Source organism: Ahaetulla prasina, chromosome 2 (assembly GCF_028640845.1).
Source record: "Ahaetulla prasina isolate Xishuangbanna chromosome 2, ASM2864084v1, whole genome shotgun sequence".
Classification (NCBI taxonomy): Eukaryota; Metazoa; Chordata; class Lepidosauria; order Squamata; family Colubridae; genus Ahaetulla; species Ahaetulla prasina.
This window is the reverse complement of record NC_080540.1, coordinates 56,422,957-56,567,135: the sequence shown is the minus strand read 5'-3', so window position 1 is coordinate 56,567,135 and position 144,179 is coordinate 56,422,957. Positions and strand designations below refer to the sequence as shown.

General features: G+C 38.1%; 1 protein-coding gene and 1 long non-coding RNA gene across 12 annotated transcripts; one reads left to right on the top strand and one right to left on the bottom strand.

The window, feature by feature from the left end:
• Positions 1-71,864: 71,864 nt before the first annotated feature.
• Positions 71,865-90,792, bottom strand: LOC131189951 (uncharacterized). Of its 6 annotated transcripts, none has more exons than XR_009153175.1 (7): positions 90,660-90,792; positions 84,829-86,956; positions 83,719-84,258; positions 77,791-78,701; positions 76,946-77,080; positions 72,710-72,823; positions 71,865-72,274 (listed from the first exon to the last, which is right to left on the bottom strand). It is a non-coding gene; the product is annotated as an uncharacterized LOC131189951 (long non-coding RNA). The 6 variants fall into 6 exon arrangements; XR_009153174.1 differs by having other exon boundaries at positions 84,829-87,005; positions 90,660-90,784; XR_009153170.1 differs by lacking the exon at positions 90,660-90,792 and adding an exon at positions 90,438-90,528 and having other exon boundaries at positions 84,829-87,005.
• SLC6A6 (solute carrier family 6 member 6) lies at positions 90,686-143,770 on the top strand. 6 transcript variants are annotated; one of them, XM_058166630.1, is made up of 16 exons: positions 90,700-90,857; positions 100,043-100,078; positions 105,074-105,139; positions 116,897-117,136; positions 117,244-117,378; positions 118,866-119,100; positions 122,510-122,642; positions 124,671-124,805; positions 126,128-126,231; positions 126,341-126,465; positions 130,328-130,440; positions 133,985-134,122; positions 135,082-135,184; positions 135,890-135,990; positions 137,556-137,726; positions 139,817-143,770. In XM_058166630.1, exons 3-16 carry the CDS (start codon positions 105,085-105,087, stop codon positions 139,955-139,957), a joined length of 1,929 nt encoding a protein of 642 aa, XP_058022613.1. In that variant the 5' UTR covers positions 90,700-90,857; positions 100,043-100,078; positions 105,074-105,084; the 3' UTR covers positions 139,958-143,770. The 6 variants fall into 6 exon arrangements, with proteins under 6 accessions (XP_058022617.1, XP_058022613.1, XP_058022614.1 ...); XM_058166631.1 differs by lacking the exon at positions 105,074-105,139 and having other exon boundaries at positions 90,701-90,857; XM_058166632.1 differs by lacking the exons at positions 100,043-100,078; positions 105,074-105,139 and having other exon boundaries at positions 90,701-90,857.
• The last annotated feature ends 409 nt before the right edge of the window (positions 143,771-144,179 follow it).

The following is a 144,179-nucleotide window of genomic DNA, read 5'->3' as shown; positions in this document are numbered from 1 at the left end:
TCTGTTTGGGGCTTTTTTTTCTGAAGCTCCGTTTGGGGCTTTTTTTCTAAACTCCATTTGCGGCTTTTTTTCTGAAGCTCCGTTTCTGATGCTTTTTTCAGCCTCTGAAACCTCCATTTGAGAAGCTGGGCGGGGCTGCATTCGCAGTATAAGACGCACCCACATTTTCACCCTCTTTTTTGGGGGGAAAAGGTGCGTCTTATACTCTGAAAAATACGGTATTCATCTGTTTTATCATGCATGTTAAGCACATTAACAAGATAAGGGATCTAACTTTTACATTGTATGGACAATCTTTTTTCTGTACCGAATTTCATTTCCTCAAGGTAATCAGTGGCATGACTAGAGGGAAATATATATATATGGACACTCATTCTCTGTGTGATACTGCCTTGAGGCAGTATCCCCATTTTTACAAATTTTTCTGATCAATGAGCTAGATTACAGAGAGCAAAATCTTTCTACTATGGAACCAGCCTTTACTGATCTCTGGATTATACATTGCCTTCAATCTAGGACTTCTTTCAAGATCCAGCAAGGAAGCTGAATTGGTACTTTCACAGAGTAGGGTTTTTTTGCTTTTCAAAGACTGCAATATACACGCTGAAGCTCTAGGCTCCATTGAAATAACCAATCTGCAATCAATTTCGCTAATTGAGATTACTGAACTCACTGAGAACTCTTTGCGATTGTTACCATATTTTTATTCTTACCCAATCACTCAGTAGACACTTTTCCTCAAATTCCTGGACAGTTGGCACCACTGTGTTTAAGGGAGAATTTCTCATTAAAAATGTCCTGTATATAAATTACATTGTTGCCGAATTAACTTTTGCATGCTTGATTAAAAAGCAATTTATATTTAGTATGAAGGTAATGAATGGAAAATGTATGTAATAAAAAAGCAACAAAATTAAGAAAGACATCATGTTTTTAAACCTAGTTTAATTTTTCTGCTTCATTATTTTCTCCCCTGAATTTCTTGCACAATAACAATAATTTTGTTTGGCAAAGTCCATTATTACTACCAGTATTTGTTATTATTATAGCCAGTTTGAGAGTGTGGTGCTATGGCTGCAATACCGGACAAATTACAAAAGCAATCTGAAAGACTGACTTTTAAAATACACAGATATAGATGTTGCCTTCTCTTGTGTTTTTGGAAGCTATTTCTTCTTGCATATGACTGTTTGCTGTATTACTTATTTGTTTGTTTGTTTGTTTGTTTATCTTTATATGCTGCCCATTTCACCAGCCAAAGTGGGTGGCTTACAATGCTGTGAACATATAAAATATAAAAACATTAATATTAAGAACAATCAAATAAAGGCTAAAAACCGAGAGGACAAAATGGTGTGGGGTGAGCTTTTATCTTTCATTCCACCAACAACCTTTAGCATGGCATGTCTCTTTCAGGGCACTAGGGCCAACCAGCAGAGCCAGGTTTCAAGACGGGCAGAAGGGCAGGAGAATGGAGATTGATCTCGCCTCCAGTGCCAAGATGTTCCAGAGGGTGGAGGAACAGAAGGCTCTTTTCCTAGACCTCAAACTGAAATTCCTTGGCTGAAGAGTTCGCAGCAGCCTTTCCTGCCAGAGCAAGTGGGATGGGTCAATCCCATTGGGAGGAGACAGTTCCTCGGCCAGTGTGGTCCCATGCCACGAAGAACCTTAAAAGTGGTGATCAGCACCTTATCACATCATATTATCATATCCCAATAAACTTTAGTTAACTAATTAAGATGTTTGGCTCTTGTCACTGTAGAAAGTTAGCACCCACCCCTCTCCTAGAAGAATGAAATATTCTAGGAAATATTAAAAAGGCAGATATTATATATCCCTGGATGAAAAAAGGGGAAATGTTTTTAAAGACAAAGAGCAGCTCCCTGCCCCCAGCAGATATTTGGTGCACATTAAGACTGGGCCAGTTATCTACAAGACAATTAGAACTTCAGCTCCAGGGTGATGGGATTAAGACATGACCCTCAGGACATAATAGGATTAGCCCTCTAGCCATCTAGCAGTAGGGCTCACTGCATTGCAAAATCACCTGGGGACATTATATCACCCAGCAAGGTTCAACCAACCTTAATTCAGACAACCTCAGCTGTGACTCCTGCATATCACAGCCAATAGAATACATAACCTTGCCACAGGAACAGGAAGCTCAAGTTCCAAACCCAAGATAGGGTATAAATAACACTCTCTCTCCACTCCATGTGGTCAGCTACCCAGAATCACACATGCTTGGTGGTTCTGCTTCACCATTAAACCATCCTTCCAAGCAGCGTCCATAGTTTCCAGTGTCTTTCTCCCCACTTGTAACTCAACCCAGATGGAAATTTCTTCCAACATCACCATGATGATGATGATGATGATGATTCAGAAAGAAACAGAGCAGAATGTAGAGTAGTATTCTAAAATGAAATTAGTCTAAGAATGACTTTTCTAAATCAAAATAAAATGAATTTGCCAGTCACAGGACGATAAATCCACAGCAAAAAGTTCCCAGCAGGTCTCAGACTAATTTGGAAACCTCTCTGCTCAGTCAGTTCCAACATCTATAAGAATGACATTCCCTCCCTCATAGCTCACTGGACAGAGAAGAAGCGTCAGCGAAAGAGAGAGAAGGGAATGATTGACTATAAGCTCACAATCTGTTGATCACTGGCTTTGGTTCTGCTCATCAATAGCAAGTAGGTCTCAACATGTCACTTGCAAGGAAATGCTAACCCCAGCAGGAAAAAGGTTCCCCACTCCTGTTGTTGTTTCTTTATGAAGAAATGCTTTTTCTTCATATTCTTGCCCAAGGTTTGCACAACTTTTCAGGATGCACATTAGCAAGAAAATTGGCACAATGCCCAACATCTCAAGAAGCTTGCTAGTATAGGCCCTCTTTTGTATGCAAAGAGAACTGAAATCAATGCCATACTTTGGTTTATTCAAACTGTCTCCCCATGTTTTGCACAGTATTTCAGAAAGCACATTAGTACACTTGTACAATTGCTGGGGCAACATCTTGGTGTATAGCTGCATGGATTATTACTAACCCTTGCAAAATATTCTATAAAACATCACCAATGCATTATGTTCTTCTGTTAAATCCATCTTTTTCTTTGTATGAACTATCAGATACTTCTGCATCTGGGATGGTTAATTTTTTAATCCTCCCTCCCTCCCTCCTTCCTTCCCTCCCTTCCTTTCTTTCTTTTTCTTTTTCTTCCTTCCTTTCTCTCTCTCTCTCCCTCCTCCTCCTCTTCTTCCTCCTCCTCCCCACAGATGCAGGAGCTCACTTTTCAGATCAATGAATCCCATCTTGCACGATCAAATGCAGCATTCAAGTCATCCCTACATTTTGATGGATATGGGTGTAGATTCATTTGCTGCAGCAACAACAACAACAAGCTGATCAACCTGCTTGGTGCCTGGGCCTGAGACAAGATATGAATGGGCAAAAGTATGTCGAGGTAGCATAAAATGAATTCACAAATCGCCACAGCTTCTTTCATGGTGGAATACAAAAGACTTTATTGGTCTTTGACCTGCTGACTTTTGTAATCTGAAAGATACTATTTCTCACATTTGTAGTCAAGTATTTCAGCACCATGGGGGGGGGCAGGGCAGTGTTTCTATCATGTGTTTAATTTTTTCCATATTGACTTAATTTTTTTGCTTTCGGAGCTGGGGTTAAAGACTGAAACCATCATGGTGATTCAGATTCAGAAAATAAAATCACTGACAGTAAAATACAGAATCGTGTCTTCTGGTTGAAAGCCATGGTGAGTTAGATGTCCCCTTTGCAGTGGGATAACATTACAATGGAGATTGGCATGAGATGCAGGATCTTGGCTGCCAAAATTATGTCCAGATTCAGAAAAGATCTTTGAGATAGTTACAGCTGGTCCTTGTGAATAAAGCCCAGGATTTCCCATTTCATGTTTGCTTCTAGGTTAAGTAGTTGGAAGTAAAAGGAGAAAGGATCTTTGCTCACAGTTGTTAATATAGCCTGTTTTAAGCTCAACTGAGTTTCAATTCTCAATCAGTCTGAATTTGCCTTTCATTTTTCTGTTGTTTTAGAAAGATTAAAATCTTTAGGAATGACAATTACACCACACTTTCAGTAAGTGGGTTGCCTTCTTCAGGTTTAAATATAATTTTTAAAGTTTTTGAAAAATATTACTTTCTAGAATTAACAGCAATGTTATGCTTATAGTATTAGAAAGTTTAACAATGGATTAAGGGTTTGCAATTATAATTTAATTTCTTTGGAAGAATTCTGCTTATGACAAAGTTTTATTGCTTACCTTTTTACTAGCCAAAGTAAGATAAAGGGGCTTTAAAGCAGAGGTGGGTTTCAGCAGGTTCTGACCAGTTCTGGAGAACCGGTAGTGGAAATTTTGAGAAGTTTGGAGAACTTGTAGTAAAAATTCTGACTGGCCCCACCCCCATCTATTCTCTGCCTCCCAAGTCCCAGCTGATCGGGAGGAAATGGTGATTTTGCAGTATCCTTCCTCCGCATTGGGGTGGGAATGGAGATTTTACAGTATTCTTCTCCTGCCATGCCCACCAAGCCACGCCCACCAAGCCATGCCACACCCACCAAGTCACACCCACAAAACCAGTAGTAAAAATTTTTGAAACCCACCCCTGCTTCAAAGGTTGGACAAAAGAAAGAGAGCTAAATGATAAAAAAAGAAGGGAAGGAAATATTTCCAATAGCAATACAATAAGTTGTTTAATTAAAAACTATGAAAAATTAATGAAAGTTTATGAAAATGGTTTTCCAGACTCTTGGAAATGATTGATAAATGGACAGCTAAGAATACAATGGAAGAAGAACAAGATATTCTGGATAAATTTGAAATTACAGTAATCTGAATGTTGATATCAATGTGGCAATTTGGCAAGAAATGAGAAGGGTGTAGAAAAAGATTTACTGGATTTTCAAATGAAACAGGGTGATGCCTAAAGGAGGCTTCCATGCCTAAAGGAGATATACAACAAATAAACCAGAAAAGAGAGATGGATATATATTTCTTTTAGGTTAGAATTGTGATGGCTCAGTGGTTAGGATGCAGTACTGCAAGCTAATTCAGTTCACTGCCAGGAGTTCGATCCTCACCGGATCAAGGTTGACTCACCCTTCCATCCTTCCAATGTTGGTAAAATCAGGACACAGATTGTTGGGGGCAATATGCTGACTCTGTAAAAACCCCTTAGAGAGGGTTGTAAAGCATTGTGAAGTGATATATAAGTCTAAGTGCTACTATTATTTCCTGGATTTTTAAAAAATGTGTTAAAGCTCTGAAAGACTTTCTGAGAAGTGATCAGAGAAGGAAAAAATCTCTTTTTCTTAATTTGCAAAACAGACTTGTTAAAGTTTTGAAAGATCTTTTGGAGAAGAATTCTTTTAAAAATGACAAGAAATCAAGCTGTGAGGCTCTATTTGAAGTGTTAAGAATTAAGATTGTTAAAAGTATAAGGAAGGAATACAAGGTTGGTTTGTTCAATCAAGGTTAAAATAGATAATTAGTTATATCCGACAACCTTTACTGGACTTTTGCTTATAAGGAATGAATGGCAAAGATTTTGGATTTTGTTTTTAGTTAAGAGATAAACTAACAGGTGAGGAGAGTATATGTTGTAATTTAAGAATGGCAATACATTTGTTTACAACCATTGAAAAATTTTGAGATTTTAGTTGGCTTCACTGGTTAAAAACTGATGCAACCACAGTACTGCAATAAAATAACTGAAGCCTTTGGAAACTAATAAGCAGCATAAAGCACAACCGTGCCCAGATGCCATTCCTCAACAAAGAAATTGCAAAAGGAAATGGCTGGAGCTAGAATAGATCAAAAATATTGATATCACTTGTTCAAGCTCAAAACAGAATCCTGGATTTTTATCCAACCCCAAGTATTACAACTAGGACACAGGGAATATAAATGTTTATCAAATTTTAAAATAATTTTATAATACTTATAGATGCTTTAACTCTATGCTTTGGGTAAATTATGCAAAACTGAGTAAAAGTAGGGGCTTTTTGTGGGGTAACAACACATGAAACCATTGCTCAATTATAACAGAGACATTTACGGTAAATTGACTTAAAGTGTTTCACATACATTGGATAAAAAGAACTTTCTGATATTCCGCATTTATTAATAAAGAAAAATATTTGGAATGCTGCTTTAAATGCTTATCACATGTTTTCCTAAGAATTGCCACAGAACTTGCATCTCATATTCCTTTGAACCTACTCTTCACCATTTCTCTTTTATAGCTATGGATATTTCTATTCGATCCTGTAGAGAGGTCAGAGATGAAATCCAGCAGGTTCTGAAGAACTAGTAGCGGAAATTTTGAGCAGTTTGGAGAACCGGTAGTGGAAATTTTGAGTATTTCGGGGAACTGGCAAATACTACCTCTGGCTGGTCTCAGAGTGTGGTGGGAATGGAGATTTTGCAAATTCCTTCTCCCAGGAGTGGGGAGGGAATGGAGATTTTGCAATATCCTTCCCCTGCCATGCCCACCAAGCCACGCCCACCAAGCCACACCACGTCCACCACAGAACTGGTAGTAAAAAAAATTGGATTTCACCACTGGAGCAGGGGCCTCCAACCTTGGCCACTTTAAGTCTGGAGGATTTCAACTCCCAGAATTCTGGGTGTTGAAGTCCACCAGGCTTAAAGTGGCCAAGATTGAAGACCCCTGCTGTAGAGGAAAGCACTTGATGCATCTCATAAAGGAGGCTCCAGAAAAAAAATGACACTGTACACATTTATGAGTCTTTTAGGTGTGGTAATATTTGGTTCTTTTCCTTACGGAGAGTGAATAGTTCTCCAGCTTTCGCTTTCATGTTCTCCTGAAAAGTGTTACTTGTTCCTCTGTCAGATCCACTGAGCCACCATTTGAAGAGGGACATAAATTGCAAAAATTGTAAACGACAGAGGCACTGCTGGTTATCTGAAGATGCCTTCTAAGGCTTTTCTAGAACATATCCAGAGCAACTTATACTGATGGCATACCATGCTTCTACAAAGAACGGAGCAACAGTCATGTGCTAGTCTTCCCACACTTGTGTATCTTTTGGAAGGGATTGGGGGTAACGCTGATCCCCAGGTGCCAAGAATGAAGTGTTTATTCGTTAAGTTTCCTGCTTTCAGACTGGCAGGACATTCTGTTTTTCCTCTGAAAGAATAAAAGAAAAACAGTGGCATGTGATGCTTTTTTTCCCTTCTTTCTTTTTAACCTCTTTCAGTTCTGCTGTGAAGCTCAGTGGGGGAAGAATCATTAACTGTAATAAAGGGCAGTGGGTTTGCCTGCTTCATAGTTTTTCTAACTATCTTTTATTCTTTTTCCCTATCGCGGACGTTTTATTCATATGTGCATATTTGTGAAGTGCTGCGAGTCCCTAACTGGATTGCAGCAGGGTAATAAATATAATAAATAATCCTTTTTCCCCTGATTAAGTAATCAACAGCATGATTGTAGAGTTTGATACTGAAATGTGTTTCTTTGCGTAGATATAGGCTTCTTTTGGTTTTATAATTTTGGTGAGAAAAAATAATAAAGCTGCTGAAGCTTTTTTTGACTTGAAACTTTTGCTTTTTTTGTTGCTAATTTTTCTCTGCTGGCACAAAACTACAGGTAGTCCTTGACTTATGACCAACATTTCTGCTGCTAAGCGAGAAAGTTGTCAAAGGAGTTTTGCCACAGTTGTTAAGCCAATTGCTGCAGTTGCTAAGTTAGTAACATGGTTGTTAAGTGAATTTGGCTTCCCCATTGGCTTTGTTGTCAGAAGGTTGCAAAAGGGGATCACATGACCCTGGGATATTGCAACCATCATAAATATGGGTCAGTTCCAAGCATCTGAATTTTGATCATGGGGATGCCACAACCGCTGTTAAGTGTGAAAAACGGCCATAAGTCACTATTTTCAGTGCTGTTGTAACTTCAAATGGTCACTAAATGAACTGTTGTCAGTCGAGGGCTACCTGTACTGGAATCTCTGTAACATATAATGTAACAACATTACAGTAAATGAGGAAATAAATATCAAAATAACAATTACGTGTTAAATTTAAGCCACGAGTTCTTAGGACTTTGATTAAAAAGTTACAACCTCTTTAAAGCTGCTTTGAAATCTCAAAAAGAATATAAGTACATTTGTTTCCACATGGAGACCGCTTCTGAACTTTGTGCTTAAAGTGGAAAAGAATGAAATTTTGATTTTGGGTTTTACCGATTAGATTAATAGATCTTTATAGAAATGGCTTGTTTATATTATTATTAAAAAGCAAAAAGTTGTGATTAGATGTTAATCACATCTGAGTTGGAAGTCAATGTTTCTTTTTTTCCTACCCTTCCTCACTTCTCTTTCCCCTCTTCCTTCCCACTGTTCTCCTATTTACTCCATTCCCATCACCCTTCTCCTTCCACTTATGACTGTGACTTTGTTGCTTGTATCCTTACGATTTATACTGATATTGTTTCCTGATTGCTTAATTGTAGCCTATGACTATCATTAAGTATTGTATCATGAAGTGTTAAATTTGTACCCTATGACTATCATTAAGTGTAGTAAGTGTTGTACCTTGATGAATGCATCTTTTCTTTTATGTAGATTGAAAGCATATGCACCAAGACAAATTCCTTGTGTGTCCAATCACACTTGGCCAATAAAAATTCTATTCTATTCTATTTTATTCTACTTTTGTATTTTGTATCTTATTTTATCTTATAACTCAATAAAAAAATGTTAAACTAAAGCTGCTTTGAAATCTAATAAAAGCCATTTTCTTATTTTGACCTGGAATATATATTCCTCTAGGGACATGGTGGCTCAGGGGCTAGGACGTTGAGCTTGTTGACCGAAAGGTTGGTAGCTCAGCGGTTCAAATCCCTAGTGCTGCTGTGTAACGGGGTGAGCTCCCGTTACTTGTCCCAGCTTCTGCCAACCTAGCAGTTTCAAAAGCATGTAAAAATGCAAGTAGAAAAAATAGGGACCACCTTTGGTGGGAAGGTAACAGTGTTCCGTGCGCCTTTGGCGTTGAGTCATGCCGGCCACATGACGACGGAGACGTCTTCGGACAGTGCTGGCTCTTCGACTTTGAAACGGAGATGAGCACCACCCCCTAGAGTCGGCAACGACTAGCACATACGTGTGAGGGGAACCTTTATCTTTTTTATATATTCCACTGATTAAGGGTGGCTATGGAGAAGCCTCTGTTCAGGTCATACAACACTGTTTAGACAAAAGCAAGCTGACACATTATTTATTAGCTTGCTTTGTGAAGTCAACCAGTACAAATTTATTTTATGTCATGTTGCCCTTCTATCCAGGAGAAAAACATCTTTGTTAGCTTCACGGCCATTCTGTGAACTAGACCAGACTGAGAGATAATGACTGGCCCAGGTTTAGCAAGTGACATTTGCAGATAAAAATGAATGAGAATGTAGGTTTCTTATCTAATACTCTATCTCCTATTTCACACTGTTCCCATTTTAGTATATGTTCAACATACCCCTGCCTCTTACTGAAATTGAAGAATAAATGCAATTTCTTCGGGCAATTATCTGTGAAATTTTCTGCTGCTGGAACATTTTAATTGCCAAACTGTGAAAGGCTTTTTAGACAATATACATTCATTGTGAAATGCTTATTAGCGCATTTATCAATTTACATTGAGCCTTTATTCAAAAAGAAGACAGATGATAACAGGGAATGTTTGCATTTTGTATCCTATACTATTACTCTTCCAAAAACAAGAGTCCAAGGTTTGCTAGCAAGACAGATTAGAAGGCTGTATATATTAGTTTGATGTTGTTTCTAAACACTCATCTCTTCATAAAAACACAGCATTTAGATTCCAGGAAATAACTGCCAGAGACTTGACGGCAACATTCGAGTGTCTCTTGGCTGATCTTGAAAAAGCAGCATCAGACCTTGGACAGGAGACCATCAGAAAATTCCAGGGCTTTAGACTAGATTGGGAAATGTTAGAAGTATCTGCAGCATTGTGTTGTTCAAGGCTCAAGCTTCAGCAAATACTGTAGGAAAACCCTGCAAAGAATGACTTCTGTCCTTCTCTCTAACCCCATTTAACAACAATAGAACCATTTGTCTGAAATGGCTTTGGGTGTCCTGCCTAAGCAGGAGGTTGGACTAGAAGATCTCCAAGCAGTGATGAAATCAACATTTTTTTTACTACCAGTTCTGTGGGTGTGGCTAGGTGGGCGTGGTGTGGCTTGGTGGGCGTGGCTTGGTGGCCATGGCAGGGGAAGAATATTGCAAAATCCCCATTCCCTCCCCATTCCTGAAAGAAGGACATTGCAAAATCTCCATTCCCTCTCCACTCTGGGGCCAGCCAGAGGTAGTATTTGCCAGTTCTCCAAACTGCTCAAAATTTCCGCTACCAGTTCTCCAGAACCTGTCAGAACTTGCTGGATTTCACTCCTGCCTCCAAGGTCCTTTCCAGCTTCGTTATTCTTTTCTATTCTATTCTATTCTATTCTGTTCTGTTCTGTTCTGTTCTGTTCTGTTCTGTTCTGTTCTATTCTATTTAGAATTCCATTCCATTCCATTCTAAATTGAAATTGACTGCATTTTCTATCATGTAATGAAATAGTATTACACACAAATATGAACACACACACACACACACACACAGGAGCATAGTACAGACTGCATGTAGTTTGTTCTGATCATGTGACCAGAAGGCAGGGGCTTCAAGTGGAAGAGTAAGCAACATTCCAACACATTTCTTATTGGATCCTCCCTTAAAGATTCATTGGGGATTTTTGTTTTTGTCTGGAATGTTTTCTCTCTGCCTCATCTAACCCACTTTTAAACCTGACACTTCTTTTGCTATCTTTCCCATGATGCCAAGCTTGATCTCATTCTGCTCAAACTAATAGGCAGAAAGATGGAATCCTGAAATCTTTTTCATGATTTATTCTCAAAAAAAAAAGGGCCGCGGTGTGGCTCAGGCTGTAAGAAGCCTGTTATTAAACACAGCTGCCTGCAATTACTGCAGTTTCTAGTCCCACCAGGCCCAAGGTTGACTCAGCCTTCCATCCTTTATAAGGTAGGTAAAATGAGGACCCAGATTGTTGGGGGGGCAATGAGTTGACTTTGTATATAAATATACAAATAGGACGAGACTATTGCCTTACACAATGTAAGCCGCCCTGAGTCTTCGGAGAAGGGCGGGATATAAATGTAAAAAATAAAAATAAAAAAATTCTGGATCTTGGAGTTCTGTGGAATCCTTGAGATAAATTTCCTGCTATCAAGCTGCTACATTCTGGACTGGCTATAGCTTCTGAATGCTCTTCAAGGACAGCCCCATGTAAGACACTTCACAACAATCCAATTGACTAAGATTTAGCTGCAGGGAATATTCTATTTATAAGTTAATAGGAACTAAACAGGAAGTAAGGAACACAAATCTCTTAGTGAGTAAAACAAATACTCTCAGATCAAGTCCTTTACAAGATCATAATTCAACAAGTAAGGACTATGCAGTGCCTATAACAGGAGTTCCTAAACTTTGCAATCAAAGCTCCCTTTAGTGTAACCTTAATACAGTGTTGGAAGAAATGTCCATCTGGGTTCAGTTCCAAGTGGGAGAAAGACACTGGAAACATGGAGGCTGCTTGGAAGGATGGTTTAATGGTGGACAGGACCACATGGGTTTAAAGTCCTGAGTAGCTGACCACAGGGAGTGGAGAGTGAGTGTTATTTATACCCGCTCCTGGGCTTTGACCTTGAGCTTCCTGTTCCTGTGGCAAAGGCATGTATCCTATTGGTTGCAGACTCCCATGTGGAGTCATGAATTAAATTTGTTTGAAACTTGGGCTGATGTAATATCCCCAGGTATCATGTTGATGGGTAGAGGGCTAATCCTATTATATCCTGAGGGTCATGTCTTAATCTCATCAGCCTGGAGCTGAGATCTTTTGTTTTGTAGCTAGGCTGCCCCAGTTCTCAGTGGGCTCCAAATATCGGTGGGGGGTGGGGAGAGCAGGGAGCTGCTTTATCTTTAAAAACATGTTTCTCCTTTTCTCATCCAGGGAAATATAAGATTCTGCCTTTTTAATATTTCCTAGAATATTTCATTCTTCTAGGAGTGCTAACTTTCTTCAATGGATACCTTCCTAAAAACCCAAACACTAAAATAAATACAAAATGAACAATAAAAACAATACAATGATTTTTTAAAAAAAATTTGAATTTATATCCTGCCCTTCTCCGAAGACTCAGGGCGGCTTACACTGTGTTAAGCAATAGTCTTCATCCATTTGTATATTATATACAAAGTCAACTTTATTGCCCCCAACAATCTGGGTCCTCATTTTACCTACCTTATAAAGGATGGAAGGCTGAGTCAATGTGTTGACTCAAAATTTGGGGGCAATTATTGTAAAATGTACAACTAGAAGGTTATTCGCACTTTTCTGGACTCTGTCCCAAGGGAGGTACATCTGACACTTTGGGAATCCCTGGCCCAGATGCTCATCCAGAATACCAGCTTGAAGATATCCTACTAACCATGTAAGAACATATCTTCAGAATGAACCCACCATTTCATAGCAGAAATTCCCATTCAGACATTTGAGAATCCATGGAGGAGGAAATGCCTAAGGAGGTTGGTGACCCTTTGAACTCCAGTTGAGCCATTTCAGGATGATCCTTTCTCACCAAGAAGTCCCATGCAGTCACATTTCTATTTTGGTTGCCAGAAAGTGTCCATACGCTTTTGTTGAGCTGGGAGCTTGAGATACATCAGGATTTATAATCGAAAGTGATTGCCAACCCTGAAAGAAGAGTGGGGCAGCATGCAGCATGCCACCTTTGAAATGACTGTGTGCCTTTAAGGTTATTTATGAATCCTCATGACTGCCTAGACTAGTCCCTACAGTTTTCTTGTCAATATTTCAGAATAATTTTCCATTAACTGCTTCCCAGAGTTGAGACAGAGACTGGCCCAAACTCACCCAGCTGGCTTTGTGTCTCAAGTGAGGCTAGAACTCACAATCTCCTGGTTTCTAGGGAACCTCAAGGTCTTAACTACTACACCAGATTGGTGCTCTCTTTGAAATCAATACCCTTTTAAAACCAAGCAACAAGAATGGGTGTTTGGATATTTGGATAACATTGGCAAAAGTTAGGAAAGGTTTGCTCATTATGATAGCCAATTCAAATGTGAGGTGATAGGTTTGTTGTAAATGAAGAAGCATGTGGTAAAATGAGACTCCTCAAATGTGGCATCCATTTTCTTTTACGCCTACCACAGCTGTAAATATTTACTATAAGAGATACTCAACAGTAACTTCAGGGGAAAAAACAGAATTGGCTTTAAACTGTGGCTTTGGCAGAATTAAGTCAAAAATTATGAAGGCAGCCAAACCTACTTATCTCATCTGTAGCTTCACAGAGGTTTGTACAAAAACAAAATTAGCTATGTTTTAACTTCAGGTTAAAAATGCTTCTTCACCCAATTATTTTAATTGCTCTGTGGTTTGCGTTTTAATCTTCTCAAAGGTCTCTCAGTTACTGGATCTCTTTCAATATATATTTCTCCAAGAAGAACAAATACTTGGACAGGTTCATTCTTGAACTAGTAGATTTCTAAAGGGAATTAATTTATTACTGCACATTTCAGGTGTAACTCTGGATCCCATCCATTGAAGAGCTTGCTTAGAAGCCTTGAAAGAAATGCTACATAGTGAACTTTCATATGTTCCTCTACATATGGATTTGCCCCTAGGGTTTTTCTGTAGGGCAATACCATTTAAGGGATTGTTATTTGATTTTGATTTCTGACTGGTCCGAAAATCTATAGTCTTTTTTTTTATTCTCCTGCCTCAAAATCTTTAATTATAAACATACTTTAAAACATTAAAATATAAATGACATAAATTAAAATGAATAAATTTAATTGAGTGGGTCAGATTTGGTGTCATCTGAAAATTGGTGGCAAAACTCCTTGTTATATCTTGGTTAGTGCCTGTTAGTTTAATATAAAATAGTTTAGCATAAAAAATTAGTATAAAACTCTTCTGTTTTGCCAGTAAATTATTGGAAGATTGGTGCTATATGGTACTTTTGGAAATCTCTCCAGTAATTGCAGTGAAGGAGGACATGTGGACACAGTCTTTCATATATTGGAATTTTATTATATCTGCCATAAAAAGTGCAAAAGATAACAACATTGCTTAAAAAAGGGGGGCTCCAGCATGAGCTTAAAAGCTAAGAAGAAAAAACCTCTGGTCCCGATGACTGACCCAGATTGGATCCTCCAACCAGTATCAGCATTCATTTAAATGATAGGAGTTGTCCAATGCAGAGGACACCGGGTAGAGGAGAGCTATAGGATTTCTAGGGACTTGAAATTAAGCAGCAATATACATCCCAGTTGTACTGTTTAACATGCTCAAATAATTCATAGATTTCCAGGTGTTCATGGTAATGAACCCAATTCATTGTTTGGCTTGTTCTATGTTGCTTCTTTGGATGTCCTTCCTTCCCATCTTTTGACTCCTCTTAGTAGTACTTAAGAATATAAGTAGCTGATTGTAGATCGAAGTAAGTAACAAGTTGCACACAAACTCCAATGTTCTAGCACACACCTTCTTAGATAGTTTCTTCCACCAGCATCCCCTGGAGTGGTTCATTGATCAAAGGTGGGGCCAAAAATCCACGGGAATAGCCAATAATCAAAACAGAATTCTGCCGATACAATAAAACCTTTTCTAGTGAGTTGTAATATCACACAGGCAAATAAAAGGAATAGAGGTCGAACTGCAATAGTGCGACACTGCTTTTGTCAGTTTGAAAAAAGCAGGGGATACTCCAGATGCCTATGCCTACATGGCTAAATTTTGTCTCTAGTTGTTTAACTTAAAAATAATAAATTAAAAAAAATTAGATGAAGCAAAGCAGTACCAGCCTTTGGTACCATCTTTAATTAAACTGTCCCTGTGGAACACAGAGGACACCAAGACATTGCCGGTAGATGGTAAGAACTTAGTGCTATGTTTGGAAGTGTTCTCACTTGTCTGGAAAATAATTGCAAAGTGAGATAACATCAGAGGTGGGTTTCAGCAGGTTCTGACCAGTTCTGGAGAACCGGTAGTGGAAATTTTGAGTAGTCCAGACAACCGGTAGTAAAAATTTTGACTGGCCCCGCCCCATCTATTCTGTGCCTCCCGAGTCCCAGCTGATCAGGAGGAAATGGGGATTTTGCAGTAACCTTCCAGGGAGTGAGGTGGGAATGGAGATTTTATAGTATCCCTCCCCTGCCATGCCCAACAAGCCACGCCCACCAAGCCATGCCATGCCGTGCCCACCAAACCACACCAGTAGTAAAACAATTTGAAACCCACCACTGGATAACATGCTTGGGAGGGTTTTGTTGCAACCTTATATATCTTCTAATATTTTGTCTATTGAGATTCTCAATCATCCAGGTCATGGTTGTCCCAAAGGTGCTTTCTCAAAAGGCAACTGGGTTTTCTTTGTTTTTCCTTGAAGATGTTTCCCTTCTTCTCATTGAAGAAGCTTCTACGCTGAAAAGGCTTCAGAGGAGCAAAACAGCTTCAAGGAAAAACAAAGAAAGTCTAGTTGCCTTTTGAAAAAGTACCATTGAGTCATTTGGGTGTTTTGTAACTGACCACATCAACAGCTGCTTTGTAAATAGGGAAGCTACTGGCCAATGAAAATAATTTGATAATGCTTCACATGGTGGTCTCAGAATAACAGATGTGCTCATTACTTCCCAAAAGTTGCCTACTTAATGACCATTTGATACAAAGAATTAACATTTCTCTTTTCACATTATCCTCCATGACCAATATTCCACACTTCATTGCTGCTTCTATATCCTTGCATAATAATAATAATTTGGAAACTTGGATTTAAATAGGGATAATCTGAGCATGCGCAGTCTTGCTGTAGCAGATAAACGCAGAGCGATCATAATCCTTTTGTTACTGAAAGGTCTAGTATGCTTTTAAAAGAAATAGTGAAATAACAACTACAATAGCATATATTGCACATACACTGAGGCCACAGGTTGGAATACAGTGCCCAGTTCTGGTTCCTGCAATACAAAAAAAGATGCTGAGATCTTAGAAAGTGGGTAGTGAAGAGCAACAAAGTTGATAAGGGGTCTGGAAGCTGAACCATATGATGAATGGTTAAGGAAACAAGGTATGTCTGGCCTATCAAAGTGAAGGATTAGGCATGACATGGCAGCCATCTTCCAGCGCTTGAGGGGCTGTCACAGAGAAGAGGGGGTTGACTTAAGGCAAGAACTAATGGGTGGAAGCTTGTTAAAGAGAGAACCAACCTAGAAGTAAGGAGAAATTTTCTGACACTGAGAACGCTTAATCAATGGAACAGCTTGCGTCCAAGAGCTGTGGGTGCTCCATCCTGGAAGTTTTCCAGAATAGACCAGACAACCATTTGACTGGGATGGTATAAAGTCTCCTGTCTTAAGCAGAGGGCTGGACTAGAAGACTTTTAAGGTCCCTTCTGGCTCTATGATTCAATGAGTGGTAAATAGCTATTATCTCGTTTTAAAAATAAAGAGAAGAATGCTGCAGCTGGTAATGTCAATCTCAGTGAACCATAGAGCTGATCTCTTTGCTCCTGTCCCATCATGAACTATCCTTTGGGCAATCAGATAGGAGATCATAAGGAAAATGCTGATCTATGGAGATACTGTCCTTTAAATCCAATCATAGCTGCACTACTGCAGCCACAAGACCTTAAGTTCCAACTACCAATTTCATCTCCCCCCCCCCCCCAGCACATTTCAGTCTGCAGCCCATAGCTGAGACCTGAGAGATAGGACGATTTTACATTAGGGATGAAATTTCAGAATGAAATTTGCCCGTAGCATTCTGTACCTTTCAACTTGCCTGTATATACATGGATTGGCTTTTCTTCCTAAAACATCAATATTTCATGGGCTTAGTGCATAATAGCCAGGCCGACAGTATTGCACTGAAAAATATGAAACAGTAGAGCAGGGAAATAAATAACAGTGTAAAAAAGTGTTATAGAAAGAGGTTTGCTCTGTCTTGGTCCGTTGGTTGTAGTCAATGTATCAAGACAGAGCAAAACTCTTTCTATAGCATTTTCCTACACTGCTATTTATTTCCCTACTCTACTGTTTCATATTTTTCAGTGCAGTACTATGGCGCTGGTTATCATGTACTAAGAGTTGGAAGGGAACCTGGAGGTCTTCTAGTCCAATCTGCTATTCAAGCAGGAAAACCTATACCCTTTGAAACAAACGGCTGTCCAATCTCTTCTTAAAAACCTCCAGTGATGGAGCACCCACAATTTCTGGAGGCAAGCCGTTCCACTGATGAATTGTTCTCACTTTCAGGGAATTTCTCCTTATTTCTAGGTTGGTTCTCTCTACTTGATTCATTTCCATCCATTGCTTCTTGCCCTCAGGTTGATTCCCTTTTTTTGTGGCAGCCCCTTAGATATTGGAAGGCTGCTATCATGTCACACACACACACACACACACACACACACACACACACACACACACACACAGAGTCCTACTTTTCATTTCACTAGACATGCCCAGTTCCTGCCACCCTTATTCTTATTCTTATGCTTATATTAAATGTTATTATATAAAATATAATATATATTCATACTATATAATTTCATAGGATCTGTACAAATTCGGCATTGGTATTTTATAGCTTCCTAAGTCTTGGTTTCATCCTTTCAGATTTGTGGGCCCTATGAGGTCAGAAAATACACATATGGAGGGAAAGAATAGAATAGAATAGAATAGAATAGAATAGAATAGAATAGAATAGAATAGAATAGAATAGAATAGAATAGAATAACAGAGTTGGAAGGGACCTTGGAGTCCAGGGGTTACCAACCTTTCAGACCTCAGGGACCACTAAATTCATAATTTTAAATCCTGCGGACCACTAATATGATATGCCTAATGACCAGCTGGGTGGGCATGGCAAGGGGGGTTATGTCACTGGGTGGGTGTGGCCAACTCAATTTCACTCATGTCAAGGGGCGTCTTGCCAGCCTCTACTTGCCACTCCCCTCCCAGCCGCTCCTTACCTGCCCACTCGGGCTCCTTAGGGGCCCAGAAGGAAGCAGTTGTTGGAGCTAAGCAGCCACCATGAGAAAGAATTGGCAAAACAGCTCAGTTCAAATTGGATCTGACCGAGAAGGAGGCTCAGCAGAAGCACCTCACTGAGGACTAGGAGCATAGGCTTTCCAAGCAGAGGGAAGACCTGTGGGAGTGCAAGGCCAGGGACAGGCATCTGGACACTGAGCGGGCTGAGATGGTCAGCCAGTTCCAGGCCATGAGGCAGTCCCACTGGAACAAGGCCCTCCGGCTCTTCACCACTAGCGCCTCTTCTCCCCAGCCTTTGCCCAAAGTCCTGCACCAGGAGGCTGAAGCAGACCCCAAGTCGGAATTTCTGCTCCTCCGACCCACACAAGAAGACCCCGAAGGGGGAGATTCTGCAGCAACACAAATATTCATTGCACGTATCCGGCCCAGGGGCCATAATTTGAGGACCCTTGATTTAGTGCAATATAAAAAATGCAAATAATTTTTCTGCGGACCACCAAAATTTTTTCACGGACCACCAGTGGTCCATGGACCCACCAGTTGGTGACCGCTGTTCTAGTCCAACCCCATGTTTAGGCAGGAAACCCTATACCATTTCAGACAAATGGTTGTCCAATCTCTTCTTTTAAAACTTCCAGTGTTGGAGCATTCACAACTTCTGGAGGCAAGTTGTTCCACTGATTAATTGTTCTCACTGTCAGGAAATTTCTCCTTAGTTCTAGGTTGCTTCTCTCCTTGATGAGTTTCCATCCATTGCTTCTTGTCCTTCCCTCAGGTGCTCTGGAGAATACCTTGACTCCTTCTTCTTTGTGGCAGCCCCTGAGATATTGGACTACTGCTATCATGTCACCCCTAGTCCTTCTTTTCATCAAATGAGACATACCCAATTCCAGCAACCGTTCTTCATATGTTTTAGCCTCCAGTCCCCTAATCATCTTTGTTGCTCTTCTCTGCACTCTTTCTAGAGTCTCAACATCTGGTTTACATCATGGCGACCAAACCTTCATTGTGGATCCACAGCAGAGGTGGGTTTCAGCAGGTTCTGACCAGTTCTGGAGAACCGGTAGTGGAAATTTTGAGTAGTTTGGAGAACCGATAGTAAAAATTCTGACTGGCCCACCCCCATCTATTCTCTGCCTACTGAATCCCAGCTGATCGGGAAGAAATGGGGATTTTGCAGTATCCTTCCCCTGGATTGGGGAGGGAATGGAGATTTTACAGTATCCTTCTCATGCCACGCCTACCAAGCCTTGCCACGCCCACCAAGCCACACCCACAGAACCGGTAGTAAAAAAATTTGAAACCCACCACAGCGTCCCTGCCATAGTATTCCTGAAGTCAAACACTTCCAAACAGAATTGAAGAAGGTTTCCAAAAGGCTTTTGACCAACATAAAAGCCTACAGCTGCTTCCTTGCAGGTTACTATAGGACTTTTATATCACAATAGAGGTACACTGTCCCCAAATAAACTTTAAAAAGAAAAAAGGATGATGCACGTGGTAACCCTGATGTTGTCCCTTCGATAATCTCACCAGCTCTTGTATCACTTTTATGGGAATCTCTAAGCAGCCATTCACGGGCCTTTTGCAACACTAGGCTTTCACTCTCTCTATAAAACCCTAGTATGAGGAACTAATGGCTGTGTTAATGTTTTACAGGAGCAAATACAAAATCTTGATAAAACATTTTAAGAAGAACAGATTGACTGTGGCATGATTTTTTATGAAGCTCACTTCATCGGATGCATGGTCTGTTACCCTCGCTTGGCAGGCACAGTGTTCTTATGTTTATATGAATACAGAAGGGGAAAAATGTGAATAATAAGGCAAGAAAGCAAATGACATGATAAGAGATATAGAGCTACAGCCTGTGACATTTTTAAATGCCAAATCAGAGGGGCATAAAATGCACACACGAGATTTCATGTGTGAACGTTAAATGAAGTTCAGGCTCTGAAGAAGTAAGCATTGGGCTATAGGATAACAAAGAGTCTTTTCCTCCAGTTATATTACACTTCGAATCACATGGAAAGAAGATACCACAATGATTCAGATGCAGGCTGGATGATTCAGGCAAATTACCAGAAAAAAAATAAAGGGGGGAGGGCAGGGTGGAGCACAGATCAGCAGTGGAATTTTACAAACTTTTTTTTTTAAAAAAAAAACACCCTATCTTGTTTCAAGAGGAGCAGGCGGATTAACCTGCCCACTGGTATTCTGGCAAAACAAAATTAAATCAGGTACCGGCATGTAAAGCTGAGTTGCACTTCTCATACTTAATGATGATATGAATATGATAAAAGAAGCTGATCCAGTAATGAAATTTAAGCAAAATTCAACTGAGACTATTCATTTGGCTGGCATTGTGTCCTGGCTGTGACTAAGTTAGCTAAGGGAGTATATTTTCTTTCCCTGGTGCTGCTTGGTTTCATTTGCTTTTATATTATTTATTTAATTATATTTCACACTTCTAAAGCACCCATCTGCCTTAAAGAGGGGCTCTGAGCAGTGAACAACAACATAATATACCTGACAAATAAAACAATGTATAAAAGTAACATTAACATTAAAAATTAAATTAGGGTTAATTTTTTTAAAAGTATAGAATGACAATTAAACATCATTAGGAGGGGAGGAAATCCCCAAACGGCCTATGAATGGTTACAAATTTTTCCTTACTGATTTTTAGTTGATAGTGACAGTATTGTTATTCACTCGGGATAGTTTTAGGATGAGCCAACTACACAATAAAAAGCGTTAAGTAAAGATTCTCAGTAACACAAGCATATTGGCCCTGAATCCATTTGTGATAGGACTAAAGCAAAACATTAAAAAAAAAAACCATTAGTGAAATATAACTGGATTTGAAATAATTAAAAATAGCACTAGGTTATCAGATTATGGCATGCAAACCGATAAGAATTGCCGATAATCAATAATGGGCATGCATATTAAGAAGAAGAAGAAAATACAAAATGGATTATTCGGAATACAACTGGCATAGTTACTCTCCAAAACAGATTAGTTGTTTTTAATGACTACGCTATGATCTTTTAGTCATCTGATCATGAGTGCAGAGAAAAAAAAAGTAAGAGGAACATCGTGTTCCTGCTTATCAGAAAAATGCTTGTATTTTCGAAATGTTTAAAATAAAATGCAGAACTATGGGATAGGACCAGTTACTGGAGAGTTAAACTCTGCAAATCTTTGGCTTCTGTGGCAGAGAATGTACTAATTACTTAACTAGTCAGATATGCTATATAGATATACTAACAGGATTTGACAGATTAAAGGCACTCTTATCCTGGATTTTGGTTCCGGAGAAGCCCCAAAATACTTCCATCTTGTGCAGTGTCTTAATTACCGGTATTTGCTATTTGTTTGCCATTTTTTTTCCTTCTTGCTGGAAAAACAACAAAATGTGTTTTTTTTCAAAAAACAACAACAAAATGTTTTTTTCTTGGAGAGAAAGAATTAGACTCTTTACTGAAATAAACATTTTCCTGAACATTTTGCTTTGCAGTTCTTTATAAGGCGAATTGCATTAATTATAATCATCTTCTGTCATTCAAGTGAGATTCAGTTTCCAAAATTCACACAAGCTTCTCTAGTTGGAATGCTGACCCCTAGGGATTGCTCTACTGGTTGTTTCAAAGCTGACAGATGGCTAACCTCTAGTTTTGTTGTGTTGGTGTTGAAAACTGACAGTAAACTTTGGTGATTCCACTGCTGTACCAAACTAACTACTGTGTAGCAGGCTCCCCAGCCAAGTTAGCTAAAGTTTTCTATAAGGCTATATACAGATGTACTGCAAGCCTTCTTTTGCATTGTCATCCCTTTTTTCTGTTTGTGCCTACCCAATTTCTTCCTGCTGAGTGTTTTCTTTTATTTAGGGTAGTCATTCCAGTGAATATGATGTGTCCAATGTTTTCTCCTGGATTTAGATTCCAGAATAAATTCTGCTTGATACTCTTGTTCCCCAACCAAAGAACCTGAGGGTGATGGGGTGGGAGGGAGAGTTTCTTTTGAATGCAAGGGGCAGAAGGAAAAAAAAAACAGTGATGAGTTGAAGAGCAAATGAATTTTTACTGAAACAGGCAATTGTTAATGAAAGGGCCCTGGATTACTCTGCTACGCAACTGTGAAAAACCAACATGATTCAGAGTTTAGCTTTTTATATGGGTGGGCAGAAGACAAACACATAATAGATAGCTATATCAACACCCCCCCACCCCCAGTTTTGGCATCCTCTTGCCTATAGATATCTGCAACCCATTTTTATGCAGCAAGCCTTGGCTAAATCTGAGGAAGTGAGTAGCCTATGTTCCAGTGGAAAGTCAGTAGGGCATGACACAACGGAGACCGGAATCCTGGAAGGCAAAAGATGCAGGAATGGTAACCACAGACTGCTTGAAAGACAAATGTGCTTGTGGTGGAATTAATTTGTATAAGCCTATCTTGCAAGAGGCAACTTTCACTGCAATTGTCCTGTTGATTAGAGGCGTAACATGCCTAGTATTGTTCTAATGACTAATTCACTTTCTTAGATTGCTTGTTCAAGACCGGATGATGCAAAGATGGCCATTGAAACTGAATGTGTACTCACTGGAAGGATGTCTCTGCGTGCAGTACTTTGAGTCAGTTTTTGACTCCTCGTGACTGCCCAGTTTCTTGGCAAAGTTTTTCAGAAATGGTTTACCTCCTTTCTAGGGCTGAGAGAGAGTGGCTGGCCCAAAACTGGTTCTGGGCCTAAAGCAAGACTAGAATTCACTATCTCCCGGTTTCAAAATTGGTGCCTTAACCACTACACTCTTTCTAATCACTGGAAGAGAGACATCCAAAACATTAATGTAAATCAGATCAACTAATGTAAAATTTTCAAAATTTTTGTATCCATTGTATAAATACCATGATTGGTTAAACCCCTATGCCTAAAATGTGATGTGGTCGTGCAAATTCCTAAGCTAATGGAAGGTTCCTGCCAGGAATAAAATAAGCCATTTTGGTAAGCCAAACCACTGTCACAAAAATGGTTGAATAACCCCGTGCAAGTGGAATAACAATAAGACAATTCTTCTTCTTTTTTTTACAAGATCCCAAGGTCCAGGAGATTGTGAGCTAAAAGTAAACTAAAAAGGTGGCTGAAGAAAACTGCTGGTTTTCCAGGGACGGCCTTAGACAAACAACAGATATAACAGGATTTTTTTAGAAAATGTATGTAGCTGCCCACTCACTCTCGGTGACTCTGGGTGGCTTACAAAAATTAAAAACCCAATATACAACAATAAAAACACCCACCCCGGTGATAGCAATCATGTAATCCTGACATCTGCTTTCACCCTTGGCCACCAGAACTCTCTCACTCAATGCAAAGTTCTAAATACCATCCCATGTTCCAGAACCTCTATTATTATGGCATAGTTGCAATATTTTTCCCTTAGTGGACACAGAACATGTAAACAGCCGATGTGAAGCACTTGTCCAACATTCACAAAGAAACGGAAGAATTAGTCTGTGAGGTGCCCTAGGGGTCATCCATCCAAGCCCTGACATATGAATCCAGTGCTGGCATCATTCAAACCCAGTTCAATAGAGCTACTGTTTGCCTTTCTGCCTTCAACGGTTCTAGAGGGTCTACTATACTCAGAGAAAGGGCAAAGCTGCTTGGCTATAGGAATATGACAGGGAAAAGTAAACATAGATGATCACATTCAGGTTTACATAGTAGGGCATCTATTCATAACATTTGTGAGTCAGGAACATAAATGATATAAAAATTGAAACAGTAGAAAAACTGTGTCTGCTTTAGCTGGTGTGGTGTGAGGGTTGGTGTCTTCTGCAGGTGCTCCAGATTCTTGCAATTTATTTATTTAATTCCCTCAACACTATCAAACTATTTACTAAGTCTGCACTACTATTAATCTTCTCATCTTCTCATTGTTCCCATCGCCCATCTCCTTCCACTTATGACTGTAACTTTGTTGCTTGTATCCTTACAATTTATATTGATATTGTTTTCTGATTGCTTATTTGTAACCTATGACTATCATTAAGTGTTGTACCTTATGATTCTAGATGAAGTCATCTTTTCTTTTATGTACACTGAGAGCATATGCACCAAGACAAATTCTCTTTGTGTCCAATCATACTTGGCCAATAAAAAATTCTATTCTATTCTATTCTATTCTATTCTATTCTATTCTATTCTATTCTATTCTATTCTATTCATTTATTTGTCAAACATGTACAAGATAGCAGGTATGAATATGAACATGAGCAAGGGAAATGAATACAAATAAATGGGGACAGTAGGTACACTGATGCACTGATGCACACCCCCTTTATGGACCCCTTAGGAATGGGGTGAGGTCCACGATAGACAGTTTAAGGTTGAAGCTGTGAGAGTTTGAGGATGTAACAATGGAGTCGGGTAGAGTATTCCAGGTGTTGACCACTCTGTTGATGAAGTCGTATTTTCTTCATTCAAGTTTGGAGTGGTTTACCTTGAGTTTGTATTGATTGTTTCCCCTTGTATTATTGCAGTTGAAGCTGAAGAAGTTGTTAACAGGTAAGACATTTTAGCAGACAATTTTGTGTGCTATGCTTAGATCAGACCACAGGAGCGCAGTTCCAGATTGTCCAAGCCCAAAATTTCAAGCGTAGTGGCATAAGGGATTCTATAGTGAGTAGAGGAGTGGAGTATTCTTCTCAAAAAATAATTTGTGTATATCTGAGCAGGAATGATTGCTCCTCCAAATAAATATCTCCATTGCTGGAATAATCAGAGGTAGATTTCCACAGATTCTGACCAGTTCTGGAGAACGGGTAGCAGAAATTTTGACTAGTTCGGAGAAACGGTAGTAAAAATTCTGACTGGCCCCACTATCTATTCTCTGCCTCCCAAGTCCCAGCTGATCAAGAGGAAATGGGGATTTTTGCAGTACCCTTCCACTGGAGTGGGGTGGGAATGGAGATTTTACAGTATCCTTTATTTATTTATTTATTTATTTATTTATTTATTTATTTATTTATTTATTTATGTATTTAATCAAATTTTTATATCGCCCTATCTCCCAAGGGACTCAGGGCGGTTTACAGCCTATTAAAAAACACAAATATAAATACAAGATAAAACACTAATTAAAAAACTTATTAAATACGGCCAAATTTAAAATTATAATTAAAATAATAAACCCCGTTAAAAACTAAATTTAAAATTAAGATTCTAGCCCAGTCCTGCGCAAATAAATAGATGTGTCTTAAGCTCGCGGCAAAAGGTTCGAAGGTCGGGAAGTTGACGGAGTCCCGGGGGAAGTTCATTCCAGAGGGTGGGAGCCCCCACAGAGAAGGCCCTTCCCCTGGGTGTCGCCAGTCGGCACTGCCTGGCGGATGGCACCCTAAGGAGTCCCTCCCTGTGAGAGCGCACGGGCCGGTGGGAGGCAATCGGTGGCAGCAGACAGTCCCGTAGGTAACCCGGCCCTAAGCCATGGAGCACTTTGAAGATGGTTACCAAAACCTTGAAGCGCACCCGAAAGGCCACAGATAGCAAGTGCAGTCTGCGCAGGAGTGGTGTCACATGGGAGCCACGAGGGGCTCCCTCTATCACCCGCGCAGCCGCATTCTGGACTAATTGGAGCCTCCGGGTGCTCTTCAAGGGAAGCCCCATGTAGAGAGCATTGCAGTAATCCAGGCGAGATGTCACGAGAGCATGAGTGACCGTGCATAGGGCATCCCGGTCTAGGAAGGGGCCCAACTGGTGGACCAGGCGAACCTGGTAAAAAGCTCTCCTGGAGACGGCCGTCAAATGATCTTCGAAAGACAGCCGTCCATCCAGGAGAACGCCCAAGTTGTGGCTGCAGCTGACTGTACCGGGGTGCTGGCATCCACAGCCACTCTGTCTTGGAGGGATTGAGCTTGAGCCTGTTTCTCCCCATCCAGACCCGTACGGCCTCCAGACACCGGGACAACACTTCGATAGCTTCTTTGGGGTGGCCCGGTGTGGAAAAGTACAGCTGAGTATCATCAGTGTACAGATGGTACCTCACACCGAAACCACTGATGATCTCACCCAGCGGCTTATAGATGTTGAACAGGATGGGCGAGAGAATCGACCCCTGCGGCACCCCACAAGTGAGGTGTCTCGGGGTCGACCTCTGCCCTCCCGTCAACACCGTCTGCGACCGGTCAGAGAGATAGGAGGAGAACCACCGATAAACGGTGCCTCCCACTCCCAATCCCTCCAACCGGTGCAGCAAGATACCATGGTCGATGGTATAAAAAGCAGTTCCTTCTCCTGCCATGCCCACCAAACTACGCCCACCAAGCCATGCTCACAGAACTGGTAGTAAAAAAAACTGAAACTCACCACTGGGAATAATGTGTTCTATAACAAGCAACTCTTTATTGAAAATGTCATAGTTCCTTTCTATGAAACAGACTGGAATAAAATGCACAAAGCAGGACCTCTTCCCCATCCTCTTTAAGTACTTGGAAGAAAACAATGCCCAAGGCTTCTTGAAGCATCTCCTTGCATCATTAAGGGATGAGAGGGATCCTCAGTGGGGGCAGAGAAACGGCTTGCAAGTCCCGAAAACCTGCTTGCTCTCAAGTAAACCGTTTCAATTTATATGTTTCCTTTGGACATTGGGAGAATGCTCTTGCGGTGGCAAAATTAGGAATCGATGTTATAGACATTGACAAAGTTAAAAAAAGCACTGAGCATCCTTCACATTTCAAGGTGTCTGCTTTGTGAGAACAAACTGTACTTTTGCACTATCGCTTCCTATTCATTCTGCAGAGCACCAGTAACTCAGTAATGAGGGAACATCAAGTGCACATTTTTTTCAACTTAGCAAAAAGTTTGTTTGCAGAGCCGCTCTGACATGAAATGCAAAACAGAACAGTATCTCCTCCAAGGGCACCACTACCTATTTGTCCAAAATATCAGAACATATTCATTAATAAATCTGGAGAAGACTGTGCCACACTTTATCAATCCAAAGGACACCACTATATATTCAAATTTGCTGCACCTGTGAATATCCATGTCCCTCTTTCATTCTAAACAAATTGTGTCTCTGAAGTCCACTTTATAAAGATGTATGCCTTTTGAAAGTGGTCGGTCCAGTAGTCTGAAATATAAGGCGGGAGGCAAGCAATTCCCAATGGTTATTCTGATCAGGAATCTATAGGCACGTACAAGTCGGTGGGAGGCACCGTTTATCAGTGGTTCTCCTCCTATCTCTCTGACCAGTCGCAGACGGTGTTGACAGGGGGGCAGAGGTCGACTGCGAGGGGCCTCACTTGTGGGGTGCCGCAGGGGTCGATCCTCTTACCCCTGCTGTTCAATATCTATATGAAGCCGTTGGGTGAGATCATCAGTGGCTTTGGGGTGAGATACCAACTGTACACTGATGACACTCAGCTGTACTTTTCCACCCCGGGCCACCCCAATGAAGCTGTTGAAGTGCTGTCCCGGTGTTTGGAGACCGTACGGGTCTGGATGGGGAGAAACAGGCTCAAGCTCAATCCCTCCAAGACGGAGTGGCTGTGGATGCCGGCACCCCGATTCAGTCAACTGCAGCCGCAGCTGACTGTCGGAGGCGAGTTATTGGCCCCAAAGGATAGGGTGCGCAACTTAGGTGTCCTTCTGGATGAACGGCTGTCGTTTGAAGATCATTTGACGGCCGTCTCCAGGAGGGCCTTCCACCAGGTTCGCCTGGTTCGGCAGTTGCGCCCCTTCCTTGATCGGGATGCCTTGTGCACAGTCACTCATGCGCCTGCTACCTCTTGCTTGGATTATTGTAATGCTCTCTACATGGGGCTCCCTTGAGGTGCACTTGGAGGCTTCAGTTAGTCCAGAATGCAGCTGCGCTGGTGATAGAGGGAGCTTCGTAGCTCCCGTAACACCGCCTCCTGCGCAGACTGCACTGGCTACCTGTGGCCTTCGGTGCACTTTAAGGTTTTGGTTACGACCTTTAAAGCGCCCATGGCTTAGGGCCTGGGTACTTACGGGACCGCCTGCTGTTACCGCATGCCTCCCACCGACCCGCACGCCTCACAGAGAGGACTTCTCAGGGTGCCGTCCGCCAAGCAATGTCGGCTGGCGGCCCCCAGGGGAAGGTCCTTCTCTGTGGGGGCTCCCACACTCTGGAACGAGCTTCCCCCGGGTTTATGCCAAATACCTGACCTTCGGACCTTCCGCCACGAACTGAAGACACATCTTTTCATTCGCGCGGGGCTGGCTTAAATTTTATCGATTTTAAATTTTCTATTACAAATTTTAATGGGGTTTTAGTTTTATATATTTTAAAGTTTTTCAGGCCAATTATAAAATAAGTTTTTTAATTTGTATTTTAAATTGTATATTGTATTGTTTGTTTTTTACTTTTGGCTGTACACCGCCCTGAGTCCTTCGGGAGAAGGGCAGTATAAAAATCAAATTAAATAAATAAATAAATAAATAATAAATAAGTCTTAAAACAATCATTCCATGTAGAGAGGAAAAGTATGGATGTTGGTGCTGAAGATTTAGAAGGTTGACTAAGACCTTTCTTTAAATAATTCTCCAGAAACTCCTTCAACATGGCAAAACTGCCTCTTAGATATTGCCTCTTAGCTGGGATCTAGGTTCCCAGGTTCAAACTGATTACACAATCGTATGCTCAATGAGGAGGCAATGTAGTTGCTTCCTCTTTCCCCAAAACTAGCAACATTTGTACAATTTTTCTGACAAGGAAGGCTATAACAAGGATAATAAAATGCAGACCCCTTTTAATTGGCTGAGAGCTGAGCCCCCTCCTGAATTCTTAATGGTTATCCCAAAAACAAGCCTCTGGAGCAATCCAGGCACTTATTTGCTAAGTGGCCTGCAATTCCACAGGTGTAATTTTACATCTGATTCAGAGATCTGTACTTTAATGGTACAAATCTTGAATAGGTCTCCAGGGGCTTCCCAGCAGATATATAAATGGAAGTCTTTCCTTGTCTGTTGCACTGCTCCTTGCAATGGGTTTTTGGGAGCTGGCATTTAAAGGGGTTACAGGGAGGAAAGATAGCAGTGAAGAGATGGTGTAAAATATCTTCTCTTCTTATTTACTGTATGCCTCAACAATTCTAATTGCCTATCGATTGCCACCATGACAATACTTCCCCAATGTGCTATGGTCTCACCAACCCATTTCTCAGTTCATCAAGTTTTTTCCTGAAACTAATCAATCAGAGCAGATTCATTTCATCCCCCAGTCTCTGGCCTACAACTGGAAATCCAACAGCTATTCCCAAACTCTGTGATAAACTTGCTTCATCATGTCAATCTCCTGTTCTAATCATCCAAAGCAGCTCTAAGTGGTTGCATGAACTCGTTGCCTTCAGTGAAAGGCTTTTCTTTTAGCAGACTTGAGAAGAAAAGTCACCTGGCGAGTTCCGTAGGAAATTGTGCTGACCAACTCACAAAATCAGTTTACATTGGGTCATATTAAAAGTCTGGAATTGATGCTAGGGTCCCCCAAACTGTTCCAGTAAATTTCCATAAGAGGAAAGTAATAACTGGTCAGGCTGCAACCTGTTGAGTGTTCCTCTCTTGAGGCAAGCCTTGCTGTAATTGCTGTGTGGGTTGGCTCATAGTTTGGTACAGGTGTGTTATTTGCATATCAGCTTTGCTATTGAAGTTATAGCAATGCTTCAGCAAGTTGTTCTTTGGATGGTAGATGCCCTGAGGACTTGATGACATCTCCACATTCAGAGTCAAGGCTCAATGATTCTTTGATTAAAAAGTGGAGAGGCTTTCAAAACTGATGCCAGGTTTTTTGACATAGGCCAAGTCGGTAAAGAGCCACTGCAAGGGCCACTAGAACTCTACTTCATTGTTGTAGGCTATATTAAGAATCTTGAAATGTCTTCTCTTCCTTTCTTATACCAAACAGACTCAAGGAAGGGTTATTTTGAGTTTCTTCCTCACATCTTCTCTTTTCCCACGACTAAGTTCTCTCTTATTTTGGTTTAGCTTGTTCTGCGTTATCTTCTTCAAGATTATTTCCACAACTGCTGCGGAGTTCACTCATGACTAACCCACTTCACTCATGACTAACCGTCATTCTGGTTGGTGTGAGGGTGCAAACATTTTTTTCAAAAAATTGTCAATTTTAAAATACTCCAAGCATTCACCATCTTCTGAGTCCATCTAGAACATGGGTGTCAAATTAGCAGCATCATGTTGCCATCACATAATGTATTCTGACATTTTTCCCCTTCCTGGAGCTGGGATGGGCGTGGCCTGCACGTGACACATCAGGCCCACGGGCCACCAGTTTGACACCCCTGATCTAGAAGAATCTTGGACGTCCTGTAAACATCTTCCAAGTTCATTGTACTTCAATGAAATCTTCCCTCACTGGCCACTTTCTTAGGGTAGATTCAGAGTAGCATCCATGAGCTTTGCTCATATTACATGAGAACATGTTTTAAGTTGGTTCTTTGAATTACCTAAAAAAGGTGGCTTGGCAGCTAAACATATTGAGACTTTTTTTCATAATTATCTCTCATCTGACAGGGGTCAATTTCCCACCATCTCTGAGAAGAATGACCACCTGAGCTTGTGTAGGTACAAATATTTATAGAACCAACTGGATTGCAGAACATGCTACCTTTTATTAACTTTGTTGCTTCTCTGTCAATAGTCTCTTGCATCAAGAAAGCTTCCTTCAGTTCTCAGACTTAAACTTGCACTCGTTCTGCAATTGTTTTTACCACTGTTTGCTGAGGAACTTCATGAGTTCACCAGCAGCACTTCCTCCAGCTTGACAATGGGGAAGTTCAGCAGGGGATGTCCTAACAGTGGCCCTCATCCCTCTTGCAATAAGGGGGAAATTGCCACTGTATAAGGGAGCAACAAATTCACCTCTCATGTTGACTGGAGAATTTGAAGAGAGTATCCAGATACCACCATATCTCTATTTCAGGAAGGAGGGATGAATGTGAGGGTCCGGGAGGCGGAACATCAGCCAGTACAAATCCACCCCTAAGGGGAAATGGCATAGGTCTACTAGGGAACCATGAATTTTAACACCACCCTAAACACAAAGCCAACTGGGTAACTCTGGGCCAATCAACTCTCTCTCAGTCCTAGGAAGGAGATAATGGCAAATCACACTTGAAAATACTGCCAAGAAGAACTACAGGAACTTTTCCAGGTGTCACCAGGAGGCAATACTGACTCAAAGGTGCATGGGTGTGTGTTTGTGCACACCCGCACACATTCACTTACAATCTTTACAAGGTCTTCTATGAAACAATAGCTGAGATAGAAATTAAGTGAGCTGCCAAAGGCCTCCTCAAAATTAATAGTGTGATGGAGATGATAAATTGGCACAACCTGTGTTTCTGGAAAAGGCCTTGGTCACTGAAATAGGCATGGACTCTTTTGTATCACTTCATTAGACCCGTTCCAGTCCGGCTTCCGGCCCGGATACAGTACGGACACAGCTTTGGTCGCGCTGGTGGATGATCTCTGGAGGGCCAGGGATAGGGGTTATTCCTCTGTCCTGGTCCTATTAGACCTCTCAGCGGCTTTTGATACCATCGACCATGGTATCCTGCTGCGCCGGTTGGAGGGGTTGGGAGTGGGAGGCACCGTTTATCGGTGGTTCTCCTCCTACCTCTCTGACTGGACGCAGACGGTGTTGACAGGGGGGTAGAGATCGACTCCGAGGTGCCTCATGTGTGGGGTGCCGCAGGGATCGATTCTCTCACCCCTCCTGTTCAACATCTATATGAAGCCGCTGGGTGAGATCATCAGTGGCTTTGGGGTGAGATACCAACTGTACGCTGATGATACTCAGCTGTACTTTTCCACCCCGGGCCACCGCAGCGAAGCTGTCGAAGTGCTGTCCCGGTGTTTGGAAGCCGTACAGGTCTGGATGGGGAGGAACAGGCTCAAACTTAATCCCTCCAAGACGGAGTGGCTGTGGATGCCGGCACCTCGGTACAGTCAGCTGCAGATGCAGCTGTCTATCGGGGGCGAGTCGTTGGCCCTGATGGAGAAGTTACGCAACTTGGGCGTGCTCCTGGATGGTCAGTTGTCCTTTGAAGATCATTTGACGACCATCTCCAGGAGAGTTTTTTATCAGGTTTGCCTGATCCGCCAGTTGCATCCCTTCCTGGACCGGGATGCCCTATGCACGGTCACTCATGCTCTCATTACCTCTCGTCTGGACTACTGCAATGCTCTCTACATGGGGCTCCCCTTGAAGAGCACCCGGAGACTTCAGTTAGTCCAGAATGCAGCTGCGCGGGTTATTGAGGGAGCGGTTCGAAGCTCCCACGTAACACCTATCCTGCGCAGACTGCACTGGCTACCTGTTGTTTTCCGAGTGCGCTTCAAGGTATTGGTTACTATCTTTAAAGCGCTCCATGGCTTAGGACCGGGCTACTTATGGGACCGTCTACTGCTGGCGTCTATCTCCCAGCGTCCGGTGCGTTCCCACAGAGAGGGACTCCTCAGGGTGCTGTCAGCCAAACAATGTCGACTGGCGGCCCCCAGGGGGAGGGCCTTCTCTGTGGGGGCTCCTACCCTGTGGAACGAGCTTCCCCCCGGGCTTCGACAACTACCTGACCTCGGGACCTTTCGCCGTGAACTTAAAACTTATTTATTCCGTTTGGCTGGACTGGCTTGATTTTAAATTCTAAATTTTAAATTTTAATTGTGGGTTTTAAATTCTGTAATTTTTATGGGGTGTAAGGTTATTTTAAATTTTTTGGCTAATTTGAATCAGTTTTTTAAGGGTTGTTTTAATTATGGTGTATTTTTACTGTTTGTATTTTATTTTGGCTGTTCACTGCCCTGAGTCCTTCGGAAGAAGGGCGGTATACAAATTAAAACATTATTATTATTATTATTATTATTATTATTATTATTATTATTATTATTATTATTATTATTATTATTATTAGGATTAGGATTAGGATTAGGATTAGGATTAGGATTACATATCTCGATGGTCAAAGTGGGTTTGGGGTATAAGAAACAGTATGGACAACTATTCCCCATTCCACTTTTGAGAACTCCAGTGTTTGACTAATTCCAAGGTGATTTTTCCAACAGTCAACTTACAAGATCACATCACTTAGCTTAAATCAGCGGTTCTCAACCTGTGGGTCGGGACCCTATTGGGGGTCGAATGACGATTTGCCAGGGGTCGCCTAAGACCATCGGAAATATGGGAAGTATACTTGCGAGTCGAAGAATCGCGCTCCAATGGTTGATTCCACAAGCCAGCTGCAGGCTCTTCAAATCGCTAGCCGAATTCGGCTTCAGGCACAATGAATTAAAAAAGAGAGAAATCTTTGCTCTGATGTCTCCATCTCAAGCCAGCTGTAATCACTCCCAATCGCTAGCCTAATCTGGCTTCAGGCATGATAAACTTAATAGGGGAGGAGTCTCCGCTTTAATGCCTCCGTCCTCAAGGCAATCGCAAGCAGTTCAGATCGCTAGCCAATACAGCTTCAGGCACGATAAATTCAAAATGAAAATAATTTTACGGTTGGGGTCGCCACATTGTGGGGAATTGTATTAAAGGGGTCACAGCACTATAAAGGTTGAGAACCACTGGCTTAAATAGTAAGAGACCCCATGCTGACAGAGGTTATATGTGCGTGTAACTGAGAAGCACATTTCTGTAACTCATCCAAGATCGGCAGCACCTGAGTGTTTAGAATAGAGTCTGCAGCACAAAAACATGATGTAGCACTGCTACCAGTTTATATTAGTGGAGTGTTTGATCAGTTATCCTCCCATGAAATGAAACTACAGCACTGAGTCCTAATGTACAGGCATGCGTGCATAAATGTGCCCAAGTAGGTTTGTTAATATTGCACATAAAGGATGCAATGCCTCAGGGGTTTAAATTACATTTTCTTTCCCCTTCAATGGGAAGCCAACAAAAAAAAAATGTTACATGAATCTTATAGAACGTTATGGAATAATAATTAAATATTATGGAATAACAATTTAAATGCCCAGCATGCTTCCCCCCTTCTCCTCCTACTTTGGATTTAAATGTTCTTTTTCTGGCAGCTGATTAAATATATGAAATTCTAGATGAGTTAGTGACTTTCAGGCATACCTACATTCTTATGAAGCAAAATTATCCTTCCCTTAAAGACTATAGGAAAAGATTATATAAATTGTGTTCGCTTTATATTCATTGTTACTGCTAAAGCCTGCCTTTCTGGGTGACGTCTTGGTTTCTATAGTAACTAGTGTACTTGAGCAGAAAAATAATGGGGAGAGGAAAACACAGAAATGTTAAAAACACGACACATGTGGCAAAACACAGGGCATCTCACATCCAGTTGCACCACTGTTCGGTAGCATTAAGCTTGTTCTGTCAGTGTTCCTGCTTTTGGAATTAGTATCCAAAATAATATGGCCATTGCTCAGAGAAGAGTGAAGAGCATAGCCACGCACAAATTAGAGAACAAAGACCCAGCATGCAGTGCATATGCATGTATAGATAATGTTTATATCTATGTTGCTGGATAAACAGACAGTAATATACTTACTATTATCATCATACATTATTCTGGTTTATTTCCCCAGATACATGCAAAAAACTAAACAGAACAGTGTGACCCGTGCAGAAGAAGAGGTGGCAGATTATTTTTATTTTATCTGTGAGAGAGATGGGCAGTCTCCCAATTTTATAAATAGAATAGAATAGAATAGAATTTTATTGGCCAAGTGTGATTGGACACACAAGGAATTTGTCTTGGTGCATATGCTCTCAGTGTACATAAAAGAAAAGATACGTTCATCAAGGTACAACATTTACAACACAATTGATGATCAATATATCAATATAAATCATAAGGATTGCCAGCAACAAGTTATAGTCATACAGTCATAAGTGGAAAGAGATTGGTGATGGGAACTATGAAACGATTAATAGTAGTGCAGATTCAGTAAATAGTCTGACAGTGTTGAGGGAATTATTTGTTTAGCAGAGTGATGGCCTTCGGGAAAAAACTGTTCTTGTGTCTAGTTGTTCTGGTGTGCAGTGCTCTATAGCGTCGTTTTGAGGGTAGGAGTTGAAACAGTTTATGTCCAGGATGCGAGGGATCTGCAAATATTTTCACGGCCCTCTTCTTGATTCGTGCAGTATACAGGTCCTCAATGGAAGGCAAGTTGGTAGCAATTATTTTTTCTGCAGTTCTAATTATCCTCTGAAGTCTGTGTTTTTCTTGTTGGGTTGCAGAACCGAACCAGACAGTTATAGAGGTGCAAATGACAGACTCAATAATTCCTCTGTAGAATTGGATCAGCAGCTCCTTGGGCAGTTTGAGCTTACTGAGTTGGCAGAAAGAACATTCTTTGTTGTCCTTTTTAATGATGTTTTGATGTTAGCTGTCCATTTGAGATCTTGCGATATGATAGAACCCAGAAATTTGAAGGTTTCTACTGTTGATACTGTGTTGTCAAGTATTGTGAGAGGTGGAAGTATGGAAGGGTTTTTCCTAAAGTCTACCACCATTTCTACGGTTTTGAGTGTGTTCAGTTCCAGATTGTTTTGGTTGCACCACAAGGCTAGTCGTTCGACCTCTCGTCTATATGCGGATTCGTCATTGTCTCGAATGAGACCAATCACTGTTGTGTCATCTGCGAACTTCAGTAGCTTAACAGATGGATCATTGGAGATGCAGTCATTGGTATACAGAGAGAAGAGAAGTGGGGAGAGCACACAGCCTTGGGGGGGCCCTGTGCTAATTGTACAGGTATTTGATGTGATCTTGCTTAGCTTCACCTGCTGCTTCCTGTTTGTTAGGAAGCTTGTGATCCACTTACAAGTCTGTTCCGGTACCTGTAGCTGGTTTAGCTTAGTTAGAAGAACATTTTATAAGTAGATAAAATTTGGTGCTTGCCCATAATTCTCATAGAGTGTCCTGGGGAATCCTAAAGTGTGCAGAAATATAAAAGTAGTTGAGGGCAAAAACCTTACTAGTGCTGGGAATTCAAATATCCTAAGAATCGAAAGCATGTATAAGTGCCAGATTTAAACCTTTCATTAATTGGATATGAACACATTAGACAATTTAATTTTGACTGAAAAAGTAATTTTCCTCTGGCACTTTGGAAGAAACTCTGGCTACGGATGCCAGGAAGAAACATGACCAGTAAACTGGATTCTTTCATGTTTTTCATAGTAAGTCAGCAGTTTTATATATTAGAAGTCAAAGACATTGTCACAGTATTTTGTGGTTGGATATAAATACAATTGAGTGGTAAAATTTATTTTTAATTTGAACAATGATCCTAGTTGTGTATCCAGCATGTTAGTCCCAAGTGTTCAATGTTGTTAAAGCACTAGTTGTGTATCCAGCATGTGGGTCAAGTAATTTCATAGGGGAAGATTTTTGGTAATAGATTGTCCAAAAACTTTACTATGGTAGTTCTAAAATAATCTTAGCCACCTTCACTGGCATCTTCTTTTATGATATTTGGGGATTTTAAAACCATTTTAAACTAAGAGTACAAGACACCAGCCCTTCAAGTGAAAAAAAAAATCCAATAATTCAACAGAAAATTCAAAAATGCATTTTGCTGCTGGACTGGGTTTATGTTTATTCCATGTCCTGAGTTCAATATAATTTATTTTTCTCTAGCTTGTCTAAGCATTGAAGAAATCTGAAGCAACTCCAACCCTATGTGTCAGTGGCAAACAGTTCACGCTGTGTTCTAAGAGAAGAGAAAACTTAAAATAGTTATCCTAGTCCAGAATCCCATATAATGTCCAGAAAATACATGGAGGGGAAAAAATATAACTAGTGGTCCAAGTCTGTGTTTAAATCAGTGTGTCGCTAAGAGAATATTTAACATATCAAAGACGGTTTGTGAATAGCTAGGTTCAAATCTCTGTTCATCATGAAAAAAAATGGATACATGATATTTAGTCAGTCAGCTTTTCTAAGCCTAAACCAGGCATGTCCAATTTGCAGTCCACAGGCCGCATGTGTCCCTGGACAGCTAGGTTCCATAAGATCATAGACTTTTAACTTTATTATGTGATGTGTACACATTAACTATATATTTTACTGTATATATAATAATAATAATAATAATAATAATAATAATAATAATAATAATAATAATAATAATAATAATAATAATAATAATAATAATAATAATGTTTTAATTTGTATACCGCCCTTCTCCCGAAGGACTCAGGGCGGTGAACAGGCAAATAAAATACAAACAAACATACACAATAATTAAAACAACCCTTAAAAAACTGATTCAAATTTGCCAGAAAATTTAAAATGACATTAAACCCCATAAAATTACAGAAATTTAAAACCCATCAAAATTCAATTAAAATTTAAAATTAAAATCAGGCCAGTCCAGCCATATGAAATAAATAGGTTTTAAGTTCGCGGTGAAAGGTCCTAAGGTCAGGTAGTTGTCGAAGCCCGAGGGGAAGTTCGTTCCACAGGGTAGGAGCCCCCACAGAGAAGGCCCTCCCCCTGGGGGCCGCCAGTCAACACTGTTTGGCTGACGGCACCCTGAAGAGTCCCTCTCTGTGGGAACGCACCGGACGCTGGGAGATAGAGGCCGACAGTAGACGGTCCCGTAGGTAGCCCGGTCCTAAGCCATGGAGCGCTTAATTAATAGTTAATTAATTAGTTAGGATAATTCCTCTTCATTCAATGTGGTCCATGCAAGCCGAAAGGTTGGACACCCATAGCCTAAACCACAGGTGTCAAACTCGATCACGTCATGTGGCATCATGTGACGTATCGTGACTTTTTTTGCCTTTGCGGAGCTGGGGTGGGCGTGGCCTACACATGATGCACCCGGCCCATGGGCCACTAGTTTGACATCACTGGCCTAAACCATTTTACTGAGCTGGGTGAAGATAAAAGGAACTCCACCCCTATCCCCAAATCAAGGATAGGATGTAATTACTGGCATCTTAACTGCCAATATAGCTGTTTATGTGAGATAGGTGGCTATACAAATTGAACAAATAAAATAAACAAAATGCAATATTATTTCAAGGCATATTACCGGAGTAACATCTAATTACTGTTAGGGGTGTCAGTGGAACCAAAATTAATGGCAAAATATCCCTGCTCAGGGAATGCTCAGCTGGGTGGCAGATTTCATGGAGTTCAAAAGTCTAAAATTCTAACTAAGGTTAGAACTTGTAGTATTTTGATGAGAAATCCCCAGGAGGTCCCAGAGCTGCAGGCTAGATTACAAAGTCAAACAGAAAGACCAAAAAACAGTTATAGCAAAACCCTTCCATAATGCTGCCAAGAAAACTACATGGACATAACCTTGGAGTCCCCACTTGCAGTTAAGTTTGACTTGATGGAGTTTTCTCTGAATAACAGTGGTGGAAAGAAATGACTGGGCCTTGTCTCACCCAGGTCCTTCTTGCGAGCCCATGGGATACAGCACGGTACAAAAATATCATTAATTAGTCAGTCATTTCGTTAACGAGGTTCTAGATTAAGTAGATGTTTGATGCAATCCAGTCCAGCAGAATAATGTACTTCTGATGCTCTTAAAACATTGGCTTCATTTGTTAAAGAGGGCACCTCTGGAATTCTCTGGAATTACATTAATGCAAATGAGATCTAAGTCTGTCACTTTTGCTACCTCCTTTTTTGCCTAATTACTCTTCCTCAGTCTCTACCCAGAGAGCTTTGAAAAGAGGAACAAAAGACATCTCTTCTTTACATTGCTTGCCGATGACTTTTGTAATTAGACCAGGAGCTGTACGTGGCCCTTGGGTGCAAGGCTAGTCATTTCAATGTAAGTGAATAGAAATAATGTAATTGGATCTCTATGGAAGGCAATGCCTATGGAAGAATTGAGTTTTTTTAGGAATATTTTGAATGGAAAGAGTTTCTGAGCCATCGTGGCGCAGTGGGTAGAACACAGTATAGCAGGCTAACTATCCTCACTGCCAGTAGTTCGATCCTGACCAGCTCAAGATTGATTTAACCTCCCATCTTTCCTAGGTTGGTAAAATGAGGACCCAGATTGTTGGGGGCAATATGCTGACATTTGCAAACCACTCAGAGAGTGCTGTAAAGGACAATGAAACAGTGTGCTGTCTAAGTGCTGTTGCTATTCTGAATAAATACATCCTCCAGCAAAAAGGAGCAGGCAGATTTGTACGAAGGCAATAAAAGCTGTTTGATAGTTGAAAAGGAAGTAGTAAAACTTAAAACTGTCAGTTGTAAGTTCTGAATTGTAAAGGCATCTTGGGAGGTAGAGATCTTTCTTCCTCTTCTATGCTACAATTGTTAGGTGTGCTTCAGTGGTGAAATTCAGCTGGTTCTATCCGGCTCGAGTGAAGCAATAGCACCGGCACTGGGAGGCTCTCCCCACTTGCCCAGACGTCATCATGTCCCGTTTTCGAACCTCTGCGCATGCGCAGAAGGCTCTGCACATGTATGGAGGAGGCATGCAAACTCTCACATTTGTGAACCAGTAGTGAAGGTAAGTGAATTTCACCCCTGGTGTGCTCTCTACTTCCTTCTACCCTCACCAATGCTCTAGATTTTTGTGCATACAACTGCTCACATGATAGTTCAAGTGGTGTTCCAGATGTTTTGGAATTGCACCCAGCCTATTAGTATTGCTACTACCTTTGCTTTCTTTTGCCACAGATAAATATTTATTTATATTATTTATAATAGTAAATAATAATATTATTGTGCCATCCAGACTAGTAGGTTCGATAGCCTAATCCTCCATGCTTTTTCCAGTTCCCTTGTCTAACGTTAGCCATTATCATATAGAATAACAGCAAATGGATCCTGTAACATTATCCTGAGGCCTTCATTCATTACCTATTTATTGTATCTGCCTATCAGCATTTGTATGCTGCTTACTCACAGGAGTCAAGGTGGCTTATAATATACAAATCTAAAAACATCCATAAAAAGCATTTCACACACACACACACACACTGCATGCTTATAATCATGGCAAATATCCCCAGCCATGGGCTGCCGTACCTACCTTAAATAGTTGGATGTAGTTGCATTCATAAATCAAGTATTTCAAGGCATGAGATATATTATATCTCTGGGAACTCTTCCTACACTGGTAAGCCAAATACTAGTATACTGTGTTGGTGAAACTCTAATCTGCCCCACATTTTTAGGTGTGAGTTACCAACCAATCTGCCAAGCTGGGAGCAATAAACAGTAGTACACGAAAACAAGGCAGGATTGTAGGCCTGGTTCTTTGCTATAATCTATTTTTTTTATTTCTTTTATTTTGTCACAACAGTATATATAAGCATAAGCATGAAATAACGATAAAATATATAAGCATATATATAAGCATAAGTATGTAATGACTATATGAAATTTGGCAACAGGCCAAAAACTCTTGTTGCTTGTTCAGTAAATGATGCACTACTATAGACCAGTTGTAGGGAACCAGTGGTTCTCCAGATGTTGCTGTACTACAGTTTTTCAGTGCAATGGATTAGCTTAGTGTTTCTCAAGCTTAGAAACTTTAAAATGTATGGACTTAAAGTGCTTGCTGGCTGGAAAATTCTGGGGGTTGATGTCCACACAGCTTAAAGTTAATGAGGTTGCAAAACACAGGTTCATGTTAGAATTAAATAACTGTTGGGACAAGGATCGTATTTCTGTCAACTACATGGGCTAACCTTGGAGAACATGTAGAGAATGGTCCATATAACACCAGGAACTGCATTGGCCTGTCTCTGGTTGTAATTGAAAATGTTGGTAATCACCTTTAAAGCCCTTCATGACATAGGAGGCATGCTACGGGCCCCATCAGCCCCAAATATTCCAGCTGACAGGTTCCAGGAGAAGAGCTTTCTCTGCCATTGCAGCCAATCTCTGGAACATCTCCCCTCCCCCTGCCACCGAGTGAGGTTGGCTCCAACCCTCCTGACCTTCCATAAGAGCGTAAAGACCTTGCTGGGCCAGTTGGCTTGGGACTCAATGGGGGAGTATTGCAGCGGAGTTGGTTGTTTGATTAAAAACAGATCCCACCTTTCCACCCCCCATCCTGTTCTCACCCTCCACATCTTTTAATTGGGCAGCTGCATTTGTCTGTGTGTTGTATCCTATTTATGTTTTTATCTTTGTACAGTTTTTACATTTAATGGTTGTAAGCTGAGCAGAGATACTCTGAGGTAAGATGGACAGCCAATAAAACAAACAAACAAACAAACAAACAAACAAAGTGAGGCGATTCCAGTATTACTTATGAAAGCAAATTTTATGCTTGCTAAGAAGTAGTACCTGAGGTTTGCCACCTCCATATGCAAAATCTTAATACCAACATCATGTCTCTTTCAATAATTATGAGCTGAGAACAGATGGAACTGTTTTTTTTCTTTTATAGGAAATGAATCACTGATTATAAAAAAAAAATAGCTCCTAGTCCTCTTCTCCTATCATGCCTTGGAGTGTTATTTGTGAGTCAACATGCCATTAATGGTCTTGTACAAAACGGATCACTGGCATTCAGTGTTGTATAATTAAAATCAGATGAAACACAATCACTATCAGCAGGCAATTGACCCAGTCCCCCAAATTTGCCTTGTTTCAACGTTAGTATGAACCAGAGTGCTTTATGCCTGTCTATTTCTTTTGTATTTTTCTTGTAATAGATGAGTGAAAAAAGTGTGGCCTGGGTGCCAAATGGACCCTGACCCCCAGCATCCCATTTTTTAAATTGGAGGCTTAAAGGAGTTTAATGAACACAATTATGACTTACAAACAGCTAAAAATAGTTTGGTAGCACCCTTTCTGACATATGTTTTATTAAAAGGCATAAGCTTTGGTGAGATTGGGCCTTTTAATAATATTTGCTAATTGGGAAAGGTCTACCAGATATTAGTACATGGTTCAGAATGGGACAATTCACCAGCTTGCTTAATTGGTTATTTCAGCTGCTAAATATATTTATTTTTTATTGTTTTTATTGATATTAAATGTTTCATTCTTTTAGAACTGTAAGTTGCCAGAGTCACTTAGTTGAGATGGGCTGCCATGGAAAATAAATAAATAAGTAAGTAAATAAAGTTGATGATTATAAGAGCACCTATGCCTCTTAAACCTATGTTGCCTGTTCAGTTATACTATTAATTATGCACCATGGATTACAATCCTAATTTATACACTATAACCTTAGCATTTCTCTTTCAAGCTAGATCTGGAGTTGTCAAGTGGGACATCTTGAGTAATTCAATTTATTTCTCTGATTCCAGGAATTTGATTGTTCAGGTTCCTTATAAAAGCAAAAGTTCATTATATATTAAAATGCATTATTGTAATTGTGTAACCTTATAATTCTTATAAATGTTTAAAAATGTTAATAAGTGTATTTTTGAGAAGCTGGGTTAGTACTTTATTTCAGTAATGATCCTCCAGGACATTTTATGGGCAGCTATAGGCTTTTACTCACAAGTGTCATGTACCTCACATTACAGAAGTATTTGTTTCTTTTTTTCCGACTTATTACATCCTCATGAGTGTGCATCCAAGGGACTATTTAGCAGAATGTCTTCTGCATGGGTTTCTTTATGAAATAGCTTGTGCACTTCTGGAAACCTGAAGCATTAGAAGTCCACATCTGCTAAGAACATAATTTGTTGAGAAGTCGTGATTCAGATAATGAATCTAAATCTAATTATCATAGAAACGATGAAGCAAATTTCCCTGTATATGCCTTATGTATTCATTATGGGTTCATTTTCTTTTTGGCAGGTCTTTAAAATTGAAGGCAAGGACGTGAAAGCTGAATTTTGATCTGAACTTGCCCTCTGGGATGTTTATGTAGACCTCCCCAAATAAGGCTTGTAAATAAATAAATGTATATAAATTTTGCTGACCCGCTGAAGCTAAAAGTCAGGGAAAGAAATGAGAGCCTGATTTCACCTGTTGCATTATCAGATCCTTGTGAGGAACCAGGCCCTGGCCTCCAGTACGAAAAACAGCCGAATAGTGTCAGTTATCCAGGAGAAAGCCCTATTACTTAGGTGGCCATTTGATGTATTTTCATATGGCAAAGAAAGAACTGGAATAATTAATTATCATTTTATGTAGTATCCCGATGTTCCCCGGGGTTTTAAAGAAAACCCTCATCTAAATTTATCTTAATTATCTCAGCTGATTTAAATCCATTGTTCAGTTTCCTTCTAATGCTGCCTTATTTAGGCTTGAGGCTATATATCTGATTAATAGGTTCCTTCAATTTCTCCAAACTCTGGGAAGAATCCTACCTTTGCTAGGAAGATGATAGAGAAAAAAGGATGAGCATGTTCTTGCTACTGAAATCCACTGCAGACTGTGGTCTGTCCATCAGAGGCCCCTTGGCAAATGTTCTGCTACTAATATTCCCCTGAAGAAGTAAAAACAGTGCAAGTCAGGATCCAAAGCTCCTTGTTCTTCTCACATACCCACAAAATTGTTATGATAATTTGGAAGTTATTTCTCTATGATACCCATCAATAAGAAAAAAATGAAAACAAACTTTCTGTATCCCCTGGGATGTCATATTTCCAGAAAAGTGTACATCAATGAATGTGGCAACTCTTTTGCCATCAAATCTCTGTGACACTGCTAGACTTTAGTGTCCTATGCATTTCTTTTTTATCAGTATCTAAATTTTGAGGTATTATAATAGAGATAATAAAATATTATTTTCATATATTTCTAATTGGTTCTCTTAATCATCTTTGTTGGATGGAGAGAATGCAAAGTTAGCATATTATACAGTACAATATCATAATGAAGCCAAATACTTATATCAGTCAAGAGATATTTGTTTTTATCTCAAACAAGGAATAAGTGGAATCACATCTTGTTGCAAGAATGGTCTAGTCACATATTGTAACTTCCTTCCTCTCTTCTATGCTTTTCAGATTTGCTCTGGAAAGTTCCTAACTCTTCAAAGTGAATTTGTAATCAAGTTAGTGGACAGAAAAGAAAGCAACTGTCTCTTCTACTGATAAAAGCCATTCCATCATCAGAAGCAACTTAAGTGTTTCTGGAACAGTTATAACAATTCTCAACAACTCTGAATTCTCAAAAAAAATATTCTGAAACTTATAAATACTCAGCTCACTCAAGGATAGGCACTCTAGTACTCAGTGATGGGCATAGAGACATTTCAGCTGCCTACCACTGAGCTGTCTAATACTTGTTCCCACATCACACAATAGTTTCACCTCCTAACAGAGATGTTAGGATTGTTAAGAGGTCTCTGAGAAATCTCAATACTCATATCCAAAGACAGATGAATTTTATAATAAACTTTCATGAGCTGCAATTCATCAGAGTTAAGATAAGAGATTTTAGGAGAAGAAAAAGATTGCATTGTAAAGCTCGCTTGGAAGTGGGAGATACTTCCAATGTAATCTACCAAATCCCCTACATGGATAGCCCCTGTGACTATGTAGGACAGATGGGGAGGAAACTAACCACCAAATTGTAAGAACACAAGCTAATGGTCAGATAAGGAGACCTGAACTCAATGGTAGCCTCACACTGCAATGAACAAGGACACACATTCAATTATGCAGCTACTAAGATTGTTGGACGAGCAGGCACAAAAACAGCTAGGGAAGGGGATTGAAGCCTGGGAAGCAGGCCCCTCATCATCAAGTATTATTAAGTATTTAGAAGGTGAGGGATGAGCAAACAACAGCCAACAACTTAAAAGCCAGCCACAAACACACCCCAATCAACATCTAAAAAGCCACATACAACAGGTACTCTACCACACAGAGAATAGCATACACTCTGCTAGAGAGAAGTTCCCTGAAGATTGGCTCCAGCATGAGTCCAAAAGTTCATAAGACAAACCTCTGGTCCCAGTGATTGACCCAGATTGGATCCCGCAAGAAAAAGATTCCTTTCTTTTCCTAATGAATTTTCTACAGAGTACTGATTGCAATAAAACCAGCCTGCCATCATCACCATAATAATATAATAATCCACTTCTTTGGGGTGACCAAGGATGATTATACTTCCTTTTCTATCAACAGAACAAGAACCCTGTAACGTACATTGGCCTGACAGAGAGATCAATGCCTTTCAGTATAATCTAGCCCTATGGATCCCAGGTGAGGATTCCAGGACCGTAGGATATGTTGGATCCCTACCCTCCAAAGCAGCAGGACACTCTGAAACTGGAGAAGAAGAATTTGACATCGTTCCTGAATTCCTGTTTTAGGGAATGTACTTCTTACCAAAAAGCTCACAAAGAAGATATTAGGAGGAGGAGGGGGGGATATAAAATTAATGATTTGCTCAAAGCAACTTCATCTCTTTGACAAGAATAAAAAATAAAGAATAACATGGTAAGGCTGGTATTTTAATCCAAGCATAGAATTCATAGAATTCCTGGTTCTGGTTGTTCCATCAAGCACAGCAGGAAGACATGCTGGGATTGAAGAATTAAGTTTGGCAGATGCATATTTTTCTTCTTGCATAATGTTGCCTAATACGCTATTTGATTTATTTTATGTTCAGGCTCATATTTTATTTTTGAAGGACATGTTTTCCTCTTTTTTATTTTTCCCCTAGTTGCTCAGAGCCTTTGAACCATTATCCTTGCCACTAGAAATTCTATTACATTGCAATTGGACTGTCACAATGTATTCCATGTGGGTCTTTATTACAAAACTCAAAGCTGCAATCAGTGCTAAATGCAGAAATTAGGCTGCCAACTGATGCATAATACCAGAATTATCTTATGAGCATGTTGATGTACGGTACATCTATATCTACAGAATTTCTTTCTGGGCACAAGTTAAGATACTGGAGATAATCTCTAAAGTTAAGTATAGTTTATGCCTGAGGAACTGCCATTCCTAGTATAAATTCCAGTATGAATTTACTGGATGTGAAGCTCAGCAGGAGTGATTTGGTCCCTGCATTTGGCCCCTGTCCTTGCTTTTAAGGAGATATATTACTTCAGTCAGGTATTTAAAGGTCAATAACGTTCATATAAATATAAATAAATATCCAAGTATATTAGTTTTAGTTATTTATGGAATGAATTTATATGCCACTTCATTCAAGCTTATCTTGTTAGTATATTGATTTTGTACACACAAAAAAAGGCAGATATAAATTGAAAAAAAGAAAGACATATAGGCATATCTAGAGATGGGCTGCTATTAAAGCTGTTTGAAGAAGCTTCAACCTTTCATTTGGGACATACCAGTTTTTAGAGAAGTATTATTAGTGTTTCCGAAAAACAACAGTTATTATTCAAAGCGCCACCTTCATTTCACTTCTGACCAGCTAATGGAGATTAGAAGACTTTTCAGACTTAATTTGCCTGTGTATTCTTGCACCTCAAAGTGCAGCCAGTTGTGCCTTTGTCCCAACATTTTAGAATGTTGGCCTCCTGGGCCGCTGCCTAGAACTACATTGCATATCCATTTCCAACTGTCAGTTGCAAAAGAACAGGACCATATGTTGAAGTTCAAACATATACTCGTCAAACCTCTGCATCAATGGTGAAATCCATTTTTTTTTACTGCCAGTTCTGTGGGCGTGGCTTGTTGGGCATGGTGTGGCTTGGTGGGCATGGCAGGGGAAGGATATTGCAAAATCCCCATTCCAACCCCACTCCTGGGGAAGGATACTGCAAAATCCCCATTCCCTCCCCACTCCAGGGGAAGGATACTCTCCATTCCCTCCCCACTCTGAGGCCAGCCAGAGGTGACATTTGCCGGTTCTCCAAACTACTCAAAATTTCCACTACCGGTTCTGTCAGAACTTGCTGGATTTCACCCCTGCTATACATAAGAATCTAGTCAATTAAAGTTCGGTACTAAATTTGTGCCAGATAAGGGTCAATGGAATTTAAAAAGGGTTGGACTTGGACTATTTGTGTCAACAACTCTAAACTGATTATGTGATTAACTCCACCCCACCCCCAACCTCTGCTTGCTCTTCTCCGACATCAACAATCTATATAAAGAAAGAGGAAAAGACTGTTATGGATACTGCATCTGGAAAAAAAAGTAGACTGAGAAGGAATGTTATGGAGGAAAGTGACAGCCAACATAAATGGTCCGGACCAAGAATGAGGGTAGGGAGAGAAAGGTGAAATAGCCCTGCCAGTTGGCAAGGGAGGTTAAAACTAGCTTATCACCTGATAAAAGGTGGCCTAGTTTTCACGCTTACTTCCAATTACATGCATTATTTGGTGGGTGTCTTGCTAGCAAACAAGAAGCAGATGAGTCAAATAACTAGCATTTAGCATTTACATCTATATTTCTGAGAAGAGTTTCAGTAGAGGAATTGCTATGTCAGAGTACAATAATAAATGTGTGATTAAAATTGCATTCCAAAATTTTCTGCAAGTCATATGTATGTGATCAGGGACTCCCACTTAAAAAGAAAAGAAAAAAGAAAAAAAAGTTAGTCAGCTTCAGAAAAAGGTATCAACTGGATCATTTGCATCTCATTCCATTCTTTCTTATTAAAATTGGGTCGCTGGCCAATTTGGCCTGTATTATAATCAACCAAGCAACCATATAGTGCTTGAATGTGGGGGAAACGGCTGCTTGACAAGAATGGGAAAGGTGCAGAGATTAATCAGGAAAAAAGGCACATATGGACTTATGAAATGAAGGAAATGCAGCGTTTTAATGTGTAATGCAAAGATCTCATTGGATGGCATTTAATAGTAATAACTACCAAGACCATCTTTCTGAATTTCAAACTTTATTTAAATAGTCCAAGGGTGAATAACTCACTTTTTGCCTACAGATGGCCTACAATCTCCTGGGCCAGTTTAGAGGTGCCCAGAGCCCCCCCTCCTGGGTTTTCTCTTTTCTAAAAAAAAAAGGTTAATCATGCATTGATTTTACTCTAAATCTCCTACCACTCCCTCCCTCCCCCAACCCAGATAAACCAACCAGAGTATTTAAACACCATCATGTGACGTCATGATGTGATTGCTGTTCTCTCCTTCAATCTTCTTAGTCTGAAAACCTCTGCCTTGCATAGAGTCCAGTCCACAACTCCACCCATTCACTGATCATGTCAGTTAGGATCAGGCATATTACACCAATCTTGCAAATAGGGGGAGAGGGGTAGTATTAGCATGATAGTCTGCTTCCCTAATACCCTCCATTTGCATATGTGATATGGCATGTCATACCAGTTCATCTGAGGTTTTGCAGGTGAGTCTCTGGGCTATTACAGTACAAGAGCTGTCATATAATTCCCTGTAAGGATACCCAGGATTGCATCTTCATGTGCTGTATGAATTAACAGCTTTTTAAACTAAGGACTGTTGTTTCCACTGAGAGATCCTGGAAGCAAAAGTACTTGGATGAGGACAGAAACTTGGGGTAATTCTGAGCATGTTTTGAAAGTTTATTTGGGTATCATTTATTACTCAGAATGGATTTCTAGCAAATGTAAAGAATACAAATTTTCTAATACTAACATTGTTCTACTAATAATGAAAGATTGGTGGTGGGATTTTCCCTTCCTTTTTTCTTCCTTCTTCTTGGCAAGGTAGAAAGTTACAACTAACATTATCCAGTGCTACATAGTTGGAAGAAACACTGCCTCCAATTCAGTCGTGTAATAAATTTGAACTCAGATTACGTGCCCCAAAAGTATCTCAGTACACTCTTTGCACTAAAAGAATTTTCAGAATAGAGAAGGGACAACAAACATACATACAATAAATTTGGAATTTTATTTATTTTTAAAAATATTCCCAATTTGGGAGCACCCTCTAAGTCCTTTCGTATCCTTTGAAATCTCTTCTTTAGTCAAGGGAAACTAACAGCTGACACAGAGTTTCTTTCTTATAAAAACCTGTCCTACGTCACTGAATCCAAAGCAGCAGTCCTGCAGTTAGCTTAGCCAATAGGAAACCACAATAGTCAATAGATTAAGAACATTATGTAAGTAGAATTATTTTCATCCGTGTCTCTCGGCAACCAATTGTGACCTATAACTAGACGTACTTTCCAAATGGTTTCTCATCTAGATATAGGAAAGTGGGGGTGGGAAATAAATTACACAGTAAATACCATTCTTGGTAGTATTTTGCAGCTTATTTTTTCAGCTATATCAGACTTTTCATTCTTCAGTCCAAATACAAACTGAAATACAATGGCACTCTCATGTAGGTTTCTCAGGCATGCCTTGGCTTAGTCCAGGGGTCTGCAAACTTGGCTCTTTTAAGACTTGTGGACTTCAACTCCCAAAGTTCCTCAGCCAGCAGAGCAGAGCAGAGCAGAGCTGGCTGAGGAACTCTAGGAGTTGAAGTCCACAAGTCTTAAAAGAGCCAAGTTTGCAGACCCCTGGCTTAGTCTTTGCAACAACCCACAGTCTGCAACAGTGATTTGTTTTCATGTTCAGTTCTAGTGGAAGGGTGAAGAAAATACTTTTTGCAACTTTTATTTCACTGCCTTTTCTTTTTCAGCAGAGAAAAGGAAGAAAAAAAGAATTCTGTAAGTCCCTTCCTTGACTTTCTACATCAGTGTTTTTCAAACCTGGCGTTTTCAAGATGTGTGGCTGGGGAATTCTGGGGGCTGAAGTCCATACATCTTAAACTTATCAAGTTTAAAAGACACTGTTTCTACAACAACTGGGACTGCAAAGTACTCCAGGTTGAGAACTCTGGTAGCAGCAATGTCAAAAACATCTGGAGGGTGCCAGGTAGGGTGGTTTATGGAAGAAATTCACCAAGCTTTGTGGCATTTCAACAAGGCATTCTTCTTGAAGGACTCTTTCTGTGGAAGTTTTTGCTGCAAAGCAAAGCAATGTTTCCTATTTCCCCCCCCTCCCCCAGATATTCTTTCTGTATTTTCCATGAGGAATACTTGTGTGATTGCCATATTTGTCCTTTCCATTTTGAGGATGAACTGCAATGAAATCACACTGATTTTTTGATCTACCCAGTTAGGTCCTATCTTCATCCTGCAGAAATTAAAGAAGGCACTGAAAGCCCCCACAACATACCTCCATGATGTTGTTTAAGGCAGGGGTCTCCCACCTTGGCAACTTTAAGACTCTGGGAGTTGAAGTCCACAAGTCTTAAAGTTGCCAAGGTTGGAGACCTCTGGTTTAAGGTATCTCACTGATTAGCACCAGACTGATAACTGGTTTTCTTAGTTCAATTCCTGCTTATTCCTGTTGGTTTTGCCTATCAAAATGCTTAGAAAGAATGTTCCAGTTCCAGGAGATCTCCACAATGGATTAGTACAACATACAAATGCATACAAAACACATGCACACACTCAAAACATAGTGACATACACCTGAATTCCAATTATTTCAGTAGCCTATGTCTCAGATTGTACAATTATCTGCATAATTTGTTTTAGAGTAGCTAGTGAAAACTGAACCAGAGAGAAGATGGATAACCTAAGTACAATTGCCTGGGAACAGATCAGGACTTCTTTCTCACCCCGTCATCAGGACCGGCAACCATTACTGAAGGTCCAAAATGGGCAACATTGCCCTCTACTGATCTCCACTTGCTCCAAAAGCAACCCTCCGCCCTCAGGAGGACTGGTAGCCCTCAGTCTAGGACTCTAGGCTTAATATCTCGCAAACTGTTGCCAAAAGTCCTCAGTCCAGATAGGATTTTCCTATCAGTTTAAAGTCAACCTGGAATGAGCATAAAACAGGAGCAGCTTAAACAGTAAATCTGGATATGCCCTGGATTTGCTCCATGTAGAATGAGTGTAGCTTAGATGAGCAGTTGCATATCTATTTAGATGTGCATTTTAATCCCGAGATATATGAGTGAATGTCATGAAGTCCAGGGTTCAATTACAGTGATGCTTTGGCCAGAACTATTGATCTGCAGTCAGAGATTAACCTTCAAGAAATATGAGATTAATTCAGCTATGTAATGAAGAGATAATCCACTTTTCTGAATCTTCATTAAGAGAAGATGGAGCTCATGGACAACTTGTTTGGACTTTGGCATAAGGGCGTCCTAGAGAATAAATAGTAGCCACTGTTTCTTGGATAATTTCCAGTATAGGTAATTATCAAGTGCAATGCCCTAGTTACACTTCCCTGTAGTTTCAGTTAATCAAATTGCTGTCATACTCTGTGGGGTATTTGCACTGTGCTTGTTAAATAGCTGCAGCTTCTCCCTGCTTTGGAAACTCTGCCTTTTCTTGGTGTGGCTGAATAAGCACATATTCTCAGCCCTTTGAAGTAGGCCAGATCAGGAAACAGACTACTGGAATGCTACTTGATTGTTGTAGGTATCGTGAGAGAATCTTGAAAACCTGTCAGAGTTTCCCTTGGTTCCCTCTTATGCCCTAGAGCAGGGCTCCCCAAACTTGGCAGCTTTAAGACTGTGAGTTGAAGTCCACAAGTCTTAAAACTGCCAAGTTTGAAGATCTCTGCCCTAGAGTAGGGGTCTCCAACCTTGGTCCTTTAAGACTTGTGGACTTCAACTCCCAGAGTCCCTCAGCCAGCAAAGCTGGCTGAGGAACTCTGGGAGTTGAAGTCCACAAGTCTTAAAGGGACTAAGATTGGAGACCCCTGCCCTAGAGAATCAAGGTTATTTGAAGTCTCATCCTCACACTCCACCTTGTAGCTATGCTTTGGTGCCTCTTTTATCTGCTGAAGGTTGTTGCATTATTTTTGCTAAAGTTACCTCTGCCTTCACTACGCCTACACTTAAGTGGTTGACAGAATCCCCAAGAGTAAATCAATATCATTTCCACCAACTTAACAGACCAATGTCAATTTATCTCAACCAGGGAGCCCTATTAAGCCCCTGGAACTGAATTATTTCCTCTATTAATGTTGCTATAAATGGCAGCTAATGATATAAAACATTACGGTTATTCATTTGGACTTTTCAGGTCAGATTTCCAAACAGTGTTGCCTCATGCTGATTTTTTAATACAGCCACAGCACACAATTTCCTTTTCACTGTAACACGTGCCCATCCACAGGAAACTCACAACAGGCATGCGGCCTTGTTTGTCAGTTTTAAAGAAAAAAAAAATAGGCGTTACTTTTTTTAAAACCCTGTGGAGACAAGAATCTCTTTGGTTTCCTTTTATGAGTTGAAGAGGTCTAAGAAATGAATATTAGTCTCATTCATATATATGGCAGCACCTGGAGAGAGAGAGAGGGAGAGAGAGAGAGGGAGGGAGGAAGGAAGGAAGGAGAATGCCAAAGTTGAAAAGTATCAGTCCATTCTTGCTTCTTCTAAACTTTCACTCCTGCGGAGTGTCACAAAGAATAGCAGGGAGGGCTTGTACAATTCTGATTTTTATAGATACGGATGCATCACAGCATTTGGATCTTTTCCAAGCCCTTCATGGCTGTTCTACTAAGTGATACTCTGAGACATATTTCCTGACTGCTTGTTCCTTTACTGTTGATGGGTTGATTCTAAAAGTCAAGCTATCTACCACTTTAATATCATCCATTTTAAGGCAGGTTTATGCAGTTGCCATTAATTTGGCCTTCTTTATATTTAATTTTTCTCCCATATTTTCACTATGTTCCTTTTATTATTGGGGGATGCATATCCTTCCCATTTCGGCAATTAAAATAGTGTCATCAGCATAGCATAGATTATTGAAATTTAATAATATATAATATAACAACAGAGTTGGAAGGGACCTTGGAGGCCTTCTAATCCAACCCCCTGCCCAGGCAGGAAACCCTACACCATCTCAGTCAGATGGCTATCTAACATTTTCTTAAAAATTTCCAATGTTGGAGCATTCACAACTTCTGCAGGCAAGTCGTTCCACTTATTAATTGTTCTAACTGTCAGGAAATTTCTCCTTAGTTCTAAGTTGCTTCTTTCCTTGATCAGTTTCCACCCATTGCTTCTTGTTCTACCCTCAGGTGCTTTGGAGAACAGCCTGACTCCCTCTTCTTTGTGGCAACCCCTGAGATATTGGAACACTGCTATCATGTCTCCCCTAGTCCTTCTTTTTATTAAACTAGACATACCCAGTTCCTGCAACCGTTCTTCATATGTTTTAGCCTCCAGTCCCCTAATCATCTTTGTTGCTCTTCTCTGCACTCTTTCTAGAGTCTCAGCATCTTTTTTACATCGTGGCGACCAAAACTGGATGCAATATTCCAAGTGTGGCCTTACCAAGGCCTTATAAAGTGGCACAATTTCTTTCTCTAATTTTAAAAACTTCCTTCAATGTACTATAACTTTCTAACTTGTACATAAGTTTCTTATGAGGACAATCAGATGTTCTGGGATCTAGCATTGTTACCAAGCTATGTTTGTTATAATTGTATACTTTAACTATCACATTTTATGAGTGTAAGCTACTTAGATTCCATATAAAGGAAAGAAAAAGGAATTTGATCGAAGAGAATATTTGTACCTCAGGCTTGAACAGTGAGGTTGATGGTGCTCTCTGAGCTTGGTGGTTTTCTTTTCTGGCAAACATTTCATTACCAAACCAAGTAAGCCTGGCAGTAATTTTTGGTAATCAAATTCTACAAGAATACTATCAAATTCAGAGACCATCGTGGACCCAACAAAGAGAAATTCATCTGACATTTTCAAGATGTTTTTGCTATAACAACAAGTAACACTCTGTTCTATGAACTCTCAGTAAGAATTACAGTATTATTTTATACCATCTATGGTTTGTACAGAAATCAGCTGAAACAGAATTATAATAACTCAATCTCTCACACACAGAACATGCAAACAATGATTTCAGAAACTAGAGAGAAGCAGGGCAACCTGTCACTTACACATGAATTATTGGTTTTTTCCTGCAACATTTGCTGGAAACATTTACCTGACACTTTGATGGAAGCTGCTACTGTGACACTTACTAATCTTAGAATGGAATCTCTTCTGAAGCTGAGGCACCGTAGATTTTGAAGGGGACTGTGCAAGGGCTGATATGACTTCTCCTAGCTACTCTTACTGACCCATTCCTCCATCAGTTTCTAGTTGCCTGTGACAACAACACTGTTGTTTCCTCAGTGTCTTACCTTGGCATCGTCTCCTTTGTGGCCATCACATGCTGAATCTAATGCACTGGCTGGCTAGGCAGTGCTGAAGAAGATGCATATGACTGTAATTTTTAAAAAATATAAATGGCAAGCATTCCTTGGCCTTAGCCATGTAGCCAAGGCCACCATCTGCTTGGTTCAGCTGTCTGTTGTTTATCTGTTGAAAAGAGTGTGCTCCAGCTCTTTCAGTCTGGATTAGCTGCAGGATAGTGGCAACACTTTTATCTGATGGATTTTTGACCAGTCCCATCCAACTTCCAAATGTTTGTGCTAAACAGCCTCATTATATAATAATAATAATAATAATAATAATAATAATAATAATAATAATAATAATAATAATAACAACAACAACAACAACAACAACAGCAACAACAACAACAACAACAACGATAACAGCAACAACGATGATGATGTACTTGGTCGATACCTGGGATTCTGGCAGCAACCCATATCAACCATTAGCACCAGTCATTGGTATTTGTGATGCATTTTTGAATGTTCAGTCAACTTGAGTTTCATGTTTAATGAATAAAGTAAATAATAATAATAACAACAACAACAGAGTTGGAAGGGATCTTGGAGGTCATCTAGTCCAAGCCCCTGCTCACGCAGGAGACCTGTACTAGGGATTCGAACTGCCGAACTGCCGACCTTTCTGATCAACCAGCTCAGTGTCTTAGCTACTGAGCCACCAAAGCGCTTACCCATATTAGAAGTAACAATCTTTCCCCTGTCTATTTCCTATTTCCTGTTCCTTTCACCTCAGCCTGCAAAGGATAAGTTATTTTATTTTTTGCACGTACTACAGGTGAATGCTAAGGACTGTCAACTTCCAGCCAGGATTGTCAAGAATCAATCTTCAGATTCTATATATATCCTACTGTGCCTAGTACTACCATGACTGTTGAAACATAATGTGTGGGGAAAAAGCTTTGTCTTTGCTGTCAGCACCTCACCAGCTCATGGCATTTTCCAATCCATTAAATGTGAGGGTGGGTTCTGAGTGTTTGATTGTTTGCATTACTGGTCTAACACTAGTAATGCCATGCTTCATTCACTTCAATGGGAAACAAATGCAGGGATGCTTGCTGACCCAGTCAGTCAAAAACTGTCTTCATTGCTGTTCTTCAGGTCCCTCTTTTGTGCCAATGGTCTTCTTACCAGTTTTGCAGTTCATTAATTTCTGAATAAACACAGAAAGGCAAGTCTCCAGTGTGTTTACATTTGTCCTGCCTAATTACTTGGAATTGTTATTTATTTATTAACTGAAATGGTAAAAATTTAAGTACATACCCTCAAGGGCTGCTAGGAGGAAGTAGGAGCACCACTGAACTGACTTTAGAAGAATGAAAGTTTTATTTAAGGACATGTTGTAACTACTATCTGAGATAAGCTTTGCCTTTGAAATTACTGGAAAAAACAAAGAAATGAGCAAAAATTTTATAATCCATGAATGTAGTTTAGCTTTAGTCTTATATCTATGTGCTTATCAGCTCTATTAAGAGTCTTATTTTTCAATTTTTCACTATTGGCTGAAGGGACTTTATATTTCCAAATTAAGTTTCATTTCCTAGGATTTGTGCCCAGAACACAACATCAGCATTTTCCCATGTAAGTTTGATTTGTGGGGACAGCAGAAAATGAACATTTTAGCGAAAGTAACTGTTTCTCCAAACATTGCTGGTGAGTTCAGGTAGAGGAGATAGAGCCAAGTCTAAAACAAATGTGAACTTTCTTAGTTTACTGAAAGGGGACTTAAATCAAAATTGTCAACATTACTGGTTCTGGAATGATATTACTGCTAGTGGGGATTCCTAAAATATTTGTCTGCACATTAAAATGTACCTCTGGAGGAGAATAAAAGGAAAATGTGTTTATAAGGGCTTTGGTTCTTTTTGTTTAAATACTATGTGGAATTTTGTCCTGGTGCATTTAGAGTTTCCCAGAACTGTTTATTAAATGAATTGAACAGAATTATTTTTTTTAAAGGCAGGAAGAGAAAATTGTGCTTGATTTGAGTTATATGATGTTTGAGTTATAGCTGTACTAGGTTACATGTTTTAATAACAAGGCGACTTGCATAATTGGTTCTGGCAACTAAAGAGAAGGTGTTGAATTACATGAGTTCTCCTAAAGTTTGCTGAGAGGGAAAACAGACACACACACACACACACACACACACACACACACATATACAAAAGAAACAAGCCAGTTTTTTGGAAATATGATTTCCAGCTCTAAAGTAAAATATTTCTATTTTTTGTGAAATACAAAGAACCTTTGGTAAATAGAATTTTTTTTTTATTGGCCAAGTGTGATTGGACACACAAGGAATTTGTCTTTTAAATTGAAAACAAGCAACATTGTCCAGGCAGCCTTTATATCAACAATGTGGAAATAATTTAAGTGAATTGATGTTGGTGGGTGGATGAATTATATAAGATTTGGGGGGTTAGAAAAAAGGATGAGGGCAATTATGGGGAACATTATAGAACCACTGTGTGGGATAAAAGTGGAACTGACAAAGAAAGTGAGTGCTAAAATTATTCAATAGATGTTAAAATTAATAATACCTATTTCTGAGTAGGCATAATTAGGATTATCGTACACTGTTAAATGGAACCAGTTATGAAAAAGATAAAATAATGGGGGGGGGAGTTGTCTTTATATGGAGGGAAGTATGCAGTATCCAAGGCTCTTAGTTTGTTTAGTTTGACCTTTTTCACTTCTGCACATTTCCTTAAGCCACATTATAATTTAACTTTACCCAAGATCTAAAAACAAAAACTATGATGCCAACAAATAAAGGCTCTTAAACTTTCATTGATGAAGATATTGAAGAGTACTAGGCTCTTCAGTACTCTTCAATATCTTCAACAATGATTTAGAAAAGGGAAAATGGGAACTCATCAAATTTGTAGATGACACCAAGCTGTCAGGAATAGCCAATATTCCAGAAGATAGTCTCAAGATACAGAAGGACCTTGATAGACCTGAATACTATCTATCTAACAAAATGAAACTCAATGGTGAGAAAAGTAAGATTCTACATTTAGTCAAGAAAAACTAAAAGCATGAGTATAGAATAGATGGTACCTGTTTCAATAGTAGTAACTGTGAGAGAGATATTGGAGTCCTAGTGGACAGTCACTTAAATATGAGCCAATGGTATGCTGCAGCTGACAAAAAAGCCAACACAGTTCTAGGTTGCATTAACAGAGGGACAGAACCAAAGATCATGTGAGGTGTTAGTACCATTTTATAATGCCTTGGTGAGACCACAGTTGGAATATTGCATCCAGTTTTGCTTGTATGCTATACAAAAATTGTTGAGACTCTAGAAAGAGTGCAGTAAAGAGCAACACAAATGATTAGGGGACTGGAGATTAAAACATACAAAGAATGATTGCTGGAACTGGGTATGTCTAGTTTAAGATGGACTTAAACTATGACTAGTTTAAGAAAGACTAGGGATGACATGATAGCAGTGTTCCAATATCTAAAAGACTGTCAGAAGGAAGAGAGGGCTGAAGAAAGCACCTGAAGGCAGGACAAGACGCAATGGATGGAAACCCTTCAAGGAGAGAACCAATCTAGAACTAAGGAGAAATTTCCTGATGGTTAGAATAATTAATCAGTGGAATAACTTGCCTCCAGAAGTTGTGGGTGCTCCAAAACTGGAAGTTATTAAGAAGATATTGGACAACCATTTGTGTGAAATGGTATAGGGTTTCTACCTTGAGCAGGGGTTGGAGTAGAAGATCCCTTCCAACTGTTATTCTGTTATAAATGGCTTAGTTACAAAAAAACTGCTGATCACTATATGAAAGGGAAACTTTATTGCATGACTGAAAATGTGGAACTGTTACTATTCTTTTAAAACTAATAGCAACCCATACTGACATCTAACTTTTCAAAACTTCCTCTTTTAAACTTCTGCACTGCTTTAACTGGTTTCAGTAATGTGCACACTATGCATTCATTCATCTTTTAACAATTGTTATCATCATGAAAAGATCATGCTGTAATTTTCCCTTTTTTGGGAAAAAAAATCCAAAGAAAGTAAAAATGACCTCACCATTTTCTTTTACATTTTTCTTCCATTTTTATTGCATTATCCCATAGCCTAATTAGTATTTGCAAAAATTAGTAAAATATCTGGTGTAAGTGAAAATTGTTTGTATATATCAGACGCAGAATAGACGGTGTTAATAACTTGAGAGAACCATGAGTAATGGAGATCACAAGAGTCTGCTTGTTGATTTATGACTTGTGTCACCCATTTCCGCTGGGAATGAGATACAAGTATATGTGTTTGTAAAATGCACTCTGATGGTGCCTTTTATTGCAAAAACGCTCAAATGACAAAAAAAAAAGCATTCTGGGAGAAAATGCATATTGAATTACATATTTCAAATGATACTGCAATATTCGTTGGCATAATTTTTGTTTTTTTGGTCTTGGGTTAATGAAGAAGCAAAGCCAAATTATAAGGGTTAGCTTATAAAGTGGCTTAAGGAGTGAAAAGGAAACTTTTTAGGGCCTGCTTGAAAAAAAGCTATTACCACCAGAAAGTAGGTACATGTGTACTTAGTGGCTGGTTCTCAGCAGAAGTTCTAGGTCAAATCCTGATCTCTAACAGCCAGGGATGCAGCTGTAGCTATTTTGGTAGGCTAGCCCCTTAACGGTCACCTAATCCCTGGGTCAACATCCAACACCAAGCCTTGGTTCATTTAAAGTTTCTTGAATAAAATTCAATGGCTAGTTTTCATAAAATCCTAATAATAGTGTGATTTATTTCATACCAGCATACGTAGTATATTGTACAAAGCCTGTTTTTCATTCCCTGTGAACCTCTTTTTGCTTGCCCATGGCTGAGCTCTTTTAATTTCCTTTATTTATTTTAACATTTTTGATTGCCTTAGAGTGGAATTCTGAGTTTCTTGGAGGAAAACCACATAAACATTTTTTTTTCATGTAATTCAAAAGAGGCAACCAAATAAACTCTTTTATGGATTCTATTATTTTGTAGATTATGACTGCAAGAAATTGGGGGGCCAGGATAAGATATGTATAAAATCTGGAGTGGACAGTCTGAGGTTTTAAGGTACCAAATAACTTCCAACCATATTTTTGTATATCCCTGGCAGAGATACAAATGCCAAACTGCATTTGTACCTGGCAGAGCTACAAATGTAAAGACATGCATTTTAAAATGAGATATACAGGTAGTCCTTGACTTACAACAGTTTCATTTAGTGACATTTGAAGTTACAACGACACTGAAAAAAGTGACTTATGACTATTTTTCAAACTTACAACCATTGCAGCATCGCCTTGGTCATGTGATTAAAATTCAAATGCTTGACAACTGACTCATATTTATGACGGTTGCAGTGTCCTGGAGGTCATGTGATCACCTTTTGTGACCTTCTGACGAGCAAAGTCAATGGGGAAGCTAGATTCATTTAACAACCATGTTACAACTTAACAACTGCAGTGATTCACTTAACAACTGCGGCAAGAAAGGTTGTAAAATGGGGCAAAATTCACTTAACAAATGTTTCACTTAGCAACAGAAATTTTGGGCTCAATTGTGGTTGTAAATTGGGGATTACCTATACATGAAATCAGTCCCCAAAGTCCCCAAATATGTCTGGAAAATTTTAAAACACATTCAGAGCAAAGAATTGTAGAAACCAAGTGGGTCATTTAGCTACTGAATATAACTCTTCACAGCCTTTAGGTTTTGGAAAATGTTAAACATAGCCTAGCTATTCAGAGTATTGTGCCACTAAGGTTATAATTGTATGTACATTCAATCAGGACTAAATTTCACTCAACAAAATAGTACAAAATCTTATACTAAGGGCATTTTTTAAAAAATCTGGAAACAATTGCCATTGTGAAAATGACAAGTGAAAATATTTAGGCCAACTTCTTCTACTTAGAAAAGGGAAGGCTACTTCTACAGGACTGAAAATGACAGCTTTGGCTTTTATAGATAAAACCTCAGGAAAAGTGTTGAGATGAAGCATGTCAGAGGAACAGAAAAAAACAAAATATAGAAGCAGCACAAATCTCAGAATTTTAGAAATATCAGGAAGTACACTACAATGCAGAAATAAAACCCACATGGAAATTAAAAGCTATCATGGCTATTCTTTCTCTCACAATCTCTTCTCATCAGCCAGTTCTGTAGAACCCATGGGCATTCAGTGGTCCTACACCACTGCCAAATTAACAGCTGGGGTGTGTGTGTGAAAGGAAGGGAGAAAAAAGAGTTGGGGTTGTTGCTATTATTATTATATGTTAGCTCCTTTGAACAGACAGATTCATGATTTGCTATCTTTTTAAATGTAATTTATCTCTTTGCCCTCTTTTGTATTCATCTTCCTATATATTTTCATCATCTCTGTGTTTGCAATTTGTTTGTTATTTATAAATGATATACAGCAGGGCCCAACTTTTAGGAGGCCCTTTAAATCCCTCCTTGAAAATAAACAAATAAGCAAACAAATAAATGCTTTCTTGTCATTAATTCAACCAAGTATCTTTTTTAAAAAATCCATTTAGCACCACTCTTCTGTTTTAATAGGATTCCCTGAGAAGGAAATTAAACTGTGACAATGTACAGCAGCAACAGTTGCCAGATTAAAGCAATAAAACAATTACTATCCCTGTATTTAAGACCGGAAAGTGCGTGTATATACATAGGATAACAAGACTTATTTGCCTGCGGTGGCAGAGTTATTAGAGTGCAGTACTGCAGGCTATTTCTGCTGACTGCCGGGTGCCTGCAATTTTGCAATTCAAATCTCACTAGCCTCAAGGTTAACTCAGTCTTCCATCCTTCCGTGGTGGGTTAAATGAGGACCCTAATAGTTGGGGGGAATATGCTGACTCTGTAAACCACTTAGCGAGGGCTGTAAAGCACTGTAAAGCGGTATATAAGTCTAAGTGCTTTTGCTATTATGTCCTCCCAATTCATTTAATGGCAGAGAGGTAAAATCTGTATTGAACAAACATCAGAGCAGCTTTGTTTACTCATGATAGAAGATATGTAGCTTCTTGCTACTGGGGTCTAACCAGCAAAGTTAAATGTTAGGCTCTAAATATATACAGAACATCACTCTCCCATTACTCCACCTTTTCCCATCCCAGTTCACTGGCTACATTTACAGACAGTCAGTAGACCTCGATTGTATGTAGGCATTTCTACAGTATATGGAGAACTATGTGCCTAATAAGTGGGTTGCAGCAGACATTAGCATTCTCTAGTACAGGGGTGTCAAACTCGCGTCGTCACAATGGCGTCATGTGACATATTGTGACTTCCCCCCCCTTCATTATACCGGGCATGGGCATGGGCATGGCCAGTGCGTGATGGATTCAGCCCGCGGGCCACAGATTTGACACCCCTGCTCTAGTAGGTTCTCAGTCATACAGCTACCCTGTTACATTACAATACTACATAGTGGTAATACACACATCTCTGGTTTTCTCTCTTACTCATAAGGTTGGGACTAGTCCATGTAAATAGTTTCCTAAGACTATTCTTTAATGTAAAACTTGCATGTTTAGGACTCCGCAATGCAATAACATATTGGTCATATTAGCTAATTGTGACTTGGACTGTCTCATCTGTACAGATCTATTCAAAATAGATACTTGCTGCATATTGGATGTCTGGTAATTTGGTTTGCTTATTCAATTGATAAAAAGAACACCTGACCCAGAGAACACCCAGAGTGATTAAAAATACATATAATTTTTTATTCGTTCATTAACCCAAATCACCAATCAGCTCTATATAATCCTTCCTTATTATATTTCAGAAGGGGAGGTTCAATAATGTCAAGATAGAAATTAATGAGAAAGATATATTACTACCCCAGCCTCTTTGATTTAGATGTCTTCTGGCACTGGTTTTTATTGGTCTAAATGATTAAGACTGCAGTTTGTAAACCATCTATAATCACAAAAGGAGAGTAGGAGGTGTATGGCTTTATAGAGGTTATTGTATTGGACCAAGAGAAGGGAGACTGAGGTTCTAGTTCGTTCTCAGCCACCTCAATGTTCAGGTCTCTTCCCAGCCACACTTCGGCTGTTTGCTAATGAAGATGTCTATTTGAGATTCAGAGATTAGTGGCCTGCTTCTTTACCCATCCAATCCTCTTAACAAACTCCAAAGGAAAAGTCATTAACACACATAAAAGGTAGTGAGAATAAATGATTGATGCTCCTTCAAATGATGTAAGGTCCTTGTTTTGTTTATGGAACAAAGCAGTGGAAGAGCTCTGCTGATTGCGGTTTATGTAGACTAGCCCTTATGTTCTGGTTCCCTGTTCTGTGAAATACACTCTGGAAGAAACTCCCTTTATGAAATGATAGTGTACGTAAAAGAGAGGCATGAGTGACGGCATCCTTTGAGAAAGATCAGTTCAAGTTCTCTCACACATTTTGCTGAATACAGATGCTGGAGAATAGATGTAGATATACGAGAGAGAAGCCAGTCTCCAGAGATGCAGATATAACCCTTGGGTTTCCATATTACTCTAAGCCATATTAAAAAGATCTAATGGCACAGGTGCCTAACAACTCTTTGAGGTGGGTTGGGCGAAGAGAGTGAGTGACTGGCCCAAGGTCACCCAGCCAGCTTTCAGGGCTAAGGCAGGACTAGAACTCCCAGTCTCTAACTTGGTGCCTTAATCACTTGACTAGACCAAAGTGGCTCTTTCCCATTAGGAGTAAATATATTGGGTACTTTGGACTACAATTCCCTTAGTACCTGGATATGGGTCAGGCTGCCTACAGTCATGTTTTCTTAAATTTCTATGATGTCTGGAATTGCTAAGAACTGAAATCCAAATTTTTTGGAAATATCCAATTCTGCCACATGATAGATAGTTAAACAGGTCTGAATAATTTTATCTAAGGTCTGTATAACATCAATACAGGGGTGAAATGCTCCTGGATCGGACCGGATCGCACAATCCAGTAGTGATCATGGCCGGTAGTTCGGCGATCCAGTAGCAATGGCAGAGCAAAGCTCCGCCCACCCGCCCAGGTGTCATTACTTCCTGGTTTTAACCAGGAAGTAATGTGTTTTTTGCATGCGCACGTCTGTGCGTGCATGTGATGTGTGCATGTGACATGGTGTGTGCACTTCCAAACCGGTAAGGAAGGCAAGTAGATTTCACCCCTGAATCAATACAGTATTTTATGTTGCTTATCCACTCACAGAAGAAGCTTAACTATTAATACCTTCCTGCTGCTCTATAGCAGAACGTACAGCAGTATGTGGAAGCTTTTAGCAAACATTTGAAATGACTTAAAATGACTCCACCCTGTCAAAAGAATGGATTTACTGAACTCGGATGATAGGGCCATAAAAATAATGCATTAGATAACAATATATAATAAAACTTTAAAAATCCTTCCTTTTCTTGTGACAGCATGCGAAGAATTGATAGCTTTCTGTTCCAGGAAGCATTGCAAGAAATTGAATAACCAAGTGGATTTCAAAACACAAAGAAAAGTACAGGTGTACACTTGCCTTCTTAGATAAATAAACTATCCAGCACAGTAACACATTAATTTCCCTTTGAAGCCAGCATATGAGGTATTGTTTACAGAAGCCAATATAGTGAGTGGTTATGATGAGTGGATGAACACAGTTGGCAATGAAAAGAGAAGAACTGAAACTGCAGTTTTGTACAGGCAAAAAGAAAAAAGAAAAAGAAAAAAGAAAAGAAAAGAAAAGAAAAGAAAAAAAAGAAAACCCAGGACTTGCACTTCTGGGGATGAAATGCCAACTGAGTGGAGCCAATGAGCACAGCAGAATGAAGAGCTTTTGAGTAGTCTAGCTCTTCATAATTCCTTTCCGAAAAAGGAAAAGCTTGAGATTACCCACAAATTCTCTAGACCTGGGGTCTCCGACCTTGGTCCCTTTAAGACTTGTGGACTTCAACTCCCAGAGTTCCTCAGCCAGCTTTGCTGGCTGAGGGACTCTGGGATTTGAAGTCCACAAGTCTTAAAGGAACCAAGGTTGGAGACCCCCGCTCTAGACCATTTCTCCTCATGAGGAGACCACAAGACAGTAGTCTCCAGTAGGTTTAGAGCTCTGGGAGATGAAGGAAAGCCATCTTTCCTGAAACTGCAGTTGGCGCCTTCAAAAAACAAAACAATACACTGGCTTCACATACTTCCTATTCTAATCACTTTTGGAAATCGCTTATTAACTGCTTTTCAGCTATTAGGAACCTTTGGCTCAATATGTTTTGGCAGCATCTGGTGAGTTTTCTTGAAGCCTGAGTGAAATAAATTTTAAATATAAGTTTAAGGATATATTAAAAAAATCTTTTTGGATTAAATAGCAAAAGGGGTTATCAGAATGTTGATTTTGGAAAGTTACAAATGGACTGCGGATCCAAATGGATTTGCAATAAGATTTTAAAATTGACAATAAGAATCCCTCCTGTAGGGAAAATGCTGTTGTTTTTAATACTTTTAAAAAAACCATGATAGGATGGGGCTTTGAACTAAAGATTACAATTAAAAGAGAAGAGCATTTAAATTTGACTTACTAATACAGTATGGAACAAAATAATATTGGATATATCGAAGTACATTTATGAACAATGGACCTACAGGTTAATTTTAAGAGTGTCTACCATTATAAATAGACTGAGTTTAAGAGATGTTATGGAAGAGCATCAAGTTTTACCAGACAAGATTAAGACTGGTTTGGAAATGGATTTAAAAATGACCAGCTACAAGAATGATATGGAAAAAGATGCCACACTGGATATACGAATGAAACTGGCTGATTATAATAAGGGATATACAAATAACAACCAAGAGAGTATTGTGGATAACTTGGAGGAGGCTGGGAAAGAAAGAGTAAAGTGGCCTCATCAGATAGTTCAAACAGGAATAGAGTACACCAACACACTTTCCCAAGCAACAGGTGCATTGCTTCCTTGTTGTTCCAAGAAGTCAGCTCTATATCTAATCAGTGAAAGATTGACCTTGACTGTTGCTAGATGAGACCCACGCAGAAGCTCCTCCTCTCTTCCCCTTTGTATACAGTACGTTCGCTTTTGTTTCTCCTTGCATGAATAGGCATATCAGATTTGTGAACTCATCTAGTCTCACATTCTATCAGTGGCTTGATAGGAAAATGAGGGATCATTGGAGGTCTCAATATGGATTTGTGACCACCCCCTTTCCCATTAGTTGCATCCAATCTTTGGTGCCCCTTTCTTTTTTTTCTGTCTCTCTGTTCCCCCCCTCCCTCCAAGCAATGGTCTTTTTAGAGGAGGCAGAGGTAAGCAGGACCACTTATCTTAAACATACACACATAAGAAATACGTGCCCATTGAGTGGGCTTTGGATTCTATGAGATACAGGTCCTACAGCTGGCAATCTAGGCTTAGCGGCACTCCTGCATTCTCTTTCTGATGGAAAACATGTTTCTTTCCTTAAAAAAAAAAAAAAAGCAAAACTCACAGTGTGCCTTGTGGTTTACCTTGTTTGTGATTGTTGTGGTCCGCCGGCAGCCTATGGAGCTAGATCAGAACTGTGATGATGTTTCCAAATAATATCAACAAAACTCGATCAAGGCAAAACAATAGATGCAATCTACATAGACTTCTGCAAAGCTTTTGACTCAGTAGTACACGATAAACTTCTCCTAAAACTAAAATCCTATGGCATTTCAGGACCCCTTCACAAATGGATATCTGCATTTCTGTCTCTCTGTTCCCCCCCTCCCTCCAAGCAATGGTCTTTTTAGAGGAGGCAGAGGTAAGCAGGACCACTTATCTTAAACATACACACATAAGAAATACGTGCCCATTGAGTGGGCTTTGGATTCTATGAGATACAGGTCCTACAGCTGGCAATCTAGGCTTAGCGGCACTCCTGCATTCTCTTTCTGATGGAAAACATGTTTCTTTCCTTAAAAAAAAAAAAAAGCAAAACTCACAGTGTGCCTTGTGGTTTACCTTGTTTGTGATTGTTGTGGTCCGCCGGCAGCCTATGGAGCTAGATCAGAACTGTGATGATGTTTCCAAATAATATCAACAAAACTCGATCAAGGCAAAACAATAGATGCAATCTACATAGACTTCTGCAAAGCTTTTGACTCAGTAATACACGATAAACTTCTCCTAAAACTAAAATCCTATGGCATTTCAGGACCCCTTCACAAATGGATATCTGCATTTCTGTCCAACAGACAACAAGTGGTCAAAATTGGCAATGCTCAATCAAACCCTGTTCCTGTCAAGAGTGGCGTTCCTCAAGGCAGCGTCCTTGGACCAACACTCTTCATACTATACATTAATGATCTTTGTGACCATATCGCAAGTAATTGTGTTCTCTTTGCTGACGATGTCAAACTATTTAACACCACAGACAATGCATCTATCATCCAAAAAGACCTTGATCATCTAACCACTTGGTCTAAAATTTGGCAACTCCAGATCTCAACCAGCAAATGCTCAGTCTTACATATTGGAAAAAAGAACCCAAACACTAAGTACATACTTGATGGACATTACTTTACAGATGACCTCATCCCGTTAAAGACCTTGGAGTTTTCATGTCAAATGATCTAAGTGCCAAAGCCCACTGTAACTACATAGCAAAAAAGGCTCTAAGAGTTGTAAACCTAATCTTGCATAGCTTCTTTTCCAAAAACACTACACTACTAACCAGAGCATATAAAACATTTGCTAGACCAATTCTAGAATTCAGCTCGCCTGTTTGGAACCCTCACCACATCTCTGACATCAATACCATTGAGCGAGTCCAGAAATATTTTACAAGAGCTCTCCATTCCTCTGAAAACAACAAAATACCTTATCCCACCAGACTTGAAATCCTAGGCTTAGAAAACTTAGAACTCCGTCGCCTTTGACAAGACCTAAGTTTAACTCATAGAATCATCTATTGTAATGTCCTTCCTGTTAAAGACTACTTCAGCTTTAATTGCAATAATACAAGAGCAACCAATAGATTTAAACTTAATGTTAACCGCTTTAATCTAGATTGCAGAAAATATGACTTCTGTAACAGAATCATCAGTGCTTGGAATACTTTACCTGACTCTGTGGTCTCTTCCCATAATCCTAAAAGCTTTAACCAAAAACTTTCTACTATTGACCTCACCCCATTCCTAAGAGGACCATAAGGGGCGTGCATAAGTGCACAAACGTGCCTACCATTCCTGTCCTATTGTTTTTCTTTTCTTTTCTTTTCTTCTTCCTATATATATATTGATGCTTATACCTCCTAATATTTATTCATATATATGTTTATATACTATATAATCCTTTTTATATGATGTTGTGACAAAAATAAATAAATAAATAAATAAATAAAATAAAAATAAATAAATAAATAAAAATACACTGTAATATACAAGCATGTAAAATCTTTGTGAAGGATCACGGGGAATTAAAAGGTTGATGTCATTCTGAGAGAGAGAGAAAAAACAAATGAAGGAAGAATAAAATCAGAGGATGTTATGTACTTAGGTCATCAGAACATCAGCAGCGTCCAACACTGTGTTGCAACCAACTGCACAAGGAAGCCCGGTCTCTCAGTCATGCTGACATCAAGTCTAAAAGCCATTGATTTCTATGACTTTCAGGAAACCCTTTTTAAAACCAACCAAGCTTCTAGCTAGCAACACATATCATGGTAAAAAGTCTATGTTTGTGACCCCCCACTCCCACATCCCCACCTTCCATGGTGGTATCAGGTAAAGGTTGTATGAGAATTTACATAGTAATTTCTAGATCCAACCTCCTGGTTTAACACAAAGTGGTAGACTAGGGGAAAAATGGGGAGATACTATCACCATGATAGCAGTTCTGTCATAACTTATATTTATATTCTTGTTTTATTCGGCTGTAAACTGCCCTGAGTCCTTCGGGAGAAGGGCGATATACAAATCAAAACAATAAAAATAAATAAATAACTTCCCCTAAATGTCACTTGCTGATACCAGGCCCAGAGTGTCAAGAGTTTTTTTATCTAGCCACCTTACTATCTGATTCATACACTGTGCTAATACACAATTTGTTTAACCGTGATTTGCTGACCACCACAAGTCCAACGCAATCAAACTGCATTATGGCTTATTGCGTTGTACAAACTCAATCTAAGCTAGGTCTGGAAGGGCCGCCAAAGCACAGAAATAACACAGTAAGCTTTACCCAAAAGTTAATTGGTCTGTTTTTTTTTCCCCAGCGAACATGTGTACAAAAGAACATTTGCACAGTTTGTTCCATTGTTATGTAAACAATGCATGCAGTGACTTGGTAGAAAAGACAGACAGAAGTTTCTGCCTTCTAGAATTTTATCTTGGTCGTGCCTGCCAAATGAGGAAGCATTCCTCTGCAAAACATTTACAGTCTTCCTGCTGTCTTTTTCCATCTCTTGCCCCCTTCTTCATTTGCTTGTTGATAGTTGGCAAGGAGATCAAGAGAAACTCAGGGCATTTCCTGTCAGCTCATTTAAAGTGCTGCCCAACTATCCTTGAGCCAACAGAAAACTCTTCTTGTTGTTCAGTTATTCAGTTATATATGACTTTTTATGACCCAGGAGAGGACATGGCTGTTTCCCCTAGACCATCTGTTTCTTTGAGTTTGGGGAATTCATGCTTATGCCTACAATACCTCACCTTGTATTGGCTTCTTTGCCATTGTACTTCTCCAAGCATCTTTTCCAATGACTCTTCCTTGGATGCAGAAAAAATAATTGCTACCAACCTGCCTTCCATTGAGGACCTGTATACTGCACGAATCAAGAAGAGGGCCGTGAAAATATTTACAGATCCCTCACATCCTGGACATAAACTGTTTCAACTCCTACCCTCAAAACGATGCTATAGAGCACTGCACACCAGAACAACTAGACACAAGAACAGTTTTTTTCCCGAAGGCCATCACTCTGCTAAACAAATAATTCCATCAACACTGTCAAACTATGTACTGAATCTGCACTACTATTAATCGTCTCATAGTCCCCATCACCAATCTCTTTCCACTTATGACTGTATGACTATAACTTGTTGCTGGCAATCCTTATGATTTATATTGATATATTGACCATCAATTGTGTTGTAAATGTTGTACCTTGATGAAGGTATCTTTTCTTTTATGTACACTGAGAGCATATGCACCAAGACAAATTCCTTGTGTGTCCAATCACACTTGGCCAGTAAAATTCTATTCTATTCTATTCTATTCTATTCTATTCTATTCTATTCTATTCTATTCTATTCTATTCTATTCTTCCCTTCATATTGTGCTTCCTTTAAGCTTCAACTTCATTATTAGTACTCTTGGTGAATGGTCTGGTTTTACTTCATTTCATTTTGAATGATTTGTTCTTTTTGTAGACGAAGATATTCTCAGTCACAATTCAGAGTGACCAATTTTTCTTTCTTCTGCCTTTCTAATAGTCCAGTTTTCACCATTCTTTTTTACCAGTGCAAAAACCATAGCTTTAACAACACATATGTTTATATAATATTACAGGATAATAGAATAGCAGAGTTGGAAGGGACCTTGGAGGTCTTCTAGTCCAACCCCCTGCCCAAGCAGAAAATCCTATACCAGTGATAGCTAACATTTTCTGGACCGAGTGCCCAAAGCACACATGTGCATGCGCAAATGCGCATGTGTGTGCCCAAATCTCCAAAATACAATGTGCATGCAGCCCCTCCACATGCGGCCCCCACACATGTGCGCACAGTCTCCCCATGTGCCCCGCACACATGCACAGCTCCCACATGCACCCTGCCCCACCCCCACATGCCCCCCCTGCTTGTGGGCCCTGCGCTTGCGTAGCAGAGACCTGAATACCACCTTGCGTGGCAGAGCTGAGTTGGGGCGACAGCTTGCATGCCCACAGAGAGGGCGCTGCGTGCCACCTCTGGCATGTGTGCCATAGGTTCACCATCACAGCCCTATACCATTTCAGACAAATGGTTGCCCAATCTCGACTTAAAAACCTCCAGTACCCACAACTTCTGGAGGCAAGTTGTTCCATGGTTAATCGTTCTGTCAAGAAACTTCTCCTTAGTTCTAGGTTGGTTCTCTCCTTGACTAGTTTCTTTCCATTGCTTCTTGCTCTACCTTCAGTTGTTTTGGAGAATAGGTTGAACCCCTCTTCTTTGATGTCTATGAACTTTTCCTATGTTGTCTAGAGTTTTCATAGTATTCTTCTAAATAGCAGATATCTCATTTTATGGTAACAAGTTACCATCCCTCTGAATATTTGAGTGTGTGTGTGTGTGTGTGTGTGTGTATGGTGTATGTATGTATGTATATAGCCAAGACACTAATCTCCAGAACAAGATGCTTAGCTGACGAACAACACCTAAAAACCAAATTACACACTCTCACTAACGTACTAATATCCAATGGATTCCAAAGAAATAAGATTACCAAACTAATCCATAAAGAAACTCCCACTAAAATCCAAGACAGAGAACAAGAAAATGGCAAAGCCCTCCTCCCATATATAAAAGGCACCACAGACAGAATCAGCAAGATCCTCCACAACACACAACATCAAGACAGCATTCTGCACAAATCGAAAAATATCCACCATCCTAAGAAACCCCAAAGATAAAATTGAGTTAGAAAATCAAGGAGTATATGAAATCCCATGTACCGCCTGCAGCACCACATACATTGGACAAACCAACAGAAGAATAAGTACACGCATTGAAGAACATAAGAACTCAGTCAAAAAAGAGGAACCAACTTCTTCCCTGGTCCAACACTTTAAAGCCACAGGACATAAAATTGACTTTAAAAAGACCAGAACTATCGCCAAAACTGAACACTTTAACAACAGAATAATCAGAGAAGCCATCGAGATAGAAAAACATCCACACAGCATGAATAAACGAGATGATACATCCCGCGTACCAGCCATTTGGAAACCCACCCTTATCAACAAACGAGTCCCTAACATAAAGAATGACGCAAGACCCACACTCACGAGTGCCACACAGCATGTCACCACCACACATCCACGCGGAAAGCAGACTCAAACCCACACCGATGATGAAGCATGACCACAGACCAGAAGCCAGACTGCAACTGCATCATTAGCCATTGCAAACCTCTCCAATCCATACATGCAGCAGACTGACACCCACCATGAAGATGTAGCCAAACAACAGCAATGCAGCTCACCAACTCAAATCCCCCTGCAACTCAGACTAACCTGAGCACAACCAAGCCCCCACCCCAAACAGAACACACCCCCATCCAATCAGAGCACAGCCAACCCCACCATCCAATCAGAGCACAGCCAAACTTTCAACCAATCATAACACACCTCCACCCAATCAGAACACAGCCAAGCTCCCAACCAATCAGTTCAAACCCCCACTAGCAGTTAAAAGGAAGAAACAGCTGTGATCACACATTGCTCCTAGAAGCACGAAGCTGTAAACACCAGCCTGAAGATGACGAAAGAGACTTTGTCAAAACGTTGCCAAGACACTTCCAGTTTTACGCGGGAGAATACCCGAATAACCAAAGACCTACTATATATGTATATTACTGTTTAACTTCTTTGCATCATTGCATTAGATTGACATTTTATTTATTTATTTATTTATTTATTAAATTTTTATACCGCCCTTCTCCCGAAGGACTCAGGGAGGTTTACAGCCATGATAAGAAACAACAACAGTATACACATAAAACCATAATTTAAAAAACTTATTATACAAATGGCTGAATTAAAACATTTAGAATAAAACCCCAAATTTTAAAATGTTAAAACATTAAAACTAATTAAAATCCTATTAAAATCCTATGCCAGTCCTGCGTGAACAAACAAATAGGTCTTCAGCTCTCGGCGGAAAGTCCGAAGGTCCGGCAGTTGCCGAAGTCCAGGGGGAAGTTCGTTCCAAAGGGTGGGAGCCCCCACAGAGAAGGCCCTCCCCCTGGGGGCCGCCAGCCGACATTACTTGGCGGACGGCACCCTAAGGAGTCCCTCTCTGTGCGAGCATACAGGTTGGTGGGAGGCATTCGGTAACAGCAGGCGGTCCCGTAAGTACCCTGTAAGTGCATTGCCTGTTAATATTTTTAATACTGAGAAGCAGACTTTCTTCTTTCACCTGCAACAAGAGATTTCTTAAATCCTGCTCAATTCTAGTAATTAAAGTGATATCATCAGTATATCTAAGGTTATTGATGTCTCTCCCAATGATTTTAATTTCAATGTCCACTTCTTCTTGTCAAACACATCTGATGATGTACATAAATTAAATAAGTAAGCCCTATGAACCTTTGGAGTACTCCTTCCCAATTTTGAATTTAATTGCTCCATTTTCTATTCCGAAATGGTTCTTGGACATCATACAAATTATTTAATAGGCAGATGCGGTAGCCCAGCATTACCCTGTTTTAAAGGGCTTTCCTCCATTTGTGGTCTATACAATCAAAAGCCTTAGTATAATTGCTAATGGAAAAATAGATGTCATTTTGGAATACCTTTGCCTTTTTTCATTATCCATTAAAAGTTCATAATATTATCTTGAGTGCCCCTGACTCTTCTGGAAGCTAGGATGAACATCTGGCACTTCTCATTTGATGTTTTGATTAAGTCTAGATTACAAGGAGAGATAAGTGCTATTGGTCAATAATGGGAGCATTCTTTAATCTTGTATTGAAATGTAAAGTGATTTCCTCCCCCCATTTCTTAGCCATTGTTCTTCTTTCTATACCTGCTTACAAATGATAAGGAGCACTTCAAGCTCAATCACTATCCTGCCACAGATAGCTGGTTCACCAAAAAGACAGCAAGCTCCTATTCTGCATAGTTAGATGCAAAAGTTGTCTACAGTTTAGATAGATGCCACAGGGCAAGTGAAGCTAAAATGAACTACAATTTGGTTTCAGAAAAAAATTTATCATGTAATTTACAACTTCTTCACTGCAAAAACATATGGACTACGAATCTTGATCAGGGCAAAGCAATAGATGCAATCTACATAGACTTCTGTAAAGCCTTCGACTCAGTAGTACATGATAAACTTCTCCTAAAACTAAAATCCTATGGCATCTCAGGACCCCTCCACAACTGGATAACAGCTTTCCTGTCAAACAGACAAGTGGACCAACACTCTTCATATTATACATTAATGGTCTCTGTGACCATATTACAAGTAATTGTGTTCTCTTTTCTGACGATGTCAAACTATTTAACACCACCAACAATTCAGCTATCCTCCAAAAAGACCTGGACTTCTTATCTGAATGGTCTAAAACTTGGCAACTCCAAATCTCAACCAGCAAATACTCAGTCTTACATATTGGAAAAAAGAACTTAAACACTAAGTACAAGCTTGATGGACATTACCTTACTGATGACCCCCACCCTGTTAAAGATCTTGGAGTTTTCATATCAAATGATCTAAGTGCCAAAGCCCACTGTAACTACATCGCAAAAAAGGCTTTAAAAGTTGTAAACCTAATCTTGCATAGCTTTTTCTCCAAAAACACTACACTACTAACCAGAGCATATAAAACATTTGCTAGACCAATTCTTGAATGCAGCTCGACTCTTTGGAATCCATACCACATTTCTGACATCAATACAATTGAACGTGTCCAGAAAAATTTTACAAGAAGAGTTCTCCACTCCTCTGAATACAACAAAATACCTTATGCCACCAGACTTGAAATCCTGGCTTTAGAAAATTTAGAACTACGCCACCTTCGACATGACCTGTGTTTAACACACAGAATCATCTATTACAATGTCCTTCCTGTCAAAGACTACTTCAGCTTCAATTGCAACAATACACAAGCACACAATAGATTTAAGCTTAATGTTAACCGCTCCAATCTTGATTGCAGAAAATATGACTTCAGTAACAGAGTTGTTAATACTTGGAATACACTACCTGGTCTCTTCCCCAAATCCCCAAAGCTTCAACCAAAAACTATCTAACATTGACCTCACCCCATTCCTAAGAGGTCTGTAAGGGGCGTGCATAAGAGCACAAACGTGCCTACCGTTCCTGTCCTATTGTTTTCCTTCGTTATATCCAATTATATAGTTATTACGTACTCATATATATGCTTATATATTGTATAATTATTTCATATATATATGAAATATACATATATATTTTATGCTTATATATACTGTGTGACAAAAATAAATAAATAGAACTATTTGGCTGCATTATACAATCCCCTACCACCTCATGCCTGTCACCTATTAGCCAGTTTACTTTTAAACAGGGGTACAACTTTAAAATTGTGTTAAACCCATCTCTAAAAATATGAAGAGCTGATGGGCACTGGGGGAAGGAGAAGGAAGACCGTGCAATGCTTTGCACAACCATCTCTCATACACTGGGCTCACTGCCTAATAAACACCTGACAGACATCTGGGATATTGTTCTGAAGTATCACTCCCATCTACTATATTGCATAACCCATTCCCATATGCTGGGCATCTGAAGTAACTGGTAGCAGAGTTGCACAGTGTGGCCTTTTGCCTTCTCTCTGCATGGTTCGCTCCCTCTGTGGTAGGGCCCTTTTCACTTCACATTGTTTGAAGACTCATTAAAGGAGACCCATCCCTAAACACTGTTTAAACCATAAATACGTAAGCTTCCTTTGGAGACTCTTCTTCTGAATCAAAAGATCTCAGCTACAGAAAGCTGCCGCGTTATTTGGTCTGTCAGCACTACCCTGTTTTCAGCTACAGCCAGGTGCTTTTTTTTTTTTTTGATCATATGAGTTTTTGTCAGGATCATCTTATTAGTCCCCCAACAGCTGTGTCTGGAACATTATATAACGTGGATTCCCTGAAAATACCACCAGAAGAACTTAATACCAGCTACGGCCTGGGGGAGTGGGAGGGATCAGAGTTTCTGTAATGTTTTTGTGTTAACTTTGGAAGAAGAATATTGTAAAAGAATTTGGGAAGGGGAAACAGGGTGAAACTAAATCCACCAGGAAAAAATGCTATTGCGAGAATTTTAGAGTCACATTTGTGACAATGATAACCACCAGTTACAAAGCCGAAAAGAAAAAAAAAATCTTTTCTAGAATGGGAAAACTATACTCTGGCTAAGAAAATTACAGTATGGTTCAAAGAAAAGAAGGTTCTTTGTGTTCTAAGAAGGTTCTAAATTCATTGCGACAGAAAGTTATGCTGCCCAAGGAAAAGCACAGCCCTCTTTAATTTCAATGCAATTCTTTTGCAGGAGACTTTTTTTTTTTGATGTATTACACCTTCAGATCACTCTAAAAATGACCTTGCAAATACTGTGGCTTTTGCACAATGTGGTCCAGGGGAGAATGTCCTCTTTTCTCAAACATTTCCTGTTTCAGATCTGCTGACTGATACTTGGTCTGTTCTATGGCTTCTTTCCTTTCCTTTCTATGTTTAATCTTCTTGATTAAATCCCTAAGTCTTTTGCTCTTGATTTGTATACTATGGAAGGTAAGGATAGAAAACAATGGGGCAGAAAATGCTACCTCTGCGACATGATAGCATGTTTGCATAGTGACCTGAGTTTTGCATAAGGGCTCACAAAACCCCAAGGCAACTTCTCCCAAACATGCAATATGAGGAGCAAGACAGATATGCTGCTGCCTTAAAAATCAATGAATAAAGATGGAAAATACAGAGAGCAGCCAAGGTTCTAATCTTATGCACTTTCCTGAGAGTAAATCCAATAAATGCAGTGGGATTTATTTTTAAACATGCTTAGAACTGAGCTGCAAAAATAAGGAATTGTTAAGCACATAGAGCACGTCACCTAATTATTTCAACTTAATGATGCCAAGGCTTGAATTGGCACTGTTTGCTTGCAGAACAGGTGCTGTATCACTTGAACTGTGATAACTCCCACTACGCTGTTAATCTATTCCATCTTTTTAACTTGCAGGGCAAAAATATTCATTAAAAAGTTCATGTATTTTTTTTTTATTTCTTTCACTTTTGTATAGCTGCCCATTTGCCAGCTCTTTTGGGTGACAATCAACATTTAAACCAGCAAACCTCTCCCCCCCCCACACACATAGATCACATACATACAAGTAGCACATAGGCTAACTGGGTATTTTTGCCCAATGGAATATCATTTTGCTAAGAATCTTTCCTTTAAAGAGTCAGGTAAATAAAAATATCCCCAGTTTAAATAGCAACATACAAACACATCTAATCTCTTCTGTGCGGTTGCTGTTTGTGTATGTATATATAGCTGATTCTTTAAACTTCAGTACATTTTGTCTTCAGTTTCAATCCTCTCTGCAGTGAATCGCTACTGGCTGTTACTTCTGAATTGGTTGTATTCTAAATAATGTAGGTGCTCATTTCCATTTCTTTCTCCATAAAATGCCTATTTGTGAAATAGCAAAACAATATCCAAGCACATGCTGAAATTTAGAATCAAACCAACAATTATTTTTCTTCTTTTGTACTTTGGGGAAATAATGCTAAATTGATTTTAAAAATGGTACAGTATATGCCGTAATGAATGTTAATATGCGGGTGGGAATGTGTATCCAGGGAAGGAAAATGCATATTTTTCTTTCCAGAAAAGGAAAGAGCAATTGATTATGTATAGTGACAGAATTCATGCTAAAGTATTTTAGCTTATAGTTTATCTACAAAACAGTATATTTTTTTTCAGACTCTCCACAGATTAGCTGCTAGAACAGGATTTTAACGGTAGGAAAGATTGTGTGAAGGTTTTTAAATACCTGGTGGTTATTAATTAAGAATATCTCTTAGCAAATGGCAGACTGTTGATGACTTTGTCCAGCTTCAGAAGCTAAAGAGCATCAGGCCTGGCTGGACTGGAACAAAAGATTAACAGAGAATCCCAGGGCTAAGGCCTAGACAGGTGGAAACAATTGGAGGAGAAATCAGTGCCAAACTACTTCTCTATAGCTCCCAAGAAACATGTTTGGACATGTCTATAAAATTACCAGAAGTTTTACTCAACTTGACAAGGGCTACTTTTAAAATTCTTGATTAGAGGAGGCCACCTTTTCTATGATTGCAATGCTAAACTATTTTCACATGGGATTTTGGAATTTGCGGTTCTATGTGTTATAAAAATAAAGCTATTGTAATAGCCTGCTATGCAAACATGACTATCACATTAAGTCATAATACTGTTGATTTTGGAGGAATTACATGTACTATGTACACAGCAATTATGCTTTGTTAACCTGAGTTAGAATTTAGAGCAGGGGTTCTCTTTGTGATACCATAATACAATAATTACATGATTTTATGTGACACTTCAATAAAATAAAAGCAGTAACTTCACTAATGTTCGAACTGGGCAAACAGAACATGTGCTATTTACTTTTAATAATTTTTAATCTCTGTATCAAATGAACCAATGATAGGTCCTAATCATTAGATATAAGCTAAAAGAAAACAAAGCTGTATTTTGAATGGGAAGCAAGCTCATTTATTTTTGCAATAATTCCTGGAAATCCAAAGCTTCATTTTGTAGACCGCTATTAGAATGGAATAGAATTCTTTATTGGCCAAGTGTGATTGGACACACAAGGAATTTGTCTTCGGTACTCACCAACTCAGGAGTAAGGATGTTTCTCCGTCTTAAACTAGTTTTTCTAAAACTGCTCCTAAAATACAGTAGCTTGCAAAATGCCGCAGACTTTAAGTTGCTTTTCCACACAGAGCACTATGCTGGATGGAAAAGAGAAAATAGACAGTGAGGTTTTATTCAATGGGACTTCTTGGGAAGAGATTCCTTTCCCTGTTCTTGCAATTTCCACCCCATTGCTCTTTCACAGCTTTCCGCCTTTTCTCTCCCTCCAATCAATCCTCTCTGAGAAGTGAGCATCAAGTCACAAATGGTCAGAGCTCTGCTTAGAAAACTTGTGGCCTCCAGGCATGATGATTCCTCCTTTGAAAAGCAAAGCCCACGTGTTAGAGAGAGAGAGAGAGAGAGAGAGAGAGAGAGAGAGAGAGAACATTCTAGTCTCATGCATGGCTCTGGAACTGTGTGTTAGGGAGCACTTAGATTACTTTAGCAGCAGTCTGGCAAGCCTGCTCAAAAAGGATTGAGAGGAAAGCATCATTTATGTCCATTATTTTGCAACCTCTTTGGGAGTCTTGGCTTGGATTTTGAGAACAGCTGGTTTAAGGTGTTTGTCCTTTGGAGTTACAAATATTAAGGTGCCTTCCGAAAAAATGTGGGTCAGTCTACCCTGCTTCTTAGTCTTTCTTACCCCAAGCAGGGATATAATATTTAGTGAAGAGAATTGTATGCATCCCTAAAAAGTATCATGATCTTCTCTTTCTTATTGGAGAAGCTGTTTGTGGACTGAATTAAGTACTGACTTTCCATAAGCATGTGCAGGGATTAGTGAGATTACTCCTACTGATAAAGCCATCATAAAAGCCAGCAAGTCCAAATTATTGTTTGCAGCAGGCATCATTCTCAGTAAGGGAATGTTGTGGATGCAGGGCTTCAGCCTGAAACAGGAGATGGGAAAACAATTTATTTCTCAGTGCTATTCAGCTAAAAAATATGGTTCTGCTTTAGTTTTCTCACCCCCCTCCCCCAAAAAAAGAAACAAGCCAAACCAGAATGTGAACTTCACATTCAGCCTAAATATCTTTTTAAAACCAAATCTAAATTGATAGCTGAACCATATTTCATGGAAACAGGATCTGATTTGTGTGTGTGTGTGTGTGTGTGTGTGCATTCAAATCAGCCTTGACTCCTGGTAACTGCCTGGACAAGTCCCTGCAGTTTTCTTGTGGAGGATTTTCAGAAGCGGTTGTCCTTACCTTCTTCTTAGGGCTAAAAGAAAGTGACTGGTTCAGTGCTTTAAATCATTAGATCTCCCAGTTTTGGTTTTAGTACCATATTTATCTGAAGGGAAGGTGATGGTGAAAATGACATTCCCAAAGAAAAATACATAAGAAAATAAAAATTATAAACTCTGTTTCCCCACTTTGTGAACCTCAGATCGCCAATACTGTCTGAAATCAATCTAACAGGTTATATGCATGGGCTACCCGTTTTCATATATCTATTTCTGCATATCTATCTTCCCAAAACCCAGGAGCAAGGCTAGGATAATCGAACATACAACTACTGATGAAAGTAAATTACTTATAATAGGGTCACAATTTCCCATCTATGCATACCAGCTATTCTGTTTCACTCTGAGAAGATTCACACCTGCTCACACCACACACACAGAAACACACACACAACCTTCCTTTCATTAAAAAAAAAGCCAAACCGTAAAAGAACAGGATGGATGAAGGGAGAATGGAAGGAATAGCTATACTTAAAAAGGAAGCAAGAGAAGATAAGGAGCAAATAAAGGGAAGAGCTAATTGGACAAGAATGGAAAGGAAAAAGGGAGTTGCTTTTAGGCACTGAGAAAAAGGGTTTAACTTTGCTAGGCAAGCAGCCCTCCAGAATAATTGCTCATCTTCAAGATAATCTTCAAAAGCTTGCAAGGTCATTTGCTTCCTTTTCTCACTCCTTTATTTTCAAAGGCTTCCTTTATTCTTATCTTGTGTGAGTTTTCTTTTCATGCATGGTGACTTCATCAATTCGCTGGTAATTATTTAGGGGAAAAAGATCCCAGCCTTCCAATATTTTGATAGGCAGGGAAACTTGGCTTCTACATTACAGAAGTATTTCTTTCTACAGTATCTGTCTGAATATCTTGCACTTAAATTCAGTAGAGAACCCTGCATTTTCATATTATAATAGGGTAGAAAAATTCTATCCTTTTCTTATTGCATCCATAATTTTAAATATGTCATTATTCCTATCTCTGCTTTCCTGCCTACTTTCTAAACTTGAAATTTTTACCTATGCTAATATTATACTATCCTATGTACAGAATCGTATTTTGCCTTTCACCATTTTCCCCATGTGGTTATATTGTTTGTTTACAGTATGTATCAAACACAAATCAAATATTTTTTTGTCCTCTAGTCACAATGTATGCACATGAGCAAAGCATTTTCAGCTGAGGACAAGGGCACTGTAGTTTTGCACAAAGTGCCAGAAATATGAATACTTGCACAAAGTGATGAATTTTTTTGTGCCATAGATGCGTTGCTAAAAATACAGTCCTGGCATAATGTGATGTTCTTAGTGTGTTTTCCTTCCAGCGTTTCCTCCAACCCTTTCAATAACAATAGATTAATAAAGCAGAAAGCTTGGAGATCTTTTAATACAACACTCTGTGCAGGGTAGGTTTCCACACCATCCATGACAAATGTCTGCCCAACCTTTGTTTAAAAGCCCTAGTGCTGGAAACAACTGTGACTCCAGGTAGCAAGATAAAGAAATGTCTTACTTTGAGTTTGGATTCACCTCTGTAAAGCTTCACCAGTGGTGAAACCCAATTTTTTTTACTACCGGTTCTGTGAGCATGGCTTGGTGGGCATGGCAGGGGAAGGATACTGCAAAATCCTCATTTCCACCCCACTCTGGGGCCAGCCAGAGGTGGTATTTGCTGGGTCTCCGAACTACTCAAAATTTCCACTGCCGGTTCTCTGAACTGCTCAAAATTTCCGCTATCGGTTCTCCAGAACCTGTAGAAACCTCCTGGATTTCATCCGAGCTTCACCTATTGGTTCTTGTATTGCCCCCAGGAGTTATGGATAATAAATTCACACCCTCTCCCCTTAAATATGTTTTTAATACAATTTTTATTAAAAGGGTTAAAAGCAAAAATAAAACTAATACAAACTAGATTAGTCTAAAGAAAATAATAGAAGAAGTTGGAAGTGCAGTTAATTTTACCCCAAAAACTGGGGTAAACTGGGGACTCAGTATAAGCCGAGGAGGGAAATGAGGCAGCTACGGTCAGGAAAGCCTCCTCCTCAGCCGAGAAGGCTGGCGGCTCCCGCCCGCCTCTCACTGCACCGCAGGGCTTCGCTAATGCAAAAGCCCGCCAAGTTTGCACCATCCGGTATAATGTGAAAAGAAGAAAAAAACCTCTCCCCTTAAATATGTTTTTAATACAATTTTTATTAAAAGCAAAAATAAAACTAATACAAACTAGGTTAGTCTAAAGAAAATAATAGAAGAAGTTGGAAGTGCAGTTAAAAAAAAAAGAAGGAAGTAGGGGGAAAAAAGGAAAGATATAAAAGTATAAAGTAATAGCTTCTGATATTCCTCACAGCAGTTGTAAGGACAATTATATCTTAACCTTTTCTGTAAAGTTATATCGTGACTCTCTTCTTTTTATAATCCATCCTGTCTAATTATGAAAACCATAAATTGCAAGTTCATTTCTTTTTCATTTTTATGCATAACCAATTTTCAGCCACCAATAAATGAATATTGGCCTTTCTTTAATCAAAGAAGTCAGTTTATAGATTTGAGATAATTTGTCTAGCACAATGTATCCAAGATACATTATTTTATAAAAATTATTTTTATAATCAAGTGTTTTTCCATTGATCTACCTGTATGTCATAACCACAATCCTTAGTCTACTTTATCAGACATTCTTTAACTTGTTCTTCCTCCATTTCAAATTTCAGCAAAAGTTTATACATTTTAGCAATTACATGTTCATTGTGGGTGCACAGTTGTACTTCAAATTGTATCTTACTTTACTCTATAGTATATACCATGAATCTTTTTATCTATTTTGAATCTTTTTGATAACTCTATAAAGGGGGATGACTTGACCCTTCTGCTATTAGTTTTTCTCTTGATTTAATCTCATATTCCCATTGATGATTTCCAATAATTCCTGATATATTATATCTTTGTCTCTACCTGCCTTTCTCTTCTGTGGAATGCTTATTGTACTGAGAACCAAAGAGATGTTTCAAGCCCACTCTGGGTTTATTATCTGTTCCCTATTCTCAATATGGCATATCTATTACAATGATTTTTAAAATTTATCTACTAATAAAATGATTCTAATTTTATCATACTATAAATATCTTGCCATCTGGTTGTGACCTTCTAACTTAAAAGTCTCTTGTTTCACACCACCATCCATTCTTTCATCCAAACCAATCTCCAAAATACAACTTCAATCCGGTAAATCCTGTCTGCCTCTTTCCTTTGCATCCTATAATGCCTTATATTTAACTTGTAGTTGCCTCTGTAAAAGGTTAATTTTCTTTCCTGTTCTCTTTCCTGGAGGATTTTTTTTATTCATCCTTTTTTTAGTTTCATCCAAAATTATTTACATTTTCTTTTTAAGTTCATTATTAAGTTAGATAAAATGTCCTCTTAACAGAACGTTCACTTTCATCCTAAATAATTCTTACTTTCTTGCCTTTATTATTTTCAAAAAAATTATTTGAATTCCTTTTAGCAATCTTCCACTATCGTTTCCTTTTGTAACAAAATTTCATTCAATCTGCACCCAAGAGCCATTTTTCTTTTTAAAAGTTAAAGCCATTGGATTGTGATTTGAAAACGTGTTTGATAATGTCTCTACTTTATGAACATTAGTAGCCAGAGTTTCAAAAATCCAAATTTTTATCTATTCTTGAAAAAGATATGTCTTTTAGAAAAATAGGCATATTCCTTTCAGTCAGCATTTTTATATCTCCATACATGAACACACTCTAAACTATTAATTAAACAAAAAACGATCTGTGGTAGTTTATATTTTTAATATTTTTCTCAGAAATTCTAACTTTTTGTGCAGAAAGTATCCCACTCCAATCTCCCAGGAGACACCAATTTTCATATGGAAACTCCAATAATTTGTCCAGAACGTTGTGGCCTTACACAATGTAAGCCGCCCTGAGTCTTCGGAGAAGGGCGGGATATAAATGTAAATAAATTTAAAAAAACTTCTTTATAAAATGCTGTTTTATCTACATCTGGGACATAAATTCCCAAAATCGAAGTCTTAATCCTGTGTAGATTAACTTCCACCCTAATGTATCTGCCATGATCATCAGTCAATGTAAGTTTTTAATATAGCTGAGGATTTACAGTATGTATAAAATAACTCTGTTTTTTCATTCCCGCTGAAATAAATTGTTCATCTAGATTTTTGTCACTTGAAAATGATTTCATATCATTTTTCCTAATATTCATTTCTTGAAAGCAAATCACATCATTTTAACTTTTTCAAATAATAATAAAAAATATCATTTGAGAAGCATTTCCTTCATTTATATTCCACATTAAGCATTTATAATTCATAGTTACACCAAGGTTTTAGAAAAGTCAATAGCTATAGTTCCCAATATGGAATCATATTGAATGTCTTATTGTATCTGTTGCGGCTTTTGTTTAGTCATAAGTGTCATGGTCACTTCTATTTGTAGTTACTCCAATTCTTCTTTAAAATTTCCCCCAAAATCCCTTATTTTCTGCACAGAGTTCAATCTGGTTAAAAATAAAACTAGCCCTTCCACTAAATGGAATCTTCTGTTTTAAGTTTGTCTGTTAGAGGAAAAATACTCTTTTCTCTTATTTAGTATTCAACTGGAATGTCCGTAAGTACAATTACATCTCAATTAACTTAATTACCTCTAGTTCCTGGTTGGTCATTTGGCTTTTTATTTTAGCAGGCTTTTAATTGGATGAAGGGATGGATAAATATTTGCTATATTTTTAAGGAACTTGAAATACCTGAGGAGAAAAATGAAGTGAAGAATAATGAACAAGGAAAACCACATCATTTTACCAAGTAATAAGTATTAAGCAGGAGAATTTTGATTAAATTCAGAATGCAGGATGTAAAAAGAACAAATGTATTTTATAGGCAGGAACTTGTTTAAAATCTCTCTCTCTCTCATCTGTAATGGTTGAACCTGGATTCATCCCAGAGGTACATTTGCTAGCAGATTTAGGACTGATTCAAATACCGGTAATGTTTTTTGTGTGTGCAAAGCATATTTCATTTGTAGGATTGGCTGCCCAAGAGATCTTGATGGTCACCACAATTAATTTAAAAGTAGACTAGAAAAAAATCAAGAAAGGAAAGTCTTTGTTGGCTTTTAGAATGTTTGTGTCTGAAAGAATCCCAAAACAACAATTGTAAGAGCACCAAGGAGAAGCAGGTATTGCCTAGCCCTAGAGGTTGCCAAGAAGATAAGAAAAATCTGATTAGATCAATCCAAAGTCTACAGTACATAGTTTAGCATTTTGTTCCTAGTCAATTTTATTTAGAAGCATAGAAGCAGGAAAACTCAAATGAGAATAGTTTCCCCCAGCCAACAATGTTTCTATTAATACCAGACTTTTTAATGGCTTATTCAGCAAACCATTATTAAGTAGACCATGGCTTAGTGTAATATGATTTATAATAAACTCTGGTTTAATGAATGTTGGCTTACAAACTTTCAAGCTGAGATTCCCATTTTTGAGAGACAGCTTGAGAGTGATATTTTTAAGTGAAAAAGATCAGAATGAAGGACTGGGAGAAGCCAAGACAAAAACTAAATTTAACATAAATTAGCAAATCAAAAATTATTCTCTAGGTATCTGACAATTACTTCATTTTTTCACAATTCGCTAACAATTTGTTAGCAGGAGATTGGAAATCACATACAACCTCACAACCTGTGTACCCCAGCTTAATAAAACCATCTGCAAGTAAAAAAGGGGATATACATAAATGTTTCCATGGCTCCTTACTTGCTAGTCTATACAAGAGCATTATTGAGAAAACTTCTCAAAGATGAGAATGTTCATATCTGTTGCTTGTTAAATGTTTCAGTGTTCCAACTATGAGATATCTACAGAATTGGCAGTGTAGGAAGCAGCATTTTAGGGGTTCTATTACAAATCAATCTGGCTTAGTAATTTCTATGGGAAGCATCTCTCCAGGGTTTGAGGTAGATTTTCTCAGTCTTACTTATAGGCCTCAAGAGATTGAGCCATGAGCGCATTCATTAAGCTAGAAATCTCTTCCTGCTGCTGGCCTTCCAGATATTGTTCAACTTCAGTTTGCGCCAGCTATAGCCAGCATAACAATGGTGATGGATGAGCATCAGCTGCTCATCCATGCTCTAGAGAATCAAAAGAAACGTAATTAATTAGTTATTACTTAGTCCTGTTAAGCTGCTGTCTTTGAAATCTAAAAATTCTATTGGCTTACAGTCCAAGGACAATTTAACCAGATGCTTGGTGTGTCTGTACACACACACAAAAGTTCAAACAGAAAGCGATTGTGGTGAAGAGGAAAGATTTATCATTACAAATATTATAAGGAATAAGGTAAAGGTGTCTAATTATTATGTTAAGCAGAGTTCATCAAATGGTACCTAGCGCAATCCTTTGAGTGCTACCTTTGTAACCTTAGGCTAAAATCTTTGTAAAACCAGAAATAATTAATGTGCTGGGCCCACTTCCAAGCGAGATGAATCTTCATGTTGACCTGTAAACAATTGCAGTTTGAATTAAACAATAACTATTGATAGCTTAGAACAATGTTTTGAGAAAACTGCTTATACTTACCCATGGAAACTACTCCCCTGAGTCAAATCAATTTACTGGAAATTCCTAAATTAAAAATATGGATGTTTTTTTAAAATATAATTTGAGAATTATTAGTGATCTGCTCTCACCACCAAAGGCCAATGTGTAGCCTTTCGAAAAATATTCACATGATGCAAATGTTTTTAATCGGGTCTTTTCAAACAAAAGCCTTCTTTTTGTGATAACTCAGGTTACAGTACTGTTATGTAATTCCTGCAGTGATGTTCATTTTTGTTTAATATTTTCACATTGACTCTAATTTTTCTCCCACCCCCTCCATTGCAATAAAGAGAGAAAAAGGAAAAATAAAAACAGAGAAAGTTTTTTTGGGGCACCCAGATACTTTGTGTTCATTCAGTTCCTGGTTGGTGATAATTTCAATTATCCTTTTTTGGCTGAAGTGCATCAAGTACTAAATTGTATATTATTGTATATTTGTTTTCATCTTTTTCTCAACAGTGGATTATTATTTCCTTATAGTGTTAAAAAGAATCTTATTTTGTTAGACATTTTATCCTTTCTCAGCAGAGTTTTCAAATATTTGGAAGTCAACATGTGGATAAAATACCCAATAAAACAATAAAAATGAAAAGTGAATACCCAATTAGTTTACCGTAGTAACAAATAAGTTAATTTCATGTGCATCAATATGATTTAATTTAATTTTATACAGAAATATATTAGCATTTTGATGGCTCTAATAAAAAGACAGCATTGTACTGGAGGTATATAGCTAAGGGACTTTATTTAACAAATGCTAATCTAATGTTTAAATATACTCTACATATTCTAAATAATAAAAAAGATAAACAAGGTTTCCCAATCAAAATTCCACTTTTTTTATTTTTAATTTCTTCAACAGATTTGGTAGATGTGGAAGTCAAACTGAAAGATTCTAACTATATTTTTTCTCTTTTTTCCCTTTCATAATTTAAGCCTTCCAGAGTCTTAATGCCTAACATAATTACATTCTACTTGAGCCTTTTATAATAAAGCAAAACAAACAAAAACCCCAACAACAAATTATGCTATTAGAATTGGGCACTATCTTAGAGCACTCTGGATAGAAAATAATAATGGGACCAAGCAATGGCCAAAGGTTGGCCAACATCTCTTTTTCGAAACAGAGAGATATGCATAAGAATTAGGCTAAATAAGTCTTACCTGAAGAAAGCCCGGTTGGTTTAGTAGTTAAGGTATCAAGCTAGAAGCTATTCTAGTCCCACCTTAGGCATGAAGCCAGCTGGATGACCTTGGGTCAGTCACTCCGTCACTCAGTCTCAGACTGAGGAAGAAGACAATACAAAACCACTTCTGTAATCTTGCCAGGAAAACTGCAGGGATTTGTCAAGACAGTCGCCAGAAATAATAATAATAATAATAATAATAATAATAATAATAATAATAATAATAATAATAATAATAATAATAATAATAATAATAGACTCAGAAGCACAGAAAAAAAACACCTTATCTTATTACTCATTATTGCATTTATACTCCATCTTTCCTTTGGGTGTTGAAATTGCCCGCCCTCTTGCCACCTTTTCCCACAACATCCACCTGAGGGGTAGACTATGCTGAGAGAGAGTACTCTTTTTTACTTGGCCCAAGTTATGTGACTGAGGGGGATTTAAACCTGCATCTCCCTAGTCCTAGTCCTGTACCTGAACCCCTACATCACACTCTTCGCACAGAATTCAAACCATATTCTACAGAGGAATTATTGAGTCTGTCATCTGCACCTCTATTACTGTCTGATTTGGTTCTGCAACCCAACAAGACAGACACAGACTTCAGAGGATAATTAGAACTGCAGAAAAAACAATGACTACCAACCTGCCTTCCATTGAGGACCTGTATACTGCATGAGTCAAAAAGAGGGCTGTGAAAATATTTACAGACCCCTCACATCCTGGACATAAACTGTTTCAACTCCTACCCTCAAAACGATGCTATAGAGCACTGCACACCAGAAGAACTAGACACAAGAAGTTTTTCCCCGAACGCCATCACTCTGCTAAACAAATAATTCCCCCAACACTGTCAAACTAATTACTAAGTCTGCATTACTATTAATCTTCTCATCGTTCCTCTCACCCATCTCCTCCCACTTATGGCTGAATGGCCGTAACCTTGTTATTGGTAAACCTTAAGATTTATATTGACTGTTTCCCTATGACTATCATTAAGTGTTGTACCTTAGAATTCTTGATGAAGGTATCTTTTCTTTTATGTACACCGAGAGCATATGCACCAAGACAAATTCCTTGTGTGTCCAATCACACTTGGCCAATAAAGAATTCTATTCTATTATATTTGATTATATAAGAGCTCACTGAGGTAACAATCAATATACTCACGTGAGGAGGATTTTTTAAAATATGGACTTAAACATCGACCTTAAGGTTCATATTAGAATATTATAGGACTGTTGTAACTACTTTTGTTTAATAAAACAAAGACTACTAATATTCTGTCACCCAAGAACAATCATAATTATTACTACTTTACTAATCAGCTCCATTATGTGCTGCCAGTTTTAAAACATAATATTATCTTGCACACATTTGTTGCCCAGTGCCAACTTTTTTTAGTCCAGTATACTGGATTCAACAGGACACAAGATAACCTAAACTAAAACAGTAGTTACCCAGTTATTGCTATCAAGATATACAACGGTCATTTTGCCCAATATATACTTCATGGTAGGATTTGTTAGCTTATGGAATATTTCAGAGGGCTTAAGAGCTAATGTTTTAGATAAGAGTTGGAATCAAAGGTTTGTCTCTTTTTTCTACTGGATTCAGTTATAGCTCTACAATGTATTTACAAGACAAGAGTGTCTTCCACCCCATACTTTCTGATCTTGATTTCAGCTTCAACTTTCTCAGGATCACATGCTCCAAACCAACTTTCCCCAATCTAATATCTTTGAAATTGAACTCTGAAGGATTAGGGGTGGGCACCTGGTTGTGGAATATCTGTTCTTCTCAAAGAACACATCTGTACTCATTCTCTAAATCACACACACAATGCTAACAGGATTAACAGATGTCCCCTATTTCACTCGTTGATGGACCACAAGGACGGATGGTGAAGTGAGATTCCAAACAAGGCTTTTGTTTTATTTGCATCCTGTCTTTATTATTTTTACAAATAACTCAAGGAGGCAAACATATCCAACACACCCTCCTCCTCCTATTGTACCCACAACACAAATCCTGTGAGGTGGGTTGGGCTAAGAGTGTGACTTGCCCAAAGTCACCCAGCTGGCTTTCATGGCAAAGGTGGAACATAAACACATGATCCCCTGCTTTCTAGCTTGGTGCTTCAACCACTAGACCAGTGATAGCTAACTTTTTCCGGACTGAGTGCCCAAACCATGCCTGAACCCCCAAAATGCAATGCATGCGCGAGCACACTCCCCCCACATGCGCAGCAGAGACCCGAAGACCAGCTGGCTGGCGGAAGGCACACGCACGTGGGACCTGGCTCTTGTGCCCACAGAGGGCGCTATGTGCACCTCTGGCACACATGCCATAGGTTTGCTATCACTAGACCCTCAGATTTTCATGTGAGAGGACACATTTCATGCCTATAGGCAACTCACCCTCTGACCCAGAACCCTCCATTCAGACTTTTGGGTGGACTACAGTTGCTGTACTTGTAAAAGGTTTTAGCTGATTAGATATTCCTGACAATTTCACAGATTGTAGAACTGACCATGGTATTGAAAACAATCACCAGGGCTCCACATTCCAGGTGAAACTTGTGACTCCAAATTCCTTTTTCGTACTGCTGTTACAGAAAGCCAGCTTGCTGCAAGGCACCAGTCTAGGAAATGGGAGAACATGAGTTCTATTCCCACCTTAGCTATGAAGCCAGCTGGGTGACTTTGGGCCAGTCACTCAGTCTCAGCCCTTAGGAAGAAGGCAAAGAACCTCACCAAGAAAACAAAACAAAACAAAACAAAACTGTAGTGACTTATCCAGGCAGTCTCCAGGAGTAAGACTAACTCAAGGTATCAAAATAATAATGCTAATAACGCATGCTACTAATAGGTAAATAAATGTTGCCTGTGATTCTTCTGCCTTTCAACAAACAGCCTTCCTATGCCCAACCCCAACCAGCCTTTCAATCTTACAACAACCTGAGAAGGTAGCACAAGCCAAAAAGTAGCCTTTTGCCGAATAGGAAAGATTAGAAAGCAGCCAATAACCGAAAAGTTGAGCCTTCTTTTAACGGTCCAACTGTCCACTCATGTGACCAAGCCGGAAAGAAGAGTACAGTATCGAAAGCTGAGCTAAACATTGGAAGGCACGAAGGGGAATTACAACAGGCGTTGTAAACAACGCGAAGGGGCAACCCTGGATTTACAGGCACCAACGCTCTTTCTTTTTTCCATGCTAAACATCACGATTTTTTTCCCCGGTCCGGTCCGAGTCGAGCGGAAAGCAGAAAAGGAGGACGAAAAGCCTCCAGCGAGGCTAGACCAGAGACGCCATCTCGTGCCAAGGGCCTCGTGCTTCCAACTCTTCCCCTCCGAGGGGGGAGTCAAGAGGTCGGGCGAAGTCGCGTTCCTGTCTCACTCCGAGAAGAAAAGAAAGTCCCTTCTGGGCTCCCTAATCCTCTCCCCCCATCCCTCCCTTTGCTTAATGAGGACGAGGGGAAAGTTTCCCGCCTCCTGGCACATGCTGGAGCCTTTGGCTCCCCTTTCCCGCTTCCCGACGGCGGCGGGGGCTTAGCCAGGCAGCTGTTCCCACCTCCTCGTGCCTGGCAGCCCCTCTCCGCCCCTCGCAGCTCTCCGGGCCGCCTGCCAGCCGAGGCTTCCCGCCCTCCCTGCGTGCCTGTGTCTCCGCCGAGCTGAGGGAAACTGGCCCCTCCTTTTACCCACGTCGACCCCTCCCTCTCTGCCTCCTCCCTCCACCCGCCACTCCCCCCCCTCCCCGCCAAAGCCGAAGCGGAGCTGGTGTTTTTCCACTCACCAGGATGGGTGATGCTCAGCGCTCGCTCATTAGAGAACAGACACGAGAGGTCAGGAAGAAAGCGCTTATAAATTACCGTTTCTTCCTCCCCGTTGCTGTTAGTCTGCCTTGCCGCTCACGCCGAAGCACATAAGGACGGAGGCAGAGGACGCCAAGACGCTGGACAGCTACCTGGTCGGAAAAGAGCAGCTGCTACAGGTACCCAAGGCGGGTTTTTGGTCTTTTGGAAGGGGAGAGAAAGCGAGCCTGACCACTGCCGCCGCCTCGCCTTCTCGCCCTCCTTTCGGGCAACCAGGAACAAAGCAAGGCATATGAGGCGCCCCCCTTCCCCCCCACCCCACCCCACCCCACCACACGTCTTTGTTATTTTCTTCTGTCCAGCACCAGAAGTGGGGTTTAAAAACAAAAAACCCAAAAACCCTAACCAACCTCCATTAAGGAATGGTGTTTTCCCCCAACCCCACCCCACCCCTTCTTTGTACCGGGTTCCCCAAATGATCCCTTTCCTTCCATTGCCCGCCTTTGCTTCCTCGCGCCTGCCTTTCGCTCTGCACTTTCCCCGCGCCTTGTTTCCGAGCGATTCCTGTCCCCCTTTCCACCCCTCTTTCCCCCCCCCCCTTCTCTCTTATTAGAGCATGGCGGTTGCCTTTTGTCTGCGTTTGATAAAATGTGCGGCCACGGGCACCTTTCTGGTAAAGCCGGGGGCTTTTTTTTAATTTATTTTTTTTATTTTTTTGCCCAGCTGGGTTCTTTCCTTATCGTCTCCGGCGGTCAACCTCCGATACCTTACGTGCACTTTGAAATAACACACATACACGCGCGCGCGCGCACGCACACACACACACACAAGCACAGAAAGATATTGCACAGGGAGGGTTGAAGTGGCATTAGCCACTTGTGTGGCAACGCTTTCCGTCTGATTTCTTTTCGTTCGTGCGGTGGGGTGGTGGTTTTTTTTTCTTCCTCCCTCCTTCCTCCTCCCTTTACATCTGCGAGCAAGTGCTCGCCTTTTTCCCCGCCGCCCTCCTCGCGCTTCTTCCTCCGCGCGACGTGCGATTGAATTTTATCGAAGCACGCGGCTCGTCTTCAAAAAAAAAAAAAGAAAAGAAAAAAGAAAGAAAGAAAGAAAGAAAGAAAGAAAGAAAAGGGGAAAAAAAGCGAGGCAGCGGACGCCAGTTAGAAAATTCGAACGCGAGCATTCGCTACCTCCGCGGCGCATCTTTTAATAGCTCTCTTGCGAATTCGTTCATTCATTATTATTTTTTTCCCGGAGGGGAGAGGCATCTAAAAGAACCGCCCTTGGGTATTCTTAGAAACTTTGGTGGCAAGAACTGAGTCTCGGACGTGCTTCGGGGTAAAATAAAAGTGATCCCGAATTTGCCTCGCTTCTTCCTGGAATCAGAAGCCAGCCTTCGAAGGGGGTTAAAAAAAATATTCGTTCGTTTCTAACCAGATTAACAAAAGGGAAGTGGACCGACTTTTCGACAGGGCTTTGTCTAAATTTCCGTATAAGAACCTAAAGAGGAAACAGCTTAGCGTGTCTACTTGGATCGGCAGATGGCATGTTGGGCACGTTATCATTTTTCGTCTTTTTATACCTTTTGCTTAACTGGAGAGCAAAGGTGATCGTTACCTATCCAACGCGTTTTTGAAATAAGGAAAACAAAATCCGGAGCTAATGGTTGGAAAACGTTTGTCTGGTTTTAAAAAAAAACAGTATTACTGTTGTAGTAATACTACATACACCCTTGGTAGCTCAGTAGAACTTCCAAATCATTACTTTTGAGATTATTGGGGTTTTTTGCATTAAAAAGGGTGAGAGAGGTGTGTTCGTTGGAAAAAAAAACCAGTTTTGCTGATAATGGCTTTTGTAATCTGGAGTTGCTAACGTTCTGTAATCTTTTAAAATGGTGTTTCACATGAACCAGGTGAATACACACACACACACACACTCATGTATAATGTTTAATTTTAGGGGGGGGGAGAACCCTACACATTATTCTAGGTCAAATCTTTGTGTCCTTGGGACATGATCCAGTATATATAGCTTTGTATTTGTGTTTGAGTGGGTAAAATGATTCCAATAGAAGAACTCAGAAGGGTCTGTTGGAAATGTTTATCTGTAGACATTGCTTGGAATATAACAACAGAATATATAACAACAGAAAAAATATGTTTACATCATATTTGAGATCAGAGGGTCATATACTATGATAACGCTGCCACTTGCTTAAGTTAAGTGCTAAAAGTGAAAACGGTTGAGAGAAAGTCTTTAATATTAGCAGCAGTAAACACATTTTGTCTGCTTTTGATATTTGATTATTCTTTTATCTGCTTTAAGTATTGATTAAAAAAAATTGGCTGCCTCTTCAAGTTTTCCATGACTCTTCTAGTCATAATCTATTCTGGTCCCCAAGGTCTCCCTTTTTCATTTTCCTTTACCACCTTCGTCTTCTGTAATTTATCACTCAGAAGTGATATTATTTATTAGCCTTCAAAATCAGCCCTAATATTTGACATCCTATCCTGTAGGGGGCAGCAGTAGGAGTAAGGCAAAGATACTGTTATATTTTACTACAATAACACACAGAGAGAAGAAAGAAAAAAAAATGTGTTGGTCCCAAAAATTATCAAGGCATGTTCTAGTATGGCAATTAAAGCATAGTTTGAGAAATCCCTTTGTTTTATGGATGGAAATGCATGTTTTAGTAGTTGGCATAACAAACATTATATGTATGCATTCCTGGAATGGAGATTTAGGAAGTGAACAAATGATCAGAAATACTTGTTTATGAGTTGGTCATGAATTTAATAATTAGGGACATTGTTGGTATTCAAGCTGAAAAGAAAATCTGATATACTTAAGGGTAACATAATTTTGTTCCCCCCACCCATGTTAGAATAGAATATATTCATTTTTTTAGCCCACCCCTCCTCTTTTTTATGTGGGAGAAGAATGAGCTTTTGAAGTAGGAGTGGCTAAATAATATGTTTTTAATAATAGCACCTCTGAACATAACCAACCTTATGATCAGGGCAAAGTTCACAATGCAGAGAAGACATGTAATTTGATATTTTCACTTTTAATGGAGCTTCGTTTTTATTAAAATGAAGTTTGAAGGATTATCAGTGGGATCAGTGAAGGAGTGTAGCAGAATTAGATGTTTATCCCTTTCCCATCATACCATTCTTTCCCATTATATAAGGTTTTGAAGTTTGCCCTTTGGGTAGTTGTGAGAGCGAAGTATGCAAATATTTTTATAACATGAGAATTTTCTTCCTCTTTATAAGGCAGTTAAAAGTGTCATAATGTTAGGTAAAATACTAAGATACACTTTGTTTCATGTTCAGCAATATTGTAAAGCTTAGTACTTATGCCACAGCTTGCATGGGCTATGAGAATTTGTAGCACTTTTGAATAGGAGCTTGTTGGAATAGCTATTGAATGTAACTAAAGCCATGCCAGGCTGGCATTTTCTATATTGTGTGGCTGCTGCTCGGCTATTGGCAGAATCATTCTTAGGCACTGGAAGTAGGCTATATCTCTATGAATATGCTACAGTTATCTTCTACTATTTCACTCTGTGTGTATTTGTTGGATACAGTTGAAGTTGGAGTTAAGTGCAAGTAAAGTACATTAAGCTAGAGAAGGCTTTTTTAGAAGAGTTCTGTGTCAATTTTAAACTTGAGTAAACACATTCATACACACACGTGGTGATTATTAGATCATTCTAGTCTAAAAATTTCATTGGATGATTGGCTTGTGTATTTGAATAAATTAGAATTATTTTCTTCTTCTGTAACACATCATAACCCTTATTTGTCTGAGTATTTATTAAAACATTCCATAATCAAAGGATATCCATGACTTTTATCCTCTGTGTATGGAATACCACCTTTTGAAAACAGGTGGCCAGTCCAATTAAGATAGAATGGTATACTTGATGTTGAAAATCCATATCTCCACAGTATTAGAGCTCCATAAAACTGCTTGAAAGTTTGCAAACACCTGTATATATTTATCCACTAACTCTATTGTCATAATACAAGCATTAAGCCTCAGTGGCACAGTGGTTAGAATGCAGCACTGCAGGCTACTTCAGCTCACTGCTAGCTGCACTTTGGCAGTTCAAATCTCACTGGCTTAAGGTTGACTCAGCCTTCCATCCTTCCGAGGTGGGTAAAATGAGGACCCAGATTGTTGGGGGCAATAGGCTGACTCTGTAAAACTTCTTAGAGAGGGCTGTAAAAGCACTATGAAGCAGTATATAAGTCTAACTGCTAAGTGCTACATATTATTCATTTCTTGACTGTCAGGTGAAATTATTTCTCCACACTTTAAGCATAAACAAATTATGCCATTATAATGCCTTGTAAGTACAGAAAAAAGGATTACTAAATAATTATTTCTAATTTAACTACTAATTAGTAGATTCAAAGTGACTAATTGCTACTTCAAGGAATAATGAGAACAAGACTGTGTAAAGCTACTTCTGTGCTGCAAGTGATATAAATAGGTAATATTTTTATCTTGTTTTTCTACTTAAAAAGAAAAACACTTAAAGCAACCTAGTATTATGTGCTATTAAGTTGGTGTCAACTTTTAGCAACTGCATAAATAGATTTTATGACTGTCTCTCCCTAACCTGGTCCTTCAGGTCTTCCAATGGTATGCCCATCCCGACTGTAACTGTCCCAGGTTGGGGATAATTGTCACGGAGATTATCTTAGAGTTGACATCAACCTATAGCACATAATCTATCTGGTAAACCACAGTAAGAATGCATGGACATCCACTAGGGGTGGGAGAACAAGTGATGAAATGTGTATGATGACATCTAAACATAAACCACTTGATTTACATCTGTGTGTTCAATGCCAGAGTGCTAGTACAAAAGGGCAAAATTTGTTTTAACATCATGCACATTATCATTTCCACTATTGTGATTACTTGGGTCCCTGTCTTAAATATGTGCTTGACTCTGCCTACCGTGTTAGTTAGTTTCGGTTGGAAAGGAGCAGCAAAATCTGGCCCTGGATTTGGGGATCATGTACCTGAGAAAAATATTCCTCCCCTGAATTTAGAAAAGCACTCTAGTCTTTTCCTGAATTGCTTACCATCAGACTTAAGATTGTAAAGCCCTTGTTGGTATGGATCCAGGTTACTTGAGGAACCATCTTACCCCAATGGGACTTGCCTGCCCCATCCGCACTGGCAGAAGAGACATACTGCGGATCCCATCAGTCAAAGAATTTCTGCTGGTGAGGTCCAGGAGAAGAATCTTCTACTGGCCAATGGCTCAACTTGCCCTTTGGAATATTACCCCCTGAGGTGAGATCAGCTCCCATCCTTCTGACTTTCAGCAAGAGCCTTAAGAACTGGTTCTACCAGATGGCTTGGGGTCCCATTGGGGGAGCATCACACTGGAGGTGGTTGATTAATTAAAAGCTTATCCCACAACCCTCCCCCTGCCCCCCTGGTTCCAGTCCCCGCTTCCCCATTCCATGTCCATTATTTTACTTTGACGGTATTGCCATTGGGTTAGGAATATTTATTGTTGATTATTTAAAAATACGGTGATGTATTATGCCCAGAATTGCTTCAACGTGAAATGGGCAGCAAATAAATTCAATCAATCAAATGAGGGCAAGATAATAGTTTGGCTTGGGAATCTTAAGCCTTGCCAAGAAGAGTTACACTCCAGTGCACCATGGTTACTATTTAGAACCAGATTGCTTGCGGAGAAAAGAAGAAAAGAAACCGATGTGTTTGTGACATCAGCAATCATTATACCAATCCCAACCCTTGAATCAGAATTCTCTGTACTCTTAAGGAATAGCACAAAGAAACCCGAGACAATGCCTACTGATGTCACTATGTACTACTCTTTACTCTCCAATCTCATACTGTGTTAGAAGAAGAGAAAAAGAAGGGAAGAGTTAGAGGAAAGCAGAGAAGAAGAAGGCAGGAGCATGAACTTTGGATAAAACCATAGGTCAAAGGCAAGGAACGAAATTCAAAGGGATGAGGAAAGGGGAATGAAGTGGAAAAACAACTGGAATAGAAAATACAGGGCTGGCTCATTTACTCAGATAGTTCAATTATAGCTACAGTCATCATTCTTCATAATATTGGCATAACATTTATGCCAATTAATCAGCCAAAAACAGGGAGCACAGGGTCTTCATTCCTTGGAGATGACCAGAGATATAAAGGCTTCATTCACAAATCTCCCAAGTGCTGCTTAGCTTTTAGAAAATACAAGTAAAAGAGTTTGGTCTATTGACCACTACACAAACTTAGAGCTAATTACTTCTGTTCATTATGCCAAGTTGTTCACAGTTCTTGAACTATGAGCATTTTAGAAATGAACCAGTCAATACTATAATAAAGGTAGCATGGGAAGGATCTTTAGATCATGACTAGGATTATTCATATAAAAAGCTTACACTTTTCTTTAGCTTGTGTATGTGTGTTGATATCCTCAGTGAACAATTACAAAACATCCAGGGTTATCTTGTAAAAGCTCTGTTACAATAATGGCAATGCATTTATTATGCTTACTTCATTTATTTGTTTTCTTAGTCATATGCATAGGCTTAATATTATGAATTAGCTCAGAGACCTATTTAGGGCGTGTTAAATTTTTCAACTTTCAATTTCCAAACATTAGGGGTTACTCAAAAGTTGTGACATGCCTTGGGGATTGTAAAGATATTTTGGTTACTTTAATATAATTTAGATGTGCATGGTAAGTAACTTCATAAATACCATAACTTTTTAGCATTATGTTTGTTTCAGTATGTATATATAAGTTATGATTTCAACTCTCATTTGAGTTCATGAATAAACTTTATACCTATCCAGTGATCATATGTAACTAGCTTCATAGCTGCCAGATTTATTGAGTAGTTGTTTGTTAAAAGGGCATGAATAGTTAGAAACATAATTCTAGGGTAGATTATAATGCAAAGGGAACTACATAAAGTGGTAGTAACAATGTTCTTTGTGTAGCACCTCTTGATAGTTTAAGTTTTGGTCAATTTTATTGTTGCTATTATGGATTGTTGCTGAATTTTATTCTTTAACATACATATTTGTGCCAGGAGTAAGCAATAAGCATGGTGTTAAATAATATACATGATTCTCTTAAGTAACCTGTAAGTATACAAGGTAGGAATTTTATCTTTTTGGTTATCCATTGATTGGAACTTGAATTGACAGTTTTATGAGAAGAGGACTACAGTTTCAAGTATTCTTGGTTTAAATTTTCAGTTTTTAATTAAATAATTAAATTATTTTGTTTCTTAATTTATTTTCCTTTTGTTATTCTCGTATGTACTAAATATTAATGTCATTTGGAGAAACCGAAACATCTGAAAGCAGTACTGTGCTATGCTCATTCAAAATAAAGTCAAAGCATCAGCTTTAGATAAAAATTTAAGGTAGCGTATTGACTGAAAAATTCTGAGAATCATAATTGTGGCCCATCTTGAAGGCATAGTTTACAGAAAATGGGAATGAGGGATAACAAATTTGTTGTTCTTTCAGTATCCATGTAGCATAACATTAGCCAGTGGTTTATCTAGGTATAGGTAATCCTTGACCTATGACTATAATAGAACCTGCCCATAATCGTCATAAGTTGTGACAGTTACACAGCTGGTTGGTCATGTGATTTACCCAAATCTACAATCTTTTTTGTGGCAGTTATTAAGAGACCACTGTTATTAAGCAAATCCATGAGCAATCGTCTAGTTTGCTATGGGTATGGTTTATGATTTTGCTGAAAACCAGAAGTGCTAGTTTTCAGCAAAATAGTCCACATAAAATGTGGTTATGTGACTATGAGACACTGGGAATAGCTTAAAAGTGGTAGGAACAGATAAGGGGCAGTGTTTAGAAATATAGGATTTTGTGCCTGCTGTCCTTATACTTTCTCAATGATCATGGGCTTTGGAAGCCATACTGGAGAAGGTAGACTCATAGGTAGTTAACAGAACTATGGAATGTAAGAAAGCAAAGTAAAAAGTATTTCATTAGCCTACAGAATTCTTGAGAAATATCCTATAGACCAGGGGTCTCCAACCTTGGCAACTTTTAAGACTTGTGGACAAAGCAAAGCTGGCTGAGGAATTCTGGGAGTTGAAGTCCACAAGTCTTAAAGTTGCCAAGGTTGGAGACCCCTACTGTAGACTCTGAAAAGCAATCTCTTATTTCAGGTAGCCTTTTAATTTTTCTGTCTTAATCCTCTAGAATTGGTAATGTAGGAGGGGCAGAATTGAAGGGGTATTCGTTCCACAGACCAAACAGGAGGATAATTTATTCAAATCGGACCCCTGACAAGAGATTGAAACTTTTGCTGCTTCACTCACAGATCCCAGTAAACTAGAAAGAAGCTGTAAACATGTCAGCATTTAATTTTTAAGTAATATAGGCAGTCCTCAACTTACGAGCACAATGGAGCTGAAAATTTATGTTGCTAAGTGAGGCAGATGTTGTGAATTTCCCCCCATTTTATGACCTTTCTTGCCACAGTTGTTAAGTGAATCACTGCAGTTCTTAAATTGGTAACACAGTTGTTAAGTGAATCTAGTTTCCCCATTGACTTTGCTTGTCAGGAGGTCTCAAAAAGAGACCACATGATTCCGGGACACTGCAATTGTCATACAAATGTAAGTCAGTTGTCAAACATCCAAATGCAAATCATGTGACCATGAGGATGGTGCAACGGTCGTGAGTGAAAAATGGCCATAAATCACTTTTTTCAGTGCCATTGTATCTTTGAACGGTCACTAAATGAACTGTTGTAAGTTGAGAACTACCTGTACTTGAGCAGGGAGTAAAAGCCAAACTGTGGCAACCAGGCAGGTGGTACTATGAAAAAACACCAAACAGGCTCTATCAGTCCACTATCAGTCAGAAATAGATACTCCTACATGAATTAATCTGGAATAAGATACCTTCCTATATTCTAGATCTTTCCGTTTTCTAGAAAAAAACTTGTAAAAACAAAGGTCGCAGAAAGCAAGGGAATAAAGCCTGCTATCATGTTAGGTAGTACAGTACTGAAAATAACGTTCACTCACAGATTTCACCTTGAAATCAATCTAATTTTGGAGCAGCTTTCCAGAATTTCATGCTGACATATTACATTAAAGTAGGACATTAGAGAAAATTATGGCATTACAGTCTTTACTCTAGCTGTTCCTTAAATTGCTTCTTACTTATGCCCAAAGGATCTTCATTTGTTTTTCCCCATTTGCATCATTATTTTTCTTTGTTTTGCTTTGCTTTGCTTTGCTTTGTCCGTTTCTGTTCTGTTTTGTTCTGTTCTGTTCTGTTTTGTTTTATTTTTATTTTTTTTCTTTTTCTGAAACAGGAAGAGAAAATCCTTTCTGGAGATACTCCTCTTCATGTAAGTGTTTTTTATGCTTGTTAATAAAAACATTGTAATATTAGCAATATAGGCTTAAATATTCAGAATCTAGATGTCCATCATCTGCTCATAGAAAGATAATAAAATCCATATCCCCAACATATACATTCATGATATGGAGCTGAAACAGTATTTTCAGATCTCAGATATGGATTAGAACATGTTGCCCAGTCAAAGTCTAGTCATTTTTATGCCTATGTACCTAGACTGAGTCATAATCAGAAAGCGGGTGCAGATCACTCATATTTTACACATAATTTCCACAATATTCCCTAATTTTTGAATCTGTAGATAACCAGCTTAACATACCTCATATTAACAAGCAGGGGTATGTGTTTCTTGCCTAAAGTTACAATCCAGTGTGCCCCATTTATATGTTTGGAGGACCCAGTAAACGTTAAAGGAACGTATTTCTGAACCAACAGAAATTTGGTTGTGCTGAAATCCTAAATATACTTACTTCAATAGAACTTAATTCTGAATAAACTTTTTCAAGGTTGCACCACAAGACATTATTCAATGGTAATAGAACAAGTCAGCATAGAATTTCCTGCTTCCAATCTTTAGCTAAGATATGCTTTGTTTTTTTAGGTTCTACTCTATTTGCAAGGTTCCTTATATGGATAAGACTTCAAGTAATGCTCCACAGCTGCTCCTATAATTTATCATGTTATATAATGTATATATCAACATTTAGCAGCCTTCCTAAACAGATACACCCAATAACTATACTCAGCCTGTTGATTCACAGTTAACAGGCACCACAACACAGTAACATCTGGCAAGCTGAAGTAGGACCTCATGTTGTGTAAACAGGTAATGTTCTCACCACAAGGTTGTGCTAGAGAGCGGTTCAGTGGCTTATTTTGCATCGCACCTAGAGAAAACAAAACACTAAGCTGTGGTAAACATTTATTTGAGGCAATTTATCTTGATCTTCAGATGAAAAAGCTCCCCGAATGACCCTATTGATAAACAGAACAAGCTGTATTTGATTTGTGGCTTGGAATATAAAAGATATGACACAAAAATCAATGTGGGATGCCAGAAAGGAGTTAACACACTTGTTTGGCAGCTTTGGCTTACTCGTACATTTTGACAGGTTGTGAAGCGTTTTCTTCATGGGAGCCTATATATATATAGGTGAACCCATGGGATTTTGCCCTTCCCCTTGAACAATTATAACCAATACATACATATACTTCTTGGGAATGCTTTTTGCATTCCAATTTAAAAGCCATGTATTTGGAAATGCACTTCAGTCATGGAAATATCTCTCTAAAGTTTAAATATATTCCTTTGATAAAGGTAAATTGGCTTTGGAAAAGAAAATTATGATAGCAATTGTGGTATAGAGGCTCTTGTTTTATATCATATTCTGTATGTGCACTGTGCCTAACATAATGGAAGCTCAGAAACAATTTTGTTGCTTTTCATTTTCTTTAATTAATTCATTAGCAAGAATGGTAACTTACATTTCCATAACAAATCGTTCAGAAAGCTTCTCAGTTACATGGTTCTTTGCTTTTGTGGAGCTAAAGTTTTACTTGACTTAAGAATAAAAGCAACTTGTGGAGTGCACACTTATGTTTAATTGATGCTGTGCTGGCTACTACCAGTTTTGCAGAAATGTATTTGCAAACTTCCTTCAACCTGGCAGTCTGTCTGGATTTTGGAGATTGATGCAATGGGAGAAGTATTAAGGAAGCGCTTTCTCCTTTTGCAGGAGCTTTCATCTTTCTTACATTATTGATTACGCATTTGTTGTTCATAGTGATAAAATGTCCATACAATGTATTCTCTAGGTATTATACAAAATAATTTTTTTATAATAGAAAAACGGGGTTCTCTTCCCTGGATCTGCTCTGTCATACCATAGATTAAATGTACACCTAGTCCACTGTTAGCCAAACTACGGAACTGGATGACAGAAGCTGGTTTGTGCCCTTCTCTACTGCTCTGGTTTTCCATCCGCTGCCATTTTCTGGAATGTGCAGAGGCAGCTTCTGCCTTCATTTGACACCATTTCAAGGGAGTTTCCTCACAGAGATAGTGTGCATAGCACTAGTGTGTAGTGTGCAAAGCAACCACTAACCTATTAGTGATAGCACTGAATGAAGGGAGGGAGGGGTTAAAAGCTAAAATAGTGTATCTCTACCTTTTTACACCATTTCCCTTAATATACGTGAGAGGACTATTTTTTTTCTTAATAGCACTGGCTTCATGATATAAAATTAGAAAGTTTCTTGTTCCCTATCATTGTTCCCTATCATTGAGTTTTTAATGAAGGTGTTGGCATTTACAAATGAAGGAACAGAGGGAGAGGTCTCCGTATTTGTTCATTTTGTTTCTTTGGCTTGTGCAATGACCTAAAAAGGCATACAAATCCACAGGTTTGGACTGCAATGGAGAAATGAGCTGTCCTATAATTCAGATCCAACTTTATCAGTCTGGATAATGGACTCTGCAAAGCAGAGGTATGAGGAGGAGAGGACACTATACACCAAGTTCTGTACGCAAAGCCCGTGGTATATAGCAATTCTCACTGAGCCAGTGTATTATTAGGCCTATCTCTTACATCTTGGTGGAAGAAAAGTGTCCTCTCTCCTTCAAGATAGTCACAATTAATCACAATTCCTAGTTGGTCTGGAAAGTGAACTGGCTGATTTTCTCAGTAATCCTAGTAAGAACTTTAGAATGTAGATAATTAACATCACGCAGTGTGCACAATCTGTTCTTTCTTATACGGTAGATAATGGGGTCTGTGCATAGACAGATTTTCTTGAATTTAACTTGGATTTGCTTCCTTAGATCCAACTGCCATTTAAAAAGCATGGAAAGGGCAATCCAATGTAACTGAGCACAATAGTGGGGTTTTTTTACTTCTTCCTCTCACCTGCCTGAAGAACATACTCTTTAATTAAATTAATTTAGAGTAGGCTGAGAAAGAGAATTATTTAGCCAAAGGAGGCAGTGATAAATCCATTTCATATGCCTTGCATTTACTAATATCAACATAATAAGACTAGGTCAGCAATTCAAGGAAATCAATTGCAAAGTTAAAATAGAAACTTAGTCCCTTGGTCCATGTTGGATGGATGCCTTGATGTACTGACTCAGACTGGGCATGGCTTCTTCCAATTATTACTATGATTCAGAGCCAGAGTTTTAAAATTATTTTATAAGAAACAAATGAAATCCTCACAGGGCCTGCTGTCAGATGGAAGACTAATATACATACATACATACATACATACATATATATATATGTCTTTGGTTATTCGGGTTTTCTCCCGCGTAAAATTGGAAGTGTCTTGGTGACGTTTCAACGAAGTCTCATTCGTCATCTTCAGGCTTCGAAGCTTCGAAGCTGAAGCCTGAAGATGACGAATGAGACTTCGTCGAAACGTCGCCAAGACACTTCCAATTTTACGCGGGAGAAAACCCGAATAACCAAAGACCTACACCGCCCTGAGTCCTTCGGGAGAAGGGCGGTCTATAAATTAAATTATTATTATTATTATTATTATTATTACATACAAACACCCGCGAAAACCTCAGAATATATATATATATATATATGCCTTTAAACCAGCTTGGAAATTGTCATTATAGCAGATGGAAACTTTAGTCTTAGGGATATTTATTTATTTTTATTTGTCTCATTTATATAGTTGTCCATTCACAAGTGATTCTGTGTAATGTACAACAAAACTAATGTGAAAGGGAGTACATGTCTAGCAGGCATATATTGCTAAGCCCACTCCTTTCTTAGGATCTTCAATTTAGCATGGAACTGTTGGATTCTATGGAATATATGTTTAGCCCTGGAATAGGTCGTCTTTATATTTAAAAAGAGTTATAGTACAGTATCCTTGAACCCTGTATTCCAAATAGCACATTTTTATCTCATTTGCAGACATACAAGGATACTTTAATGTACGAGGCAGGATGCCTTTGATATATAAAAGCTACATAAGCCAAAAGACCCAGTTCAGCTAAGAAATCTTGGAAGAGAGCTATCACAAGCAAAACTCTAGTGTTTAGTCTATATCAGCCTATTATGTTAAAATGGATATGCATTAAAATGCACATCAAAAACACTACATCTCGCCTATTTGCGTTTAGATGCACATGTTAGAAGCACATCTCAGTAAACATTTAATTGAAAACAGTGCAGGGCAGATATTCTACATACAGGTCTGTTATTGTTAATAACAATAATGGGCGAATCAAAAGTAATGCATCAGTAAACAAGAAAACAGTATAAAGACTCAATTTATGCAGCCCATATATGAATAATCTTTGGACTGCAAACAATACAGCACATCAAAATTATTGCTGTGGTACCTTGCGGAAATGAAAATCAAATTGGAAATGCCAATGGTTAGTTCTGTATATGTGCACAACCCATATAGTGTAATATTTCACATAGATATTTCTTCCTGCTCATAGTCTCTTCAATATAAATGACTTAGTTCTTTGGGTCCTTTTTAACTGCTATGGGATACATTTTAAGTAGGAAGTAAATGAGTTTGGGAAATTACACAGGGATATTGTCAACTTTTAGGCTTGTTAAAATGTTTGTTTCATACAATAACTTGAGAAAATATATTTTATTTATTTATTAAACTTATGCTGCCATTCCCACTATCGAAGTGACTCTGGGCATTTTGTTTTGTAATAATTAATTTTAAGAAAACTCTGTATCCCTGTTAATCTTCAATTGGATCCAGGTACACTGAAGCCTTTAGCTCTTGACAGAAGTAGGTTTTCCCAGACTAGGGTTCAGTATTGCATTTTTATAATGAGAGACTCATCAGAGTTCAGTGTTACTTAAGGTGCAACTCCATAGGGGGGAAGTTGCTCATTGTCATCACCGATATTATTTTTAATTGCAATGCTCAGAAGGATCCATCTTTCTGTGTTCATTTGCTGCAACAAATACTACCAACATTCATTACTTTCTATCAGTGTCTTACCCTATGGAGGAACCAGCCCTGCCCATCCACATTGAGGAGGGGATAGACGTTCTGACTGGTGAGTGCAGCTAAGGTGGGGTGCTTGTGAAATGGGGGGGAGGCATGCTGATGCAGAGAGCTTGAGACCTTGTTTGTGTTATGTATTTGGGAAATTTAGGAATGTTTTCCATGAACATTTTAAGTAGTTTTGCATTTTTCCAAAATGTGCTATATTGGTAGGACCAGTTCTCAGTTCTTACAAATGTTTCCCCACGATCGATCTTCCACCATGATCACGCTATACACTGATCTGTCATTACCTACCCTTCCAGGTTTTCATAATTTTACTGTCTGTATAAAGAACATAGCCATTTTTGCTATTCAAATGTACAGAGATAGGGTGCAACAGAAAGACATCTTTGCAAATGGCTATTTCGATTTGAAATTGCCTAGCTTGTTTTGAATTGCTTGCTCACAACTCTTAAAAACACATTTGCATGATAACATATTTTTCTTGGGCAAATCTTAAGAAATTAGAAACTTTTTTGTTGTCTTTTTTGAGGAATTTAACATTAAAAACCCAAATTATTATTATTATTTTAAAAAAGCACAAAAATGAAGACACAACTCTATTAACCAAAGGCAGAGATTCGGATTATCCAAGCAAGCAACTATTTCCACTGCTAGAAGAATATAGTGTAGCCAAAGAGAACAATTGGAAGATACCTTTTGCAACATATATTAATATGCAGATAGGATCAAATCTGTGGATATCAGAACTGTTAGCATAAAGTTGGTGCAATAGATCTCTTTTCACCCTCAAATCTATGTAAAACTGTCAAGAGCCTACTACAGGTATTCTTGCTCTAGAACAAACTTAACTCAATTGTTCTGAATGCCATAATTATTTAGAGATTAATCTCAATATTAAGTTACCTATATTTTAATCCAGACACCTGTTTGAAGTATTTCATATTAATGAAGGATGAGAGTTTGTTTCTGATATCTGCCTAATTATTTTATACTTTAATGTTTTCTTACTTTCTGCCAAAATTAATGCTTATAAATGATTTTTAAAGTAGAAAAGTGCTCTTTTAGTCCATCTAGTTTTTTGTGATGGAATAATCATTGAGCACAATTCCATCTATTATCTTTAGCCATGTGATAAAAATGTGAATTACTCATAAATTCATTTATATGCACTAAATTTTTTTATAATTTTTATAATTTACCTTAGGATCTGAGGTTTAGAATGTAGAACTTCATAAGAACAGACACGATATGACACTTAATTAGCTTAATAATGAAATGACAGTCTTTTTATCCTTTCTTCATAAGAAAGCATCTTTGGTATTTCTTATAGATTTCTATATGTGAAGTGTAAGAAATCTGGAAGATTTTAGTTCATGATATAGTTACATTTGATATATATTTCGTATTTCTTATCTATATTGTTTTGGTATTACTTGTTTCAGTATTTTTCATCCCAGACAGTTAGAAGCTAGTTTTACTGTAATCGTATAATTTTATTCAGATTCATATTAATTTTTCCTACAAGAATACAATCAATATATGTATACTTTTCCTTTTAAATGTGAATTGAAACTACTTTGGCTTGTTGAAAAGCAACATGGAACCCCACAAAAACTGTGTTTATTTCATATAACTGTCTGTCTCCTATTCCTCTTCTGCCTTTCTTTCAAGCTCCATATTATGTAAGAAAATTGGTTTATTTGTACGTGCACTAATATTTTAATTTGGTTTTTTTATATAAAAATGTTGCTTGGCTTCTTAATCCTACTGTGTAACAAAATAGTTAAGAAACTATAAATATTTCCATTTCCTGGTAATGTACATTCTCAGCAGATAGCTGAGGGATTTTGTACAAACTGTTGCTTTGTATACTCTGGAAATTAACTGCATGCTTACTGAGTGCAAATTGCCCTTGTGCAATTAACACTAACTAAATATAAATAATGATGGCAAAATCATTATCTGAACTCAGCTGGAACTGGAAAAAGAAAATTTGAAATAATATTAAGATGAATCTTAATATTATTAATAATAGTGCTAGTAGTGTTTCCACCATTGTTAAAAACGAAGGATAAATTGCTCTTTTAAAAATATACTTCAATTTGCAGAACATAGTAAGCCGAAATAACTGTGTATTTTTACTTCACCAGTTATCTAATATTTCCTCTTACTCTTCTGACATTTAAAGCATTTTTTTAAAAAAAAAACCTGGCCTTTTTATTTGTTGTCAAGGTTGTATTGGCTATATTGTACTAAAGATTGTTCCTGACAGTGAGAACAATCAATGGAATAATTTGCCTCCAGAGATTTTGGGTGCTCCTTCACTGGAGGTTTTGAAAAAAAGTCTGGGCAGCCATTTGTCTGCAGGGGTATAAAATCTTCTGCTCGAGCAGAGGATTGGATTATAAAACCTCCAAGTTTCCTTGCAACCCTGTTATTCTATGTTTTTCTGTTGTTTTAGTTAATGGTGGGCTGCAACCAGTTTAACAACCAGTTCTGTGAGCATGTGCCTAACATGCTTGCTTGCAGAGTTCAAAATACAGCAGTTTGAAGCTCAGCTGCTTACCTAATAAGGCAGCCCCGGTAAGTAGAACAACAGAGGAATGGAAATCAGCTGTGCCACGGGAATCAGCTGAGTCAGAAAGAAGGAAATATAGGGCAGGAGTGGGTGGGTGTAACTGATCGTCGGAACGACTAGTTCGGCTGAACCGGTCTGAATCAGCAGCAGCCTACCACTGGTTTTAGTGTTTATATAGAAATTTTAAATTCTTAAAAATTAAAGAATATCTGGGTTCAATGGGACGTAAGACCATGAGTAGTTGAAGAGGGCAAGAAAGATGATACAGGGACTTGAGACATCCAATAAAAAAAACCTAGAGGAAACCGAGATGTTCAGTTCTAAAGAAGAGAAGGCCGGGGAGACATGATGGCCACATGCAAGTATGTATAGGGAGGCTACAGGAAAGAAGTTGAGGAACTATTTTCCAGGTCATAAAAACAAGAGTAGTTTCATATAAGTTCCCCCTTCCTAGATTTTGTTTAAATATAAAGAACTTCTTGATGATAAAATATATACTGTAGGAGATGACCAGTCTAAGCCTGAAGGCAGGGTCAAATGGATCATCAGTCTGGAGTCCTACACTATCTAAAGAGACGTACCTACAGCCCCCTTGATGTCTGTTGACTCTTATTTGGTGCCTATTTGCCTTGACTGTTAGTAGATCAGATTCTTGGAGAGATTGCATGGAATTGCACTGCTTTTGAACTCTAGCCTGGCTCTTACTGTGGTTTCTTGGGCCTGAGATACACAGTGGAAATATCTTTCTGTGAATGGCTTCTCCATCTCTGGAGGTTTAAGAAGTGGCTGAATAGCCACCTTTCATGGATACTGTTTGTTCTACATTGTAGAAGATTGGATTAGGCAATCCTTGTGGTGTCAACCTTGAAGCTGACCAGATCAAGACCATTTTGAGACTTCAGTGTTGTCACACTGGAGCTGAGGGATAGGGAGGGGGAATAGAGATAGCTGGTGTTTTGTAGGCAAAACAAAATACTTTCTCTTGGGAACCAAGGACATTCCCACAGGTGATTGGAGAGAGGAGGAGTAAAGTTACTAGGCAACCAGATGGCACCTGGATTGGACCATGTGACTGATTGTTTGGGGAAGGGAGAAAACTTTTGCTTTTAATTAGGTGAAAACTGTGGGAACATTTAGAGTTGGTTTTCACCAGCCTGTGCCAATATGATATATCCAATAAAAATATTCTTTAAGGAATCTACTTGCCTTGAAGTTCTGTTCGATATGGGATTATTACTTGGAACCCTGACATGTGGTCTCTTTTAATTTTATAATTCTGTGAATGTACGAAGGATTATTATTTGGTGATTAAAGAAATATCTACATCAGTGAAATTTACCAGGAAATTCAGAATTAAATTGCAGACCACATAAAGTATGCAGGTTTAGCTGCCCCTGTGATTTGTATTTAGAAGAGGAAGCTTAGGTTGTTTTGCCTGTGCATTGATGTAATGTATGAATTCTTCAAAATAAGATTAAACTTCTCACTCTGGTTTGCAGTCTTAATTTGGATTGGTATACCTTGTACTTCCTTTATTAAAAGAAAAATCAATGGGACAAGGATAGTTTGATTGTTGAGAACTCCAGGCATTTTACAAAAGTGCAGTTAATTAGCTACCTGGAATAATTTAGTTAGCCAAGCTGTATGGAACAGAGAGATAATTGGCAAGACTAGAAATAAGACGGGAAAGACTTTCATGCAAAACACAAAAGAAGTTTCCAGTCATTTGCAATTTTAAATACTATCTTCTGAAAGTATTTTATATATTAGTACATAAAATTTAAGATGCAGGTAGATACAGTGTTTTAATAACAACTGAATAAAGCTATAGAAGGTGAGAACATGTCTTTCATTCCAGACAACTTCAGATAACATTTATTATAGAAATTCTTCAATGACTACTAGAAGAGGCAGACAAAGATCATTATATGTGTATGTAGACCATATATATGTGTAAAGTACACTATAAACTATAAGGAAAAGAAGATACCAGCAGAAGATGGTGGTAGCGGTAGGCATCTGTGGGAGCGTGCAGAGCAGACAAATAATTAAATTACATCATGGTGCATTTAGTTGGGTCAAATGTTGGGATGCAAGTATGGAAGCAAAGAGTTTGTGTCATGGTGTCCTCATATCAGTGTTGCCATTTTGTTGAAATTCTGGTTTCCTGAGAATATCAACGATCACAGCAATTATTTCTTTTGTTTGGAAAAGGACAAGTAGTCCTATGTCAGCTTTTATAACAGCAGGCTTATATAATTTGTAGCATGTTCTCTGTAGAAACATTATGGTCTCTTTCACTCTATGTTCCCATCCTTCTGGTTACTTGTCTTGCTGTTTTGATATACTTTAAAAAAAGCAGCAGTATTTGGAAATATCAGAGCAGAGCCCAGAATCTTTTCTATGGAAAGCATATGAGCTCAGTATTAATTATATTTCTTACTGTGATCAGCAATGTAACAATCCTGTTTGAAGTGGGCTGACTTCTAATTTATTCCCTTATTTTAATTCTTTATCATTTTAATGAATACTCAGAATAGCTAATGGTCTTTCTCCTTATTAGACTTATTGCATGAATGTTAAAAGTGCTTTTAAGTGTTTTTTCTTTCTTTACCCATCTATGCGACACAACTAATATTTTATTTCTAGATAATTGAAGAGAGACCATTAGATTCGGAATTGGCCTGGACACAATAGACAAGTTGGGAAGTTGTGCTCATTCCTATCTTTCTTTCCATAGGCATAGGTGTTTTGTTTTTTAAAAAAGAATATTTTAATGTCTCAAACTTAATATTTGTAAAAAAAAAAAATTAGAAAGTTTGTTTTTAGATTGCTGTTTGAGAATTTGTGCTGCGGCATAGAATTAACACTTCACCATTTTGTATTAGGAATAATGATGTAATTTAAAAGTAGTGGATAAGGGTGAATAATTGTCAGTCATTAAGTTTTTAGTAAACTCACTCTAGGGATTGTTAATTGAAGACTGAAGACAGTTTGTGGTCATTTAAGAACTGACAGTTGTATTTAACAGAGCCATCATTCTTACAGTAATTCTTGTAGATTTAACAGTGGCTATATTATATACATACAGCTTCACCTGTGGAAAGCTGTTTTAGGAAATACTAGCTGAGCAGCACTGATGATGTTACTTAGTGAGGTAACAAAATGTCTGCAAGGAAGCTATGAGAACACCAAAGGCTCTACAGTTCAACCCTGAGCTACAGATATTCTCTTTTATTGGAATATACTGGCTTTATTCAGAGAATTACATATGAATGAACCAAGTATTGCAGCTTCTGCTCCTTCTTTCATAAGTGGTTTGGTTGGTGTGTCCGCCTAAATTTATAGGAATAATTCTCATACCATAAGCATATTTTTAGGTACAGTTTGGAATTTTTATCCAAAAGTGATCTAAGACATTGTCTTCTTTTGTAAGTTATATTTAAAAATAGCCACAGTTTATGGCATCAGTGTCATGATAAATTGTATTAGAAGTAAAAATTTTCATTCTCCTTGTGATCATGTCAGAACAGAAAAGGGTAGGATAAGATAGAAACAAGATTGCAGGAATCTCTTCATGTATTGTTAAACTATAATATTTTCTTCTTCTTAGCTTTATTCCCACACTATGGCAGAGTCCACTTTCTATATTATCTAAGGTGCTTATTTATCTCTTCAGTAAATCAACAATAACAACAACAAAAAACCCAACGTGTAGCCTTCTAGATTGAAGTCTGAATCTTGAGTATTGATTGTGATCTCTCACTAACTTTTAGTTAATTCTCATTAACAATACTATTTCTAATGTTCTGAAAATAGAAGCGAACTAATTCAACTATATAGTAGTATTTCTTATGGAATTGAAAAATATTCATTAAACTGAGATTCTCTGGAAGGAATCTGAAATATTATATAAAGAGGGAGGATATAGGTTTTCTACACAAGGATTCTAGGATTTTGTAAACCACTTAGAAAAAAGTGTTTTGGTGCATCTTTTTAAATCCGCTGTTCAGAATATCAAGTTACCATGTTCTTTAGATGTTTATTTTGCCATTTTTGAGAACTTCCCCTTGCTGTTTGAACTTCCATATGTATGTACAGAGAACAGTTTAGTTAGGATTGTTGCCAAAAAAAAAAAAAACAGTCTCCTGGACTGGTCACACAGTCTTATTGTGACTTCTTTTAATTTAGTGAAAATAGCTCAGAATCAGTTGAGGTAATATTGGAAAAATAAAATTGAGCAGAACTTCTTTATTCAAATCATAATTGCTAGTTTATTGGAAGATACTTAAGGAATGGTTTATAAATATAAATGGTGACCTATTACAAAAAAAGTGTTTGCCAATAAAGACATTGCCTTATTAGTAAAGTTGTGTCTGGGAAGCCAATAGTAAATAAAATGTAATAGTTTCATCAGTGTAATACAATTGAACAACTTGGTTAATGATTATAAATTTGATGGAACTGATTTGGATCATCATCGATAAATAGCATTCATATATGGCCTAGCTCTAAACATTTTTTAAAAAAATATTGGAAGGAACTTTTCTTTGGCTGCATTCATATTGTTTCTTGCTATAAATAGCAGCTTTGGCTCATTGTTCAACTATCTTAAATATCTGAGCCAAACTCTTGTTTTTTGAAGGTAAGGCAGATGTATGTCTCCTAGAAATTGGCATGTTTTTCAGAAGTGGAACTATTCAATTATTTTATTATTCAAGAATGTGAGTTGCTCCTGATTAACTGATAAAATAGCTGTAGTTCATATTTGCAAAATGCTTTCCAACTCTACATCAGATTGTTGATTCTTATCTATAAAAAGTAATTATAGCTTTAATCAGAAAAATAAAATTGCAGGAAATCAAATGCATATCATGTGAATGCTCAGCACAATGCCCTTTGTTAAACACAGTTTTTTTAAATTTTTAATATTTTTTTGAGAATTCTTTTCAATCTTGAAGTACCCTATTTATCTTCCTTGGCATTTCCTTCAATAGATAGTGTCTGGGTCATAGAATAAAATTTAAAATATAGTGCAGTAAAACAGATATTTAATAGGCCAATATGAAGATAACCTAAAATTATAATACTATTCATTATAAACCACTTAGGGATTATCGTGATTCTGAACTAGAAAATCAACATTTTTTTAAAAAAAAGCTAGGCATTTAAAAATTGGGAGTCTTTTAAAACTCGAATCGCTTTAGTTAAATGAAGAAATCACATGATTATCTCAAATTAACTGTTCAATTTTTAAGCCATACTTCCATTTCATGATATCTGAAATAATATATTCCTTTATAAAAGAAACTATTAGTGATTGGCTAACTGTTCTGTGTTATTCAGGAGTCAGACAATTCAGACAATCTCAGCTCTACATAATCTAACCTGGTTAATCTACAATAGCTATATTGTTTTGTGTTTATTAATCACAAATCTCCCCTTTTTCCAGCTTGCTTTCATTCCCAAGAAGTAGACAGACAAAATTTTGGCATAGCTCACTAACAAGCTTTTACACATGATTCCTATTAAATGTTCATTTCAGAGTCCACTTATGCAGAAAAGAGTCTGCATAAATATTGGGCTGTGCAATAGGCAGAGGAAGGACTGATTCAACACCAGTTAGCAGCCAAGAAAAATGTAACTCTGCATACATCCTGATATTGCCCAAGTAAGACCGAATTTCTAGTCCCTTTCTTTGCATCCATAATGGAACTGAAATGTAAAAAAAATATTTCCCAAGTTCCTGTAAATCAGAGGTGTCAAACTGGTGGCCTGCGGGCTGGATGCCTCATGCACAGGCCACACCCATCCCAGCTCTGCAAATGGGGGAAAAAGTCACATGACAGCAATGTGACGCCGCGAGTTTGACACCCGTGCTGTAAATGATTGAGAACTCATGGATGGATAGAGTGCTTACTAGGTGATTTGCATCACAGTTGGTTCTGGTGTGCAGATACATGAAGTAGCCAGGAATGGAAAATAAACGGTTGGACTTATAAAAAGAAGTTTGCTAATAATATGCCCAAGAATTTATACCAATTATCCCCTATTTGTTCTTTTTTCAAATTTTCAAATTTCCTCTTTCCTGATCAGAAATTTTAGCTTTCCATGTTTATGATGGCTAAATGGAGATGAAGATTTGGCCTGATGATCTTTCTCAAGGATAACAAAGAAAATAAATAATAATTATTCTTCACCGCCAATGCTGTTCCTATATGAATATTACCTTTTGACCCTCTTAATCCAACATATTTCATGAATTGCTCATTCTGAGGATTATGCAACAAGTTGAATTCTAAGCTAATTAAATGGGAATTTGTGCAATGTACTAAGCCACCAAAAAGAAAAGAGAAAACCAAAAGAAATTTAAAATTAGTCATGCTTAACATGTGAAGCAGATTCACCCCCTAGGATTTTGATAGAGAATAGAATAGAATAGAATTCTTTATTGGCCAAGTGTCATTGGACACACAATGAATTTGTCTTGGTGCATACGCTTTCGATGTACATAAAGAAAAGGCTAGTTGTTCAACTCCCATCTGTATGCGGATTCATCATGGTCTTGAATGAGACCGATCACTGTTGTGTCATCCGCAAACTTCAATAGTTTAACAGATGGATCATTTGAGATGCGGTCTTTGTTATAGAAAGAAGGGAAGTGGAGAGAGCACACAGCCTTATGGGACCCTTGTGCTAATTGCACAGGTATCTGATGTGATTCAGCTTAGCTTCACCTGCTGCTTCCTGTCTGTTAGGATGCTTATGATCCATTTACAAGTGTGTTCAGGTATCACTAGCTGGTTTAGCTTAGTTAGAAGAATGTCTGGAATGATGGTGTTGAATGCTGAACTAAAGTCTACAGAGAGCTGGTTAAGCATGGTTTATGAACACAATTACAATGTTCTTTAATATACCTGCTTAGCATTCTCTTTTATACCATCATAATGACTCTATTGAATCAAATATTTGAGATAAATCAAATATTTGAGATAAATTGACTATTTATTTTACTGTTATCTGACATTTTCCATTTTTTGTTATATATTTTCTATCCAGATACACTCAGAAAAAGCTAAATATTATTTAGATAATATCATCATGTAAGACATCTTGAGTTTAAGAAATTTCCAGTTGGTTATTAATATTTTTAAAATATCAGTTAAATGTTCAGAGATACATTTAACAGATTTGTTTTCTCACCAATTTAACTTGGCTGATTTGTAGTTCATGGAAAAGTTTTCATTTACATTGTACACTGATGCATATATATCTGACAACTAAGTTCTAGTTGCAGATTTCCTCCCAAGCTACCCTGTTTTTCCCAAAATAAGACATCCCCTGATAATAAGCCCAATCAGGCTTTTGAGTGCATGGCAATAAGGCCAAGCGCTTATTTCAGGGTTCAAAAAAGTATAAGAAAGGGTCTTATTTTTGAGGAAACACGGTAATGTCAGCCATAGTTTCAGATCTCTACCATGCCAGCCAGATCTGTTTACCACTCAGAAAGCATAAAATTAAATCGAGACATCCAGTACAACAATGAAAACTATGGTTTTACAGTGACATATACAATAAATTAAATAATCTTCCTAGTTTCCATAAGTCAGATAAAAATGAAAGGTATTTTTACTAATGAAACTAGTGGAAAGATAAAAAGGCTTAAAGTATTACTACTTTAAGCACTGGCTTTGAGCAAGGCAATTTCTTTTATTATTGGGATTAGGTTTAAATGTTCTATTTTAATGGTTTTTATTTTTTATATTAATGGATTATTTTATTAAATTATATTACTTAATTAAAATAAAATGTTCTGTGTTAAACAGACTTTAAACCCTTTCCCACTCCAGCTTTCTATCATGTGTAGTTCCAGTCCCAATTGTGATTGTAAGTCAAAGACTACTTGTATATATATTTGCAGAATATTTTTGTGCTAGAAGAAAACCAATTTCACACAAATGGTGAGAGTGGATTAACTCTTATGCCTTCAAATGTGCAAAAGTATATCTACACAAAGGAACTAATTTTATGCTGTCAAAAATATTTTTGCATATTCTTCTGTAGTTCAAAGCAAATAGCATACATCTCACAGATAATATTTCAGATATGGTTCGTTAGTACAAAAAGTCTTATCTTGATGAAATCTTGTTTTTTAAATCAATGATACTATATTATCAATTATAAATATATTAAATTGAAAGCAATGTTTATAAACTAGGATTATTTCTGAAAGTTCAGGGTATTTTATATTTGGTATCAAGCAAGTCTTCTCATTGAAGCGTCATTAATTAATAACTATTGCTATAGAAAGGAATGCAGTTTAATTGTGCATCAGAAGAATTCCAATCTTTTAAAAACAATTTAGATGAAATGCTAAAGGAATGATGGAATGAGGTTGCTCTATAACTCAGAATTCAGAAAGCCTTATTTATATGAGACTAGATAAACCAGCCCAGGATAAACATGAGAGGTAGGGGAATTGCTATTTTATATTTATATTACTAGGATTATCCATTATATTTGACAAATACTCATTAAAAGCCATTCTATTGGAAACCTTTAAAGTATGGGTTGGTTTTTTGTTTTTTTTTGGAAAAAAAGTATAATTTCAGGCAAGGAAATTGTCCTGAGACAGTTAAAAGACATAAATGATGTAATCATGGGAGATTTTTTTTATAGTGACCAAGTTTACCTGATAAATTAGGCTAATATACTAATATTACTATAAAACTGCTCAAGGGGTTGCTTGGATGTTGAAAGAGTAACTCCTAGCAGTACTAGGCCATGAACCACTTAATTTTCACAAGTAGCTTCCATGTTCCTTCCACACAAAAGGAAAGATGAGTCTTACTACTGATTTCAGTCTCTGCAAATAAAGCGCCATCATAATACCATAGGTTAACACTTCTTTTAGCGCAGTGAATGTAGGATGTAATGACTGTCTAGCCAGAATGTTCATGAACCTGGCATGCTAACCTCATATTATGAAAAGTTTCCTTGTACCTCTTAAAGGAAGGAGACATTCTTGTTCCGTGCTTTCAAGTTTGCAGATTCATATATTACTAATCATTAGTTGCATCTCTCTTTCGCACGTATTGGTTTTGTGGGAACCTTGGCTTAGTTACTGACTTTGCCAACCTATTGCATAAGCAGATGGACCTGTTGAGCAAGGTCTCTTAAGTAAATCAGTTTATATACCTTATATTGTAATTTTGATCTTTCTAGAAAACAAAACCATGGCAACAAAGGAGAAGCTGCAGTGTTTGAAAGATTTTCACAAGGATATCCTTAAACCTTCCCCTGGCAAAAGCCCTGGGACACGGCCTGAGGATGAGGCGGAGGGCAAGCCACCACAGCGGGAAAAATGGGCCAGCAAGATTGATTTTCTGTTGTCCGTAGCTGGAGGGTTTATTGGATTAGGCAATGTTTGGCGATTTCCGTATCTCTGCTATAAAAATGGCGGAGGTGAGTATGCTTATTGTTATCCTCATAATTACCTACTGGTCTGAATGGTTATTTTACCAACTCATAAAGTCGTCCTAATCACCCTTCTGTTTTTTCCCCCTCTACAGGTGCATTTCTCATACCTTATTTCATTTTTCTGTTTGGGGGAGGTCTTCCTGTATTCTTCCTGGAAGTGGCCCTAGGACAATATACCTCTGAAGGAGGAATTACATGCTGGGAAAAGATCTGCCCTATTTTCTCTGGTTGGTTATTTATCTACTTCTTCCTTAATTCATAGTATGCTATGAGGTTCTGTAAGAGTGATGGGTTAACACAGAAAGGAAGTGTGGGTGGGTGGGTGGATGGTGTGCTATGCAAATGGAGAAGCCTTTTTAATAGCAGAGAAGGGGATTTATCTGAAACTCTTTACCCATTCATTTCCTTCCATCCACGTGAAAGGCTGTCTCATGCATTTCAGGGTGAAATAGAGTAGTGGTGGTAGAACAGTTGGTCCAAGGACAAAGCCTGCTTGATACTTTAAATAAAAGTAAAGCATTTTAAATAAAAATCTAAAGTTATTATTCTGAAAGGAATTGAAAACTTCTCAAAAGCAGGATAATAATACAATTTAACAGATAGGGAAAGTTCGTCCTAAAATGTATGTCTTTGCTGTATATTTAAGTATTTTTTGATTAACATCGTTACAACAGTATTAACATATTTAATTATTTATTTGTATTCCATTTTGTTCCTGTTTAATTGACAACCAAATGGCCTTAAATAGAAATCTAAAACATTGTCTTCTTTTAATTCTGTCCCCACTCTGTCTCTTTTTCCTTCCTTCCTTCCTTCCTTCCTTCCTTCCTTCCTTCCTTCCTTCCTTCCTCTTTCTTTTTTCCCTTCCTCCCTTCCTCCCTCCCTCCAGATGTCTAAATTTAGGCATTTGCCCCTGGAAGATAAAGAATTTGAACAGTTACCATGGCTGATGACAGCATAAATTATTGCTCAGCTCATGTACTCACAGATCATTAAATTGTTCCAGGGCATTTTGGTATTTTGTAAAGGGACTGTAGGTTAGGCTAGATTTTTTTCCTCTTTTGGTCTCCCACAGTGCTTACTTGAATCAAAATCCATTGCAAATTACTAGGACATCATGTCAAGTATGTGAGGTTAAGATCAGGAAGGCTTATTCCCGGTGGCACATCATTAGCTGCTTGTATGACATTTTGAGTAACAGCTCACATGACCTTATCTACCAATGAACCTCTGTTTGAAAAGCAAACAGAGTAGTTGTCAGGCACTGATAACAGAGTTAAACTTTATCTCTTAGCAGCCATGAGAATTTTGCAAAAATATTCAAGAAAGGAAGGGAAGAGATGCACAAATTGCAGCATTCTGCTTGTTGGAATTACCTTCAGGTCTTTTTATATCTGACACAATGTGTAGCTTTTTCTGGAGAATATTGCTGTTAATGCTGCTGGCAATGGGGCTTCTCATGTTAAATCCATGAAGGAATATACACTTACAAAAGCACTAACTGATTCCAAGGTTTAAGAATGATGTCTCTTTTTGCAACTGTCCATCCTAACATAGACTCTATTCCACTTCCTTAAACAATGTAAAAATTGAAGACTATTGCCTTAATCATTCAGGTGTATGATAGAAGCTTCTAAACTAGCAAGGGAAAATGTTTGTTTGGTGATAAGATGAATTGTCTCATACATTTTTTTTCTTTTTTTTAAAAAAACAGGAATAGGTTATGCTTCCGTAGTGATTGTGTCTCTTTTGAATGTATACTACATCGTCATCCTGGCTTGGGGATTGTACTATCTATTCCAGTCATTTTCACACACTCTGCCATGGGCTCATTGTCAGCAAGAATGGAATACAGAACACTGTGTGGAAGACACCCTCAGGAAGAACAAAACTCTGTGGCTGTCATTCAATGCCACTAACTTCACATCTCCTGTCATAGAATTTTGGGAGTAAGCAAGTTTCCTTGTTACTGTGTACAGCAAAGAGACAGGGATTATAAATTGCAAGAGGCACAAATACAGTATATTAGAAAGCATGCAGTATTGCCTAATCGTGTATGGGTTCACAAGGTATAACTAACTATCTAGACATTCCTTAAATCATAGGTGAAGTAGTGATGGGTAGCAACAGTAGTAAGCCAGGTTGAAAGATGTCATTCAATAACATTTGGAGGTTTATACATTCGATATCCAGGAGAGTGTTCCCCCCTCCCCGCCTAAAGCCTGGTAGAATCTAAAACAACTCCTTTTCTTTTTGGATACCCATAAGTAAAGTTAAAGGTTCCCCTCACACATATGTGCTAGTCTTTTCCAACTCTAGGGGGCAGTGCTCATCTCTGTTTTAAAGCCGAAGAGCCAGCGCTGTCCAAAGACATCTCCGTGGTCATGTGGCCAGCATGACTAAACACCAAAGGCACACAGAACACTGTTACCTTTCCACCAAAGATGGTCCCTATTTTTCTACTTGCATTTTTTACGTGCTTTTGAACTGCTAGGTTGGCAGAAGCTGGGACAAGTAATGGGAGCTCACCCTGTTACACGGCTCTAGGGATTCGAACCGCTGAACAGCCAACCTTTCGATCGACAAGCTCAACGTCTTACCCACTGTCCCTTGGATACCTATACATACACATAATGTTTAAAAAGCCTAAAGATTAATATTTTTTCCATTTTCTATACCACACATGAACAGGTTCAGTAAAATAAAGGTGAAGCCTGCATAGTTAGAGTTCCTTTCTAAGTCTCCTGTTCTAGAATAGAACTGAATGAAAAATAGAACAGACTAGACTTTATTAGTCATAAACCAACAAAGAAAAGACTACATTAATACATTAGGTAATCCTTAAACATCATGGCCCATAGTAGGGCAGAGTTTACATAAAACCTAGGCATGCTTGGGGACGCAGAGTTGTCTTTTGTTACCTACTTATGTAAACAAAGTAAGTCAGAGTGCCTGGGGAATTTAGAGAGGAGATGGGGCATCAATTTTCCAGATAAGTGGCCAATTTGTATTTTGTGAACTAGTTGGATTATGCAAGCTGCATAATCAATTGACCTTCTACATCTAGAATCTTTTCCTTCAAAATTGAACTCCCTTACTCTAATCCCAATGGATTAGAGTCCAAGAAAAGATATTGGAGTATAATTTCCTGGAAAGAGCTTTTGTCCATGTGGAGTCCATGTGGAATCAAAACTATCTTCTTTAATTAAAGGGAGTGAATCCAGCTGGCATATGTAATAATTTCAGCTAAAAAGTAAAGATATTGATCCAAAGGCCATATTCAATTCTAGAGAGGGCTGCTTCTTGCCAAAGCATCGTATTTGAAACATAGTGAGGAACCTGGAAAATATTTCTCAAACATTTGACTGGACTTGCCGTCTCACTTACATGGCCCAAATTGAGATTTATTTTCAGAATTTTCAAAGTTTTTAGTTATCAGTTTTCGGTTTTATGAGTAGGAAGCTAATTCAAGCCTACTTTTTGCATATGACCTTTTGTTATGCTAAGCCTTTGCTTATTTCAAACCAGGATGATCATTAGATGCAGCAGTGTTTCCAGGAGAAAGTTAAAACTAGCAAGGTGGCAGGCAGAGCTTTGTGATGGAAGTCCAGTCCCATGTGCTACCCAGAGTTGTTTAATTGGTGACAAGGGTGGCATATAAATTTAATAAATAAATAACATGTACGTGTGTTGTCACAATACAAGGGTGGGGCTTGCATCACAAAATTCCATCCATTAACTTTCCTTTTTGTTGCCCATTCCTCCCATGGACACTGTGATTATCTAGTGTTTAAGGCACCAGGCTAGAAATCAGGAGGCTGGGAGTTTTAGTCCCACTTTAGACATTAAAGTTGGCTGGGTGACTTTCGACCAGTCACCCTCTTTCAGCACAACCCATCTCACAGAACTGTTGTTGTGGAGGAAATATAAGGAGGAAGGAATATTAGGTATGCTTATCACCTTGATTTATTTATAAAAATAACAGAAGGATATAAACAAACAAACAAACAAGATATCACAAAAACAACTCCACCTTTTTGCTGCCATCTAATGGTCCTCTAGATGAAATACCATCCATCCAAAGTGGATATATTGTCAATTATACCAGTGGCCCCCACCATTTTTGATACCAGGGGCCAGTTTGGGGAAAAAAATTTTTACATGGACTGGCAGTGGTAGGGGGAAATGTTTTGCATACCATTTATATCCTACACATGTTCAGATGAAACTACACTAACACAACCAGTTCGTAGAGCAGGGGTTGGGGACCACTGAATTACACTTGATGACCAGCATAGAGATGAATTACAGAAAATCATTTTGTTCTCTTATAATAAGAGTTTACATTTTGTATCAAGGGAAATCTTCACTAAATTTATAACCATATATCAATACATACTTATCAATCTGTATATTGCACTCTTTTTAAAGCTAGCAATTAATTTACATTGAAGGATAATTGAGGTGCCCTTGCAATTATGTAAAGCCTTCTATTATTTGTTATTAACTCACTTGAAGTTTGTACATTCAGGAGACAACCGTTCCATTTTATTAATCCTGGGCATTTAGATGTTTGTGTAGTAAAATTTAGGTGGGTTAGATTTATTGAAAAACTCACCTTTACACACTAAGTGATGTAAATCATCATAAAGCCATTGATTATGCATCAGAGGCATAATAATTATAGTTTAGTACAACTAATGGCATTTGCAAATTTCATGCTTGTTTGAGCATAAGTCATAAGGGATAAGCAAATGGGGCTTCATTTGTATCTAGTCCTTTTGGGATTGTATTGTGCAATTATGTGCTTCAGTTTCTTAGTTTTCATTCCACCATTTCTGGTTGTAAGCATAGTATTGAAAAGGTAAGAATTAGAAGAATATCAGTAAACAAAAGTTTGCACCATTCACATAGTCAATCCAAGTTTTAAGAGTTTCATAATTAAAATTTATGGATTATTAAATATTGTGAGTTCGTCACATGCTTCAGAAATCCATCTAAGCAAACCAAAAGAAAACTAAGAATAACCCAATTTTAAAAGCAGCCATATTTTTTTATAAATTTCTTTGTATTTTTCTTCTCTTCAGTGAAATTTTTGCACAAAAACCAGTTTAAGATAATTACTTCAGGCTTAACTATAGTTGTAACTTGAGGACTACCTGTAAAGTTCATATATCCTATAGAAGAGTGATATTAAAAAGTATAAATGTATATTAAGAAGCAATTGGGTATTTAAGAACAGAAAAGATCAATGCCACCATCACACTATAGTTGCCCATCAAAGGCCAGCTTTTGCACAAAGCCAATGAAATTGTTTGGTGATATATCTGTTGTCTTCTTGTTTCTTTTTATCCTCAGGCGGAATGTTCTGAGGTTGAGTTCAGGCATTGATGAACCTGGTGTTCTCAAATGGGACCTGGCTCTTTGTCTTTTCCTTGTCTGGGTGATTTGTTTCTTTTGCATTTGGAAAGGTGTGAAGTCAACCGGGAAAGTAAGTTTCTGCTGCATTTCTGTCAGGGGATAATGATTTCTTTCCCCCCTAAAGATTAGCTTTGCTTAATTAAAGGCTTGACATGGTGGTGGTGTTTTTTAAGTAAGCATAACTCTAAAACTCATCACCATGAGATAATTATAATATACCATTAAGGAGTGTATTTTAAGCCAAACACTTAGCTGCCAAGCAAGATAGGATGTTTAGAAACTAATTTTAAATCTGAAGCAAATTAGGGACCTAAAATTCCCAACTTGTTGCCTTAGCAAGGGCCATGGTTCAACTTTTAAATCTTTCAACCTTTCAAGCATATGTCTAGTTTATTGCAAAGATTGGGAATGCAGTTTCTTATAGGAGCTCATAACTTTTTCAAAAAGCCTAGTTTTTCATTTTTCCCCATTACTTTTAACATTTATTAATCAAATGTATATAGTCACCTATCTCACAAAAAGTAACTCTGCTTTTATTCTAAAATGCCTTTTATAATCATTTATTAAGAGGATAACTGTACTTTTGCAAGAGAAAACATTACCAAATGGTAATTAGTTAATAGCTAGGTCTCTTTTGATCCTAAAAATATGCAAAAAAATGAAGTACAAAAATCTAGTTAAATTGCCCAAGAAAGTTATATGTAATAATCAGAATCTTTCACAAGAATGCTTTAATATATCCTTTTAATTTAAGCAGGGATCCCAACATTTCTTAAAGATACCTGCTGAAAATGTTTAAGCAATAATCCCTGTGTGTAATTGGATTAGCTTGGCAATAGAATTTACTAATATAATGAATGTAATTTTTTTCTCAAGTACAAGCCTCCGTTCATCTTACATTGTGGTAGATATGTATACAATTGTATTTCTGATTAGTTTGCATACAGAATGTCAGACATCCAAAAATATAGAAAAGGTGAAAGAAATGTGATTACCATTGAATGTCTGTGGAGATTCTTAGTCATCCAGGTCATAGTTGTCCCGTGCTTTTTCAAATGGCAACTGCACTGTTTTTTTCTTAAGAAAGAAGAAGGCGACATTTTAAGAAGCTTCATCTAAGAAGCTTGATTGGTTACTATGACTACCATTATCCACTATATCTATAAACAGTGGTGATTTACCTAACTAAACTCGATATGTTAACAGTGGGGAAGAAAAATAAGATTTATTTATTCATTTGTTTATTAAATGTTTATGTTGCCCATCTCCCCTATAAAGCCATTTGGATGGCTTTTAATGTTAAAAAATAAGGTTAAGTGAAAGTTTTCTTTAAAAAAATGGGGATGATCTGTTTACATGCTTATAAATTAAATTCCTATAATATTTTGAAACAAACAAAAAAAGAAATATGAAAACGATAATGGAGTTAAACATGTTGTATTTAAGAGATCAAACTGTCTGCAGGACTTGTTAGGTGCAGCAGGCATTAATTGCCTATTAATCTCCTGAGGTTTACTTAAGAGGCAAGGAGACAAACCTCGAGCTTTTATCTGGCTAAACCAATTCCATGAAACAGAAGTATATTAAACTGAATAGCACAGCTGGAATTACAAAATGGTACCATATGATCTTATTAAAAGAGTAAAGGAAATTTGTTTTAAAAACCCAGTTTGAAATTAACTTGAAATTGAATGGTTAATGAAGATTACCAAAGCCACTTTTGTAGTTAATATTTTGCACTATAGTCAGGTGCACTATAGCACAAAGGTGCCAACTGGTGGGATTCTTCTTTTTTCCTATAAATCTAAATATAATTGATGGCCACATCTCAGTTCTGATTTTGATTACGTGCCATCAATTCAGATTCCTCCCCTCCCCGCCATAAAACCTGGTCCTTCAGCTCTTCCAGTAGTAACTCTTGGTAGCTGTCCTATTGTGAGTGAGTCAGTAGTGAATTCTTATTTGTCATGGGTCCATTTAAACCTTCAGTCCTGTATAACAACACCAACATAATATAACACAACTATAAACTTAAATTTCATATTTTTACAAATAAAAGAGCTTTTGCTATTTTTGCTATTTTACTTTTCATTACCAGGTTGTATACATAACAGCAACATTTCCATTCATCATGCTTTTTGTACTCTTAATCCGTGGTGTCACTTTACCTGGAGCTGCAGAGGGCATCAAATTTTACCTTTACCCGAACATCACTCGTCTGTCCGATCCAATGGTGAGTTGCTAAAAATAGGAGATAGTGATAATTTCTTCCCTATATACTTTGAAACAAAATGCATGGCGGGCAATGGGTTCATGCTGCAGTTACTGATTACTTAACCAATCTATACTTAACTGAAGTTTTCTACTATGGTTCAGTTTTCCATTTTATCTTGTCAAAAAAAAAAGCTATTATTAACATGTTAATGTATTTTCCATGTGTGTATATCTTTTTGTATCAAAAGGATTCTGAGGCTTGTAGACTCTATCCAAATATAGCATCTCAGCTTTTTTGTTGGTATTAGTCTGTGGACAAGGTAAGGGAAATAATTTGCTTCAGTCTTTAGTTAAATTCGTGGAGCAGCAGAAGGAACGGTAAGAAGCACTTGTGAGTATTTTTAACTGTCCACTTATAGGGACATTCCCTGGGAGGGTAGCTAAAGATCATATTATAGCTACAGTGGGAAAGAATTTAAAAAATAGCCTACTTGCTCTTTCTTATAAATGCTTGGAAAACATTTTTTTCCTAATGTACAGGAACCCAGATTGATTCCTTTTGTTTTACTATGTATGAACCTTTTCAATTCCTTACAGATTGCATGTTAGAATGTGTTGTAGACAGCCACAAGATCTATTTCCTGAACCTGGGGAAATGCAAACCTGTCTATTCAAAAGAAAAAAAATGAAAGTAGGAAATAAACAGAATCAGATTTAAGGATGCAAAGCAACCTAAATGCTACAAGGCAAACGGAAATGCCATTGGGTACTATCCATCTCTAGAGCTTTTGCAGCATGCTTAAAAGTTATGTAAGAACCGCAAGGGTTCCTAAAAAGCTACGGCTTCTCTCCCTTTTAAAGGCTTGGGGCAATTCTGTATCAGCCCACTTAGATTAGAATATCTGATTCTCCACGGCTGCAAATAAGAAAAAATACCAAGGTTGGGATGAATATAATTCCTGTAAAAGTATGGAGTCCATGAAATGCAAACTCTTCTCATATTTTGTTTTTTTAAAAAATAAATGTTCTTCTATTTCTGTTTTGTTTTTGTCTGCAAACATGAAACTTTATTTATGTATATAAATGTATGCTCTTATTTAAACTGTTTCTGCTTTAAGTTCATTTTCATATAATGGTTTTGTAATGTGCCATGTAATATGATTAACTTTGGTTGATGCACCATGGTTATGTTGTTAGCAACTGCTAGTCTTATTGAAGCAATACTGTTATGATAATGTTATTTTTCAAGAGAGAGAGGAAAAAGATTGTCTGGATAGCTAATAGCTAAAATTGATACCAAGCACCATCTTCTGAGCTTGTTGTTTTTCATGTTTTCCTTAGGTCTGGATAGATGCTGGCACACAGATCTTCTTCTCCTATGCAATCTGCTTAGGTGCAATGACTTCACTGGGGAGCTACAACAAATACAAATACAACTGTTACAGGCAAGTTTCCTACCAAAGGGGATTAGTCTGTTAGCTAATAGATGTGTAAGGAACCATGGGTTCAAATTTTTCTTTAATTAATTTCCTCCATGACATATGTGTGACATAGGGACTGTTTGCTGCTGGGATGCCTGAACAGTGGTACCAGTTTTGTGTCTGGCTTCGCAATTTTTTCCGTCCTGGGCTTCATGGCACAAGAGCAAGGGGTGGACATTGCTGATGTGGCAGAGTCAGGTACGATGGTATTGGTGGCAGTGATGGTGGGCACTGCCATCCAGTGTGTGAGCAAAGTTCGACAAGCTAAATCATCCCAAAACTCAAAGGAGAAAAAGATTAAAAAATGAAAGGTATTTCAGCAAACAAAGTAATGATTTATTTCACTGAGTAGTACAGTTTGAAATGCACTTTTTAAAAATGTGCTGAAATACAATACGGACTTTGAACGCTCAGGACTAAATCAGAATTACAGGAAATGTCAATAATGTATCAAGAGGTGACCCTTTGGGGCCTACTCTGCCTTAGTTTCAATGAAATCTCTAATAGACATCGTTCTACAATATCCATGGACCCACCATCTTATTCAAAACTATGCTAGAAAATCTGAGTTGTGGCTTTTGGAACTGCAGCTTATATATTTTTAAACAAAATATTGATGGAATTGATGAAGTTTGTAACAAAGTGATTAAAAAAAATGGGTGAGGGGGAAAAGATAATCTTCCCTGTCACACCTTGCCTGGACTTCCAGTATGTGAAGTTAGATTAGCCAGTTCGTCTTCCCTAGTTACACTACTGTATCTGTGTGCCTAAGGCAATGTGCCATGCATATTTTCAGATGTGGAAGTCATACAGGGATATATATATATATATAATTTATTCTTTTCATTGTGTTTGTAAAATAGTTTAAAGCTAAGCTTTCTTTATTCTGAAAGGATAGGCCCCTACACTGTTTTCCCGAACATAAGACATCCCCTGATAATAAGCCCAATCAGGCTTTTGAACACATGTGCTAAAATAAGCCTCCCCCCAAAAATAAGGCCTCCCCAAAAATATTTAAGCGCAGCCAGTCGCTGCCATTTCCTCTGGTTAGGTTTAGGGAGACAGAGCTGGAAATCAGGTAAGATGGCAAGAGGAGCCCCATGTTGCTCCATGCGCCCCAAAATAATAAGACCTCCCCGAAAATAAGGCCAAGTGCTTATTTCAGGGTTCAAAAGAATATAAGACAGGGTCTTATTTTCGGGGAAACATGGTACTTATTTCTTTTGAACAAAGCATGCAAATTTTTTTGGACTTCCATAAATCACTGGAAGATATGCTGGACCAGATGCTCAGTTTATTGCGCAATTTACTGAAATCTATAGTGCTAAGACTCTCTGATAGCAATTCAGGCACAGGAGTACAGCAACTGGTAAAACAAAAGTGTCCTTCCGAATTGGAGAGGTTTTTATTGGCCATCAATGGTTACTGCCAAGTTATGTATTTTATTTGTCTGCCTGATACAGATCTGGAAGAGTCATAATTGCTTAAAAAGGTATAAATGTGAATCAGCCATTAAAAGGCTGTATCTAACATAATGTACAGCTAAATTGGCAGGGAAAAAAGTTTCCGAGGCAGGTACTGTGCGGAAAGCAACTCCATATTGTGTTGTGTGACAAATTGGTTCGTCTTCCTGTGCCATGCAATTGGTGATAAGGAACGGCAGTAAGAATTGTATATTTAATTTCAAATTTGTATTTCTGCTGTAATTATATATTTCTTAAGGGCTCTTTGTGCTTTGAAAATAGTGCAGGCCTGGCACAGCACTTCTCTGCTCTACCTTAAAGCTGCCTGACCTTTCTCAGGCTTTTTCATGAGCCTGTAGAAAGATGCTGCTGTTGCTGCTGCTTAGACAAGCCGCTTCATTAAAAGGAATGGAATGCCTCCTCAAGGAGGGTCATGTTTCCCCCCCACCCCAAGGTGGCACCAAAGTCGGGCTGCTTTAATGAATAATAAAGAGGTGGTGTACTTGTGGTGGGACAAAAGTCCAAAGCATACACGCCTCTGATATTCAATCCTGGAAAATGTGGGAGCTGATGTGGCGGTTAATGTACTTTAATCTTACATATAATACAAAGCTAAGTTTACTTAACTCTATTGATTTCAGTTAGTTTATACATTCTTAAGGCAGCAGTCTTGTGCAGTCTAACCCGGGACTAAGCCCTGCAGGACACAGTAAGACTTAGTTCTGAGTAAGCATGCATATAGGATTATGCTGTGCCTCTGGAATGGCAGCCTTTGTTTCTGAAATTTTGCATGCCTTATTCAACCATCCCACTGGACATAATTTCTGTGAAGAGGTAACAAGGCTATATTGATAACTATGTTAAATGAGAACATTAGTTTCAATGGAACTTAGTGTTAGACAGGATTTCAACTAAACCAGCTTAATGAAAGAATTAATATACTGTAGAATAAATAAGTGAACAATAAAATTGAATAACATGGACCTTTTGTGAAATCGGGCCATCTTAGTTATGAATCCAGGGTACCAGAATGCTTTGGCTCTAAGATACATCCACAGATGGAAAAGGTTTTGTCAAACAACGTATTTGTTGGATCACAGAGGAAAATAAGGACCATATGTGATCTTTCATCCAACAGAATATTTAGGATTACCTTAACAATGCATAATGCAAGCAGGATTGGGCCCCAAAGTTTAAATCTAAAGAAAGTGAATTGAATCTCTTTCTATTAGAATCAATGGAATAGCTGTAGTTAAACACATTAATTTAAATTAGGAAAGTGCATTAATACCATGTTTTCCTGAAAATAAGACCCTGTCTTATATTTTTTTGAACCTTGAAATAAGTGCTTGGTTTTATTGCCATGTGCTCAAAAGTCCGATTGGGCTTATTATCAGGAGATGTCTTATTTTGGGGAAACAGGGTATATTCTGGGAAGTAGGTTTTTAGCATATTTTTGTATCTTTCTAAATATATATATTTTGTTAAAACTGAATGGAAAATAGAAGGTGGCAAAAACATACCTGGTGTGTGGCCAGGTACTAATTCATAGGGTGTACTTTCCAGTTTAAAATATGGAAGAAAGGCAAAAGAACAATAAACAGAAATATTTTAGTCCAATTTAAACAAAAAAAAAACTTGCATGAAAAAGTGTTGTTGCAGTATTTTCCCATCATGGTTAAAGTATCAGTTTTAAATAAATACAAGCATATTTCAACTCTTTATTGTACCTGAATTAAAGGGCCCCAATATAAAATGATAATTATTTCACATAACTATTATAGAATTGTGGCTGTTTGGGGTTTTTATTGAATAATTCACAGAGAAAGCAATAAAAAAATATACTATTGACTTTGCTGTTGATAATCTTACTTGAAGGACAGATCTTCAGATAGTATTTGTTGCTTTGTATCCTAAGCAAATAATACTCACTGACTATGTTAGATAATCTGCAAATGGGTTTATTATTGCTGTATTGAGAGAATTTACTAATGACATTTGGCTGTCAATCGTAACCAAGGATGGATTCTATTTGGAACATTCTCCCAAGCCATTACTGTCTTCTAATGGAAGCTGTTACATCATTTCCTTTGTTTCTATATTTAACACAGTATTATGTGATATTAATAGAATTCTGGAGTTTTACACCACTTCACGATCTGGCCTTCTCTGGCGTAAATCCTAGAAACTTACTATTTGGGTTTTGTTTGTCCCAAGGAAAAAATTGTGCATGAATAACCCAAGAGAAAATTAAGAGTCCAGGATTTTTTTTTCTCTTTAAAGATCATAGAAATTAGTCATGCAATAATTATATTTCATTTAGTTCATAAGCTCTCTTTCTGAATGGAGTGTGCTGGATTCTGCTTTTTTTGTTTTTTTCATTTACCTTTTTAGATTGGAGCTGGTATAACCATATGCATGATTCTTTGTCAGATAGAATGAATTCCTTTCTGGAATCCTCAGTTGGGTTTGGGTTGATCTGAATGGAATCAGGCAACTTGTGGTGGGGGGAGAGGTTTTCATCCAGAAATGAATTAAATACTTACTACGTTGTCTCCCTTTTCCCCCTTCCTTTCTCTCTCTTTTTATTCCTCTAGGTCCAGGTCTGGCCTTCATTGCTTATCCAAAAGCTGTATCCATGATGCCGCTGCCAACCTTTTGGGCTATTCTTTTCTTTGTTATGCTTCTGTTGCTTGGCCTGGACAGCCAGGTGAGTAAGTGGTAATAAATGTAATACCTAGGCTTTTAATAGGAAAATCTGTACATAATTATTGTTATTACACTTTTTGCTTTGGAGCGTTGAGTGTTGATCTATAGAAGAATCACTTGTCTTTCTTCCTACTAAGATTAATCAAGAAAACTGTCAATGTTATTTAATTAACTGCCTCTTATCATGACATTTCAGCATAGATTTTATAATAGGAATCCTCAAAACTTCTTGAAATGAGAGGCACTAATGGAGTTCTGAGCATTTTGAGGGGTGATTGCAAAATGACTATAGGCAGGCACACAAAATGCCTGCACACAAAGCAGATCAGTTAATTTTCAAATGCCTACCCTGGGGGGCAAAACCAGATACAAAACACCAATTTGGTATAAAGGTGCCTACTATCCTCTCTAGTTTCTGCCTCCGCTTAGGGCACAGGTGTCAAACTCGATCATGTGATGTATCGTGTCGTGTTGTGACTTTTTTCCCTTGCGGAGCCAGGGTGGGTGTGTCCTGTGCGTGACGCACCTGGGCCACGGGCCGCCAGTTTCACAGGCCTGGTTTAGAGTAAGCATACAGGCATGTCTTTATTTACCACTTTTAACTCTACTTATTTCTACTTTTTGTTGGGATAGTTGATGCAGCTTAAAAACAAAAGTGTTAAAACTACAAGCAATAACATTGTAAATAAGATATGGAAGCTGAAACTTTATTTTACTCCTGCTGCCTGCCTGCATATAAATACAATTAAAATAATCTAAACTTTAGAAAAAGACACAGAAGATATCACATCCAACAGGGATGTGGGACCCTGAGTGTCACACTGGGGATCCTACCTCTACCACATAAATAGCTTTTATTACTGTGTAATAAAATGTGCAATTCATGCACATATTTGTTTATAAAAAAAGATACTTTTTTAAAAATAACACTCAAACTCTATTGAAGGATAGACTAAACCTGAAAAATGCCACTTGTATTGGAATGTATGTTCACATATAATTTCTTCCTCCCCTTCTTCAAGTCTATCAATTTGTCAGAAATGTGCTTATTTCTCATACTCTTGTCACTTCCTTGGTCCATTTCTGCCTTTAGGTATTTGCTTCTCAAAATGTTTAGGTAAATCCAATGGAATGGGAGTAAAACTCAGAATAAAAATGAAGATGGCCCCAGGTTGCTCTTTCTACTTATAGCCATATAATTCAAAGGCCTTGATATATGTGAATCAGTGTATACACTGGATATTTTTGCCTGTCCTCAACAATTTGTTTTCTGGGAGACAGAGCAAGGGAGACCTCTCAAGGCACAAAGAAATCTGTTTATAATCTCCAGACTATTACAAGTCACACAGCTGTCCTATGATTTTAGAGAGGACTTTTTTGAAATGGTTTAAGATTTTAAGCCAACAAGCTCCTAATTGTTATTTGGGAAAATAGTTAAAATGTTGCATTAATCTACTAGCCTGGGACAGAAACTTTACTGAATTCAAAACCTTCTCATATGAGTGGAGATTAGAAGAATTTTCCCTCTGGTTGTTATTTACTTAATCTCATAATTTGGCAAAGCATTTCATTTGCTCTAAATGGTTCTTGGGGGCTTAATCTTTGAATGCCAGTGAGTGACTTTTAATCACTTCCAAATTGAATGTTCAGATCTTCTCAGAGCTGTGGTTCTGCAACCAAGTACTTATGTAAATTAAAGGTTGCCTGGTAATGTTCAGTCATTTCAGTTCAGGCTCACTGTGTCAAATAATTAAAGCTAATTGGAGCACTTAATGTTTTGTTTGCTTTTGGAGCCCTGTCAAGCTGGATTTTGGAATGCTACAGCAGCTTTAGGACCAAGCTGGATACAGTTACACGGCAGGAGAAGAAGAAAGTCAGAATTTCTTAAGGGCTAAGACCCCAGATTTCTAAGGATTATTAAGCAGCTATACAAAGCCAAATAGTGACTGGTTGTGGAAACAAATGTGAAATTAAGGACAATAAGGGAATTTGCTCACTTTAATAAAGTAATAAACAAAAAACGCAAGTCATGGAAGAATGTCAGCTCACAAGAGCATTTTAGAACTGCTTCTGTGTGATAGTTGCTTACTTTTTTAAACAATATGATACTTAACTTCTCTCTGTAAAGTGTGATTTATTATCTAATTACTTATATGAATAGAACATTTGCTACAAAAAAAAAAAAGAACCACACAAATCTCTAGGTAGGGTTCTTTTTACCCAGTATACAAAGGTAATTTATTTTTACTAACTGAAACACAAAACAGTAAAAAAGCTACAAGATTACAGATTTGAAAAAAGGGTTGTTGTTTTTTTTAAAAAAACGGGAATGTATACATGCTTGCATGTGTATCTATGTGTATATTCATAGATAATTAGGTGAACATTTTGAGCACCTATATTCCATACCTAGTACTAAATTTTATTTTTCTAATAATGGCTTTTAATTGTTATTGCCTATCTTGCTTTAGTTTTATATTAATATATCATAGCTGTTTGCTCCATTTTATTAAAACATTAATATAGTTAATTAGAGGAATGGGACAACTGGAATTATCTTAAAGTTTTAGAGTATACAGAGAGTATATACATGCAATCTTTGTACAGCTAGTCCTCAATTTATAACCCTTTGATTAGTGATCATTCAAAGTTACAACAGCACTGAAAAAAGTGAGTTACGATTGTTTTCCACACTCATGACCATTGCAGCATCTCCATGATCATGTAATCAAAATTCAGACACTTGGCAACTGGCATGTATTTATAATGTTTGTAGAGTCCTGGGGTCACTTTTTACACACTTCTGACAAGCAAAGTCAATGGGGAAACTGGATTCACTTAACAACTGCAATGGTTCACTTAACAACTGTGTCAAGAAAGATCGTAAAATGGGGAAAAACACATTTAACAACTGTCTTGTTTAGCAATGGAAATTTTGTGCTCAATTGTGTTTGTAAATAGAGGACTACCTGTACCCCTAAAATTTTCCCTTCATTTAACATCTCACCATGATTTATATTAAATTTTTAGCAGGGAAAATGGAAGCCAGCTTTTTAAATCTACAGTTGAAAGGGCTGCATGAAAATAAGGGTTTTTTCCATAAAACTCCTTCTCTGATTCACGCTAGAAGGAAATTAAAGGGTAGAAATATTTTTCTCTTCAGAAATTATGAAAACTTACCATCATGCAGGCACTACATGGGAAACAGTTTATCAAGTTCCTTCCAAGAATTACTTGGTTTTTACTCTGGAGCATCTACAAACAGCCCTATCTCTTTACTGTCTTATTTCTCCTTTTATTCATAAGTTTGATGCTTACAGTAACTGAGCTCATACCTAATTAGGAAGTGAAAGGGAAATCAGTAAACCCACTAAGAGCTTATGATCAGCTCCAGTGTTGGAATATTGAAAAGTTAAATACTGTACTACATATGTAAATAAATGGTGTACTTTGTAAATAAATGGTGAAAAAGGGATACCTTTTTACACAAGAATAAAATAATACATTGCATTAACCCACTCATTTTTTTTTATTCTCCCCTGCAGTTTGTTGAAGTTGAAGGGCAGATCACATCGTTAGTTGATCTGTACCCATCCTTCCTAAGGAAGGGTTACCGACGGGAAATCTTCATCGCTATAATCTGTTTCCTCAGCTATCTTCTGGGACTATCTATGGTGACTGAAGTAAGGAATTGGCTGGTGTTGCTTTTCTTCTTCTTCTATTCAAGGAAGTTACAATGCTAGGAGTCATTGTAGCATGATGGTAAAACAAGTGCTTTGAACAAGGAAGTTCCCAGGAGATGCTTGCCATCTTTATTTAAAATGATTAGGTGTTGTGAAACAAATATTCTGCCTGAAAAACCTGGAGAGCTTCTGCCCAAGTAAATAGGAGAGAGAGAGAGAGAGAGAATTATTCAAAGAATTACTCTGCAAACAATTTAAACCCCTTTGTACTGTCTTCTAAATTTAGCACACATTCCAATCTAGTCTCATGTCGATTCAAACTTTATAGTGTTCTGCTGTGATGAAGCATTGTATTTCTGCAAGACTATATAATCAACTGTGCAATATACTACATTTCTGTGTGTGAAGTAGACAGATATGAAAAGAAGCTAATTAAACATAAAATGTGGGAAATGATGTCTATCTCATATTCAGAATGTTGTAACATGGCATTCTAGATAATGCCGTGCCTGAAAGAAAATACCATGCTTTAGGAAAAGAAATCCATCATCCTTATATTAGGCAGATCTCAGTGAGTTTTATCTAAGTATTATATTCACGACTCAGTTGTCGTCATAATGCATTTCCTTCCTTCCATCATGTTTCTATAAGTGTTGCTCTAAAAAAAATACAGTTTAAGCAGCAGTGCTGGAATGGTGTTAGTCAAGTGGTTTAATTTTATTCAACCATCTTTTAAAATGCCTTCTAGAATAAGGAAAAGAGTGCAGGTTTTAGGAAATACATGAATGTATACTTTTTCATGTCCAAAGAGTTTACTGGCAATTGTACTTGCTGGCAGAGAATTTTGTGAAGAGCGAGTTAAAGATATACAAATCACTTTGTTTTTTTACAATGTGTGTTTCATGTGTATCTTTGGTATATTAATACCAACCGGGGTTCCTTTTTTTGTCCTTTTTCAGGGTGGCATGTATGTGTTTCAACTCTTTGACTACTATGCAGCTAGTGGTGTATGCCTTTTGTGGGTCGCATTCTTTGAATGCATTGCTGTAGCCTGGGTTTATGGTAAGTTGGAAGTTAAGTTCTGATCTGACCATTTCCTCACAGCAGCACTGAAAGCTAGAGAGATCTTGCAACACTGTAATATAGTTCCTAGAGACAAACTGAATAAAGGATAGAGGAAGGATAGAGAGATGAAACCTGACAGGCCAAGGTAGGAATTTATTACATGGCTTCTCGGCATACTGGGGATTCAGCCAAGTACTTCAAAGTTCTTGGAAAACATTCTCACTTGACCTCCAAGAAACTGAGTTCATTGCTTTCCTCTTTCTTATAATGCTTCATTTTAAGGCTGTAAAAGTTTGCCTGACCTCCTGAAGTCATAAAAGGACAGATTTTAGGGGCCAAGAACCACAGTATTTCCCTCCCCCATTGCTTTTTATCAGCTTAGTACAAAGAAGGAAACATATCTATAGAATAACTTAAGTAGCAATGTGCTGGCTGTACGATGCCATCACGTTTATTTCACAATATCCAATTAGTTGTATCAACTATGCAAAGAGATAAGGAGGCCCTTTCCACATTTAAGAACACCAAAGCTCAGAACAAAAGTGTAGAAGACAAAGCAAAAAATAAAGGCTGTCATGGAGCTTTTTACACTCACAACACAATAAATGCATTTCTCCTTGAAAATCCAGCGTAGCTATAGGGCGCACATAGGCAGAATATGCAGAGTAATTACAATTACTTTCTTCTGTGCTGAAACTCTAGGCGCTGACAATTTTTACGATGCCATTGAAGATATGATTGGTTACAGGCCTGGTCCTTGGATGAAATGGAGCTGGATTGTAATCACACCAATTCTCTGCGTGGTAAGGATGGACGTGTCTTTGCCTAAACTTGTTTTAGAACCTTTTTTGTAAATTGAGTTAGTTTTTCGTTCCTTGCATTGTCTGAAAAGAAATAAGATTGAATAATTAAGTGTTCAATGAGTAATGTGTAAACTCTTCACTGATTACAAGATTTTTACTGACCTGTAACTGGCTTCTGTAGCTTACATGTTACTTTTGGCATTAAAGGAGCAATTTTGAGGTGAAGGATGGGTTCATCTAAAATTCTGAGAACATGTAGATAATAGCAGCCATAGTGAATGATTGTGTGGACATTGTTTTATTTACTAACTGGCTACCACTGTGATAGTGGCCAATGACCCAAGTACTGTGCAGTATTGCACAGGCTAACTCTGCCCACACCCTGAAGTTTGTTGCTGATGGGCTTAAGGTTGACTCAGCCATCCATCCTTCCAAGGTCTGTAAAATGAGGAACCAGATTTTGGGGGGCAATATGCTGACATTATAAACCACCCAGAGAGAGAGGGCTGTAAAGCACTATGGGGGTATGTACAAGTCTATGGGCTGTTGCTATTAGTATTTTGGTCTGGTTTTTTTTTTTCCTGAATAGGCTGGAAAATTTTGTTTTTTCCAAAAAAAATACTGGACTATGGCTACCTACTATTTTTTTTTTTTTTAGCTCAGCCAGGCATCAGATTTATGCATATTTGTCAAAAACATCCTTTGCCCCAAATGCAATAGAACAGCTGAATAGATCAGGTGATGTGTTATGCAACTCAAGGTAAAGACAAACAGGCAGTGTTATGGACATATAAAAGACCTTTCTTCTTTGTGGTGTGTGGTAACACTACTCAAGTTAATTTTCATGCTTTACTGCACACCATAATTATTTATACTTGCTGCAAAACTTGAATATTGAAGGAACCAGGAAAGTAAAATTGGCTTAGCTGACTTCTTGTTTAAAATTCCTGTGGCACAACCCTGAGTTTTAAAGTACAATTTTTTCCCCTTCCCATTTAAAGATTAATTAATTCCTAAGCTTTTGCAAGGGTTAGAGAGGTATGTTCAGAGGCCTAAGACTTTAAAGAAATACAGCCATCTATATGAAGACAGACTATGAAGACTTAGGAATAAAAAAGAGACATTTCCCACCCACCCCCCAAAAAACCCCTCTGTCCTTGAAAAAAAATGTTTATTGTCAATTTCAGTTTTGTTTTATTAGACTAACCATTGATAATGTAAATCAAAACTAGGTAATTCTTAACAATATTTGGAACTAAGGCCACAATAGATAGGGTCATGAAGTGAATGGGAGAAGCCAAGATTTTCACACTTTTCCTTGGGTTTTAAGGACTTCGGCGTTTGGCTTATTTTAGAGTTTTATATTATCATTCACCTCTATTTCTTCCCTCTAAAAGTTCTGTTGATTTCAACAATGGTAATTAAAAGGGTTCCAGGCAACCACCGAAAGGGGTTTGAAAGGCTGGGGTGGTTTATTCCACCGTCTAAACTGTTGATTGAAGAAAGCATAACTATTTTCTTGTGCTTGAATCTCTTTTTGCTTTTTTTCCCTCCCTCTGATACAGGGGTGCTTCATATTTTCTCTAGTCAAGTATACCCCCCTGACCTACAACAAGGACTACATCTACCCTACGTGGGCAATTGGTCTGGGTTGGATACTTGCTCTTTCATCTATGATCTGCATCCCGTTGGTTACAGTTATCCGTATCCTGCAGTCGGATGGCTCTCTCCTTGAGGTAAATCCAAAACAACTACCAGAACTTTTAAGCATCCAAACAGATGGTTTTCTTTGCAGCTGTCTTCCTGATCCTTTAATGCAGCAGTTCATCCCGGGCCTGCATGTACTTCCTATAGCTACAAAGATGCTCTCAGTTATTCATTTCAGCAAATGAGGTTATTTGCACAGGCACTGTTTTGATGCATGTTTAGTCTGTTTCTGTATTGAATAGAACAAGACAAGATTTGGTACAATTTTAAAACATCTGTCTTCTGATCATATTCACATACTAGAAAAGATTGCTGAAATAAATTCAGCAGCTGGATAGTTGGAAAATGGAATTCAGACAGGAGAGTTTAAACACTTGGTATGCTGCTAAATGAACAAATCAGATTTTTATCACTAGAATTGTAAATGTTCTATCCCAGATTATTTTCCTAAAGCAGAGGCTTTCAACTTTTTCTGTCTCAATAGCATCTTTGTCCTACAGTGAAGAAATGTCTATTATTTTTTGGAAACCATAGCATACCATAGCAAATCATCCCAAGCCAGGACCATGATGTAGTATTTGATCAGAGGTGGGTTTCAGCAGGTTCTGACCAGTTCTGGAGAACCGGTAGCGGAAATTTTGAGTAGTTCGGAGAACTGATAAATACCACCTCTGACTGGCTCATCTATTCTCTGCCTCCCGAGTCCCAGCAGATTTGGAGGAAATTGGGGTTTTACAGTAACCTTCCCCTGTCACACCCACCAAGCCACATCCACCAAGCCATGCCATACCCACCAAACTACACCCACAGAACCATTAGTAAAAAATTATGAAACCCACCACTATACTTGATCCCTATCCAATAATCAGTGCTTGACTTTTGCACTATATTTTCTCATATAAAGAACATTACAGAAAAAGTACTTGAGTATATACTGTCATAAAATCAACGTGCAAAAAATATGTAGAGAATATACAGTTTTATAGAAGCTAATCATTTATTTGCTTTGTACGTTGTGAAGTCAATTTGTATCCTTTCAACTTCCTGAACAAATCATGAGTTTCCTTGACAACATTTTCTTCAAAAGTGATTTGCCCTTGGTTGAGAAAGAGGGACTGATCCAAAGTCACCTAGACAGCTTCACATCTAGGGTTGGACTGGAACTCACAGACTCCCAGTGGAGGCCTTAAACCACCATGCTAGACAGACTCATTTATATAGGAGCTAGCCATGGAGCCATGGAGTCACAGAAAAGTTAGGATAAATTTTGATAGTAGATTTCAAAAAGATTTCCAAGATCAGGAAATCCTGTGGTATTCTCCAGTAGCACATCTCCCCTTGTGCATACTCCATAAAAGTTGCACATTTTATTTGTTTCATGCACAGATTGGAAGGAGCTAAGTTCATTAGCTACAATATTGAGTTTGGGAGCCACCTAGTGGAAATTTAACCTCCTTCCTTGCATGACTTTTCTAATTGATCTTCTCCTTTTACACACTGTACACTTTCCTAATGATAAGATCAGTTTTCTGTTCCCAGCCTGGCAAGGAGTTATCTCGTAGACAGTGGCTTTTGGGATCAAACCATATCCAATTGTTTGTCACATCATCTATAAATAAATTGCTTGATAATGGCCACACTTGGCTTAACTAAGCATATGAATCAGAATCCTTCTGCTGTTTGAAACGAAGTAAAGTAAAGCCTTGCTCTATTTCCCCAATGGATAGTCAGTCAATTGGAAATTCATAAAAGAGAACTATTTTAAAACAATTATTTTAACCAAATTGAAATGGTACTTCTTGGCTTGCAAAGGAAAGATAACAACCTCTCTTATTCTATTTCATGGGAAATAGCTGTCATGTTTAACAACATGTACAGTACTTTTTGGAAGGGAGCCTCCATATTATGCAGTTTACTAAAACAGCCATGTCTTTTTCATGGCTGTGTGAATTTGGATCAATGCAACAGCCAATAACTACGTATTTAAACTTTGCTATATTCTTAAGTACCTCTTCCTGTTGAATCCAAAATAGGTAACATCCTGACTATTTAATATAGGCTTAGCCTCCATAGATTTGTCTGGAAGTCTCTTCATTTCCATGTACACATTTCTCCCCAGAGGGTGAAGACAATGGCTGCTCCTCGTGAGATCACACGCTGGGACAAAGAAACCGAGATTGCTGCCACGTTCGGCCCTCCTGGCCTGGCCAACGGAGAACTGATCAAGCCAAGTCATGTCATCGTGGAGACAACAATGTGAGCTCTCTCTATGAGAGGAGGACACCTGCTTTAAAACTGCTGTTTACTAACCATAGAATCTTTCATAGGACCAGGTTTACAGAGCTTTATATTTGCACTAGGGTTATTTTTATTTCTCATAGAGAAAAGTAATTTTTTGTGTGTTTGGTTTTTATTTTTTAATATTTTGTAAAGTAAATCACAGCAGATGGCTGTCCTGCTCTATTTAGAAACAGAGCTTTCATATCAAATTAGGCACACTGCAGGAATTTATCTTCTGTTTTCCACACAGCATATCTAACTAACTTTTATTCATATGGCTACTTTACCATTTTTAGTTGATTTTTCTTGCCAACAGTATACCCAGGCGCAATCCTATGCATACTATCTTGCAAATATGCCTCAATGAACATAATGGGACTTACTTCTGAGTAGACATATGTAGGATTGTGCTGATACGTATGCATACATGTGCGCATATACAAGTTTTAGGTTTCTCTGGGTGTTGATGTGGTTGGGAACAGGGTAGTGCAAAATTTTATTTTGGACTTTTTTTAACCAAAAAAAAAAAAGCTCTGGCATTTTAGAAACTGGTTTTTAAAGGTGTGGCACTATCTTCTGGTAGACACAGGAAGAATTAAAGAAACAATACATGTTTTAATGTTATGTGAGTGAGCCATGTGGGAATATATTTATTTGATAATTGGAAGCTGCAATATTGTAGCTGCAATTGTATGCCACCCAAAGTCATTTTTTTCTGTGTGAGATGGGTGGCCATGTAAATTTGATAAATAAATAAATATAAGCTGGGGTTGGAACCAGGGGAATAATCTGAACAGCTTATGAACAGGCTCCAAGAAGGTGGCAGAATCATTCTTGCTGAAAAGGCATTTTAACTGATAAGCTTTTTGGGACAAAGATGATTTCTACCATCACCGGAGGAATTAATTCTACATTTAGTAACAAGGACAGTTTCTATGCAGATTTAAAAACAGAGTACGGTTGAGTTTCTCATAGATTTAGAGAGATTATCTAAGAGTTGATGTAAAATACTGGTAAGCCTGAATCTGTCACCTATTGTTATCTCAGTCTTAGACAGGAATATAAATTTGATAGTGTAATCATGTAACTAAAGAATATAAAAACTGGGCCATTCTTGTAGTCTGCACCTGAGAAATAAGTCGTTTGGACTTGGATTTTGTTAGAACATTAGGTTAGTGTCAGAAAACTCATTATATAATGCTATATTTACAAAGATGCTGCAAACCATATTTAAAGTCACAAATTTGCCAAACTTTATCTTTGTTAGAGCGAAAAAAGGAGTATTGGGTGTGTACCATAGCAGTCAGCTAAGTTGCATAGTGTTGAGTGCAGATGCAGAAAAAAGTCCACTAGAAGTTATTGATGAAGACTCTACTACAACAAGAAAGCACAGAAAGAATGCAGTTCAGAAAAAATAGACTATTCACAGGCTTAAACTGTCATCATTTATATCCATTGATCCAAGGAAACGCAAGGAGATCAAGTAAGCTATAAATTTATTTTAGACTGAATGAGGCATAAAATACTCAACGGGAATTGTATTGCTAAGTTCCCCACTTTTCCTAAAAAGAGGATTTGCCTCTGGAAAACACCCCAAATCCTGCAAAGCTTTTGTTTTGTTTTCAATCTTCATTGAGTAGTGGCTCAATCCTTTTCCATATGGGCATTGATCTTGGGGGGAAGGATGCCCCCTTTAACTTTTATATTGGTAGTAAACACAATTTGAGCAGGATTGTGAGCCACAAATAGCAAAACCCCTTTCTTTTTGTAATTCTGCTAGTTTTGTCTGTCAATTAAGATACTGTAGTTGAAACTGGAACTTAGCCAGTATTTGAAAACATTCCTATATGCTTTAAGAAAAGAAAGACATTAAGAATCAGTTTCTGTCTTATGCTCTCTATGGCCACTGCATATGCATTATGCACATACTTGTTATGTTAGTTTTATATATATACATATATATATAAAAGAACTGTAAATAAAGGACCAAAACAGTTATTTCAGGTGTCTTGTTTAGCCAATATTTGTTTGTGGATGGAGTCTGTGATTTATTTTATTTGAGGGAACAGAGCTTGCCATATATGCAGGTGGCCGTGAGCAGAATGCTTTGCTTTCTTGTTACCAAGAGCTGATAAGTAAACACTTCCAGAGTACAAATCCTTTGGAAATGTTTATCTTCCTTACTATGCTGAAAAATGGCCAGTAAAAAGGTTAGTTACAGAAGAAGCAAGGAAGCCAAGAGAAAGCTACTGTTTGGCTTTGTTTTCTAATCCTGCAAAACCAAAGATGGCAGGGCATTGGTATTGCAAACCCCATTGCATTCCAGATTGGACTGCAGCAGCAAGAAATTAGGATGAAGGCAAGTCTTAACAGTTCATTCACTTGACTTCCCTGGTGCATTTTACATGAAAGATAGTGCAATATTTTGCTAGTTTCAAGAACAGCCACTGAACCAAAAGCAGATATATCAGCCAAGGGAATACCCTAAAGCACATAGCATGAGAGGATGTTTTTCAAGAACAAACCAGAGAATCAGTCCCACACTGTAGATTTCCATCTAAGAAGAGTAGTACCCAACCCATTTCAAAGTTAAACTGTGCAATCATGATCAGTTCCTTCCAACTAAAAAAGTAAACAGGTTTTCTCATCATGATCTGAAGTCATGAAGGACTCTTAAAAGAAAAAAAAAGTTAATCAAATTTTTGTCACATAAGATTTAGCCCATCAACCTTCATTTTTTTTGTTTCAAGGATCATATTTTCACACAGCAAAACTTGTGAATAATAGAATGTGTTATATCTGAATGTTAAGAATAGATTCTGCCAAATAAGGCCAATGGATGGGAGGGGGTGGGGCAGGGAAAACTATCAATCGTTTGTATTTTCTACTTATTTATGACTGCAAAAAGATTGATTTTTTTTCTAAATCACTTTGTAGAATTGTGCGGCCTATTTTATCCATTCTTTGTAATGAAGAAGTTAAATATTCAGTATTGTGACTAACTTGTGGGTGAACTGGTTTGGATATGGGGTGGGTGGGGATATTCTTAATGTTTATTCAAAGAAATTATTGTATTTCCAAAAAAAGGGGGTGGGGACTGGGAGGAACATTAGAGTGCAACAGTTCATTGTCATGGAAGTATGGCTTGTTTTCTAAACTGCTCTAGATGTGTATAAGGTTAAAAAAAAGGTTATAGCAGCATTAAATGGGCATTTGCTAGTCAAAACAGTTGGACATACCTCTGTTTGCAACCAGCCATTTTAGGCTTGTTTCCAACCAAGGCAGGCTCTTTAGATGTCTGGAAATATTTTCTTCTCTTAGTCCAATCTTTCAAGCAGTCAACATTATCATGTAATGTTGTATGGTTAAATACATATGGTTATGTATTTAACCATACCTAATGGAAGGTATGGTTAAATAATTGGATAACTAATTCACACTTCACAGTATATTGTCTTTAGTCATTTGTACTTGATTATAATGAAATTAAACTTACTAGGCAGAGTAAGTATCCGCCCAGCTGAAAACCTAGTGGAAATAAATTATTTGATCACTAACTGTTGAATGGCTATAGAAGCAGGAATAGAGATATGACAAGAAGAGGAAGAACTGGAGGACAGGTGCTTTCTAATACAGGAAAACCTAAAATTCTGGCAGGCGGCTGCTTCTGCTTCTTCTTCTTCTTCTTCTTCTTCTTCTTCTTCTTCTTCTTCTTCTTCTTCTTCTTCTTCTTCTTCTTCTTCTTCTTCTTCTTCTTCTTCTTCTTCTTCTTCTTCTTCTTCTTCTTCAGCATTCATGAACTCTTCCCATATTTACACAGAAGTAAAGTACGAGGCCATTAAGTGGAAACCTGCTTCTGAGACAACATGTAAATACTAGTGTTATAAAAGGAAAGTTTGGAGAAACTAGAAACATTTTGAAATTTATGACTGAGAAGTCAGCTCTCCAGAATCATTTGATGTGGACTGGTTTAATCAATAAATAGATAAAACAGTGGCCATAGCTTGCTTTGGCAAGCTAAGATCAGATTTTTTTTTAGTTAACAAGCCACTCCATAAACTCTTTATATGCACAATTGCTACAGATCTAGGCCAAAAATAAACCAAAAGTGATTGTCTACTGAAAAACAATCATAATCCCCAGAGGCACAATTTTTAATTGAATGTTTATAGCAATCAATTCAAAATTGAAACTCAACTTTT

Bases quoted from the DNA above. Each gene is read 5' to 3' on its own strand.
- SLC6A6 (XM_058166630.1), top strand. From the start codon at position 105,085: ATGGAGGAACCAGCCCTGCCCATCCACATTGAGGAGGGGATAGACGTT. The intron at 126,232-126,340 runs GCAAGTTTCCTA...TGTGTGACATAG, and splicing joins TACAAATACAACTGTTACAG to GGACTGTTTGCTGCTGGGAT. The intron at 130,441-133,984 runs GTGAGTAAGTGG...TCTCCCCTGCAG, and splicing joins TGCTTGGCCTGGACAGCCAG to TTTGTTGAAGTTGAAGGGCA.